The sequence below is a fragment of the Urocitellus parryii genome, chromosome 5 (genome assembly GCF_045843805.1).
Source record: "Urocitellus parryii isolate mUroPar1 chromosome 5, mUroPar1.hap1, whole genome shotgun sequence".
Classification (NCBI taxonomy): Eukaryota; Metazoa; Chordata; class Mammalia; order Rodentia; family Sciuridae; genus Urocitellus; species Urocitellus parryii.
In genome coordinates, this window is record NC_135535.1 from 197,936,253 (window position 1) to 198,080,431 (window position 144,179).

General features: G+C 35.6%; 1 protein-coding gene across 1 annotated transcript; it reads left to right on the forward strand.

The window, feature by feature from the left end:
* Positions 1 to 7,360: 7,360 nt before the first annotated feature.
* Positions 7,361 to 66,835, forward strand: Ccdc172 (coiled-coil domain containing 172). Its single transcript, XM_026389213.2, has 8 exons — positions 7,361 to 7,439; positions 7,650 to 7,735; positions 24,625 to 24,741; positions 26,349 to 26,514; positions 46,065 to 46,166; positions 46,508 to 46,610; positions 65,213 to 65,300; positions 66,800 to 66,835. Exons 1-8 carry the CDS (start codon positions 7,361 to 7,363, stop codon positions 66,833 to 66,835), a joined length of 777 nt encoding a protein of 258 aa, XP_026244998.1.
* Positions 66,836 to 144,179: the final 77,344 nt, after the last annotated feature.

Consider the following 144,179-nt stretch of genomic DNA (forward strand, 5'->3'; position numbering starts at 1 on the left):
CAGACAGACAGACACACACACACACACACACACACACACACACACACCCGGGGGGGGGGGAATGCCAAAGGGACAAGATATATAATCCTCAAGACACTCCCTACAGTTACCATCCAGTTATTCCATTCAAATTGTGAATTGATTCACTGGTTGGGCTATAACTCTCCTAATCTAATAATTTCATCTCTGAACATTCCTGCATTAACACAGGAGCTTTGTGGGGGCAGCTTATATCCAAACTATAACAATTAACAAACGGTTTAGGAAACCTGTGCATGTAGATATTTCATAGGTAGAACGATGAGATGTAACAAGTACAGAACTATAAGAGTATTAAATGATGACAAATATACAACTTCCTCAGCAATTCTAATATTTTGCAGTATTCCTTTATTTGTGTTCAGATATTATTTAAGTTCCTTTCATTCTTTTTTTTTTCATTTCATTCAATCTATTTCAGAACTACTTACTATTACCTAGGAATTACTCAGAGAATTCTCTGCCTAAAGTGTTTCTTGGTGAGCTCTTTTATTTAAATTCTAACTAATTATTTCCTTTAACCATTTTACAGGGTTTTCTATATTCTATTATCAACACACCTGCAATGTCAAATAAAAGATAAGGTTTATGAGCCATGTAAACTATAATAAAACATTTCAAGCTGTCTATGGCATCGTGGAGGGAAAATAATGGCAGTGTCTGGTTTTTATAATGTAATGCTATTGTACTAAGGCCACTAAAGTCATTTTAAACATTGAAAGCACAAAGTAATTTAATCCTGATAAATGAGCAATTTAGCAAAGTGTTTTAAGAAGAAATAGTATTTATGATTCACTCTACCTACACACATATATGTAAATATCCACATTAAAATTTTTAAAACTTTCTAGAGTCACTATGAATAATTCATAGAAAGTAAAAGAAATATGAAAATTTATCCCAAATTTCCAAATAATTGCTATGACTAATTCACTGAAATTAATAGAAATCTTCATTCATAACAATCTTTAACAATCTTAATAAGAAACTAAATAGAATAAAATATGTTAATTGCTCAATTCAGATCTACTCAACAATTAAAATGCAATTGTTTAGTGGGTAAGTAGCTATGTATTTATTAGGTAAGCAAAAAATATATTAATGATTGTAACAACTAAATGACAAGGAAAAAAGTCCTAAATTTATTTTTTAGTTATTTCAATGTAATCCAAAAACCACTAGAATTTATTGTCATGGAAACTACAACTCGATAAAACCAGATTGCAAGCTCTTGTCTTATCCATATTTCTAATGCCAAATTCTTTCCTGCCTGACATAGGCTTATTGAGTAAACAAATGAATGATCCTGGGTGGAGAATAGTGCTTTCCATATTTAGTTTTGGGTGTCTTTCCAGAGTCAACAGGCTGCTCTGTCTTGGGTAAGACACCTGGGAGAAACTTTCTAGTCCCTGTGTTGGGCTCTGGACTCTGACAATGTAAAAATCCAAATTCATCAGCTATAATAGAAATTCTTCTTTCAGAGATTTTGATATTAAATGATTCCTAAAGTGTTAATGGAATTTCTTTTCTATTGGTAGACATATCAGACTGTTTGAAAATGATATTGACATTTTAAGCACTTGTATACCTATATATTATTTTATCATGTGTATATATATCTGTATATGTATGGATGCATGCATATATATGTTTTTATTAATCAATCAATCAACTGATCTGTCAAATCCTAGGGAGAATTCCTTCCTCAGAGGAAAGGTCTTTGCATTAGATTAATTGCTTTTGGCCAGCCCTGGACCCTGGTTGATAGTTATACCCTTTTTTCAGACTCTCAAAAGAAAGTTCAATATAGAAAACAGATAAAAGAGGTATTTTAACTGAAGTGGTTGAAAGCCATTGGTGAACAGAAAAGACCTTTCATTGGAACAAAGGGACTAGGAAGTCATTCTAGACCTAGCTCCGGTGTTAACTGGATGTGCATCATTGTGGAATTTCATAACTGAGTGGCCTCAATGCTAATACCTTAAAAATTAAAGGATTATGCAAGATGTTTTCAAAGTCCCTTAAGCCACTAAAAATGTTTTGACTATTATATAAGTGAATGAGTCTCGTTTAAGTATTTTTAATTTTAACTATTTGCCACAAATTAACTTTTAAGTCTGTTATAGGTTGAATTATGTTTCCCCTAAATATAAGTTGAAATTCTAACCCAAGTAGCATACTGGGAAATAGGTGAGCATATTTGAAAATGGGATCTTTTGCAATGTAATTGATTAAAATGAGATGATACTAGCCCTTTGAGTAAGCCCTTCATCCAATATGATTTGTGCCCTTATAAGGAAAGAAGAGAGAAAGAGACATAAACCCCTAGGGAGAATTCCAAGTGATGACAGAGGCAGAGATTGGACTAATGTGTCTACAAGCCAAGGGGTGTCAAGGATTATCAGTAAGGACCAGAAACTGGCATAAGGCAAGGAAAAGACTCCCTTCAGAGCACCTGGAAGGAATCAACTGTCAACACCTTGATTCTGAATTTCTAGACTCCAGAACTGTGACAGAAGAAATCTCTATTGTTCTAAAACACCCAGTTGTGACACTGTGTTATAGCAGCCCTAGGAAACTAATGTAAATGTTAGGAAACTAATGCAATACTTTGTATATGAATCTCATTTTTATGTTTGCATTTTAGATACATAGTTGGTTATATACGTTTTTACACAAAAGTATGACCCCATTCTCAATTGTGTTTGGGGGAGTCACATTCTATTTCAGTTCATTATAGATGCACTGCATTACTAATCCACATTCTAGAAATCTGAAAATGTCTTCAGGAAAAAATACTAATTGGTAATGAGCATTTTTTGGAAAATCTGTCTGCCTGGAAATGAATCAGCCACTGAAATAGTTTCATTTCCTTCAGTCTCTAGATTTTAGAGGCACTGTGAAGTGATTAAGGGATTAAAACCCTAATTCTGTTACTTCTTTGCTGTTGTTTGCACCTTGGATGAGTTTCTTAGCTTCTCTCCCCAACCCTCTTTTCACCAAGGAACCAAAGAAACAGGTGGCAATTGGCACACAGCGAGTACTATGGTCTGAATTTTTGGGTCTCTCCAAAATTCATGTGCTGAATTCTAATCCCTAAGGTGTGACTACTGAATATGGGGCTTTAGAGACATGGTTAGGCAATCCCTCATGACTCACCAATGTCCTTATAAAAGAAACAGCATAATGCTAGGCAGTATCTTCTGCTTTGTGAAGATGGAGTGAGAAGACTCATTCTATGAACCAGGAAGTAGGCCCTCATCAGATACCAAATCTTTTGGCACCTTCATATTAAGCTTCCCAGTCTCCAAAATTGTGAGAAATCAAGCTACATTGTTTTTAAAGTATTGTGGCTTATGGTATTTGGTTATAACAGCCCAAGTGATTGATGCCAGCAAACTATAGAACACGTGCTAAATGCCAGTCTCTTCCTTCCTAATGCTTGTAGCTCACTGTCATGAATTTATGGCATAGAGCAACTCTAGCATGCCACTCACCTGCACCAAAACATTACATGGCTCTCCACTGTCCTAGTGAACAAGGTAAACAACATACAAACATTGGCCCCATCTAATTTTCACCCTTTTTTCTCCCTTACTTTCTATCTAGTCAAGGTCCTAACTCCTATATTTTAACACAGATCATATTTATCCCCTACCCATAAGGCTTCCCAGATCATCTGTATCAGACTTTCTCTCCCTCTACCATATTCTATAGCACAAGGTGAAGGTCTTTTTCTAGGATTCCCAGGAGGTACTTGTGTATGCTATGTCTCATTTGACAGATTATGACCTTCAGGAGGGCAGGGCCTCTATCCTTCCCACTTTGTATCCCCTATAATACCCAAGAGAGAGTTTAACACTTACTAGCTACCCAATAAATGGTTGTTAAACTTAGTTGAGCCCCTATATTTTTTCTTTGTGGTAGATGCCCTAAGAAAAACATAAAATAAATGAATTACTTTTTCTTCTTCCCATTGTAATATATATGCCCTGGGCTAGTGAGTATTTGCAAGCCTGGTTTAGAACTTAGAAAAGTCATCAATCTAAGAGAGGGAGGAAATGCATTTTAAATCACAGAGCAATATAGCCTTACATAAGGCCTTCTAGCAAGGCACTTATTGATGGGCCATAACCCAGGTGCTGGTGTTATCAGAACAAAAGTCTGAGGTTGAGAGACAATGAGTGATCTTAACTTTTATACTTCATAGGTATGCAATTCAATGAAACATCTACAGATGGAAAGTTTGGATTTGAGAATCATATGTGGGTATCACAATGCAAATAATTGGCTTTCTTTCTAAAGAACATCTGTTGAAACATCTGAAAGCAGTTGTTTATACTGCTGCCAAAATGCTGAAAAATATAATAATTCTCAAATGAGGTTAGAAATATCCAGGGGAAGAAAAATGTTTTTTATGTAGTTCTGTTTTTATTAAATCTTCTTGTTGTTTTTCTAATATGGTACATAGGAGATGTTCAATAATATTTGTTGAATGAATGTTGAATGAAAAGCAGAAACTCATTAAACAGTTGTTGAATGAATCATTTCTCTCTTTTTTTGGACTTATAAGATACATTTTCAGAAAATAGTATTCTCACAAAGTTTACTCATGTCATATACCATTTTTATTTGGCATAAATTTAAGTAATGCTACTCTTGCTCTGTACATTATGGGATATAATCAGCACATATATCTATAAGAGAAAAAAATCTCAACACTATACAAAATGTATGAGTAAAACTAGATCTATGATAGCAACATTTTAATATCTTAATATGTTACTTTTATTCATTATGAAAATGTAAAATTTGAATTGTGAACTTACATAATTATGCTTGCTTCAATAAACAAAATAAAAATTTAAAACCCTGCTAATGCCTTATAGTTGTAGTAGCTCTGTGAAGATTCTAATGAGATTTAAAAGCAACAGAATGTTCTGGGATGTGAGAAAGACGACTGTAGAAGATGAAGATGCCATTTCTTCCCTCATTCTCCCTTTCTTGAATTTTCCAGCAGCTCTCTTTTCCATACTCCCAGATGAGTGAGGCGACTGAGCTCCAAAGGCTGCCCAAACTTGCTCTGCCAAGTTTCTGTACAGAAAGAACATGTTAAATAATAAATGGAGTTTGAGTGTAACTAATAAAATTGGAATGTTAAATAGCATCATGCTTTTGAAAACCAGCCTCCTTGTGAGGATGCTCCCTGTGCACGTCCACAGGAAATAATTCTGAAGGGAGTGATATTAATTAGTAATATAGTTTATCTTCTGGAAGCCCTTTCTTTTGATGGCCGCTGTGGTATGGTTCAGAAGCCTCAAGTGCTCAAAGAAAATGACTCCAACCACAATTTCAGCTTTGTTTTCCATCCCTGAATGGATAAAATAGTCCAATTTATTTCTGTATATCTAAGTTATACACATGTATCCTAAAAAGAAGGATTATGAGTTATAAAAAGGTACTTAAGAAGGGTCTTGAATGAAATGGTAAAATGCTTGTGATATAATAGAAGAAAGACAAGAGCAGAATCCCAAACTGAATTTGTAGTTTTTGAGTCCAGATTTCTTGATTTCAGTTGTCTGTCATATACTAGGTTGGCAACCTTGATAAGATAGAGAGTCCAAATCCTGATTCTGCTACTTCCTATCTATTGTATGTGACCTTGGACAACTTACTTAGCTCTCTCTGCTTCAGTCCTCCAAGTATCAAAACCATTGGTCTCATAGGGTTGATAAGTATATTTAAAGAATTAATATATGTCAAGGCCTCAGATGGTCATTGAGTTGAATCATTTATTGAATTCAATTTGCTCACTGAATTGTTCTGTGCCTCAATTTCCTCAATTATACTATGAAAGTCACAAAAAAAGCCATCTTGAAAAAGTCTAGAGTATTCAGAATAGTACTTGGCAAATATGTGATTCATTAGAGTAATATTATTAAATAATATTAACTATTGTTATTATACATAATAATATATACTTATTATTTATTCACTATAATTTCAAGTTTTGTAAAGAAAAAATGCTGGGTGAGGAGGGTTACCTGAAAGACAATAGCCAAATTTTCATTAATATTTTTTTCTTAATATACTTATAGGTAATTCTTTTCTACTTCACTACACTTTTCAGTATGTTTTCTTTTATAATAAACTTGAAAAACTACATTTTATGCTGACATGACTTGATGGAAATTAAGGCAGAAATTCGGAATAGGTTAAAATTTATAACTGATTATACTGCAGCACGTATGAAATATTAATTAAGCCTATTGTGATGTGACAAAAATTTAGATTTACCTTATTTTACTTAGTTCTGAATACCTTCTAACTAGAAATTACTTTTCAAAGCTTAACCAATGTCAATTTTACATTCAGAAATGAAGTCAAATGTTTACTACAATGTCAATATTTTGACCTACCAAAAGTAAAAATATTTTATTTTTTAATTTAAAAAATCCCATGCGAAAGTCCCAAAGGTGCCTTTCATGTTTAAGCTTTAATTAGTAACCACTTTGGTCTCTGACACATATTACGCAGATATTGAAGTGTTAATATTACTGCAGCTTGATTACAAAAGGCAATGATTAATTTTAAAGCAGAGAAAAAAGATATGCCCTGATTACAAAGGAATGATTAAGGCGGAATGTCAGACATTGCACATTTATAGCACTCTTGCCATCGTCTAAGGATAAGACTTTGCAAAAGTTTATATTTAGAATCACGGGTACTTTAGTACTTTGGGACACTGGGTGTTTGTGTCTTGGAGCCTGAGCACCTCAGCTCTTTTAAGGCCTAAAGTCTTCTTTGGTTCACGCACAGAAAACTACCCTGTCTCAGGGGCCCAACCGGCCACCATAGTTTGAAGTTCTCGCGAGACCAGAACGAGAGCTCTGGCCAGAGCCCACCCGAAGGTTTCCCGCCCTAGCAGTGTTGGCAGGTGCCATTTTGCTAAGAGTCTGAGAACTTTGAAGGTCTCGGACCAAAGAAGTGAGGGCCCTGGGAGGAAAAGACTGGCCACAGGAAGGGCTGCTGGCCAGATGCGCTTGAGACTTGCATGAGGGTGTGGGGTGTGGGGGACGGGGAACCCGGGACATGCAAACTGCCAGCGGGGAAACGGAGGCCCGTGGGCGGCTCCCTCCTCTGGGCCTAGACTGTGGCCCGCGTGGGGCTGCGTCTTGGCATGGGCAGGGACGCGAGATGGAGGCAGGTCCAGCTGGAAACCGGCTAGAAGAAGCTGTCCTTATTGTCTTTCCAGGATCCTCAGACTCGGTTATAAAATATTCAGCAGCCAGAGAAGGATTCGCGGGAGCCCAGGCCCGAGATGAGCCTGGAGTCCCTGTTTCAGCACATCATCTTCAGCGAGCATCAGGCCGAGGAGACTCGTCGGGTGATGCGAGAAGGTCGGGTGTTTTTGCTCTTTGCTCAGAGCTTTTTGTCTTCTCCAGCTGGGAGCTTGGAGAACGTAAAAAGCCTATGGTAGTGATCAGAGCCCTTAGGGGAATCTGTCTTTCTCCTTGAGGGAAAGACAGCTGGAAAGTGGTCTACCAAATGCTCCTGGAATGGGGACTTAAGAAAGATTGATGTGTCTAAAGATTTCATTTCTATTGCAGTAAGGTCAGAAATAACCAGATGTCGTGAAAAAATTAAGAAAGCAACAGAGGAGCTGAATGAAGAGAAAATCAAATTGGAATCTAAGGTATTGACGTGGACAGCATGCTAATTATCACTTGATAAAGCTGGATTGGGGGCAGGGATATTTCACTATCTAACAAACTTGTCCTTCAACTAGGAATCTCTTGACTTTCTGTGTCAGTTTGCTGTCATCCAGTAATATTTAAAGTTCTGAATCTGGTGATAACCTTCGGTTCTAATATGAACTTGCCCAAAAGAAACCAGTTTAAGTAATGAAGAATTCATCATTCACTTCATGGGATGGTTAAGGTTTTAAAGGAGCACGGTGTCTTTGGAAGAATAAGTAGTCAGTTTAGTATATAAATTTGGAATAATAAATAATTGAAGTGTGCTATGTCGATCTAATGGATTGAGCATAATTTTCACAAGTCTTCTTTTGTTTTTCAGTTCTTTGGGGGCATGTCTTTCATCCAAAAGTACACTGCTAGCATTTATCTTTTTGCTGCAGCATTTGTAAAGTTCTGTTATTTTAAATTGGAGTGAGAGTCCAATGGCTCCTTGAAGGATTTTGAAGAGTGGATAAAGTTTTGGAGAGGCAGACAAAAGAAGTAGAAAAAACATCTCTTGAGTCTGCCTGAGTCCTATTGGGGGAGAAATCTAGTCAAAAGTAGAGGACTGCTATCTGGGAATAGGAGGAAACTCTTACAAGTTCATAATCAGGGAGAGGTGATAAAAATGGTTTTGAGAGGATCTTTCTGAAGTCTGATTTGGCAGATGGGAATAGATTCTTAGGAAGCTGAAAATGTCATTTAAGTATGTTGCAATGAAGCCTCACTATGGGTCGAAGAAGATACTAATTAAAAAATATTTATTCAACACCTAATGATGAACTAAGCAAACTGTGCAATGGGACATCTGAGCAAGTGTTTGCTTTACATATATCTAGTCTAACTTATATTGTGAGGAATTTTCAGTTTTCTTTCTGGATAATATGATCCTAAACCTTCTCCACTTGGTGAGCTTCAGCTTTTCTTTCCATATCCTGCTCAAACATCGCCTCCCTGGACAATATGGTAAAATTCTATTAAATAACAATACATGCTTTTGATGGTATCCCCCATTATTTTGTGAGCAATAGATTTAGAATTTTTTTACCCATGTTTTTTCTTATGTCCATTGCCTAGCATATAGTATACATTAGTGTGTTTAATGAATTAGTGAATACCAGTTGTGTGGTAGATAATAGGGAAAGTGCTGTGTTTTTGTTGAACTGACAAAAATTATATCTATTTATAGTTACCTTGTGATGTTTCTATACAGGTATACATTTTGTAATGCTCATATCAGGATAAGCATGTCTATTCCTCAAATAGTATCATTTCTTTGTAGTAAAAAGATTAAAAAATCATCTACAGAAAAGATACTCTGTACATTATCTTTTGAAATACACTGTACACTGTTATCTATAGTCACCCTTCTTTGCAATAGAATGCCAGGACTTATTTCTCCTAATTGTAACTAAGTACTGTTGACCACCATTTCTCCTTCCCTCTACCCCACCCCATTATGAGAGACCACCTCTAACTTAAAAAAATTCAGAACTATTATTTGGTGACACCCTACCTCCTGTTTTGCCTATGAATAGATAAATTAGCTGTTACTGACAGTACTAAAAGCTGGTGTGATGAGCAAAGCATAAACAGTGTTATTATGCTGGTTTTCTTTTCCTTGAAAAAGAATTAAGATACAACTTCTAAGTAACCAGAAGCTAATATAAGTAATATGCAAAGTATATATAACTAGGTCATGCATAGTTAATAGTGCACGTATAGGTGGGCACTGTTCTGATATTTCACCTGTATTAACGCCTTTAATCTTAACTAGAGTCCTGTGATGAGGCACCATCATTATCCCTCTTTTAAAGGCGAGGAAGTCAAAAGGTTAAATGTCTTGATCATGGTATATAGTTTAAAAACGAACTACTGTAATAAAAGTAACAGTTCAGTAATGACAGCATATTTTATTAAAACAGATTTTTTTAGTTCATCTTAAAATTTTTTCTTCATGACATATAATAATACATCTGAAGCTTTGCATTGGAGACAATATTTTTAAAAGGTCACCTATGTAAGTTTTTGTATAAAATGCATTTTTCCTAGATTGGCAAAGATATTGACCTGACAGATAACATTTTTTTTAAATAAAAGGTTTGTTTTTGTAACATTTTCTTTGTAAAAAGATTACTCTTTGTAATATTTTCTTTGTTAGGTACCTGTTTTCACGAAAAATGGAAATGTAAATTGTTTATATATATATATATTTTTTTTTTGAAGAAAATGTTGAGTCAATTGTTTGTATTAGAGAGAAAACAGAGCACATCTCTAGCATTGTTTAGAAACATTTGCCAAAATTACTAATTAATATAGGCTCATAAATGTGCATTGCTTTTTAATCAGCTCATATACATGGATAATAATACAATTGAATCTAACTAATAAAATTAACATATAAGGGTCACAGTTCATACAACACTAATTTGTAATTGAAATAATTTGATTTATAATTATTGTCATGATGGTATGTGTGTGCATATAAAGATTTTAAAAGTGGAACTACAATTAAAATATAAATGACTAATGAAAGAACTAAAGAAGTAATCATAAATTGATTTCTTGTTTCTTTTATTCTCAGAGTTAATTATATGCCTGCCAATAACAATGAAAACATATTTACTTGAATATTTGACTTGGCATTTATTGACCCATTTGTCAAGTGGAAGCAACGTAAAGAGAAACTAGAACACAATTTTGATAAGGCAGTGCTTGAGCTATTGTACAGTTATACATTCAGAAGATATTTGGGCATTTATTTTGGAGGTTGCTTATGGTCAAAAAATGTATTTAAGATGTACAGTATTCATTTTTTTCTGTTCTGTAAAACTCAGGTAGCATGTAATTAGAACTTGAATGATAGCATTTGCCTTTCAGGGCTCGATGAGTCCTTTAAAATATATGGTTGTGAAAGTCTCAGATTATATAGTATGATTACTTTGTGAATTGGACAGCTACAGTATGCCTGGTTAGGTTTGGTAATATGAAAACAGAAAGATGAGAACATGCCTTGGATTTACATTAATGCTTACCAATATGCCCAAAGCTTCCAATAGTCAAGGAAAGGTTTTATAGAATTAATACTAGAGCAAACCAAAATTAAGGACTCAGAGAACAATTGTAGTTTTTTTTCAAGCATCTAAAAAAGAGTTTCTTCTATTTAAAAAAAAGCCATATAATTTGGGCATTTAATTTTTGTAAACAAATTATATGAAACCTCAGATAATACCATAACCCCTTAAGCAGGAGTAAATGGAGGAAAATCTGAGGCTATTTTATGAATAATTTGTTTATTCTTTCAGTTTTAACTTATTGCATAAGTATAGCAATAATAAAATGTTTTATGAATTTTAAAGAGAAATTATATTGAAATAAAGAAGAAACTTAAGGTGACTTTGTTTACTTCTTTGCTTCAAAATGTGCACATTTCTTTTTTTTAATTGGTTAAAGTTAGGAGCCTTCCAGAACAGCAGGCAAAGTCATATCCTTTAGTACTCTCTTACCTAATTAGGGAAAGAACAAAATCTCAAATTACCATCATTTATAATATTGAAATGGAGTCTTATAATTAAAGTGTTTTTTTTCCTTTCTAAATTTGTTTTATTGAAGAACAATTTACATCCTGCCTAAATTTAATTTTATTATTGAATAAAAGTTTCTTAAAGGTCACGTGCAGTTGCTCATGCATGTAATCCCAGCTAGTTGGAAGGTTGAGGCAGGAGAATGGCAAGGTTGAGACCAGCTTGGATGACTTAGACACTTTCTCAAGAAGTGAAAAAGGATTTGGATGTAGTAGTGGTGGTAGAGCACTCCTGAGTTCAATCCTTAGTGCTGCAAAAATTTTTTTTTCTTAAAAATATGAATGAAAGAAGGGCATTGTTTCTCCCCTCTAATTAACAACTTTTTAAAATGACATGAGTTATTTAATCTTGACTTTAGAAAATAAAATGGAAATTCTGTTTTTCAAAATTTAATACATTCCTATATTTCCATGAATTGTGACCAATAAATTTTTTTAATGTTTTTATTAGTGTGTTACAGTTATACATAATAGTGGAGTTCATTTTGATATATTCATAAATGTATGTAATATAATTTGCTCCATTTCAATCCTCAGTACTTCCCCTTTTCCTCCCCTCCTCCTTTTTTTAAAAAATTCATTTATTTATTTTAATTAGTTGAATGTGACAGTAGAATGCATTTTGATTCATTGTACGCAATTGCAGCACAGCTTTTCATTTTTTGATTATACACAATGTAGCATTGCACCATATGCGCAGTCATACATGTACCTAGGGTAATAATGTCCATCTCATTCCACCATCTTTCCTGCTCCCATACCTCCTCACCACCCCACTCTCCCCTTTGCCCAAAGTTTGTTCATTTTTCCCATGCCCCCCCTCCCCATTATGGAGATGGTTTTTTTGGGATTGACTTACTTTGCTTAGTATGATATTCTCTAACTTTATCCATTTACCTGCAAATGCCAAATTTTATTCTCTTTTAATGCTGAGTAATATTCCATTGTGTATATATACCACAGTTTCATTATCCATTCATCTATTGAAGAGCATCTAGGCTGATTCCACAATTTAGCTATTATAAAATTGAGCTGTTATAAACATTGATGTGGCTGTGTCCCTGTAGTATGCTGTTTTTAAGTCCTTTGGGTATAGACCGAGGAGTGGGATATCTGGGTCAAAAGGTAGTTCCATTCCAAGTTTTCTAAGGAATATCCATACTGCTTTCCAGATTGGCCGCACCAATTTGCATTCCCACCAGCAATATGGGTGTTCCATTTTCTTCACATTCTCACCAACACTTATTGTTGTTTGTGTTCTTCTTGATAACTGCCATTCTGACAGGAGATGAAATCTTAAAGTAGTTTTAATTTGCATTTCTCTAATTATTAGAGGCGTTGAACATTTTTTTCATATATTTGTTGATTGATTATATATCTTCTTCTGAGCAGTGTCTGTGCAGCTCCTTAGCCCATTTGTTGATTGGGTTGTTTGTTTTTTGATGTTAGCTTTTTGAGTTCTTTATATATCCTCGAGATTAGTGCTCTGTCTGACATGCGTGGGGCAAAAATTTGCTCCCAAATGTAGGCTCTCTCTTCACCTCATTGTTTCTTTGACTGAGAAGAGGCTTTTTAGTTTGAATCCATCCCATTCATCAATTTTGGATTTTATTTCCTGTGCTTTAGGAGTCTTGTTAAGGAAGTCAGGATCTAATATGACATGATGAAGATTTGGGCCTACTTTTCCTCTATTAGGCGCAGGGTTTCTGGTCTAATTCCTAGGTCCTTGATCCACTTTGAGTTGAGTTTTATGCATGATGAGAGATAGGTGTTTAGTTTCATTTTGCTGCATATGGATTTCTAGTTTTCCCAGGACCATTTGTTGATGAGGCTATCTTTTCTCCAGTGTATGTTTTGGGTACCCTTGTCTAGTATGCAATAACTGTATTTATGTGGCTTTGTCTCTGTGTTTTCTATTCTGTACCATTTGTCTATATGTCTATTTTGGTGCCAATACCATGGTGTTTTTGTTACTATAGTGTTGTAATATAGTTTAAGGTCTGGTATTGTGATGCCTCATGCTATGCTAAACCCAAGGCCATCATCATTTTAAATGGAGAAAAATTGGAAGCATTCCCTCTAAAAACTGGAACAAGACAGCGATGCCTCTTTCAATATAATCTTGAAACTCTAGCCAGAGCAATTAGACAGATGAAGGAAATTAAAGTGATACAAATAGGAAAGGAAGAACTCAAACTAATCAGTATTTGCTGAGACCTGATTCTGTACTTAGAGGATCCAAAAAAACTTCACCAGAAAACTTCTAGAATTAATAAATGAATTCAGCAAAGTAGCAGGATATAAAATCAATACCCATAAATTAATACATTTCAGTACATCAGTGGTGAATCCTTTGAAAGAGAAATTAGGAAAACCACTCTATTCGCAGTAGTCTCAAAAAGAAAAATAAACAAACAAAAAAACTTGGGGATCAACAAAAGAGGTGAAAGACCTCTACAATGCAAACTTCAGAAAATAATTGAACAAGACCTTAGAAGATAGAAAGATCTCCCATGCTCTTGGATAGGCAAAATTAATATTGTCAAAATAAAATGGCCATACTACCTAAAGTGCTATACAGATTCAGTGCAATTCCAGTTAAAATCCCAACATCTTTCCTTATAGAAATAGAAAAAGCAATCATGAAATTCATTTGGAAAACATAGAGTCCTCTCCTTCATTTCCTCCTCCCTTCCCTCAATTCCCTTTTCTATTCTACTGGTCTTCCTTCTATTTATTTATTACATTTTTATTTGGTATATTATGTTACATGTAAAATTGGAATTCATTGTAATATACTCATACATGCACATAACATAATTCGGTCAGTTTCATTCCCTAGTTTCTCCCTTTTGCCATCCTCCTGCCTGCCCCTCTATCAATATCTATTACTCCAACCTTTCCTTTTATTTTCATGAGATTCCTTTTCTTATTATTCCTTATTTCTCTATAGCTTCTGCATGTGAACCTTTGACTTTCTGAGTCTGGCTTAGTTTACTTAGCATTATGTTCTCTAGTTCATCCATTTACCAGAAAATGGCATAATTTCATGCTTCTTTATGGCTGAATAAAACTCCATGTGTATGTGTACCACATTTTCTCCATCCATTTGTTTATTATTGATGGACACCTAGGCTGGTTCCATAATTTGGCTGTTGTGAATTGCACCACCATAAACATTGGTTTGCATTTGTGACTGTAGTGTGCTGATTTTAGTTTGGAGGGATAAATATCAAGGAGTAGGATGGGTGCGTCATGTGGTGGTTCTATTTCTAGTTTTTTGAGGATCTCCATATTACTTTCCAAAGTGGTTGTACTAATTTTCACTATTACCAACAGTGCATGAGTGTACCTTTTCCCCCATATCCTTGCCTGCAATTATTGTTACTTGTGTTCTTGATGATTGCCATTCTAATTGGAGTGAGATGAACTCTCAGTATAGTTTTGGTTTTTCTTGCTCTGATTGCTAAGGATGTTAACATTTTTTTCATACATATGTTGGCCAATTTGTATTTCTTCACTTGAAAATCTCTGTTTAGATCATTTGTCCATTTATTGATTTTTTTTTAGTGTTAATTTTTTTGAAATATTTAACATATTCTGGATATTAATCCCCTAATGGAAGAGTTGCAGGTAGAGATATTCTCCCATTCTTTAGGCTTTCTCTTCATACTCTTAATTGTTTCATTTGCTGTACAGAAGCCTTTTAATTTGAGGCTATCTCACTTATTGACTCTGGGTTTTATTTCTTGAGCATTAGGGGTCTTGTTAAGGAAGTTGGTGTCTGCACCAGAGTGTTGACCCTATGACTTTCTTCCTAGCATTTGCACTGTTTCTGGTCTAATTCAACGTGACCAAGAAAATTTGGGGCATAGTCATACTATATTGCTTATAATCTTTAAGTCTCCTTCACTGAATTCCTTTAAGCCACTTGACTTTAAAACATTGAAAGTACATAGGGTGGTAAAAGGAGAATGGGATCCAGAGTACAAGGTAAGAATTGGCCTTAGACAAGAGGAGGGATGTCTTTTGTGTTTTAAAAACTAAAACTAAATAACTAAATTCTTACTATGGACCAGAGCTTATCCTAAGCAGTTTAAAGATTATATCAATTTTTATAAGAAAACCCTGTGCAGTTGACATTAAGAAAATTTAAAACTCAGAGAAATTAAGTTACTTGTTTGAGGTCACATAAGTGGTAAGTAATAGATCCAAGGTTTGAATTTGTACTGGTTGACTACCCTGTGAACTTGCCTTAACCCATTATACTGTAGTGTAAAAGGAGGGAAAGAAGGAAAGATGAAAGCAGATGAAGTGGAGGCTGAGGCTGGGCTCAGCAGTAGAGCACTTGCCTGGCATGTGTGAGGCACTGGGTTTGAATCTTAGCACTGTGCATGAATGAATAAAAAATAAAGGTCTCTCAACAACTACAAAAATATTAAAAAAAGAAGAAAGTAGATGAAGGGAAGTTTGAAGACTCAGTGACAGGAAACTGAAGGCATGATTCACTCAAAGTTGTCGTTTACTTCATTGTGTCAAATTTTCTAAGTATGTGTCATGTGTGTTTAAAGAAGTTATTAATAGGAATGTGCCATTTCATTGTTGCTTTGCTTTACCAGTTGAGTACCCTTATGTAAGCAAGAGAATACTGTTCTTTTGGAAAGATGTCCTCGTAATATGACTACTCATATTTTTTTTTACCATCCGTAGCATGTGACTTACTTCCTTAGAGTCACAAGTACTGTTCTAGTGCTAAGCATCATATCTGAATTCCAGCTGGAAAAAGAAGAAGGACTAAAATAAAAAGCTTCTCCTCAAACAGCCTTATATTGTTTTAGGGGAAGGGAATTCCTCCCCAGGGACTTAAGGCCTGTGTCTCAAAAATTAGGATTTTGCTATATAATCTACATTGGCAGTGGATTCTGGGAATGTATTTTTTAACTGAGTATATTATCGCACTGAGCAAAACAGGAATTTTATTACTAAAGTAGAATAATGTGCCCTTGTGAAATAATTTACTGCCAACTCCTAAGGTCACATGCCTTTTTTGTTCAAAACCAGAGAGAGAATGTTGTTTCCAGAAACTTTCTTTGAAAAGCAAGAAAGTTTCTTCCTCAGACCCTCAACAGGTAACTTGTCTTTCCCATCTCATTTTTCACAAATTGTGACTTGTGACTACCCTGTGAACCAGTAACTGTGGTTTTCCAAATCCACGGGACTGTTGGAATGGTGCAGGTTTCTGGATTAACTAGTTACCAAGGAAAGGAGGAATGCATGTCAAGGAGGCCACCATGGTGTCTGCAAGCAAGTTTTCATCATTAAAGTCAGAGTGGTTATGTAGAGAGTGCCTGTGGTCGGTTGAAGTATTTCAGGTTAATTATTGATTATGTTTTATCATTTACTCTTGGTATGATTTATGACATGACAGAATATAATGCAAGATTTCCCCCTGTACATTTTCCCCTCACTGAAGGAGTTATGCTCAAGTCTTTAAAAAGCCTTTCAAACTATAAAATGCACTTTAAATTCTTTTATTTTGAACAATAACTCAATTAATGGTAGTTTCAAATGCTTGGAAAAATCACTTGATTAAATGGGTAAAAGGGGAGGCAGAGACATTTAATGGACTTATTTATTATTCCTAGGAGTATGACCTCAGGGTTCCAAGTACTAGATGTCATTGTAAAAAAGTCACTTAATGATGACTTTAAAATAATTAATAAATCTCTAAAACACAATGTTATTTAAAAAACCTATAGAAGTTGCATAAGTTTGGTATCATTTAAAAATATGCAAGCAAAAACATATCTTGTAAGGGACATATAAATATAGTAAAAGTCTAATGACATGCATGGGGATGATAAATAGCCCATCAAGATAGTGATTATCTCTCTTAGTGGTGGAAGATAACTGTAATCAGGGAAGGGTATACAGGGCACTTAAGCTACATAAAATGCTTTTTTTTCTTAAGCTCCGGGTGGGGACACAGCTGCTAGGTCACTTTACAAAATAAAAATACATTTGAGAAGCTACAAAGCAGACTAAAAATTACTACATAATTCTAAAACATTGTCTTTATCACAAAAGAAACCCTCTATTTATTAACAGTTACTCTTCTATGTCCCTGTCCCAACATTCAAAAATTGATACATTTTTTTTAATCTCTGGGCATGTCATAAATAGAATTATAATGTATGTGATCTTTAGTAACTGACTTCTTTCACTTAGCATATTTTCAAAGTTATTTATGTTGTATTGATATCTTATTCCTTCTTATGGCTGAAACTATTTTACTGTATATGTAAACCACATTCTGTGTATCAGTTCATCAATTGAACATTTGGGTTATTCTCACTCTTTAGCTACTATGAACAGTGTTTTTAGCTGCTGTGAACACTTATGTTTAAGCGTTTGTCTGAACATTCATTGTATTGCTAGGTCAAATGGTAACCCAGGTTAATATTGTTTAGAAAATGCCAGACTGTTTCCACAGTTGCTCCATTATTTTTCATTCTCATCAGCAGTATATGAGGGTTCCAGAGTCTCTGTATCCTTAACAACACTTATTCTCTTTTTTTTTTTTTTAAAGATATCTTAGTGGGTATGAAGTGATATCTTATTGTGGATTGTATTTCCAGGTCCCTAATTACACTGCTATTGAACATCTTTTCATGTGCTTATGGGCCATTTGGCTCATATATTCTAAACATGAATTCTTTGATTAATGGTCATGTTTATGATTACCATTCTTTTATGGGGAGACCTGGCCTCTGAGAAGTAGAAGCCTCCCTTCATAATAAGTGAGCTGAAATGACTACATTTCTAAATGAAGTGAAAAATATTATATATATATCATTTATTGGATGTCTTTTTCTCAACTTTGTTTTCATGCTTATAAGAAAATCCAAAGAATATTTCATGGCTCTAGCAATTTAGAGCAAATAAATACTAGATAGCATTTCTGTCTGTAAGGTATTTATAAATCACAAAAGTTGTGTACTTCCTGGCTTGAATCCACAAAGTGGAAAATCCACTGCACTGTTTCTAATTGTTAAATTTACCAGTGCCTCTGTTTCTTTATTTTTTAAGAGCTATTCTTAACAAATTGTTTAGCCTGAAATGTTAGAAATGTTTTGAGCAGAAAAAAAATGTTTTCCTTTCCAGGAACTGATGGAACGATTCTTTAATTAAAGAACAGTAAATTTGTGGCTCAGTATGCAGAAAGCATGAGATTAAATTTTAGTTTGCTAGTTTCATAAAGCTGTATAGCACAAAAGAATGCTTTTTTTAAAAAGTTTCCTTTGTGATTTATGATTTCTTAGAAAATCAATTAACTGTGATTTTCACTTCTAAATATCTCCAATCACACATTGGATAATCATTCATTCTACAAACATTCATTAAACAACCTCTAAATCGCACCATGAATAATTGGCAAATAAATTATATAACACCTTTCTTACTCTAGTAAGAGAATTGACATCAAGCAACTTCAACAATATAAAACTAACTAAACTCAAGATTTTTGAGGTTTTCATTTTTAAAAGTTTTATAATCAGTTTTAATTTTCTCTCTAATTCTATAAAGAAAGTCTTATCACATTTGTCATAAATAATTATCCAGAACTTGGAAATTGACAAAAGAGAGTGTCCTTCAAGTATCATATTGAGCATTATCCACTAGCCACCTGTTTTGGGATAATATGATTTTCTAAGGATGTGTAACTTTGTAAGAGATTCTTTTGTTTTTGCATATACCAACCACTCTTTTATGGCTTTTGCACTTGCTATTTCCTGTACCTGAAATATTTATTCCCTCAACTATTATCGTGTAATTTATACCCACTTTATTTAGGTCTCTCTTGGTAGAGTGTTATGGGTTGGGTCTGAAATGTCTTCCCAAAACTCATGTGCTGAAGGCTTGACCCTCAATGTATCAGTGTTCAGAGGTGGGGCTGTGGGAGGTAGATTGGATCATAAGGATTTTAATGTCATCAGTAGATTAATCCATTGAAACATTCATAGATAAAAAGGATTTGGGGGAACTTTAGGAGGTAGGGCCAAGTTTTAGCAAATAAGTTACTACTTCCTGGCCACCATGAGGTAAGCAGGCTGCTCCACTGTGTATTCTCTACTATAATGTTTTGCCTTGCCACAGGCCCTGAAACAATGGAGCCAAGCAACCATAAACTGAAACCTCTCAAGCCGTGAGACGTTTAATAAAAATAATTATTTTCTTTCTTTTAAGCTTTTTTTTTTTAGGTATTTTGTTATAGCAGTGGAAAGTTGACTTATACAGTAGTGACTAGCTAACATCATAGTCAGTGCCAACATCACATGGGCCCCATGGAAATCTTGGTGGTTAGTTATCCTAGGTCTCTCCTTAGTTGCCACCTTAGAGCATTGTTTGTTTAAGTGTTTTCTCTGCTTCTTTCTTTATTTTATTTAATTTTATTTATTTATATGTGGTGCTGAGGATCAAACCCAGGGCCTCACATGTGCTAGGTGAGCCACAACCCCAGCCCAGAGCATTGGTTCTTTAAAGTGTAATGTTCAGATATGTAGGAGTCTTCAAGATACTTTCAGGGATTGTGTGAGGTTATACTGTTTTTATTTTAGTGCAGAGACATCACTTTCCATTTTCATTGTGCTAACATGTACCTTGGTATTATAAAAGCAAAGGTGAATAAAACTGTTAGCACTTTGGCACAAAGTAAGGTAATGGCACAAAAGTATACTAGTAGTCACTGTATTTTTCACTCACTCATTGTATTATGTACTCACACTAAGAAAATGAAAATTACTAGATTCACCTGTATGTTCTGCAGTTTCAGTCAAGATCACTGTCTTACCAAAAGTACTATATAGATTATAAACAATCCCTATTAAAATTCCAACGACATTTTTCATAGAAATAGAAAAAGCAGTCATGAAATTCATTTGGAAGAATAAAACCCTGAATAGCCAAAACAATCCTTAGCAAGAAAAGTGATGCAGGAGGCATCACAATACCAGACCTTAAATTATACTACACAGCTATAATAACAAAAATGGCATGGTATTGGCACCAAGCAGACATGAATGCCAATGGAACAGAATAGAAGACACAGAGACAAGCCCACATAAATACAGTTATCTTTTACTAGACAAAGGCACCCATAAACATACATTGGAGAAAAGATAGCCTCTTCAACAAATGGTGCTGGAAAAACGGAAATCCATATGTAGTAGAATGAATTTGAATTTGTATCTCATCCTGCACAAATCAAGTGGACAAAAAAATTAAAATATCAGCAATCCACACAAAAAGAAGTCTTTGCAAAGGCTGGAGGAAGGAATGTGTGAGCTATTTGAGGAATAACAAAAAAGCTAGTGAGACTAGAAAGGAGTGAGTAAGAAGAAGACTAGTTGGAGACATGCTGGAAAGAAATGTATGTTTCTAATATGTTTAAAATTATCTTCTGTGGTACAGTTTCCTAGGTACAGATCATGGGAAGACTAATAAACTATTTTAAGGACTAACATTTCCTAATATTGAATCTTTCTTTCTTACTGTATTATTCTTACTATGTCATAGTGAGTTATTATTTAAGCATTACATCTATGGTTTAGAAAAACAAAACAATAACCCCAAAACACTTAACATCTTCCATTTATATGATATTCATTGATGTACCCTAATGTTTAAAATGCCTTTTATCATGGTTGTAACAACCACATTTCTTTTCCTTAGTGTTATGATTTTAAGAATGTAAAATCCATACAACCCTTTTTGTGTTTTCTTATTTAAAGTAGTTATGCTTTTGGGAAGAGCATTTAATCAACAAAATGTCAATTCCTCAAGGCTGAGATTATTTTTAACAACAGCCACAATAAACAACAAAGAGTAGCTCTATATTTTTGCTTACTTGGACCCAAACATTCATTTAAAATCCTCAGTCATTTTCAGTTTTCAAGTTCTTCTGTTAGAAAAACACCTCAAGGCACCCAGACTGAAGGAGTAGTGAAGAGTCACGAATCATGGCTTTGTTGAAAACTGACCTCCTTGACCAGATAAGTCAGCTCACTGGGAAAACTATAAGCTTTGTTTAAAAATCAGATTCCCAAGAGGAATAAAACAGGTAAAGGAAAAATATTGCTTAGAGAAGCAGAATTGACCAGAGAGTTGGCACTGCTATAAATTAAACTTTTCTAAAACAGCAATGTTTTCTGACAAAGCTTGGCCATTTGATTCTGGAATGCAACTTTAAGACTGAATGCAAATATTTCCTCTTCATTTCTAGTCAGAGGACAGAGGGAGATGAGAGAAATTTGTATTCTTGCCATTAGGAGCTTTCCACTATTTATATAGCTTATAGCCTCTTGGGATCTTTGGGTAACTTAGGAAATAGAATTAATAGTTTCTTAAGTTTCTACTTACCATAAAAGAAATAGTTCATCTACCATGAGCATGATAATACTTCAATTCAAACCTGATTTAGAGAAATATGTTTAGAATTATTTTCTGTGGTACAATTCCCTATCTTTTCTTTACTGATTCTCCCCATCGAGGTCATAAGGAGAGGTTTCTGAGGATATTCTGTGAAATGAGCTCATCTTGATCTCATCAGTATATTCAGGGTTATATTTTTACTTATATTTAAATTGTACACATTGGTAGGTCTAGTTTTCAAACACAGGACAGAGAAAAACAAGAAGTTAGTTGGGTTAACAGAAAAAAAAAAGGAATAAAACCAAACATTTAACAAATAGGTGACTATGAAAAGCTATTTTATTTACGAAGAGTTAATAACTTGTCAAAGAGGAATGGAAAAGATACAAATGTTTTTGTCCCTTTAGTTCTACTAAAATGTGAAGACCCTATACTAATAGTATTAGACCTTGTCTAACTTCTACCACCTTAATCTACTGATGTCCTCAGTGTGTGAATCAGTAAATGGGAGGCATTTGTGGTACTTGCTCCTAATGACTTCATCTTTGCAAACTCTTGTCATTTTATTTTATGCTATACTTTTTTCCATACTTGCCAAGATATTTTGTATTAAATATTTTGATCATGATATATTTTAAAATTATTACTGTAACTTCTAGTTAATTGACTCTTTAGGTCTTGATTGAGAGTCAAAAATGTAGAAGTAAAAGGTAAAGACAAATATAGAAAGTCAAAATGAAGAAAGATTAATAGTAAAAATAAATCCAAAGAAGCAGACAGGGCTTCAAAATGGATAATTAACAAAATTTTAGAGAAGAGGAAAGTTATAGATATATCATTTTTATTAATCTTTTGAATAGCTGCTACTTTTTTAGTTTTTGGTATAGAGGTTTCATGTTTCAGGTTATGGTAAAATAATACAGTTTATTGTTTGATATTCTTCCCTTTTAAGAAAGGACAGGAATGCAGTGGGAATTTTTAGCTCTTAGTGTTGATTGCTGAAACAAAGCTTTTTAATTTATGAGCTTGTAACAAAGTGTTTTTGAATTTGAATCATAGGTTTGCTTAAGTTTCATTTAAAATGTACTCATTTGATTTGTGGTATTTTCTTCATTTTAAATTTTGACAGGTCTTTTATAACATCTGTCAGCAACAGAATTAGAATTCAAGAATATTAATTTTGAAAGGCATAGTTCTTCAAATACCTCAGTAGATTAAACCGTATTTTGTCTGTAGGCCAGTATTTGGTCTCTGAAGCATTTTCGTGGGCAATCATAGTTATTATATATTCATGTATATAACATACATATGTAGTAATATATATACACACACACACATACACATGTACAGTTCATTCCAACTTTAAAAATATGCCATCTCCTGAGATATCGTATATAAATTGTGTGTGTGTGTTCTTGTTTGTCCTTGCTTTCAATTTCTATATAATTTGATAGATTTAGTGTTTTCTAATTTTTGTCTTAGGTAAAATACTAAAATACTTCATTCTTCTTCCCCCAATTTTTAGAGTATTACCTTAATTCCTTTGATCATGTATAGTGTTTCTGTCTAATCTTTCTATCTGATGTCTTTTTTAAAATAGGGTTGATGAGGATGATACCAAGTACTGTAGGTGTAGGCAGATGTGCTGTGATCTAATATAAATGTGAGATCATATTTTCTATTTTATTTCAGCCACTTTTTTAAAAAAATGCTGATCTTTCTAGACCTTTTAGCCATAATATTTCAAAATGTCTTTTCAGCCAACTCTTTGCCTCTGGACTAGACTATTCCTAGATTCTTTACTATTCAATGTCTTCTGGGACACAGGTTTCACAACCTGCCTCTCACCTTGAGAAAGTTCTTATAACTAACATAAATCTTGCTTTCTGCAATTTAAGTTGAATTTATATCCTTTTTCTTTTCTCTGTAGAGATAGGAACAGTCCATCCAAAGTGATGCTTTCTTATGAGGGCCAATATTGAACACTGTAGAAAAACTATTTTTAGTCCAGCATCTTTTTTAGCTTTTACATATCAAAACTTCCTGATTTTCATCTCAATATTTGTCTCAGGAGATGCCACTTTTAAAAGTCTAAATAAAATAATAGTTATATATCTAATATTAATGTTTAATGTATCTTTTTCTGCTTAGAACCAAATGAGGTACTAAATTAAAAAATGAGTTCCTATGGGAAACAGGGAATGGGAAGGAAAAAGGAGAAGGGAAAATCTGTAGATTGAATACCTAAAGGAATGCTTTTCAGATTGTACCAGCTTAACAGCATTGTTAATCAACTGTTGTAGGCTCTGAAAATAAAAATGCTCTTGAAAACTCTGCCAATAAAAGTTAAAATGAGTTCTCAAAATCTGAGGAATTTAACAGGTTTATGTTTTATTTTATGTAATTATAGTCATAGGATTGGGGTTTTGCCTGGGTTTTATAAAGTTTATCTGTTGTATAAATGATTTATTCATCCATTATTAGTTGTAAGAATAGAAACTTATTCTTTAAAACAAGATGTCTTGAAGTCAAATTTCATTGTGTATAGTCAAAAGCTTTAGTACCTAATCTTAGAACTGTGCTAGGTATGAAGAGGAAAAAGAAAACACATTCCCTGCCCTTGAGAAGTTAATGTTCTTATTGGGAGAAATGATTATAAACTTATAATTAATGTAGTACTTATAAGATAGCATATGTATAGTAAGATGTTTAATGTGAATTTTATTTTGCAAAGATTAATACAGAAAATGTTTTATACTGTGTGTATCTGTTCTATTAACATAAATACTCTAAAAATCTAATTGTTTCATTCTGATTTCTGTACTTTTGAAGGTTCAGCAGTTTTCTGAAAAATCCTTCCTCTTTCAGCTTTTGAAAACTCATGAAAATGCTTTAGAAAGACAGTGCAATGAAATCACAAACCAAAGGAGTGTGCTTCTCCAAACCTTTGTAAGTCTCCAACCACTTAGAAAAATCTGTTTCAATAACCTTGTCAAGAAGTATTTTCATATACTTAGGTATACTTTTAGAAAATTACCCATATGCATATTGGCAGATAGTACTATTCAGATAAATAAAAAGTACTATTCAGATAAGTAAAAAGTATTAAGTGCTATTTAAAATCAGTTGGTAGAGTAATATAGCTTGAAAGAGATCTATTGGCAGGGATGTAACAGAAATTATTTGCAATTGTAATAAGCCTAAAGGAAAGAGTACAACTGATTTGAATTGCTCAGGCTTTGAGACCTTGGTTTTAATGCTTTTGAAAGGTAGAAGTGTTCATTCTTTAGGCACATTTATAGATGTGAGTGAAAGGATGGGTATTTTTATCTTTTTATCTTAAGTCTGAGGCAACAAACTGAAAAGTAGTTTTGAATGCCAGGATGCTTGGAGATGTGACTTGTGATTAGTTGACATTTTAAAGAAAATACATTTAAAGATATTAAAAGTACAGGTCAAAAGTCAGAACCAACCGATGTGATGGTTTTGAACAAGTCCAGATTCTGAATGTGGCCCATAATTATTTGACATCTCTTAAGAGAAAATAGAAAATAAAATCCAAAAATGTTTAGATTCTAACATTGTCACAAAGTTTAAGTTTTTGTGTTGTCTAAAGTTTTGGTAATTCCTATTTCCTTACAATGTGTAAAATGTTATTTAGAGCTGCTTTTGAAATTAATATGTAATTTTGCTTTCATCAGTCTACATTTTTAAAAGTTTCCTTGGCCAGATACCATGGTGCCTGGTTGTAATCTCAGTAGTTTGTAGAGTGAGGCAGCAGAATCTCCAAGTTCAAAGCCAGTCTCAGCAACTTAGTGAGGCCCTAAGCAAGTGAGACTCTGTTTCAAAATAAAAAAATAAAAAGAATTGGGCTGGGGATGTGGCTCAAGTGGTAGCGCGCTTGCCTGGTATGCGTGCGACCCGGGTTCGATCCTCCTTAGCACCACATACCAACAAAGATGTTGTGTCCGCCGAGAACTGAAAAATAAATATTAAAAAAAAATTCTCTCTCTCTCTCTCCTCTTTCACTCTCTCTTTAAAAAAAAAAAAAAAAAGAATTGGGGATGTGGCTTAGTGGTTCAGCACCCTTGGGTTCAATCCCTGGTACAAAAACAAAACAAAACAAAAAAAAGTTTCTTTGGATGTTCTTATCTATTTTTTTTGTCTTTTCTTCTTTTTATTTTCTGTAAGCAGTAATTCCTTTGAGTATAGATTTTTAATTTTCAAGTTTAGTCATTATTTTGCCACCCAATTTTGTATTGTAGTGATAAAATAGCATGTGTGATGATAAGTTTAATTCATAAATAAACATTGGCATAATGATAAATGGTAGAATTTCTACTTAAGGATAAATCTTTCATCTGAAGTTAGTTGTCATTGTTTAATAGTTTCAGTTTTTTTAAACAGTATTAATGAAGTAAAGCCATTTATAGTAATACCAGAAATTATTATTCTTATAGTTTTGTTGTTAATAAGTTTAGATGATTGTATTTTAAATCATTAAAGAAAAATATTGCAACCAACATTATATTTGATCTTTTATTTCTGTATTTCAGGAGGTTACAAAGAAAAGAGTGACAGAGGAGGAAGAAAAATTTATTAAGGAAATTACAAACTTCAATAATGAGTATGAAATAACAAAGAAAAGAGAGCTTCTGATGAAAGAAAATGTCAAGATTGAAATATCTGACTTAGAAAACCAGGCAAACGTTTTGAAATGGGGTATGAGTCCATACGATTGATTTATTTTTCTGGCATTATTTAAAATAGCTTATTTTGAATGAATGAATTTTTTAGAAATTTTGGCCTTTTCATAATAGAATCAGGTTATCATATAGTTATTTGCTTGTATTTTTATCTTAATTGTCCTAATGAATGTATTTCCTTTTTCTTTTTGGTATTGGGGATAGAACCTAAGGATGCTTTATCACTGAGCTATATCCATAATCCTTCTTAGAAATATTTTTCATTTTGAGATGGGGTCTCACTAAGTTGCTGAGTGCTTCACAAATTCTGAGACTGGCCTCAAACTTGTGATTCTCCTGCTTCAGCATCCAGTGTTGCTGGGATTGCTACCACTGTACCTGGCTGTGAATATTAGTTTTTTTAATTGTGAGAAGTATTAAATTCTTTTTAAAAAGTATTTATTTTTTAGTTGTTGTTGGACACAATACCTTTATTTAATTTATTTTATGTGGTTCTGAGGATCGAACCCAGGGCCTTACTCATGCTAGGCAAATGCTCTGCCTCTGAGCCCCCAGTATTAAATTCTTTAGAAGTACATGTGACATTAGAGTTTGGTCAGTCATTCACTATTAATAACTATCAACTACCTGTTATGTAATAGACACTAATCTAAGTCCTAGGGACATAAAATTTAAAAGTGGTTAAACAAAATATTTAGGCAAATATTTTAGCACAATGTGATGGAAGCTATTTTAGGTTTAGGACTGATGCTGTTGTTCTTATTTTACCAAATGCAACTCTCCCCAACCTACTGTGTAACCCTACTTCCTCTATAAAACTTCCTGTATAAAACAGGAAGTAGGGTTACACAGTAGGTTGGGGAGAGTTGCCTTTCAGGAAAACAATTATGCAGGTAATTGCAATTAAATTAAGATATTAAAGTGGTTGCCAAAGAGAAGAGGGAGAGAATTAACCCATTTTTGTTCTATCATCTCAGATATAAATTACCTATAACAATTTAAATATAGTATATATACTATGTAACTATATAATACATAATTTTACAATAAGAATCTGATTATACTAATTATACTATTGATTAATATATAAGCTCTAAATTATTATTTTCAATCTATTTTAATATACCTGTGTCAGTTTTGTTGAAATATTTGCAAAATTGAAAACTTGGGACTTAATGGGTTAAAGGGATATTTAGGAAGAATACAGAACTTTGTAATTGATTAATGTAGACCGAAATGGGAAAAGTCAAAAATAAGCCACAGTTTCCAGATTCTATTGTAACATTAAAGTCCAGTATCTCTTCATTTAAATCAGATCCAGTTGCAGATGAGATACCTTGATTATCATTCCTTATTTAAATTTTTCTTGACTAAAGACCTAAAAGTAGAGAAGATAGTTATTCCCTCACATGTCAAATACCCAGTGGTGAGAGAGATACAGGATAATTGCGAGAGACACTCCTGTTTAGAAAGGGGAAAAACAGGAAAATCATAGGTGTTGTTGCTCCATAGCAATTCTGAAATCCAATTACAAAATTAATGGAAGTTCCTTAATCATAATTCAATTAATGTCCTGCCTGGGAATGATTATCCATTACTCTTAGCTCCACCCACTGTGCTCTAGCTTCCATTCCCTGCACCATTCCTTTTCTTTTCATTCTTTTATTCGTTCTTTCTTCCTTTCCTTTTCTTTTTCTTTTTTATAAAAGATAACTTGTATTTGTAGTTGCTACTTTGCTTAGCTTCTGTACTGTAGAAGATTGGGTATTCAAAAGCTCCTTTTTCAGTGTTACTGTCTCTGTCCATTTCATTTCAAACTTAGTATGTTTATGACAATATAATTCTCTTAAAAACTTGGTGAGTCTCATATAAATCTTCCTGATGTTGGCTCCATTAGGAAAAACCCGTAATTAAAAATTTGTTTCTTTTTTTTTTCTTTTTTTATTGGTTGTTCAAAACATTACAAAGTTCTTGACATATCATATTTCATACATTAGATTCAAGTGGGTTATGAACTCCCATTTTTATCCCAAATACAGATTGCAGAATCACATCGGTTACACATCCACATTTTTACATAATGCCCTATTAGTAACTGTTGTATTCTGCTACCTTTCCTATCCTCTACTATCCTCCCTCCACTCCCCTCCCATCTTCTCTCTCTACCCCATCTACTGTAATTCATTTCTCTCCTTGTTTATTTTCCCATTCCCCTCACAACCTCTTATATGTAATTTTGTATAACAATGAGGGTCTCCTTCCATTTCCATGCAATTTCCCTTTTCTCTCCCTTTCTCTCCCACCTCATGTCTCTGTTTAATGTTAATATTTTCTTCCTGCTCTTCCTCCCTGCTCTGTTCTTAGTTGCTCTCATTATATCAAAGAAGACATTTGGTATTTGTTTTTTAGGGATTGGCTAGCTTCACTAAGCATAATATGCTCTAGTGCCATCCATTTCCCTGCAAATTCCATGATCTTGTCATTTTTTAGTGCTGCGTAATACTCCATGGTGTATAAATGCCACATTTTTTTTTTATCCATTGAAGGGCATCTGGGTTGGTTCCACAGTCTAGCTATTGTGAATTGTGCTGCTATGAACATCGATGTGGCAGTATCCCTGTAGTACGCTCTTTTAAGGTCTTCAGGGAATAGTCCAAGAAGGGCAATAGCTGGGTCAAATGGTGGTTCCATTCCCAGCTTTCCCAGGAATCTCCATACTGCTTTCCAAATTGGCCACACCAACTTGCAGTCCCACCAGCAATGTACAAGAGTACCCTTTTCCCCACATCCTCGCCAGCACTTGTTGTTGTTTGACTTCATAATGGCTGCCAATCTTACTGGAGTGAGATGGTATCTTAGGGTGGTTTTGATTTGCATTTCTCTGACTGCTAGAGATGGTGAGCATTTTTTCATGTACTTGTTGATTGATTGTATGTCCTCCTCTGAGAGGTGTCTATTCAGGTCCTTGGCCCATTTGTTGATTGGGTTATTTGTTGTCTTATTGTCTAATTTTTGAGTTCTTTGTATACTCTGGATATTAGGGCTCTATCTGAAGTGTGAGGAGTAAAAATCTGTTCCCATGATGTAGGCTCCCTGTTTACCTCTCTTATTGTTTCTCTTGCTGAGAAAAAACTTTTCAGTTTAAGTAAGTCCCATTTGTTTATTCTTGTTATTAACTCTTGTGCTATGGGTGTCCTATTAAGGAATTTGGAGCCCGACCCCACAATATGTAGATCGGAGGTAACTTTTTCTTCTATCAGACACAGAGTCTCTGATTTGATATCTAGCTCCTTGATCCACTTTGAGTTAACTTTTGTGCATGGCGAGAGGAGGGGATTCAGTTTCATTTTGTTGCATATGGATTTCCAATTTTCCCAACACCTTTTGTTGAAGATGCTATCCTTCCTCCATTGCATGCTTTTAGCTCCTTTATCATATATAAGATAGTTGTAGCTTTGTGGATTAGTCTCTGTGTCCTCTATTTGTTTCTTATAAGATCTTTTTTGGGGGGACTTCTACTGAAACTGCTGAGGCACAAGATCCTTTAGCTTCTTAATAGCCTTCAGTTTGGTTCTCTGAGGCATTACTCTGGATTTTTCTGAAATCAAATCTAAAGATTTTAAATATATATCCTAAGTTTTGTCTTTAGACCATGGTTTCTTAAGAATGCTGTGGATTTTATCTTTACCTTTAAACCATCTTAATGGCAAGAATCCTAGTGGGGAGGAATCTCATATTAAGGCTACACAGGTTTTCATTTTAGTTCCTAGAAAAATTAATAAAGAAAAGAATACAAAGATTCATAGCTAAAAGACAGTACATAAATTTAAAAAGAGACTGTAAGAAATGTTAATGTAGTCTGAAGGAAATTGGGAAAGGGAAACATAGGAACAAAAACCACAGAGGATAGATATAAATAATAAAATGGTAGAACTAAGTTCATCTTTGTCAATAATTAAATTGTTACTGAACTAATCACTACAATCAAAAGGCAGAGCTAATCAGAATAATATAAAGACTATATTGTCTACAAGAGAGTTTAAAGAAATTTTAAAGAAATAAAGAGGTTGAAACAAAATGATGAAAAATAGTTCATTTAACCAGTAAACATACAAAAGCTAAAAGGGCTATATTAATATTAAATATAATTGAACTTAAAATAAAGAATTTTACCAAAAATAAGCAGGGAATTTTATAGTGAGGAAAAGGTCAATTTTTAATAAGTAGAGTAGATGGAAATCATACATACTATATCCTCAAGTCATAGGAGTAAATTAAAAATCAGTAACTATAAAATATATAAGAAAACACTAAATATTTGGAAATTAAATAGCATACTTGTAAATAATTCATGATCCAGAGGTAAAATCAAAAGCAGTTTATAAATATTTTTAACTTGAGTGATAGTATAGATTAAAAACGAAATTTTATAGTTAAAGCAGTGCTTGGAGGTACATAGGTAGTTTTTTTTTTTAATTCTTTTTTTTTTAAAGAGAGAGAGAGGAGAGAGAGAGAGAGAGAATTTTTAGTATTTATTTATTTTTTTAGTTCTCGGCGGACACAACATCTTTGTTGGCATGTGGTGCTGAGGATCGAACCCGGGCCGCACGCATGCCAGGCGAGCGCGCTACCACTTGAGCCACATCCCCAGTCCCCCATAGGTAGTTTTGGGGGGGAGAGGGTACCGATATTAAATTCAGGGGCACTCAACCACTGAGCCACATCCCCAGCCCTATTTTTTATTTTATTTAGAGATAGGGTTTCACTGAGTTGCTTAACGCCTTGGTTTTGCTGAGACTAGCTTTGAACTTGTGATCCTCCTGCCTCAACATTCCGAGCTGCTGGATTACAGGCCTATGCCACTGCACCTGAACATAGGAAGTTTTTTTTTTAATATTTTTTTTTTAGTTGTCAAGGATCTTTTATTTATTTATGTGTGGTGCTGAGGGATTGAACCCAGGACCTCACACATGCCATGCAAGTGCTCTACCAATGAGCCACAACTCCAGTCCCCATAGGTAGCTTTTAATGCTTATATTAGTAAAACAAAAAAGAATTATCTAAGAGCAACGATATAAAGATTTACATGATGAATCTAGATAAAGAAAAGCAAACCAAACCAAAGTAAAAAGAAGCGAATTAAAAAACTAAAATGGGAATTAAAGAAATAGAAAACTGGAAAAATTAGAAAAAGCCTGCACTCTCCCAAATCAAGATAATATGTTGCTAGTTTAAGAATAGGAATATAGAGCACTGGAACAGGAAGGTATACAAATATATATGCATATTGGAAATTGGTTTTCAACAAAGATGGCATGGCAGTTACGTGGGAGAAGGTAGAGTCTTTTTTCAATAAGTGATGCTGGAACAGTTGGACATCTATTGCACAATAATGATGATGCTTAACTCCTACTACATGCCATATTAAAAATTAATCCAAAATGGGCTTATGTCTAAACATGAAAGCTGAAATTATGAATCTCCTAGAAGGAAACTTGGTGGAAAATCTGCTATTTTGTAATGGGAAATGATTTTTAGATGGACACAAGAAACATGAATCATGAAAGAAAAAAAATATTGGATTTAAAATAAATTGAAAAGATACTTAAGGAAAAAAAACATGAACTTGAAGAAAATATTTGCAATACAAATGTCTGCCAATGTTCTGTTACCCACAATATAATGAACTCTTACAATGTAAAAATAGGAAGGCAACAAAGCCAATTATAAAAAGGGGGAAAGATTTTAACTTCACAATATAGTACCAGTAATCTATGTGAAAAGATACTCAATGTCCTTAGCCATTAAGGAAAATTAAAACCACAATGAGATTCACTGTATATTCTTTTAATAAAAATTTAAAAAACTAATCAAACCAAGTGTTGACAAGAATGTGGAACATCTGAAACTCACATGGTTGTGATGAAAATGTAAGATAAATGGTACAGTTGCTTTGGAACATTTTTTTGCAGTTTATGAACATACTAAGCATACATTTGCTATATAATCCAGCCACTATACAACTAGATAATCCAGAGACATTAAAAGTGTGTCCACACTGGTATTAGCAACTTTATTCACAGTAGACATAATCCAACATAATTTAAATCTTCATTAAGAAGTGAAAAGATAGACAAAATTGATATGTCCATGCAGTAGAGTATTCAGCAATAAATAGCTAAAAGACAGTACATAAATTTAAAAAAGAGACATATAACATGGGTGCATCACAAGATAAATAGTGAGTAAAAGGAGATAGACAAACTGCAAACTAATCTATAGGAATAAGCAGATTGCTGATTGCCTGGACCAAAATCAATGCAAAGAGTCACAAGAAATTTCTGAAGGTTGATAGAAATATATGGATACTTGTTTGTGGGGGTGGTTTTACAGATGTAAGTGACTGTCAGACTCATAGAATTGTATACTTGAAATGGATGTGCTATATGCAAATTATTCCTTTATAAAATTGAAAGTAAAAAGTTCATGATATTGCAAATACTCTTGACGTTCTCTACTTTGTGTCTTTTTTTTTGCATCTTTTATCACACTTTACCTTTTTAATTTTAATAGATTTTCTTCTGTGGTACCTGATACTGCTGTTTCTTATACTTTCAGAAGATCTATCTTTAGGTATTTCATGACATTTTCATATCAAATTTAATCTCTGTTATGACAGGACTTTGTTTTGTTTAATGCCCCATCCTCACCAGTATGAATGAAATAATAATAAGTTGATAAATGATTCAGAAGGAGAGAAATATCCTTTTGCTTCATGTGAATCAGATATGAAGATCATGTAAGAAGGTGGACCTAACCTGACCTAGGTACTTTAGACTTCTCTGAGCAAGTGAAGTTTATACTGAGATCTGAAGGATGATGTTGATTAGGCATGTGAGAGATTTAAGTGTAGATGTTGATTAGATATAGATATTGGATATTTAAGTCATGAGCTCAAACAGATGTCTAGGCTGGAATTATTAAATCTTAGGAATACATAGGGAGAATGTATTGAAATAAAAAAAAAAAACAGCAAGAAAGATGAGGATTTTCAAGGCACGAGAGGAAGAAAGTCATCATGGAGTCTGGAAATGAGCTTCAAGAAAGATGGCTGAGACAGGAGAATCTAGAGTTTGAAGCCGGCCTCAGCAACAGTGAGGTGCTGGGCAACTCAGTGAGACCCTGTCTCTAAATAAAATACAAAAAATAGGGCCAGAGTTGTGGCTTGGTAGTCAAGCATCCCTGAGTTCAATCCCCAGTAGTACCAAAAAAAAAAAAAATATGGGCAGGATATATTACTTTGTGATTTCGGGCTTAGTTATTAAATGGTATTTGAGAGAGTGATCAGCCTACATTGAATTCTCCAGAGCTGTCAACTGTAAAAGGAATAAGAAGCAGCAGTTGGAGGTCTTTAGAAAAGTAGCAGATTGGGGTACTAAAAGAGGAAGGGTATTAAGCAATTAATAATGGGTTAAAGAGCAGGTTGAAAGGAAATTGCAACCATGAGCAAAGGTGAGTCTGATGTTTCTCTGTGGATAACATGGGGTCTGGTAACAAGGAGACTTGAAGTCAAGGGGAAGTTTTCTAGTGAGGAAGTAGGGTCATCCCCCTCTTCATTTTTTTTTGAGATGGGAAATATTTACACATATTTAATTTTGATAACTTGGAGCCTGTAGTACAGACAGGTAGAGTTGAAGATTTGGAAATGAAGCAAATTTGCCAGAGAAGGCAGGAATAGGACTGATGCTGGTATTTTAAGAATTAGAAAACAAAGCAAAAACATCTGGGATTAACCTATGAGACCATCAATAGGGGACTCCAACTGAGTTTTTACCTCACTATGGTAAAACCTAATGAAATTGCTGAGTACAATGGAAATATCTAGAACCTTAAGGCCAAATTGTGCTCCGTGGGGTATTGAATTATTTTTCTTACCAAAATAATTAAAGGAGACTGCCTGTTTTCCTATAATATTATCTTATACCATTATTAATCTGAGTATCATCAATAATTTTAGTCTTTGCCAATCTGACATGTAAAAATATTCTTATTGGTTTAATAATTGGTTTATTTTGTTAATTTTACATGAAGTTGAATTTACTTCCCTGAATTTGCTAACAATTTATATTTCTTTTTCTGTGGATAAAAATGACTTGTCTATATTCTTTATCTTTCTGTATTTCTTTGTTTCTACTAATTTACGTGCTTTTTGGTAAGGTAAGGAAATTAGCCATCTGTTGTATATATTATAAATGTTGCTTTTAATTTTTTAAAATATTTCTTAGTTTTAGGTGGACACAATGTATTTATTTTACATACATGTGGTGTTGAGGATCGAACCCAGTGCCTCATGCATGAGAGGCCAGCACTCTATCACTGAGCCACAATCCCAGCCCCTGCTTTTAATTTTATTGTTTACTTTTGACTTTACTCAGTGTGTGTGTGTATGTGTGTGTGTGTGTGTGTGTGTGTGTGTGTGTGTGTTTAAATGCCACATAGGTATGTAAGATTTTTTGATACTTTAATTATTCTTTTCCTTTATGGCTACTGAATTTTGTCTCTGAGAAAGGCTTTCTTTCTTTCTTTCTTTTGTCTCTGTGTAATGTTAATTTTTTTTAAAAAAGCAAACTTTGCCCATGTTTACTTGTTATTTTCTGTTCTATTTTTTCCTATTTATATGTTCTGTCCACCTACAATTTTTTTAGTTTAAGAGTTTAGGGAACCCTGTTTATTCTTTTCCAAGTGACTAACCAGTTAGTTGTTTAAATACTATTTCATAATTCATCTGTTTCCAACCAATTTAAAAATTCTGTGTTGTCATATATTAAATTCATATTACATATGTATGTGTATATATACACCTTTCTGTACTCTGCCTTCTCTATTTTGTTCTTTTTTAAAATGGTTTTTAAAATATTGACACAATATCTTTATTTATTTTATTTATTTTTATGTGGTGCTGAGGATTAAACCCAATGCCTTCATATGTGTGAGGCAAGTGCTCTGCCGCTGAGTTATAACCCTAGCCCCTCTATTTTGTTCTTAAATATTCTTTTTGGGGAGCACCAGGGATTGAATTTAGGAGCACTCAACACTGAGCAACATTCCCAGCCCTATTTTATATTTTATTTAGAGACAGGGTCTCATGAGTTGCTTAGCGCCTCACTTTTGTTGAGGCTGGCTTTGATCTTGCAATCCTCCTGCCTCAGCCTCTGGAGCTGCTGGGACTACAGGCATGCACCACTGTGCCCAGCTGTTCTTAATTATTCTAGTGTCATCATTTGATTGGGTATCACTCTTACTGTTTTACATTATTGATTCTCCTGTGTTTATTTTCTTAGATAAAAGTTAGTGTTATATGTCAAGTTAAAAAAAGATCTTTATTTTCATTAAAATTTCATTTAAATTTTTAATAAAATAGAGAAAGTTGATATGTTCCTAATCCAGAATATTCCTATTCCCAAACAAAATATGTGTTTCAATGAAGTTTTGCATTTTTCTTGTTGCCATTTCTTTAGGTATCACTAAATATTATAAGTATAATCTCTTCCTCCATTATATTTTCTTATTGGTTGTTGTTTATTTATAGGTAAATACTTTTTTCCATAATTCTAATTTTCTTTTTTTAAATGTAAATTTGTCTTATTTATATATGACAGCAGAATGCATTACAATTCTTATTACATATATAGAGCACAATTTTTCATATCTCTGGTTGTATACATTGTATATTCACACCAATTCGTGTCTTCATACATGTACTTTGGATAGTAATGATCATCACATTCCACAGTCATTAATTACCCCATGCCCCCTCCTTTCCCCTCCAACCCCTCTGCCCTATCTAGAGTTCATCTATTCCTCCCATACTCCCGCTCTCTATCCCACTATGAATCTGCCTCCTTATATCAAAGAAAACATTTGGCATTTGTTTTTTTTCACTTAGCATTATCTTCTCTAACTCCATTCATTTACCTGCAAATGCCATGATTTTATTCTCTTTTATTGCTCAGTAATATTCCATTGTGTATATATGCCACATTTTTTTAAATCCATTTATCTATTGAAGGGCATCTAGGTTGGTTCCACAGTTTAGCTATTGTGAATCATGCTGCTATAAACATTGATGTGGCTGTGTCCCTGTAGTATGCTGTTTTTAAGTCCTTTGGGTATAAACTGAGGAGAGGGACAGCTGGGTCAAATGGTGGTTCCATTCCCAGTTTTCCAAGAAATCTCCATAATGCTTTCCATATTGGCTACACCAATTTGAGTCTTACCAGCAGTGTATGAGTGTACCTTTTTCCCCATATCCTCACCAACACTCATTGTTGTTTGTATGGATAATAGCTGCCATTCTGACTGGAGTGAGATGAAACCTTAGAGTGGTTTTTAATTTGCATTTCTCTAATTGTGATGATGAACATTTTTTCATGTAATTGTTGATGGATTATACATCATCTTCTGAGAAGTGTCTCTTCAGGTCCTTGGCCCATTTGTTGATTGGGTTATTTGGTTTTTTGGTGCTTAGCTTTTTGAGTTCTTTATATACCCTACTGATTAGTGCTCTATCTGATGTGTGAGGGGTAAAGATTTGCCCCCAAGATGTAGACTCCCTATTCACCTCACATATTGTTTCTTTTGCCAAGAAGAAGCTTTTTAGTTTGAGTCCATCCCATTTATTGATTCTTTATTTTAATTCTTGTGCCACAGGAGTCTTATTAAGGAAGTTGGGACCTAATTTCACACGATGGAGATTAGGGCCTATTTTTTCTTCTATTAGACACAGGGTCTCTGGTTGTATTCCTAAGTCCTTGATCCATTTTTTTTTTTTTTTTTTTAAATGTAGGGTCAGACCAGTGGATCCTAGGGGATGGGAGGTGGGAGAAGCATTTGACTACAGTAGATTTATTTATTTATTTATTTATTTTTTAGAGAGTGAGAGAGGAGAGAGAGAGAGAGAGAGAATTTTTTTTAATATTTATTTTTTAGTTCTCGGCGGACACAACATCTTTGTTGGTATGTGGTGCTGAGGATCGAACCTGGGCCGCACGCATGCCAGGCGAGCGCGCTACCGCTGAGCCACATCTCCAGCCCCCTTGATCCATTTTGAGTTGAATTTTGTGCATGATGAGAGATAGGGGTTCAATTTCATTTTGTTGCATATGAATTTCCAGTTTTCCCAGCACCATTTTTTTTTTTTTTTTTTTTAATTTTTTTTTTTTTTAAGAGAGTGAGAGAGAGAGAGGGGGACAGAGAGAGAGAATTTTAACATTCATTTATTTATTTATTTATTTTCTTAGTTCTTGGCGGACATAACATCTTTGTTGGTATGTGGTGCTGCTGAGGATCGAACCCGGGCCGCACGCATGCTAGGCGAGCGTGCTACCGCTTGAGCCACATCCCCAGCCCCCCAGCACCATTTTTTGAACCGGCTATCTTTTCTCTAATGCATGTTCTTGGCACCTTTGTCTAATATAAGATAATTGTAGTTTTGTGGGTCAGTCTCTGTGCCCTCTATTCTGTATCATTGGTCTACCAGTCTGTTTTGTTGCCAATACCATGCTGTTTTTGTTGCTGTTCCTCTGTAGTATAGTTTAAGGTGTGGTATAGTGATGCCATCTGCTTCACTCTTTCTGCTAAGGATTGCTTTACCTATTCTGGGTTCCATATTCTAATTTTCTAACAAGCTGCTTTAGCAAATTCTTTTATTGTTTGGACTTGATTTCACTGAATTTTTTATGTGTTATTATGTTTCAGCTAATGATAGCTTTGTTTTCCAATGCCTTTTAAATTTTAAAATCTAATTTCATTGATAACTTTAGGATACTGTTAAATACTAGTGATGATATTAGATACCTTTCTTTATTCCTGACTTTTATAGAAATGTGTCCAGAGTTTTGTTATTAAGTATTATGTCAGACCGAAGATCTCTCTTCTTCCTCTCATTCTCCCTCTCCTTCATTCTTCACTCCTCTTTCTTTCCCCCAACTTCACCATTATGAGTAATGAAATGCTTTTCTTACTTTATTAATATAGTGAATTTTATGAATAAATAAAATTATTTATTTATTAGTCTTCTAGGAGATCACTGAATTCTATTCAATATTGTTTTAAGATTCTTCCATCAGTGTTTTTAATAGGGATTAATCTTTCTTGGTGTGCATGTTGTATTGATTTCGCAGAAGGAATGTGAATACTAGGAGCATCATTTCCTTCAAAGTTGGAAGGAATTCACCTGTGAAACCATTTCTCATGTCTTTTCTTTTTGGTAGTAGAGGTAGCAAAAGGAATTGTTCAGCTTTTAGCAGATATTAGAGCCTTTTCTTCCCTGGTCATTTGAGTCTCCATTTGTCTTCTTTCCTGTCAGTGTTTGCTCTTCCGTTCTCCCTCCTAATTTGTGCCACCACATCTGTTATTTCCTGACACTTGAATTCTTCCTTTCTTCCTTTTTCCCTTGGCTTCCTCCTCTGACCTTTCCACTGAGCCTTTAACCCTTAACTGTGATTAGTCAGCTAGATACACTGGATATTAAATCTCCATTTTTAACTCTTCAGAGCTGTTTTATATTTTATACTTACTTAAGATTTGTTGTTTTTTTTCCCCTACAGCCACACTTCTTCCTTGATTCACTGTTTTTTAACTCAAGTTGGAGTCTGTACTCATACATTAAGGTTGTCAAAATATTACCATTCATATATTTTAAAATAGATTGTTAGTACTATACTATTGTATTGAGCCTCTTAAGACACCATTTAAAAACATCATGATAAACATAATAAATCAAATTCCTCAACATGTTTTGCCATGCCTACACATTCCTGTCTCTCTCCATCTTCCAGCCTAAACTAGCAGTCTTTGTGTACACTAACCTCTTGTTTCTCAGATCATTCTATGCTTCTTCCTGCCTCAGGACCTTTGAATATGCTCTATTTGGAAGTCTTTCCTTATCTTTTATGTAGTTAACTCAGTCATTCTTCTGATCTCATTAAATGTTACTTCCTCAGGAAATTCTCTGCTATTCCCCATTCCAGTCCCATATGTTGTGTCAGTTCCTCTGATTATATCCTCTCATAGGTCTCTTTTTCTTCAGAGCAGTGTAATTACATTTTTGTATGCTTATTATATGCATGTTTATCTCCCCCACCAAAGTGTTTGTTGCCACAGGAGTAGGAAATATGTTTGGCTTATAATTGTATTTCTGAAAATTGCTTAGTACACTCATTTGTTCAGCATTTATTATGTGCCTTTTGTGTTTGTGGCACTGTTCTAGCATCAATGTTCTGCAGTGACCAAAAAATAGAGAAAAAAAATCTCTGCCATCATGGAGCTTACATTAATGTAGTAGAGACAGGAAGAAAGGAAGGAAGGGAAGGAAGAAAGTAAGAATGAATGAGGGCAAGGAGAAAAATGAAGGAAGATGGATAGATAGATTAGGGGTGGTGTTGGAGTGGATGTGTTGTACAGCTGTAGATGCCCAGGGAGGGCACTAGTGGTCAAGTGTATTTTTAATAAAACCTGAAGGAGATAAAGAAAGCAGCCAAATGAATACCCAGGGAAATAGCACTTCACAGATAGGGACAACTAATGCCAAGCCCCTAAAAGTAGGTTATACCTAATCTGTTTTTGGGTAAAAGAGAAAAGCCTAAAGTGTTCAGAATAAAGGAGTGGTCATGAGATCAGAAAAGTGACAAGAATCACTTAAAACCTTGTGGGCTATTCTAATGTCTTTATCGTTTGCTAGTGTGAGGTTAGAAGCAATTGGAGGGTTTAAGCAAAGGAATGAAAGGTCTCACATTTTAACAAGTTACTCTAACAGGTATTGAGAACACACAGGAGGTAGAAGCCGATACAGGGAAACCTAGGTGAAAATGGCAATAATCCAGATGAGAGAACATGTTAGCTTGGATAAGGAGTATAGCAATAGGAGTATAGGCAACAGGTATCAGATTCTGGATATATTTTGAAGAGAGATGAGCAGGATTTCATGATGAACTACATATAGGGTGTGAGATATAGGTGTTAAGAATGATCCAAAGTTATTGGCCTGAGCAATTAGAGAATACAAAAATTGGTATTCAATATATACTTGTGAAATGATTAAACATTTATTCATTTTTTTACATCTGGTAATTCATATATGAAAGGGTTCATCACTTTTGACTTCAAAATAATGACATGATTGTCATAACATTTTTCTCAAAATGTTCCTCTTACTTATTTCTCCTAGTTGTTAAATAAATTTTTCTTGAATGTGAGATAAGATGTGTATTTCCCTTTTTCTTTGCTTGGTAATGTCCATTAATGGTTGTCAATGTACATATGAGAACGACAATTCACATTAAAAAATGGGAATGAATTTTGATTTTTTAGTTTGCTTTAACATTCATGGCTATAGAACCTACCTATTGATTAAAACATTGAAGTTTTAAGCAGTGTAAGAAACCAAAAGTTATCACAAGAGTTATACCTCAATAAAGCTGTAAATAATAATAATAAGAAGAAGAATAAATAAGAATAAGGCAGTGAAAAAATGGGGGGGCTAGTTATCACCACAAAGGGTTTATTCTTTCAGTTCTATAAGCTTCCTTAGGAAAATATTTGCACATTTGTTTTATTTTTTCTTGAAAGAATCAATCCTCAGACTATTTACTCTAGGGAATCAGGACTTTAAAAATAATATATCCTCTGTTTCAGGAATATTTAAACTCCAGACTTTCTTCATCATTGTTGCCTGAGTTTTACAAAGATATTTTATCAGAGAATGTCTGATAATCAACTAACAATGAAAAATGAAACTTCTCTACTCTCAAGATTGTGTTAATGGTATCTTCAATCATGTCTCTTAATTATTAGCATGGGGGCTATATATATGTTTTTATATTTTCATTTATTGAAAGATCAAAAGAACAAATGTGAGTCATTTTCTTTTCTTAGAACTGTCTACTTTAACATTACTTGCATTAATAGACAGAAAGTATGAATAATCAAAGAGATTTAAAGACAATTATCTGATTTATTTTAATTCAGTTCAATATATTTCATGACATATGTGCTCTCTATATACTATGCAGGGCATTATGCAAGAAGTGGAATTTAAAGATAAATGAGGGATAATTCTTGTTTTCAAGAAAATTATGGTCTAATGCAAAAGAGAGATAAGTAAGAGGATAATTTAAGTATCATGTAGATGGTTTCCACTTATGATCATGAAGGAGTAGTTTTATGGAATTTTCTCTTTTACCATAAACAGCTAGAAAACTAAAATAATATGGAAAATTATTTTAGATATTAATATCTGAATATTATTAACATTCAGATATTAACAATGTAGGATTTTGATCCTTGAGAGAGAGAAAAAACAAATGAGGTACGGCCTACGATTATTCCAACTCCTACCTAGAATTGGTTTTTGTACAGTAGTACTGGGAGGAGGAACTTAAGCCATGAAAAGTGATCTGATGGGAGTTGAAGACACAAAGACTGGAGGTCAGGGAGGTCAAATCAGCTAGTTCTCTTCAAGTCAATGTACTTGAGAGGGCAGGACTACCAAGTAAAAGCTCCAGAAATTTGTATAGAATCTATTGTATAGGGTCCCCTTTATTCTTTGGCTATACATTAACTTGTGCATACATTGGGGAAATCCCACCAGGCTTAGTCAAGGAAAACTACCATAGAGTGATAAAGTGAATAATTCTAAAAGCTCACTTCATAAAATGATAAATTATTTATGTTCCATCTTATATAATAGAAATAGCTCATTAAACAGAAGAGCTCTGTCTTAATAATAGTATTAAATTTACCTAGATTAAATGCTCTTATAGACCCACCCTATAAAAGTGTTGTTTATAAACAAGTATGAACCTCATTCATAAACAACTTAACTGCTCTAACAAACATAAAATGCTGTAGAGAAAGACAGAAAAACTCAAAAGTTCAATAAAATTGTAAACACGATGTCTGGCATACAGTCAAAAATTTCTAGATATGTGAAGAAGCAACAAATCAGAACTTAGAGGAAGGAGGAAATCGAGTCAATAGAAATGTACTCAGATATGACAGCAGTTAGAAGACAAAGAGTTTAAAACTGCTTAAGCAAATATTGTATTTTCAAGGACATGATCATAATTAGGAATTAAATAGAAGATATTATAAATAGCCAGACAAAGAAAAAGCATGTGATATATCCAATATATCCAATATCCTTTAATGATGAAAACACTCAACTGGATAGAAGGGATTTTCTTCAACCTAATAAAGGACATCTATGAAAAAACATAGCAAATGTCATTTCTTTATTTTTTTTTATGTGGTATTGAGGGTCGAACAAAGTGTCTCGTATGTGCTTGGTGAGTGCTCTACCGGGAGCCACAACCCCAGCCTCACAAATATCATTCTTAATGGTGAAAGAATGGAAGTTTCCCATCTAAAATTAGGAATAAGAAAGGGATACCCAGTCTTAACTACTTCTAATCAATACTATATTTTAGGGTAATTCAGCAAGAAAAGAAACAAAAGGCATCCAGATTTGAAAAGAAGAATTAAAAATATCTATTTAAAGACACACTATCTTGTATATATAAAATCCTAAGGAATTGAAGAAAAACTAATAGAGCTTATAAGTTCAGAAAAGTTGCATGATTTAAGGTCAACATATAAAATAATCATTTCTTTATGTTAGCAAATAATTTATAAGTGGATTTAAGAAAATTTTATTCATAAGAGCATCAAAAATTAGGAATGAGTTTTACAAAACACAAGAAACTATAAAAACATTGTTAAGAAAATTAAAGAACTAAGCAAACAGATAAAATGAAATCCTGTGCTTGTGGATTGTCACACAATATTGTTTGATGGCAATACTTCCAAAAGTGGTATAAAGATTTAGTGTTACTCTCATCAAAATCCCAGCTAGATGTTAGCTAAAAATTGACCAAATGATGCTAAAATTCATTTGGAAATGCAAGTCAATTTGTTTTGACAAGGATAACAAGATAATTCAAATAGTCTTTTAAAATAATAGTAATGGAATAACTTAACTGTTCACATTCTAAAATGCATATGAATATCTACCTCATGACATACACATAAATTAACTCAAAATGGATCAAAAAGACCTAAATTATGTCAGAGCTGGAAATGTAAAACTTTTTTCAGTGCTAAGGACTGAAAAAAACCAAAATACAAAAATACCCGTGTAGATCTTCATTCATTAGGAAATGAATTTTAGAGGATGGATTGGAGTTAGTTGTAGGAATAAAAGGAGGTAGGAGATTTTAGGTAGAAGAAACAATATTAGTAATAATGAGAAAACTTGTTGTGTGTTTGAGTACTATGAAAAGTCATTTGAAATAAAGTTTAGTGGGAATTTTTGTTTTTAGATATGAACAAGCAATAAAAGTAGATAAATTTGATTTCATCAAAATTAAAAATGCTTGTGCTTTGAAGAATATTATCAAGGAAGTATTTGATAAGGGATTCAGAATATAAAAACTCTTACAACTCAACAATAAAGACAACCCAATTTAAAAATTAACAAAGGACTTAGAAGTCATTATCCAAAAGAGAGAAAAGGCCACATTAAAAAATGTTCGACATCATTAGCCATTGGAGAAATGCAAATCAGGACACAATGAAATACCACTAGAGTGGCTTTAATACATTTGGATAATAATAGTGTTTGTGAGGACACAAAGAAATTGGAAACTTCAAGTTTTTCTGGTAGGAATGCCAAATTATGTAGCTGCTTTTGAAAAAGGTTTAGCTGTTTCTCAAAACATTAAACCTAGAGTTACCATGTGACTTAATAAATCTACTCCTATGCCATTTAAGAGGATTTAAAACAAAAGTCCACATGTGAATGTTCATAGCAGCATTATTCATAGTAGTGTAAACAATCTAAAAGTCTATCTATTGATCAGTACCAAAATAAAATATGGTATATCTATACAATGGAGTTTCATTGAAGCATAAAAAGAATGAAAACATTTGATACATGCTACAATATTGATGGTCCTTGAAATCATTGTAATAGTGCTAGGTGAAAGAGGCCAAACACAAAAGGCCATGTATTGTATGATTCCATTTTTGTGAAATATTCAGAATTTGCAAATCCATATTTGTAGAAAGTAAATTATAGTTACCTAGAGCTGAGGAAGCTGTTGAAATTGGCAGTGATAGCTAACAGTAACGGAATGATAAAAAATTCCAAACTGAAGTTATAGATGCAGAAATATGTGACTATATTAAATCCTGCTAAATTATACCCTTTAAAGGGTTAATTATATGGTGTGTGAATTATCTAAATAAAAAATTGTTTTGCAAAAATAATCAAAGGAGCTATAGGGGTTAGAAAATACAATAGCTGATAGTAACAGTTGCTTAGAAGGGATTAACAGAAGATCAGAGAATGCAGAAACACAGTGAGAAATAAGACTTCAAAAACCTAAAAAGCTCCCCAGACACCTGTGGGATAAAATCAAGCAGCCTAATGTATGTGTTACTGGAGTCCCAGAAGTCATGGCAGAAAAGTTAAAATGTTTGAAAGATTAGATGAGTTTTAAAGGACGAATTGGAGTTTGTAATGAGAATAAAGGGAGGCAGGGGATTTTAGGTGAAAGAAATAATATTAGTAACATTGAAAAGGCTTATAGTAAGGAAAGTTGGGGATGGAAGAATAGAAGTTCATTGGATTAGTCAAAGGGAAATGAAGAGAAGGGAGGAGGGATGAGAATAAGAAAGGCAGTAGAATATATCAGACATAACTTCCCTACACTCATATATGAATACACAACCAATGTAACTCCACATCATGTACAACCACAAGAATGGGATCTTAAGTAGAATAAGTTATACTCCATGGATGTATAATATATCAAAGTACATTCCACTGTCATGTATATCTAAAAAGAACAAAAGGGAAAAGCTGGTAGTCATGTAGTGAATATTATTAAATATTATTTTAAACATAATGTAGTTATGAAAGATAGTTTTCTTATCATCTTATGAGAAAGTTTATTTATACTTATTGGTATTACATGTTTCATATTCTTTTTTGATAGCCTAACCACCATCTAATTTATCCTTTTGTGTCCAGTTGGTGATAAATTAGTGCTGATTAGTTTATTAAAGACAGTTCATAGGTAGTAAGGGATAGCCAAATGGGCTTAAAATTGATTAAATTGTACTTAAATTATTCATATATGAGAAAAAAGTCAATAATGCTTATATGTTAAAAGGCTAAGCCTAAATACTTCAAATATGGGTTATGTTTGCCAATTTGTTTGTAGACATTTAGTGATGTGGGGTTTGTATTTCTGTGAAGAATACCATTGGGATTTTGATGGGGGTTGCATCGAATCTGTATGTTGCTTTGGGTATTGTGAACATTTTAAGAGTATTAATCCTGATTTATGAACATGGTATATCTGTTTAGTTATGTCTTCTTCAATTTCTCTCCTTCTTCGGTTTCTTTCATAAATGTTTTATAGCTTTCAGTGCACAAATCTTTTACCTGCTTGATTAAATTTATTTCTATGTATTTTGGGATGTTATTGTATTTGTTTCTAGAAATGAAGTCAGTGGAACAAGATAGTGGCCAGTTGAATGAACTTCAAAAACAAAAGAGTGAACTGATACAAGAATTGCTTATTCTCCAGAGAAAACATAAAGGTATTACTTTCATAAGTTAGTCTGTTTTGCTGACAGAATAGTTATATGCACATAATTGGGTTATATTGTTCTTTCAAAATGCAATGGTATATAATGCTAGTATTGGTATAAAAAAGAAATAGAAACAACATTGAATCAATCAGGATTAGAACTGGTGTTATTTAATATCATGAATTTTGTAAAGATCTTTTTTGTGCCTTTAATTGCTATATTAAAGTAGAAATAAAAACATTGTATGTACATTTGTTATGCAGCACAGTTAAACTATTTCATAAAAGTGAATAAAGATAACCTTTATGTTTAATTTTTAAAAGATTGTAAAAAATTTCTTAATTGTTTAGTTCTTGAAGATGAAGAGAATGACGCCATTTGTACTACCAAAAACCTAGAGGCAGAAAAGATAAAAATCAAAGAAAAGCCTCAAAATGATGCTGAATGCTTAAGGTGAGAATTGTCTATTATATTTTGGTATAAAATCTGGTAATTTAAATAGTTAAATAGACTTTAGCAAAAAGTTTAGTGATTTTTTTTTTTACAAAGTTAAAAGATAAAGACATTGTTTCCTTATTTGTATGTTTAAAAACTTGCTGGAAAGCATACACTTCACTGTTTGGAAAGTCCATATGCATTGGGTTGATAACAGTGACATCAGTTTTTTTTTTTTTTTTTTTTTTTTTTTTTTATTTATTTATTTTTTTTTATTTTATTTTTTTTTTATTGGTCGTTCATAACACTGCATGGTTCTTAATACATCATATTACACGGTTTTTACTTACTTCCATCTCGTAGTCTGTTATTCATATCCCCAAAGATAAGACAACTCTCCTTTTTGTTATTCCTATTTCTAAGGGAGACACTGAAATTATATTTAATCTTTATAGGTTCCAGAGGGTAGAGAATCAGAGAATCTCCCCTTTTACCTGAAATTTGTTACTCTGATTTGGTTCCCAAAGAATGAAAACTGTTTTTTGTGTATAATAGTGCTTTTAATGTATTTGAATAATTGAATAATAGCTGATAGTCTGAATTACATAGTCATAAACATAAGGGGAAAAGAACTCCAGTTTCTTATTTGAGTATTTTTTTATTGATAATTCAGGGTTATATTTGCTGACTTCTAAGTTTTAAAATTCCTGTACTTTCTAGCCTTAAATAAGAAATGAAACCTCATTACTGAATCTATGAAGAGGCAAATGAAGCCTTTTTTCACATAAATCATAGAGGAAATATGTCCACTAGAGCTGAACAAATGCTTCATATTAGCAATGTTTTGCCTAAGGCCATAATTTTAGTAGATTGTGAGAAAATATTTGCAATTTAATTTTATGTTAAGTTTTATAAGCATAAAATATCAACCTCTTGGGTGATATATATGATACAGAATGAATTTCTGTAATGACAGTCTGCTCATTGATTTCTTTATACTTTTAAAAATGGTAGTACCCACTGGTATCATCATACTTAGTAGTGTGAGAGCTTCCAATATGCACTCCAGTTTTGTGGTTTTATCACTCAGTCATGAAGTTTTCCCTGAGTTAAAATTAAACATGCAAGTCTGTTAGAGAATGCTTTTTCCTTAAAAAAAAAAAATGGTGACAGAGGAAACAGGAATAGAAGGGAACATCAGTCCGTATACCTAGTTCATTCATTGTATTTTAGCAGTTATTAATGAGTTGCCAATTTTATCAGTTCCCACTTTAAATTCCTTGATCTCTGTACTTAGTTTTCCTACTAATATTTTTTGTAAAAATTTTCTCAAGTGTGATAATTCAGGGTTATATCTGAATTATATATGAAGAGTAAAAGCAAGCACTGAATATAATATTTCAGAGAAAGGACCATCAATCTGATAATTAGTGCAATAACACTTGTCTTGAAGGTTAAAAAATATCCCTAATTGAGAAACAATTTTATTTAAGGTTATTATAATTAAACTTCTACTTTTATTGAACTTTAACCAGTAAGAAAGCAATTACAAAAGAGCACTTTAATATCGGTTCATCTCTTGAGCTTATTATTTCTTCAGTTTACTCCTCATCCATAATTTCTCTTTCCTCAGTTTCTGAAGTTATGATGGTAAACTGTGGTAAAAAACCACATTTGTCTTGATTCTTTCAAGAAGAAGAGACCACATTCACATAATTTTTATTAGAACACATTGTTATAATTATTTTATTTCATTATTTGTTATTATTGTTAATCTCATACCGTAACTAGCTTATAAATTAAACTTTATCAGGTTTATGTATAGTTATGTATTTGTAGAAAAGACATAGTTTCCCCACAGATGGGGGGGCTACTGCACTATGTTATTCCCTATATATACATACTTACCTATAAAAGTTTAATTATAATTTAGGCATAGTTTATAAAGATAAACTGGGTGATGTAGAGCCCAGTCTTTTCCTTTTCCTATCATTTTGGAGGTGGGCCTGCCTCAGACAATTGTCTTCCACTGCTTGTCTACCCACTCACTAGGTTTTAGAGTGGTTTTACAGTGAAGGCTTATGGAGTCCAGTTCTGCCTATAATGTTGTGAGTCATTAGTCTGAGTTCAATAACCTGGTCTGCAGATGTAAACTGCATTCTCTAGACTCTGCTTTATCAGTAAATAAGACGTTTTAGTCTCTCATATTTCTTCCTTATTTTTTAATTGGGCAGATGTGAGGCAGGAAAGAAAAATGTTATATACTGGGCCCCATCAAATTCCTGGAACTGTTATTTTTCATTATTGCTCAATACCAGGGTTACCAAAATACAGTTCTTGATTGTTATTTTTTAATATACTCCAAATAGTAATATAGAAAATAATTTATACATTTCCAGCATTTTCTTTACCCATAAAACTTCTTTCTGGAGTGATTTTATATTTTGTGTATCCAACATTTGTGGTTGTTTAATACAACAGGAAATGTTTCAGAAATAAATCTGCAAAGTCAACAGCATGAGATTTTCATTCTTGAACACGTAAAAGATGCTGTGGTTTTGTGAAGAGCATATTTGCAATGGAAACTGCACAAAAATTAATCTACATCTGCTACTGAGAGACTCCAAATGCATTATGGATAGTACTAAAGCAATGCTGTTGACTTTTCAGTGAAAAAGTCATTCAGTTAAGTTGTCATAGAGGTCACATTGATGGTTCTTAGGTTTATGAGAAGGCTTAAATATATTGTGGTATTAAAACACTGTAAACCTCTCTTATGATACACTGATAAACATGCATATTTATATATGAATTTATTTATTTTTTATTTTATGTATGTGTGTATACACCACATATGTTTAAATTGTGAGAGCAGGCTATTTGATTGAATAAAAAATTCAAACAGTACCAAGATGTAAAAATCAGTCTCCCTTCTCCCTTACTGTAATGCATGAAGTCTATTATTGTTGAACATTTGCTGTGTATGTGCCAGAGTTTGTGTGCTTCTATTTATGTGCATAGGCACATGTATGCATGTGTGTTCAGGAAAAATGGGATCATAGGATCATACTGACTGGACTCTGTTTGATTTATTGCTCAGCAAAATGTTATAGACATTTTTCACATTAGTTTGTAGTGATTAACTTCATTTTTAAGTGTCATTGTCTGGAGATGCCATATTTAATCATTCTCCCATGAGTGGATATACAAGACAGTTTATAAATATTTATAATTAGACATGTTTCTATAAATGTATCCTTATGCTTACAGGAGAGTTTCTGTAACATTACTTTGAATAAACATCATTTGGTAGAGTAATAGGAATTGTTACCCAGGCTACATTTAGAAAATTGTCCACATTCATTTTGTTCTGTTTTCAATAAGAATTAACTCAAAGTGGACAAGTTTAATAAGATCTCAGCTCTAAAATTTATCAAAAATGCTAGTCAAGTAATTATATATCTGTACCCAACCCATATTATCTCTCTTTTTAAACATTTATAAAATATGAAAATTCTCATTTAATTCTAGGATCATTCTTAGCTATATATTTTGTTGAATATTTCTGTTGACTCTGCATTTTTTCTGGTAGAACTTCATAATTTATTCACTAACAGATATGTCTCTACAACATTGATTAGGTAGCTTTCAAGCTAATAGAGATCCCCTGTTTTGTGAGTTCTTGGCATATATTCTAGTTACTAAGCCTTCTAAGTAAATACAGGGGAAATTTGATGGTAGTCTCAATTGATTTTTTTAAAAGTTATATTCTGATATAAATGCCTGTTCATTCCCTAAATTTTGAAATAATTTTGAATATTACACAAGCAATATAAGCATTACAATACATATGTGTGTTGATTTTATATCCTACATGTTTGTGAGTATAAATATATGAGTGAATATGTCACAATTTTTTTTCTCTTTTTAATGGAAAGTTGAGGTGTTTCCAGTTTTTACTCTCACAAGTACTGTATATGCCTGTGTGATCACACATGCAAGACTTTCTCTAGGACATATGCCTCCTGGAATTACTGAATATAGGGCATGAGAATATTGGACTTCAAGATAATGACAGGCTATTTTCCAAAGTGATTAAACCAAATTATACTTACATTAGCACATTATAAAATTTCCCTTTCATCTCCATTCTCCTTAATAATACTTTATTCTCAAACTTTAAATTTTGCCTATCTTGTAAGTGTAAGATAATATTTTGTAGTTTTAATATGCATTGCTCAGATATTTCTGGAACCAATTGATAGCATTTTTTCATATGTTTATGGCACATGCATTTCCTTTTCTATAAAATGTCTCTAAATGATTTTTCCATGATGTTTGAGTGTGTAGTCAAAGTCAATTATCTTCAACTGCATTCATTTACCTGCAAATGCCATGATTTTATTTGTATTCCATTGATCAGTGATTTTATTTCTGTTTAGAACTGTCTTTCAATTACTTAATTACTATTAGGTACATACTACTCAGTTATAACTATCTAATTACTGTTACTTTATAATGAGTCTTGACATAAGGTAGGGCATGCCCATGAGTTATTTTGTTGTTGTTTTCACCAAGAGTGACTTGGTTATTCTTAGACCTTTGCTTTTTAATATAAATTTCTGAATCCACTTATCATATCCATGAAAATCAGTTTTTTTCACCTTCTTTGGTGCAGTGTGATTTTCCAGACTCACCCTATAGTTTCCTATTTCAATCAGCTATTTCTGGAACCAAGTATTTTTTCAAGGAACCCTGGTGTATTTGAGGTGGGAATGGTATTTAGAAACTAATCAGAGTGCTAGATATGCTTCATTGGTACCTAAAGTCATTGCTTCTAAGCATTTGAAGTGGGCAGAACTAACAGTATCAGATTTTTTTTAAAAGAAGGGGCGGGGAGAGAGAGAGAGAGAGAGAGAGAGAGAGAGAGAGAGAGAGAGAGAATTTTTTTAATATTTATTTTTTAGTTATTGGCGGACACAACATCTTTGTATGTGGTGCTGAGGATCAAACCCGGGCCGCATGCATGCCAGGCGAGCACGCTACCGCTTGAGCCACATCCCCAGCCCAAACAATATCAGATTTTTTAAAAATATATTTTTTATAGTAGATGGACACAATACCTTTATTTTATTTTTATGTGGTGCTGAGGATTGAACTCAGTGCTTCACACGTGCTAGGCAAGCACTCTACCATTCTACCCCAGCCCACAATATGAGATTTTAAAAATCATGAATATATACTGATCCCCTCCAATTCAAATCCAAAATGAGAGTGCCTGCCTTCTAGTTCCTCTATTGTATATCTATCTTCAGTAGTCATTTAATTATTTCCTAAATTCTTCAATGAAAAATTATTTTTAAATTAGTAGCTATGTACTCCCACTACTAAATAAAATTTCAGACAACTCTAATTCTTTTTGCCTTACAACCACTGAAGGTAGGTTGTACCATTTTCGATTCTTTCTAGTGGTGTTTGAACACATTTATTTCCCCATAGGCTCACCAGAAGAATTTTTTTTTAAAGGAGAGAGAGAGAGAGAATGAATCTTTTTTGTAGATGGACACAACACAATGCCTTTATTTTTATGTGGTGCTGAGAATTGAACGTGGGTCCCGCCCGTGCTAAGCGAGTGCTCTACGGCTGAGCCACAATCCCAGCCCAAGTGTTTGAAGTTTTTACAGTATGATAGACAAGAAATGGTATCCCTGTGTAGTATATTTACAAGTCTTTATTACCAATGAAATTGATAACTTTTTCATACTTTTAAGGAGCATTTGTATACTATTTTCTTTTTAATTTTTTAAATACACGGCAGCGGAATGCGTTAAATTCTTATTACACATATAGAACACAATTTTTCGTATATTTGTATATAAAGTATGTTCACGCCAATTTATGTCTTTATACATGTACTTTGTTTTGGGTTTTTTTTTGCATTACAATTCTTATTACACATATATACCACAATTTTTCATATCTCTGAATATAAAGTAGGTTGACACCCAATTCATGTCTTCATACATGTACTTTGGATAATGATGTCCATCAAATTCCACCATTCTTGCTAATCCCCTGCCTCCTTCCTTTCCCTCCCTCCCCGCTTTCCCTATCTAGAATTCATCTATTCCTCCCATGTTCCCCCTCCCTGACCCCACTATGAATCAACCTCAAATATCAGAGAAAATATTTGGCATTTGTTTTCGGGGGGGATTGGCTAACTTCACTTAGCATTATCTTCTCCAACTGTATCCATTTACTTGCAAATGCCATGATTTTATTCTCTTTTATTGCTGAATAAAATTCCATTGTGTATATACATACCACATTTTTTTATCCATTCATCCACTGAAGAGCATCAAACTCCCTTTCCTTCAGCCCTTTTCTTTCCTTCTTCCTCCATTCCTCCTCATCCCCACTTCCTTTAATGCTTTCTTCCTTCCTTCCTGTTGGTTCTAACCCAGACCTCCCCCCACATGAACTTCTAGTTTATGACTTTTCCTCATTTTCCTATCAGGGTATCAGGGTTTTGGTCACATTCCCCCTTGGATAGAGAATCTTTACATATTAGAGATTTGTCCTTTTATTGTGATATATGTGGCAAATATTTTTTCCAGAATATTATTTATCTTTGACTTTACTTATAGCCATTTTTTCCATGCAAGTTTTTTGTTTGCTTGATTTGAGTCAGGGTCTTGTTATGTTGCCGAGTTTGGCCTTCGTCCTGATCTTCCTGCCTCTGCCTCTCTCAAATACCTGGGGTTGCAGGCATGTGCCTCTATGCCTGGTTACTATGAAGTTTTCTAACTCAGTTGAATTTAAAAATATTTTCTTTTATTTCATTTATATTTTTGAACCATAATTTTAAACTTTACCCACATCCAGCATATAAAGCAGTTTACTTGTGCTTTGATTTTTGTCCTTATGTTGTTTCATTATTTTATATTTAATTATTTGATCCATTTAGAGTATATATGCTATAAGGTATATATGCAGTTTTAGCCTTGTCTGTACATTTACACTTATTTTCATCTGCAAATGACTGACTATTCAGTTGTCCTAACACAACTTATTAGGAGTTCATCTTTTTTCCTTCATTGATTTGAGGTGCCACCTTCATCATACACTAAATGTCTTTTGTACTTTAACCTATTTTTCTTTTATATCCCACTGTTGATTAATATACCAGTATGGCACTGTATTAATTATCAAAGGTTAATAATATGCTTAATATCTTTTAGGTCTATCACCCCTCTTTGTTTTTCTTTTGTATTGCTTTCCCTAAATGAGAACAATTCAAGAGCTTTCCTCAAAAAAATTTTTGTGTGTGTGTGTGTGTATGTGTGTGTGTTTCTTTCACATGAATTTAAGGATCAATTTGCCTAGCATTAGGGAACATAATAATATTTATATTTTTTTAAAAAAATTATTTTTTTTAGTTGTAGTTGGGCACAATATCTTTGTTTTATTTTTATGTGGTGCTGAGTATTGAAACCAGCGCCTTACACATGCTAGGCGAGCGCTCTACAGCTGAGCCACAATCCCAGCCATAATAATATTTTTATTAAAATCACTTTCAGTTGATTGAGCTTGGGATGATTAACATTTTATGATGTCTGTCCAAGGAAAAGTCATGTTAGTAATTAATGATAATAAAGCCTGTTAATTTTGTATGCTAATTTAATATCTTTTCTTCTTACTAAATTATTGTTTGAGTTAGCTTTCTCATTGATTCTTCTGGTATATTGTCATATTTTCTGAACGCTAAAGTAGCTTTATTTCTTCTCTCAAATTTTTATACCTCAAGTTATTTTTATCTAGACTAATTATGATAGCAAGTTACTCCAACAAAATATTAAAGAGTAGTAGAGGCAATGAGCATCCTTGTTGTGACCTTAAGATTGCCTCTAGTGTTTCTCCAGCAATATGCTTACTTTAAGACTGACATATAAATAAATATATATATATATATATACACACACAGGTGTGTGTATGTATGTGTATGTGTGTGTGTGTGTGTGTGTGTATATATATATATATATATAGAGAGAGAGAGAGAGAGAGAGAGAGTAAAAAGAATACCCACCAATTGTGATTTTTACTGAGAATTTTTTTTATTGGTTGTTCAAAACATTACAAAGCTCATGACATATCATCTTTCATACATTTGACTCAAGTGGGTTATGAACTCCCTTTTTTTACCCCAAATACAAATTGCAGAATCACATCGGTTACACATTCACATTTTTACATAATGGCATATTAGTAACTGTTGTATTCTGCTACCTTTCCTATCCCCTACTATCCCCCCTCCCCTCCCCTCCCATCTTCCCTCTCTACCTCATCTGCTGTTGTTTAATTCTCTCCCTTGTTTCCCCCCCTTTCCCCTCACAACCTCTTATATGTAAATTTGTGTAACATTGAGGGTCTCCTACCATTTCCATATGATTTCCCTTCTCTCTCCCTTTATTTCCCCCCACTTGTCTCTGTTTAATGTTAATCTTTTCCTCATGCTCTTCCTCCCTGTTCTGTTCTTAGTTGCTCTCTTTATATCAAGGAAGACATTTGGCATTTGTTTTTTTAAGGATTGGCTAGCTTCGCTTAGCGTAATCTGCTCTAATGCCTTTCATTTCCCTGCATATTCCATGATTTTGTCATTTTTTAGTGCTGCGTAATACTCCATTGTGTATAAATGCCACATTTTTTTTTTATCCATTCATCTATTGAAGGGCATCTAGGTTGGTTCCACAGTCTAGCTACTGTGAATTGTGCTGCTATGATCATTGATGTGGCAGTATCCCTATAGTACACTCTTTTAAGATCCTCAGGGGAATAGTCCAAGAAGGGCGATAGCTGGGTCAAATGATGGATCCATTCCCAGCTTTCCCAGGAATCTCCATACTGCTTTCCAAATTGGCCTCACCAATTTGCAGTCCCACCAGCAATGTACAAGTGTACCCTTTTCCCCACATCCTCGCCAGCACTTGTTGTTGTTTGACTTCCTAATGGCTGCCAATCTTACTGGAGTGAGATTGTATCTTAGGGTGGTTTTGATTCACATTTCTCTGACTGCTAGAGATGGTGAACATTTTTTCATGTACTTGTTGTATGTCCTCTTCTGAGAAGTGTCTGTTCAGGTCCTTGGCCCATTTGTTGATTGGGTTATTTGTTATTTTACTGTTTAATTTTTTGAGTTCTTTGTATATTCTGGATATTAGGGCTCTATCTGAAGTGTGAGGGGTAAAGATTTGATCCCAGGATGTAGGCTCTCTATTTACTTCTCTTATTGTTTCTCTTGCTGAGAAAAAACTTTTTAGTTTAAGTAAGTCCCATTTGTTTATTCTTGTTATTAACTCTTGGGCTATGGGCGTCCTATTAAGGAATTTGGAGCCTGACCCCACAGTATGTAGATCGTAGCCAACTTTTTCTTCTATCAGACGCAGTGTCTCTGATTTGATATCTAGCTCCTTGATCCACTTTGAGTTAACTTTTGTGCATGGCGAGAGAAAGGGATTCAGTTTCATTTTGTTGCATATGGATTTCCAGTTTTCCCAGCACCATTTGTTGAAGATGCTATCCTTCCTCCATTGCATGCTTTTAGCCCCTCTATTAAATATAAGATAGTTGTAACTTTGTGGATTAGTCTCTGTGTCCTTTATTCTGTACCATTGGTCCACCTGCCTGTTTTGGTACCAGTACCATGCTGTTTTTGTTACATTGCTCTGTAGTACAGTTTGAAATCTGGTATCCCTATACCTCCAGATTCACAGTTCATGCTTAGAATTGCTTTTGATATTCTGGGTCTTTTGTTTTTCCATATGAATTTCATGATTGCTTTTTCTATTTCTACAAGAAATGCCGTTGCTATTTTGATTGGCATCGCATTAAACCTGTAGAGAACTTTGGGTAATATCACCATTTTGATGATGTTAGTTCTGCCTATCCATGAACAGGGTACATTTTTCCATCTTCTAAGATCTCCTTTTATCTCTCTCTTTAGGGTTCTGTAGTTTTCATTGTATAAATCTTTTACCTCTTTTGTTAGGTTGATTCCCAAGTATCTTATTTTCTTTGAGGATATTGTGAATGGAGTGGTTTTCCTCATTTCCATTTCAGAAGTTTTGTTGCTGATATACAGGAATGCCTTTGATTTATGTGTGTTGATTTTATATCCTGCCACTTTGCTGAATTCATTTATTAACTCTAGCAGTTTCTTTGTAGACCCTTTTGGGTTTTCTAGGTATAGAATCATGTCATCTGCAAATAGTGATAATTTAAGTTCTTCTTTTCCTATTTTTATGCCTTTAATTTCTTTTGTCTGTCTAGTTGCTCTGGCTAGTATTTCAAGAATTAAATTGAATAGAAGTGGTGAGAGAGGGTAATCCCTATCTTGTTCCAGATTTTAGAGGGAATGCCTTCAGTTTTTCTCCATTTAGGATGATGATAGCCTGAGGTTTAGCATATATAGCTTTTAAATGTTGACGTAAGTTCCTGTTATCCCTAGTTTTTCTAGTGTTTTGAACATAAAGGGATGCTGTACTTTGTTGAATGCTTTTTCTGCATCTGTCGAGATGATCATATGGTTCTTATCTTTAAGTCTATTGATGTGGTGAATAGCATTTATTGATTTCCGTATATTGAACCAGCCTTGCATCCCAGGGATGAATCCTACTTGATCATGGTGAACAATTTTTTTATATGCTTTTGTATTTGATTTGCCAGTATTTTATTGAGAATTTTTGCATCCAAGTTTATTAGAGATATTGGTCTGTAGTTTTCTTTCTTTGAAGTGTCTTTGTCTGGTTTCGGGATCAGGGTGATGTTGGCCTCATAGAATGAATTTGGAAGAGCTCCTTCTTTTTCTATTTCTTGAAATAACTTGAAAAGTATTGGTATTAATTCTTCTTTGAAGGTTTTGTAAAACTCTGCTGTATACCCATCCGGTCCAGGGCTTTTCTTGGTTGGTAGTCTTTTGATGGCTTCTTCTATTTCTTCCTTTGTTGTTGGTCTGTTTAAATTGTGTGTGTCTTCCTGACTCAATCTGGGCAGATCGTATGACTTAAAAATTTATTGATATCTTCAGTATCTTCTATTTTATTGGAATATAGGGTTTCAAGATACTTTCTAATTATCTTCTGTATTTCTGTAGTGTCTGTTGTGATATTGCCTTTTTCATCCCTTATGTTGGTAATTTGAGTTCTCTCTCTTCTTCTCTTTGTTAGCATGGCTAAGGGCCTGTCGATCTTATTTATTTTTTCAAGGAACCAACTTTTAGTTTTATCAGTTTTTTCAATGGTTTTTTTTTTTGTTTCAATTTCGTTGATTTCTGCTCTGATTTTAATTATTTCTTGTCTTCTACTACATTTGCTGTTGTTTTGCTCTTCCTTTTCTAGGGTTTGGAGGTGTAGTGTGAGTTCATTTATTTGTTGTTTTTTTCTTTTTTTGAAGAAAGAACTCCAGGAAATGAATTTCCCTCTTAAAACTGCTTTCATTGTGTCCCATAGATTCCGGTATGTTGTGTCTGTATTGTCATTTATCTCTAAGAATTTTTTTTATCTCCTCCTTTATGTCTTCTGTAACCCATTGATCATTCAGTAACATATTGTTCATTTTCCATGTGATGTAGGATTTTTCCTTCCTTTTTTTATCATTGATTTCCAGTTTCATTCCATTATGATTGGATATGGTGCATGGTAATATCTCCACACCTTTATATTTACTAAGAGTTGCCCTATGGCATAATATATGGTCTATCTTTGAGTAGGATCCGTGTGCTGCTGAGAAGAACGTGTATCCACTTGATGATGGTTGATATATTCTATATATGTCTGTTAAGTCTAGGTTATTGATTGTGCTATTGAGTTCTATATTTTCTTTATTCAGCTTTTGTCTAGAGGATCTGTCTAATGGCGAGAGCGGTGTGTTGAAGTCACCCATAATTATTGTGTTGTGGTCTATTTGACTCTTGAACTTGAGGACAGTTTGTTTTATGAATGTTGCAGCACCATTGTTTGGTGCATACAAATTGATAATTGTTATATCTTGTTGGTGGATGGTTCCTTTTAACAGTATATAGTGTCCTTCTTTATCCCTTTTGATTAACTTAGGTTTGAAGCTGATTTTATTCAATATGAGTATGGCCACTCCTGCTTGCTTCCTAGGGCCATGTGAGTGGTATGGTTTTTCCCAACCTTTCACCTTCAGCCTGTGTATGTCTTTTCCTATCATATGAGTCTCCTGAAGGCAGCATGTTGTTGGATTTGTTTTTTTGATCCAGGTTACTAGCCTATGTCTCTTGATTGGTGAATTTAGGCCATTAACATTTAAGGTTACAATTGAAATATGGTTTGTACTTCCAGACATGTTTATTTATTTATTTATTTATTTTAGTTTGGCTAGTTTTTACTCTTTGGTTATTTTCCTCCCCCTTTACTGAGATACCTCCCGCTGTTAGTTTTGGGCACTATTTTTCAATTCCTCTTCTTGTAGTATTTTGCTCAAAATGCTTTGCAGTGCTGGTTTTCTGGCTGAGACTTCTTTTAGCTTTTGTTTATCGTGAAATATTTTCATTTCATTGTCAAATCTGAAGCTTAATTTTGCTGGATACAGTATTCTTGGTTGGAATCCGTTATTTTTCAGCGTTTGAAATACACTGTTCCAGGATCTTCTCGCTTTCAAAATCTGTGATAAAAAATCAGTTGTTAACCGAATTGGTTTACCCCTGAATGTAATCTGCTTCCTTTCTCTCGTAGGTTTTAATATTCTCTCCTTTTTCTGTATGTTGGCTATCTTCATAATTATATGTCTTGGAGTTAGTCTATTACAGTTTTAACTGTTTGGGGTCCTGTAGGCTTCCAGGATTTGGCAATCCATTCCATCTTTCATCTCTGGGAAGTTTTCTAGAATTATTTCATTTAATAGGTTGTCCATTCCTTTGGTTTGAACCTCTATGCCTTCTTCTATCCCGATGACTCTCAAATTTGGTTTTTTTATGACATCCCATATCTCTTGAATAGATTGCTTGTGAGATTTAAGCATCTTTTCTGTGTTGACTATATTCTTTTCAAGTTGATAAACTTTGTCTTCATTATCTGATGTTCTGACTTCTACTTGATCTAGTTTATTTGTAATATTGTCCTTTGAGTTTTTAATTTGGTTTATAGTTTCCTGCATTTCTAGGATTACTGTTTGATTTTTTTTTAAGATCTCTATCTCCTGGTAAAGCTCGTTCTTTGCCATTTGAATTTGTTTAATTCATTTTTAAAATATACTTTCATTGCTTGGACTTGCTGTCTCATGTCTTCTCTAATATTCTGTTCCATCTGAGTTAAGTATGCCTTGAGTTCTTTCCCTATCCATGTTTCTGATGCTTCTAGGTCCTCCTGTAGATTTAAGTTGTCCTGCATTATTTGTAATCCTTTTTTCCCTTGTTTTTTCATGTTGTTCACATTACTTTCCAGCTCTGTTTGATTGCTGTGTTTCTGTTCTCTCCTATAAATTTTTTTGGTTTTGTATATCTCTTTTGTCTCTCCTTTGTGGTGATAGACTATGCCTGCTAAAGTGGATTCCGCTGGGAAGGAGTTCCGACGGCCTAACTCCGGTGATGTCACCTCTCTGCTATGGCGGGTCCCAGGATCCTTGCCGGGGTATCTGAAGGGAGGGGTGGGACTGGTCTGTCTCTGGTTGGTTTCAGCTCCCGGTTAGCTACTTCATGAAGGCCTGGCTATAGACCTCTTCCTAGAGTCTCTGCGCCGTACCTGGTGGGCCGCACCTCGGGGTCTAGCCGCACGGTCGCCAGCATGCAGGCGGTCTCTAGCCGCTCAGTCGCATGGGCAGCGGGCGGGCAATTGGTCGCCTGCCGGCGGGCGATCTCTAACTGCCTAGTCGCAAGGGCCTGGCCTCCCGTCCCCTGGCTTCTCCTGCTAGCCCTGGTTTCTCCTGCTAGCCCGGCCTTCCCCTGTGTGATGCCTCTCGGCAATTCAAACTGTCCTCTGGGCCTGAAGTTTGCTGGGTGTGGAGGGTGGCTATTGGGAACCCCGGCACCCTATTGTTTTGATTTTTTCCGCTTGCCCCTCCCCCAGCGCTGGCTAGACAGGTTTCGTTTTCGCCACTGATGGGAGGGGGAGTTGCAGGTCAGGTGTCTCTTCCTTTCCCCGTGTCTCTATGCAGGCTCGTTCTGATAATCCCTCCCCCGCAAAGCCTGGGAGAGATTTTATGCGAATTCCCCGCTGTATGGGAGATGGGCCGAGTAACACGCACCTGTTTTATTGTTGCAATCTGTCGGAGAGTGGTGGTGATGATGTCAGCTCTCCAAGATGGTGGATGCTGGCTTCCTTGGTGGACTTTCCGTTGTGGGAGATAGAACTGGACCGCTTCCTTCCCCATCTCAAATCCCGAACTCAGCCCGAAGCTCAGTGAGGGCACAGCCGGCAGGATTCCACAGAATCCATAGCACTGTTTCTCTCTGCTTGCTGGTTGCTTCTCGGTGGCACCCCGCCGTCTGTAGCCGCTGGGCGGGCTGCGCTACGGGCAGCAGATCAGTCAGCCTGGAACTCCGGTCACACAGTTGGCTCTTGTTAGAGATTCAATAACTGGTCCTCGTTGCTGGAAATCCTTCTTCTAGGTTTCAGTGCACCCCTATTTTGCTGTAAATTCCTAACAAGATAGCTTTTTGTCGCTCTAACTCGTTATTCACCTGCGCAGTGATGCGGTACACAGGGTGTGATGCACTCTATTCGCGGCCATCTTCTCACAGCCCATTGAGAATTTTTATCAGGGATGAATTTTTAATAATTGAGAGGTGGTTTCAGCACTTCTAGGAATAAATTTAATATTTTTCTCCCTAGAAATTAGTATGGTCAGTTATGTTAATGAATTTGTAATATTGAACTGCACATTCAATTCTGAAATAAATCCTCATTGATCATAGCTTATTATTTCCTTAATGTGGTATTGGATGCTTTTTAGCTGGTATTTCATTTATAATTTTTGCATCAATATTTATTGGGGTGTGTGTGTGTGCATTATATTTATCAGGTTTAGGTATCATGTTATGCTTGTTTCAGGGAAGGAAGTTAACTTTTTTCCTTATTTTTATAGTATAGACAAGTTTATGTCATTTGGGGATTATCTGGCATCTAAATGTATTTTTTCTTTTTGTTCATAATATAGTTCTTTAAGAATCTTCTCTACAGAAAAGTAAAGCAAAATCTTTCCCATTCAGCTATGGTACCTTTGTGAGAAATAGACAACTTGAAAGGGCTGTAACCTTAAAAGACATATAGGAAGCAAAAAATGGAAATTAAGGGCCCTAGAGAGACAAAAGAAAGTCATTAAATTAAAAAAAAAAACACAATGTCCTTTTCCATCCAAATGATAAAAGAAGTATTGATTAAAATAACCTTCTTCAGTTCTGCAGAAGTCCCTACTCTCTAACCTGTGAGGCCTCAGACCTGTTCTTAGTGTTCTTCCATGTGGGGTGGACCTTTCACTTCAGACTGTTTATTCACCCCTGAGACCCTTTTTGTTTCTCCTCCCTTCCATTTAACTACTGCTTAATTCCCTCCCACTGGTATAGGCTTCACAGCTGGATGTAGATGTTTATTTCCCTAATTAAATCTAACTTCAAATTTGTAATATCTTCTATTTCCTCGTTAGCTCCTATGGATGGTTTATGGGTGATTTCAATTTTTTTTTAGTGAGAGCTTTTATTTATGTATTTATTAATTTAGGTGATAGTTGCCATCTTATGAGAACCTAAACTCCTACCAGTGCCTTTCTTTTTTTAAAAGATAGGTTTATTGAAGTATAATTTATATAATGTAAAATTCACCCTTTTTAGTATACAGATTTATGAGTTGAAAAACACATTCAGTCATGTAACCACCACCACAATAAAGATACTTTTATTACCCCAAAATTTTTCCTCTTGCCCATTGATAATCAGTGTAGTCAATGCCTAGTCCTTGATCTATTTTCTTTTCCTGGTTTTTCTCTTTTCTAATATGTCATATAAGTGGAGTGAAATGCTATGTAATTTCTAAGGTCTGGCTCTTAAATTTGGTATAATGCATTTGAAATTCATCCATACTGTTCCATATGCCAGAGATAAGGGCAGAGAGTTTTACAAAAATAATAAAATACTTCAAGGCATTGATGCATGGAGCTCAGAGAGGACCAAGCAGCATTAAAAAAAAAAGGGGGAAACTTATATATGCACCATATTCAAACCCCTGAAAAACAATTATAAAGAGAATATCATGAAGAAAAACACAAAGACACCTTACATACAAAGGAATAATGCTAAGAATCAGAGTGGACGAGTCATTAGAAGTTATACAAATCAGAAGACAAAAAATGACATCTTAAAGTAAGAGCTGTCACAATTCAGAATTCTCAGTAAAAATATTGTTCAGAAATGAAAGCAAATTAAGACATTTTTTAGACAAACATGAATTTATTGAATTCCTTGCCAACAGATTACACTACAAAGATTAGCAAGATTTTTATGAAGAAGGAATTTGATACCAAATGGAAATTTGGAGCTATACAAAGAAATTAAAGAGTTTCAGAAATGGATGAAGATAAATATAAAACACACTTTTTCGTTTTAATTGATCAAAAAGATAAATGACTGGAGCAAAAATAGTAGCAATATATTTTAGGTCTGTAATATATGTAAAAAGAGACTTTTAAAATGATAAAAGGACAAAAACATGTGAGGGAGAAATTAGAAACATACTGATATATTGTTTTTATCCTGTAAGTTCAGCAGCAGTATTATATTTTCGAGTACACAGTATTAAAATGAAGATGCATATTATACACTCAGATGCAATCATTGTTGAAATTTAAAAATAGATAGGAATAGAGGAGATAAAATGCAATCATAAAAATAATCTCAAACTAGACAAAGATAGGGGAAAAACAAAGAATGATAGAATAAATGGAAAACAACTAGAAAAATACTGTATTTTAAATCAATACAGGCAACTACATTAAGTATAAATGGTTTAAATATGCCAATTAAAAGACAGATTGTCATTTGAGATAAAAGAATAAGACACACTATTTGGTTTCTTGGAAAATATCCACTTTAAATGTAAAGACACATATATTAAAAGAATGGAATGCAATATCCTATGCTAGTATTCTGAAAGTTCTAGTTTCTCCACGTCCCTAGCAGGATTTGATACTAACCATTGTTTTAGCTAAGCTGGTGGATATGTAGTATTTCATTGTGCTATCCTTATATTTCTCTGATCACTAATAAAGTTGAAAACCATTGAATATTTTTATTAGCCATGGGATATTTTTTGAAAAACGATTAAAAGTTGTTTTTTGGTTTGTTTTGTGTCCATTTTCCAATTTCTGCCCAATTCCATCTTTTTCTTCTACATTCATGTTGTTTATATATTATGAATATAACCTATCATCTCTTCTTGTTTCTGTTGACTTTTACTTATACTGAACTTTCTAGTTGTGTGCTTGGAGATGTTTGATTGCAACCTCAATTATTTGTAATCTGGGGAAAGCCTATAGGTCAAATTAAGTTAAGTGTTCCTTCAGAGAGGATTTTCTTTTGCTGTTGCTGGAATTCTGGGAGATCCTGCTGGCCTACAACCCTTTTGCCTTCACCTTGAGGCTCAGTTCTCAACAAAGCTTCAAGTTGATTGTACTTTTCACCCAGCTCTGTCATTTTCAGTATATGCCCTCAGGGCAGCTTCACACTCCCAGTTTTAGGTCTCTACCTCTGCAGTCACAGCTCTTGGCTTTTGATTATGTTTTTCTTTTTGGAAGAAATTTTAGTCATAATGAAAAATGGTTTCTTCACTATTTTCCATATTAAACACAAGCATAAAGTAATTTTTTTAAAAATTCAAATTATTTTAAAGATTAAAGATTTAATTGGGGAAAGCATTAATGTAGTATTCTTACTCTCAAAACATTTTGATTATATGTGTATTTTAAAATATTGTTAATTTTAGAACAACAAAAAATGTTAGAGTTTTTTTTGTTATTGTTTATATTGACTTGTTTGTTTTTAAAGTTCAGGTGAAGGCTGGGGTTAAGGCTCAATGTCAGAGTGTTTTCCTCGCACATGAGAGGCACTGGGTTTGATACTCAGCACCACGTAAAAAATAAATAAACAAAATAAAGATATTGTGTCCATGTTTAACTAATATGTGTGTGTGTGTGTGTGTGTGTGCGTGTGTATAAAATTTAAGGTGAGGTTCAAAAATGCTAAATGATTTAACCAAGCTTTGTCAATTTGTTAGTGGCCAGGACTAAAACAGAGGTTTTCTGGAATACTACTATATTTTTTCCACTGAAACATGTTATTTTAATTACCATAAAATTACTAATAATTAATTATTAATTTAGCAGTTAATAATAGTGCTTATTATTTATTGTATAATTTATTTACTTCATGGGAGATATTTTTCTCAAAATTTTATATAGTTCTTAAAGAATTATAGAGAATCAAAATTTCTAAATTCTTTAGTTTTAATTTGAAATTCTGATTTTTGAAACTACAAACCTCCCACTGTCTATGTAGTAAAAAATATTATGCAATAGTTTATTGTTCAACTATAGAGGAAATTTTTCTTTTAAAACAGACTTAAAAAAGAATTAGAACTTTATAAGGAAGAGGACCTAGAGAGTGTTTATGAAGCCCTCCAAACAGAAATCGAATTTCTGGAGTTTGTAAGTCACTAATTATTCAGCTTCTGTTTTGCTTTATTTTACCTTCAGGTAGGAATGGTTTTATTGAGTTATGTATCCTTGAATTAGTGTTTTGATCTTCTACAAAAACCAAAAAACAACAATGAATAAAACTAAAGTCAGAATTTTAATCTGTAACATATTTTGAGTTCTCCTGGGGAGTTAGATGCTACCTAAAGTAATTTATAGTCAAAGAAAATATGTACAATTTCAAACTAAGTTTTTAAAAAATTCAAATCTGACCTCACTGTTGTTCCTTGACTAAAACTGTTCTCTTATTATAGGATTAATGCACTGACACAGTTTAACTTTCATAACGCATAAAAGCTTTTTGTTTTTGATAGGTATAAATTATACTTTCATTATATTTGATCCTGAAACTTTCTTATTACAAATTTTTATGATATCAGAAACTTTGGATTCAATTATTGGAAACATTTTCAGATTGTGTGGGAACACTTTAAATTACTTTAACCACTACTTAGGTTGTTTATAAAATCAACACAATATTTGCCATATTCTATTTAATACAAAGATGCAAAAAACATGTTAAAATATATTTTTAATTTTATATATTATGTTTTGTTTCATGATTTTATATATTATATTTTGTTTCATGATATTTAATTTTTTAAATTTTGGGTTTTTTTAAGTTGTTGATAGACCTTTATTTTATTTATTTATATGCAGTGCTAAGAATCGAACCTAGTGCCTCACACATGCCAGGCAAGTTCACTGCCGCTGAGCCCCAGCCCCAGCCCTCATGTTTATTTTTATAAACATTTTCTTGTTCAAAAATGTTCCAAATATGTTTTAAGATTTCTATAAAAACTTTCAAACACATGATCCAGAAAGGCGCAAAGTTATTGTTATATTAAATTCAAGTAAATTTTATGTGAATCTTTTTTTTAAACTTCAGAAACTTATTAGTTGCTCAAAACATTACATTGATCTTGACATATCATATATCATACATTTGATTCAGAATCTTTTATTAAGAATTTAAATTGAGGGCTGGGATAGTGGTTCAGGAGTGGAGTGTTTGCTTAGCATGCATGAGGCACTAGGTTCTATATTGGCACCACATAAAAACAAATAAAATAAATGCAATGTGTAAAAAAAGATCTACATAAGATTTGACAAGTATATTTAAAAAAAAGAATTTAAGTTGAGGCTAGGTGTGGTAGTGTATACATGTAATCCCAGCTACATGGGAGGCTGAGCCAAGAGGATCACAAATTTGAGGCCAGCCTGGTTAACTTAGTGAGGGACCCTGTCTCAAAACAACAAACAAAAAATTGAAAAAATTCAAAGGGCTGGGGATATAGTTTAGTGGGAGAGTGCTTGCCTAGCATGTGCAAGGTACTGCATTCAATCCATAGCAACACACACAGGCACACACGCATGCATGCATACACACACACACACACACAAAGAATTTAGATTTCATTAGGAGTATTTATTGATTCTTTGCTTTTCAGACATTGGCACAGAAAGAACTTCAGGAAAAAAAATAACTTTTCAAGAGGGGATGACCCATCTGAGACTTGATCAAAGCATCTTAGAATCAAATTGTTGCGATGGATGCATTAGTGGTACCCATTTCAGACGATTCTTGTGCAAAAAGGACCAAAACATTGGGATTCTGTCTGACTTCAGTCTTATTGATATTCAGTTGTTGATATCTAAGAGGATGGGTTTGTTGGCACATCAAAATAATTATGTTTTTGTCTTGTCATTCTCTCAAACTTTAAGGGTTCTTATGTGGTATACTTTTGTTTTAAAAGGAAGATAAAGAAGTAGATATTGTATTCACAGGCTTTGTATAGACCTTTGGGCTTAAGTTTATCTGTCCTTTCTGATCTGTACTTTTCATTCTTTATTGTTGCTTACCTCAGGTTCAGTCAAACCATGTAGGAAGAAATGCTCAGATTATTGACTCAATTTTGTTGGTGCCATTTCCACCAAGAGGTGCTTACTTTCATTTTAATCCTTCTCCAGTCATAAGATGTCCATTGACAGAGGTCCTCTGAGGCTTTTCATCTGTAAAAGCCAGGTTTTTTTTTTTTCCATTTTCTCTGTGTGTCTACAGAGTTAATGTCTAGGGCCCCTGCAACCATTTTCCAGCAATTTGTGCCTGCCAGTTTTCTTCCTAATGCCAGTGTTGGTTAGAAAGAAAATAAGTTATCCACTTGGGGAGGTACATAACCTCCTTATGGCCATCAGGATTCATTTTCACTGGTGACTTGTAACAGTGCAACTGAAAACTATACTTATGGTTGAATTGAACTTAGTATTGCCATCAGATTTCCAACATCATTTATTTTTCCATTTTTACTACTCCTGACCATGTATAAAGATATATTTCACTATTCTATAAAAGTGTGTTGAAACTGTTCAACAAGATTCTAGATTGGGTAGGTGGGGGAAGGGAACAAAATTATTTAAAATGTACTTTCAAGTACCAAGAGCTAATGTTAGATCCATGTTTTCTTTTGTCATTATAATTAAATCAGTATAACATCAAATAAAAAATGTTCGTAAATGACTTAGATCTACTGATATTAAAGTAGAGGACTTTGGTCTAGAGTCAAAGCAAGTCTTATTTTAATACAGCTTTTGTATGTTATTTTATACCCTTCTAAAAAATTCGCACTTAAAATCCTCTCCTTTGGGATATGCAGAAGTTGCCATCTGTTGAAATAATTTGCATTTTCAGAAGTGATTTCTATTTTTATATTTTAATATTTAAATTAAAAATAAATTATTTTTGATTAAGAAAAAAACTAATTCTGCCAGGGAATTGCAACTTATCTTATGTGTAAATATAGAGTGGAAAATGGTTATTGGGATTAGGTCTGACTTCAGTCTTATTTTATTTCATTGATCTACCCACATTCTAAGTCTTGTGACTATCTAGTATTACATGTATATCATACTAATATGCAGAAAGAGTGTACAACTAAAGCCTCTTCACTTGGCAGTATTTTTATTCAGTTTTGGTTTTGTATATAAAATATTAATGTGGCCTAGAGATCTGCCACTGATTTTCACAATTCACACAATGATATATATGCAGAATAAACTATTACTGGTACTACTGTGATTTCACATATATGCCTTAAAGATTATATAGATTAAATATTCAGTAATAGAATCAGGATTCATATGAACTGAATTTGAGAAAAAACTAAAGGTTTAGTATTTTTAATATTTCACAAAATGCTTTAGTATGTTAAGATTTAAATTAATTTTCATATATAATCAAATAAATGATTAATTCTGTACTGCATGGTAGAGTAGTACAAAGCACTACCCATGTGATACCAATCAAAGTAATTAGGACTATTAGAATCAATTTGTTTAAAGAAACAAATTCTCTTGACGCAAAGGAAATATAACAATCAGTGGTAATCACAGTGTACAAAGCTACCAATATAAAATATCAGTAGTGATTAGGTCCATTTCTAGTTTTGTTTTTTTAAAGAATTTATAAGTTGTAAAACTCTTTAGTAGGAAAACAATTTATTTATTTATTTTGCATTACAATTCCTAATACACCATTATACAATAATTTATCATATTTTAGTAAGAAAATTAACTGAAATTATATGGATAAAAATATGTCTGAGACTGAATTTAATCACTTTGGAAATAGGACTTTGGCTGTGGAGAAAGGCAATTTTAAAATGAATTTTTAAATTCATTCATTAAGTAAATTCATTAAATTTGCCATATTCTTAGTTATAACCAGAGTACAAACTAACCTGAAGTAATACTGATACTGCTCTGAGGTTCCTGGCATGCCATTAGAGTTCTTTAATGTAAGAAAAGTTCTTTCAGAAGCAACTTTACAATTTTCAGCTCTCTGTTGGGGATAATATTCAGATGTATAGATCGTTTGCTGCATATTTTTTCCCGCTGATTAATGGAGCTATTTGGCTAGGGGGAAAAGCAGCAACAAAATTATAGGATGTGTAGCATGACCACCAGACTAGAAATTCCCTTCTTCCTTCCTTGTTCTAATTATTGAAATGGAATGAAAAAACAAAGGTAAAGGTTTAAGGTATGTGTAATCAGGAGAATTTCTATACTATCATTGTTTTGTCAATAGTAGTGTTTTCTTGTGTAAAAGAAAAAAAATGAAAAATAATACTTTGCTTCCCTGCTTGCCTGTTTTTTTCTTGGAACTTAAAAACCCATGGTGAGATTCAAAACATCTAAGATAAGATTGAGGTCATTGTATTAGGATGAATAGAATCTAGAAAACATAGATTATTTATTGTAGAGTAGGAATTACGTTGTGAAAAATCTATTGAGTTACTTACCAGATGGGGAAGCAGTCATTGAGTTTGCTGGCTGCAGATGGACAGACAGCATGCACTGGACAGGCCCTGTTCTAAGCTTTTGCTGAGGACAAAGTCCCTTTCTATTTCATACCAATCAATCATACATAACTCTGTCACACTATGATGAATAAATCATTTATTTGTAGTTCCTAAAACAGTAGTTCAGTCATATGATTAGGAGTAAACATGAGACCATTTTAATCCTGGGTGTATCAGGGTAAGGTGTCTGTCGTTCAAATATTTATTTATAGTTTAATATTTGGGATTTAAAATTGTTTGATATGCTAAAAAGTCTTTTAACATTTGAAGTTTATCTATTTTAGATGAACTTTTGTTTCCTTTTTGACCCCTCTTCTTTCTTTTGACATTCTGAAAACCTTAAGTGAAGCAAATATATTTGCCTCTCAGAGTCTAGTTCAGAACATTTTCTGTCAAGGGAATTTTTTTCAGAATGTGAAATAAAAATGAAAAATATTTTTTTTCCATTAGCCTGAAGCAGAGATTGTCTCACGGTTTTGCAGCCCTTTTATCTTAAGACAACTCTGTGTGTGTGTGTGTGTGTGTGTGAATGGAAGAATGGGACTGATGAAGTTACCTTTGACATGTTTGAGATAGGAATGTTGTATTTGTGCTTTCTGAACATTATATTTTCAAATTAAGTATGTTCTTTTTCATGGTCAAATGACCAAATCATTATTCCAGTGAATAAACTTTATTTTCTTATTTAATTTACTGATATGTAACAAAATAATATTGGATATCATTGACTAAGAACATGAAAAAAATGATGTAAGAACTTTCCCCTCATCTGTAAGGAAGAATGAAGATATTAAGATTTTGTTCGTTGTTCATTTGTGGAGGGTCACATTTATTAAACATGGGGAAAAGTTGTGCAGGGCAATATGTGTTTTAAGAACATACTTACTTTGATTGGAGGAAAAAAAATGAAAGCATAACAAAGAAAGCCATGACTGATGGTAAAGTGCTCTTCCAGCTGTTGCTGTGAAAGTATCAACAGCAAAACTGTCAGAATTGAATGCTTATTTAAACAACCACTTTTGATACATAGCAAATTTATCTTTGAAAAGGGCCTTTATGAAATCAACAGCACCAGAAATTCAGATGTCTGTGAAAATAAAGAGTAAGTAAAAATGGGAAATTAATAGCAATGACTGGCGTAAGTAGCAGTTCCAAACAAGGCCCATAGAATGGGAGAAAATGATTTCATTTTTTTCCTTACAACCAGAAGATCGACTCAACTCTAATAATTCTAAGTTAATTATTTTCATACTTGTAATAAATTGTCATTCCAATTAGTTGGTAAATAAAATCTTGTTAAAATGAAACCCTCTTAATCTACATTTAATAGATGCAAATACAGTTGCTAATGAATATTTCTGGATATGGCTTTGTGATTACTGAAAGAGAGTACTTGCAAATTCAAGCCACCATCAGTGTGTTGTTGAAACAGGTTTTGTGGACATTAGACAAAAAAAGCAGCTCATGACTGAGTATGGGTGAAATGAACATAGTCATAGGGTCACTGTAATATCAGCCCTAAAATCTAGTATCAATTAAGATGTGTAAAATACCAAGGTTATATTATTAAAACATTTTTATCCAATAAGATCAAAGCTTTTTATTGTGATTCTAGTTGAAGACCTGCATATATCACAATTCTTGCAGGAGGAACTGAGATTTTGATTGATGATCTTGACTTGTATGAGGACACAGAGAGCAGTGGGCCTCTTATAGTTTAATTGCTTGGGTTTCAGTTACCATATACTGTTAAAATATATTGCTTTTGAAAATTTCCTTATAATAAAATCTCATATAACAAGTAAGATTTGAGAATTATTAAAGTCATCTTTTGATACCGAAAACATTGACCAGAATCAGAAGATATGAATCTTTAATTAGCTAAGAATATCTTTCCATAGTCCTTGAGAAGAAAGTGGTAAATCAATATAAAACAGACTCAAATCAAGTATAATTGAAAAATTCACTTTCTGGTTTGGTATTATGATTTAGATGTGAAGTGTCCCCCAAAAGTTCATGTGTGACGCAATGCAAGAAGGTTTAGAAGTGAAATGATTGGGTTATGGGAACCTGAATCCAATCCCCTGACAAGGTAACTGTAGGCAGGTAGGGTGTGGCTGGAGGAGGTGGGTAATTGGGGTGTGCCTTTGGGGTTTGTATTTTGTATCTGATGAGTAGGACTTTCTTTGTTTCTTGATCATCCTGTGAGCTGCTTACCTCTGGTACATTCTTCCACCATGATGTTCTGCCTCACCTCAAGCCCCAAGGAATGGAGCCAGCTGACTATGAACTGAGACCTCTGAAACTGTGAGCCCCCCCCAAACTCTTCTTCCTCTAAAATTGTTCTTGTTAGGTCTTTAATCACAGCAGTGAAAAAGATGTCTAAAATAGTGTCTCTTGAAAGTAATTCCTATTCATCTTACTTTATTATACTTTCTAAAGATATATTTATCTTCAGTACTATCCTGTGGTCATTGATATTTAAGGTGATAACTGAGGGATGGTGATTTCTTCAAATATCAAGTAATAAAAGTTATATTAATTCTTCTGTACCTGCTAAGACAGGAATGTGGAATAAGAGAAAAATTCTATAAAGATCAACATGTGAAAGGATCTCTGGATCCTGGATTTAGTACTCTTGCTTAGTTCTCTCCTTTCCTGTTCTGTCCCTTCTTTTATCTACCCATCAATCTTGACTCCTATCTACCTCTGGAATTCAAGTCATATCCCTCTGCTTTCTCCAGCCACATGGGCTTTCCTTTGGTTCCTCAGATTGACTGGTTTGTTCTGGCCTCAGGAACCTTTCATGAGCTGTGCTCCCTCTGCCTGAAAGTGTTCCTCCTCTTGATCTCTGCATGGCTGTCTGCTTCTGTCAGTCAAGTGTCTGCTGAACCATCACCTTCTCAGAGAAGCCTTCCTTTAAACAATCTGTTGGAAGTAGTCACACAGTCACATTACCACAAACCTTAGTTTAATTGTACTTCTTCTTATGATTTTTGATATCTTTCTTGTTTGTTTTTCTTTCCATCTATCACCACTAAATGCAGGTTTTATGAGAGCAGGAATATGGTCTTGCATACTGATTTTCCCTTAGAGCCTATAATAGTGTCTTTGTGACATCTAGGAATATGGTCTCAAAAACTTATTCACGTAGCCCATGTTTATTAATTAGGTATTTGAGCATAAACTATCAATTCTCTAGTTAAAGAAACTGGATTCATTTATTGTTTATTATCATTCTTGGTTAAATTACCCTATCTTCTCATTTCTTTTTTTGAGCCTCTGTTTACTTAGCTGTAAAAACAGTAGGGACAATCTTTGCTAATTCCAGAAGCTATCTATGTAGAACAACTAATAAAAGTACTGGAAATAAACTAGAAGAAGATAATGATCCCACATCCCATTATGGGAGAAGTTTGTGGGTCTCTCAGTGGTCACTTACAGCACACTATTATCAAGCTGTTGATTGGCAGATAATGGTTATGAATGCTTACTTTCCGCCAGCTGCTAGAATAGAAAGTGAAAATTGCAAGTTGCTTGCAAGCTATGAATGTGCATTAGAGTACCTTAAAAGCATTATTTCTCCGTGGTAATAGGAAGTTTTGAAATGTGTTTGCTTCTATGGTTTATTCAGTTTTTCTGATTTGAAACACAAAGTTTAAAATAATCCTGTTTTTTATTCAATGCCATATTTAGAAAAATATGAGTGCCATCTGCTGGATTTCTCTAGTACCACATTCAACAAGGTGATTCAACAATATTGTAGGTATTATTCTTGATTTTCAAGTTTGTGAGTAACACATTCTTATAGAAGAGAGTGGACTTGCCCTCCTTTCCCCCACCTTTCTTCCCTTCCTTTCTTTTTTCCTGCCTTTCTTCCTCAACTCCTTCATTTATACAAATATAAAATTAAATCTCTGATGTAATCTTTAATTGTTCATGTATATGTTTATATAGCTATATATAACACATATGTAATTTTCAAATACATATTTAGTACTAATTTTTAAATTATTATCACATATACCTTCAAGAAAATGTACTTGAAGGGACCTATTGTGAAATGTTGGCAATATTATAGTACTGTTTCCACTTTTGCTAATTGATTTAATTAATATATATTTTTAAAAATTTTTGAACAACAATGAAAAAATCTCTCAGTCTTTTTTTCAGTGTTTGTCTTTAGTCTTCAAAGATTCAATCATGAATGTTGATTCATCAAATAAGGTGAAGTCACTCTACTTAGGATCTTTGATAATGGCCTGCCAATCAGCTTCACCACCAGATATTTGTTTCCTTTAAAACTGTATTTTAAAAAACAAAGAGTTCAAATTCAGAATTCTATTCTTTCTCTTTCATGCTAGATGATTTATATAAATCATCTCTGATCTTTAGCATTAGCCTAAAATCTGAAAATATTGATGATTGTACTATATTCAAGGAAGCAGAGGCTGGCAGGCTGAGAAAACTGCCAATATACACTGTTAATTTCAAAGTAGACTTGAACCCAGGACTGTCTGGACTCAATACTCTCTAATAAATGCTGTGTTTCAGAATTTAGGAAATTCTAAGGTACTGATTGCCTGGGTTTAAAAATTCAATAAAAAGAGCCATTTCTTTCACAGATATGCTTAGCATTTTGCTCAGTGCCTGGACTGTTTTAGCTTCCTCTTCCTGTGGGAGGCAGAGGCCACAACTTATTCCTTCCCATAATATGTAGAGGCATTTAGAAATGGGAACATTAATTTCTTTCATATTTTACACATGTTTGTTTCTCTGCTGTGTAACTCCTAATACCATCAGGCAAATTGAGTATGCCTTATTTGCCCCACAAAACTGTTTCTGAACATGTTTTATAGTATTATCCAGTAGTGGGATAATTATTAGTTTCCTCTGGATTGCAAACTCTTTGAAGGCAAAGACTTTCATTGATCTATCTTTGTGTTTCCAGACCACACTTAAATGTCTTAAGTTGTGAACAACTTCATGCATATGATTAATTATACTTCATATGCTTAATAAATTGAATAGGTTTTCTGGATTGGCCTAATTATTTTTAATCTCCTTTGTGAGAGAAAGTACATTTTGAGATTTGAATAACCTAATTAATGTTAAGTTTTAAATACTAGGGGCCTGCCTCTTTTCATTCACAAATACTTTTTCTGGTTATTTTTCTCCTAAAACTTAAATTTGCGCTCAGTTCAACCAATTGCCATTTGTCATTCACAGTAGCACCTTGATAATAAAAGGAAAATAATCACCAGTATTGTAATATCTCAGAAGGGATGGAAGAAGCATCTAAAAAGAGTAGCTGATGACAGAGTGCAGGAATTAAAGCATTAATTTATATATACAGATCCACGGAAGAAATTCTTAAGAAAGCATGCTTTATGTAAAACTCCACTCTGCAAGTATAGGGGAAAAAAGCAGACTTAGCTAAAATAATGTATTATACACTCATGATGCTATGCTATATAAATTATTTTCATGTTTAATTTAGTTTTAATTTCTTCCATAAAACCTCATTAATTAGGTTTAACTGGTAATGTACTTATTTGAAATAGGGGAAATCTGAGTCAGTTTGTGTTCTAAGAAAAAAATGATTGTTTTGTTTGTTTGTTCTTGAATACTTGGTTGAATGAAGGCCTATTTCTATGCTTTAAAGACTAACATAAGCCAGCACACACCTGTCATCCCAGCTGCTCTGGAGGCTGAGGCAGGAAGATAGCAAGCTTGAGTCCAACCTGGGTGATTTAGTGAGATGCTGTCTCAAAATAAAATTAAATGGGTTTAAGATGTAGCTCAGTGGTAAAGCAGTTGGTTAGCAATGACTTCAATCCCCAGTACAATGGAAAAAAAAAGTTACATAAGACAAGCAGTACTATATAGTGCCAAAGTTGACTTTGTTAAATTCCCACTACTGTTTGGCAAATTAACACACACTCAGTGGCTTGAAACAGTTATTTATTACTGTAGGCCAACAGTCCAGTGTGGGTCTCACTGGACTAAGAGCAGGGTGTCACCAGGGAAGCATTCCTTTGGGGTCTCTCAGGGAGAATCTGTGCTCACACTTAAGCTTCTGGAGGTTGCCTGCGTTCCTTGAAAAAGGCCCCATCCTTCCTCTTCAAAGCCAGCCTGTTGTATTGAGTTCTCTTGTTGCAGCTCTCTGATTATTTCTTCTGCCTCCCTCTTCCATTTGTAAAGACTTTTGTGATTGTCCAGCCAACCTCCATAACCCAGGATAATCTCCCCATTTCCAGGTCAGATGATTAGCAACAATAATTCCATCTGCAAGTTAATTTCTTCTTGCCAGGCAACATAACATATTCATAATTTTGGAGGTTGGAATGAGGGCATCTTTGAAGAAAAGAATTATTCTGTTTCCCACAGTGTGAAATATTTGTGTTCTTTACAATGGGTTAACCATCCTCCTAAACTCTGTAGTACACTTGGTGTTATTTTTGTAGTAAATCCTTTTAAATTGAAATTTTCAGTATTAATGATATTTTACTTCCATGGTTTTTGCCTGCAATAAATTAAAAACATAGTGTAGTGGAGTGATTTCCATACCACCAAGGAACAGAGTCCTGCAGTACTATAACAAAGACATTTCATGGGGACTTTTTAAAAAAATATTTTGTTCTTTTAGTTGTAGTTGGACACAATACCTTTATTTTATTTTTATGTGGTGTTTAGGATCAAACCCAGCGCCCTGCACATGCTAGGCGAGCATTCTATCACTGAGCCACAACCCCAGCCCCTCATGGGGACTTTTAAGTTACCATTTTTCTTTTATGCCTACATCTCCTTCTTCTGATTGTTCAAACCTCTACTTCTCCTTTCTGAACTTCTTTCAAACACACTTCACATACTTTTTCATCTCCACTCTTTTTAAATAAACCACACTTACCGTGTTTATCTATTTTACTGGATTACTTCCAGTCTTGAGTGGTAAGTCAAACTGTGTTCCCTTTGTTGTTTTAGATTTTAAAACATAATGATTTATGTTTTAGATCATTATGAATCTTAACAACTGAATCATAACTGAATCTTCCCTTTCTGGTGAAAAATCTTCTTTTGGAAGTTTCCCTAAAGAATGTAAAGGCTCAGAGTGACTCCCGTGAAATAAAGCAAGGATATATGTCCTCAGAGTATCTTGTTGGTTCAAATGTTAAGGGTTCTTTTTATTTTAAAAGAGGATACTGTAAAGTGAAGCTATGTAATAAGATTTGTGTGTCTTTGAAGGGTTTTCTGTGGTGTCAATTCCTTTGGCAGAAATCCATCTTGTGACTCACTATACATATCTTATGATAATCTCAAATGAACTTGTTCTTGTGCAAGTTCACTAAGCTATTAAATATATTAAATAGTTTTAATTTAATGAGTATTTCTTAAAGTTTTGTTCTGGTAGGTGCTGTGTGAGTCAGTAATAACAATAAAAATGACGACGACAACAACAATAATAATTGGTCCAAATCCATATAATGCTTAAATTCAAGTAGGTTATGTTGCATTACAGAATGCTCTTGGGTTTTGCATTTCAAAGTATTTATTTGCCTTTACCTCATCTTATTCAAACTGTCATGTAGTAGTATTAGTCTTTTCTAGCTCTGCTCTTTCTTTTTGGCACTGGGCTAGCTACTTAGCTTTTCTGAGTTCATTTTCTAATTGTTAATAAAAGAATTAAATAGTTTCCATCTTGTTATGTTGCACAGATCATATGAGATAGTGTATATAAAGGCTGTGGCATAATTCTGATCCTCAGTATATGCCAAATTAATTATAGTCATTTTAATTGTTCTTGGCCAGAAGACAGTATGGAATAGGGAACTTAGCATGGTGTTAATGTTTTTAGTGCTGCTGTTTATATGTGAAATGCACTTACTGGTTCATATACTTTGATCTTTTACTTTGAGTCACCAAACTTCTTGTGTGGCTTGTATCCCATGACTCACTTGGCTATGATAGAAGTGCAGCCTGAAACTGTGGAACACATATCCCTATGCAAACATAATTGGTATCTTCTGCCAAGCCTGACACAACTGGACTGAACAGCCTAGCACCACTTCAGTGATGGTTCTGTTTGCTTTCAAGAAAATGGTTTGTTTATTTCATACTCTGAGACACAGAATCTGAGAACCTGGGTGTTTTTTTTTTTTTTAACACTAAAAGACTCTCCTAGATTTTAGTTGAAGGTAGCAGATTGAACATAAAACTTTACCTTCACTTCTTCCCCAAATTTCCACTAATGTGATAGTGAAAGCTATTTTCTTTTAAAGACCTAAAGGGCAAAGAGAAGATTCTGTTGTGGAGTTACCAGCAATATAACTGAAAGCCAGGAAGTAGAGGGATGAGTGGAGAGTGAATGATAGCAAACGTGAGACAGTGTATCACAAACCAACAGAGGGAAAAAGGAAAACTATCTTGATTTGCCCCTAGAGAATCCTCAGAACACTCCATAAAGGCAGTACTCAGTACCACTGGAAATGGAGATGAACATAGGACTGAGGCTGGTTGAATGTATGTTTAAGAAACATGAACCCCTCAAATTCCCCATTTTAGCTGTGTAATAGCCTATCCCAACCCCTGGTGGAAGATTTTAGGTTTATTTTCTAGAGAATATAAAAGAGAAATTCTGTTGAAAAAGGGCACCAGGCACTGTTGCTGATAGAGGATCAGAGGAACTAAGAAATACTTACATTCTGAATGTTTAAATGCCAACCTTTCACTCTACCTGAGGTCTTCTTTGGGTGATTACATTTATATCCTCCAGGAATGTGTACTCAAAAGTGTGATCTCAGGATTATGTTAAGAAGTAGAAAGGAGATTCTGTGTCTATATAAAAATTGCAACATCTAAAGTATATGAGACAAGTTGGGAAGACCTAATTCATTAGATGTATAATTTGATGATACAAAAAAGGTAGTTAAATGATGTCATCATGCCCTTATATGTGGTTTAAATACAGCACAGGTTATGAAAATCTTTGGTCAGAAATAAAGAATAGGAATTGTTTCTTGGGGTTTGTCAAGAATAATGACATCAGCCAGGCATGGTGGAACTTGCCTATAATCTCAACTACACTGGAAGCTGAGGCTTAAAATTTCAAGACTAACTTGGACAATTTAGCCAGACACTGTCTCAAAAAAAGGGATGGGGGCGTGCTGATGTAACTCAGTTGCAGAGCTCTTACCAAGCATCTGTGTGCCACTGGGTTACGGAAATGTAACCATACACAAAGAAAACAGAAAAATGTAACCATAAACAAAGAAAACAGAAAAAAACGGGCTTAAGGATTGATTGTAATAGATTCATTTAGATATAATAAATGTGTTCTGTGATTTTGCCTTGAATCTTTCCATTCATGCACAAAAAACAATGTGTGTGTGTTTGTGTGTGTGTGTGTGTGTGTGTGTGTGTGTGTGTGTGTGTGTGTGTATACACACAGGCTTCCTAGAATAAAACTGTATAAATCATTCCTTTACAATGTAATGTGATTCTTACATATATAGATTTGAGAGATGAAAGAGATGTGCTACTCAGCTTTCTGTTATTGTAGCAAATACCTGAAATAAATCAACAAAGAAAGAGAAATGGTTTATTGTGTCTCAAAGTTCAAGAGGTTTCAATTCATGATTGGGCAGACCCATTGCTTTTAGGCCTCTGGGTGGGGCACATCATGGTGGGAGCATGTGACATAGAGAAACCATGTATCTTACATGGTTGGGATGTAAAAGGAAGAAGAAGAAGGGGATGGGGTCCCACTATTTTCTTCAAGGACATAGCCTCAATGACCACCATACCTCTTACTAGGCTTCCATCTCTTAAAAGTTCTACTACCTCCCTATAATGCCACTTTCGGGAACAAGGCTTTAACCATTGAGACCCAGTCCAGATCCAAACCCATAGCAGAGCCTTCAAACAGGTATCTTAAGAGACATCAAAAGTCTAACAACTATAGGCTACTTCAGAACAGAAATATATTTTTTAATTAATTTATTAATTCTAATTGGAAAAAACAGCAGAATGCATTTTGATTCATTGTACACATTTGCTGCACAACCTTTCATTTCTCTGTATATGATGTAGCATTGCACCATATGTACAGTCATACGTGTACCCAGGGTAATCATGTCCATCTCATTCCACCATCTTTCCTGTTCCCAAACCTCCTCCCCTCCCCTCACTCCCCTTTGCCCAAAGTTCCTCCATTTTCCCCATGCCCCCCCCAATTAAGTATAAGCATCTACTTATCAGAGAGAACATTCAGCCTTTGTTTTTTTCGATTAGCTTACTTCTCTTAGTATGATATTCTCCAACTCCATCCATTTACTTGCAAATGCCATTATTCTCTTTTAATGCTTAGTAATATTCCATTTTATATATATACCACAACTCTTTTATCCATTCTTCTTTTGAAGAGTATCTAGGTTGATTCCACAGTTTAGCTATTGTGAATTGAGCTGCTATAAACATTGATGTGGCTACCTTACTAGAGTATGCTGATTTTAAGTCCTTTGGGTATAGACTGAGGAGTGGGATACCTGGGTCAAATGGTGGTTCCATTCCAAGTTTTCTAAGGAATCTCCATACTGCTTTCCAGATTGGTTGCACCAATTTGCAGTCTCACCAGCAGTGTATGAGTGTGCCTTTTCCTCCACATCCTTGGCAACACTTATTGTTGTTTGTATTCTTGATAACTGCCATTCTGACTGGTGTGAGTTGAAATCTTAGTCTTAATTTGCATTTCTCTAATTACTAGAGATGTTGAACATTTTTTCATATATTTGTTGGTTGATTGTGTATCTTCCAGAACAGGAATCTATTTTTGATAAAAGTTCAATAAAGTTGTGTGAAACTTAATTTCTTTCTTTCCTTATGCTATTTATTGCTCTGACCTGAAATCCCATTTCATGTTGTCTGCCGGTTAACCTTTTGTCCATTTTAATAAATATTTATTGAGCACTAAATAAGTTGGGATGCTTTCACTTGCAAATGACCTGATACACAATTCAAACTAGTCATAAAAACTGAAAAAGGATTGTGCTATCTCACTGAACTAGGAAGGCCTGGAATGCCCCTTGACCTTTGGCACAGCTGGATCCAAGGGCTTCTGCCTCTCCTTCATCCTCTAGACTGGTCCTTCTGGCTTCATCTCTAGGTAAACTCTGCCCATGCTACAGCGAAGATGGCTACTGGCAGCTCCAAACTTTTCTTTTGTATCAGTTTAGCTGTCTCCAGGGACAGAGAACACCTTTTTTCAATATTTCTAACAAGTCTTTGAACTGGCTTCATTAGCCTCCCTTGTACTTAGGTCCTATGTCTGAACCAGTCTGTAATTCTGATTGACCAGGCTGGGCTTGAGGGTATAGACAAAGAATAATGCAGAACTCATGCTCTGAGAAAGGGAAAGCATAGTTTATCAATAGAAAATGGGAGTGATTTTTCCACAAGAATAATACTGGACACTGCTGGCAAGACCTTAACTGTATTCCAAGCATTCTAAATGTCTTATTTTTTAAGGTTTGGTTCAGCTGTCATTTTCTCTGTAAAGCCTTTTGTGTCCTACTGAGCTATAGGCAACATTAACAATCCTTTAATTCCCTTTTATCTTTTACATATACTTGTGGCATATCATTCATGTTTGATTATAATCAATATTCTTGCTTTATGTTTCCTCCAGGCTCCTTGAGGGAAGAGCCTATTTTACTTTTATTTGATCCCATTTATTATTTTATTTAGTCAAATATTTATTGAATGTCCACTACTGTGTACCACCACATTAATTCTGGAAAGGTGGTGAGGTTCAGTGAACACGTTATCCCTGAACTAACAAACTTATTTTTGGTAAAGAAGGTAAATTAATAAAGAAGGAATTACAAAGTATATGTTGAATTTTATGATGCATGTTTTAAAGGGGTTCTGTGAGAAGAAGGCATGAGGGAAGGACTTGTGGAAAGGGCAATATTTAAACTAATACTTACAGAAGAATGAATTAGCCTCAAGAAGGGTGGAATACAAGTGGGCATTGACTGTTCCAGGAAGAGAAAAGGGAGACAGAGGAATCAATCTTGGCTTCCAGGTTCCTAGCTTGAATTCTTGATTGCACAAGTGACACTATTTATTGAGATAGGTGCTGTGGAACAGTGTCAGATTGAAGGAACGTAAAGGAGGAAACAAAGAATTCCAGTTTCATGATGATGAATAGGAAGCATCTTCAAGATATCCAAGTGGAGAAACCCAGAGGCTATTGGATATATGACCTGTTACTCAAGAGAGAAACACAATTGGAAATAAAATTTATTGTCACCTTATGGACAGTAATTAAATAGATGGGAATTAGAAGGCTTGAAGAAAATGAATACACATACAAGGCATATAACCAGCCTGGAGGAACTACCAAAATTTAAAAATCAACTAAAGGAGGAAGAACCAGCGAAGAAGAGTGAGGAGAAGAGATAGGAGAGGAAGCAGGTAAGTGTCAAGAAATCTAGGAATGGAGCTTTCAAGAAGGAAGAAAGGGGCAGCTGTTTCAAATGCTAATAAAGGTAAGAACTAAAACATGTCCAACTTCAGAACACCCAAAGATGACTAGTTAACATTAACATTGCACCAGGCTCAGTGGTAGGTAACAAAGATACAAAAATGGGTAAAAACCGTTAGAAGTATTTACTAGTAATTGAATAAATGAGTATCGAATAAACTGCTTTTGCTAAAATTTTAGATAAGAATATATGAAAATGGAATAAAACATGTAAACATACACACCCTAAGAACACTAATAGTTAGCTTTCTACTTCTCTCAGTGACTGAACAATCTCAATGAAAGATATTGGTTTGAACTTAATTAATTCAGGCCAAAGGAAGGTGTCATGAGTAGTTAAGGACCCACTGGCAGGATGTACAGAAGACATTTTGAAGTGTCTCATTTGTCAGTGTAGTTGGCTCTCAGATCTCTCTCCATTCATTGTGGAAATTCTACCACTTTTTTCCACCTAGATTCACATGGAGCCTGTGAACTTTTTAAAATGTGCCTGTCTAATCTCACAGCATTTGAGTAATTGTTTTTATCATTGAATAAGCCTGTTGGATCAAAATAAGCAAGGTAGTCCGCTAAAATCTTCTCCCTGTGGCAGAAGGTACACACACGGGGAATTTAGCAAATTACCTCAACATTCTTCATTTCTTATCCAGCATACATTATTTCTCATCAAGGACATATGACACTGATTACAAGGCTGACTGACCCATGTTATACCTTTTGTCACCTTGAGCATGCTTTGTTCTCAAAGATGAGTCATTATAGTCTATTGCTTATCATAAAAAATGGTATTATGTTTTTGTATCAGTTATTTTACATTAATTAAAATACAGCTTTATTAAAAAGCTTAACTGCCAGGCTGGCGCACACTTGTAATCCCAGCAGCTCGGGAGGTTGAGGCAGGAGGATCACAAGTTCAAAGCTAGCCTCAGCAACAGCAAGGCGCTTAGCAACTCAGTGAGACCCTGTCTCTAAATAAAATACAAAATAGGGCTGGGGATGTGGCTCAGTGATTGAGTGCCCCTGAGATCAATCCCCAGTACCAAAAAACAATAAAAATAAAAATTAAATAGCTTAATTGTTTTTTTTAACAGAATAAGTAGCTCTCCAAGAATAAGGCATTGGGGTTGGAGCAGGGTCTCACCTAAGTCAGGAGTATATAGCAAATGAATTATTTCACTTCCTTCAGGACATACACACAGTCCCAAGAAACTGGGAGCACATATTTGCAACAAATGATAGGTAAAGGGTTATCAATAATAATATAGAGAGAACGTCAGAACAGTAATAAAAAGGAAATAATAGAAAATGGTCAAGGGACATTAATAATTAAGAGAAAAATACAAAAACTAATATTCAAATGAAAGGATGCTCAAACTCATTTATAATTTAAAAATGCAAGTAAAATAAAGACAATTTTTCCAACAAATTGGCAAAAAATTAAATAGGAGGACTGTGCCAGAATAAGAAAAATTAGGGAGTGCATCCTCTTATATAGCAATATTTTTAGAGAATGTATCAACATTTTAAACTCATCACTTATAACTAACAGATACTACTAAGCTATCAGTGTGGATGTTTGTGAATAAGAACATAACATCATTTGTAGTTTTGAAAAAATTGGAAATGGCCTAGATATGAACTCAAGAGCATGTTAAATAACCATTAAAAATTGAAGAATATCTATCAGTTTTGGGAAATGTCCATAATATATCGTTGCATGTAGAAAGCAATTTAGAAAATATATTAACATTTTAAATAACAAAAACATTTTAAAAGACTATAATGTACAATTTTCATTTGTGTATAGAGATATTATAAATAGATGAATAGGTAGTAATATATTTTATTAGTTTCCTATTGCTGTTGTGGCAAATTATCACAAACATAATGCCTTTAAATAACATACAGATATTATCTTACAGTTCTAGGCCCCCAAGTAAGGAGTGGGTCTCACTTGGTTAAAGTCAGGATGTCAGCAGGGCTGGCTGCCTCTAGAGGCTCTAGACAAGAATGGTCTCCTGCCTTTTCCAGCTGCTAAAGGCTGCTGTCTTAGCTTATGGCCCCATTTCTCCATCTTCATGGCTAGGAGTATCAGGCTGAGTCTACCCATACCTTCCCTTCACCATATTTAACAAGTTGGTCTTTGAAAAGAACCCTGGGTTTGGACTGGGAGCTATTTTCTGCCATAAATTTTGACAAACTCAACCTTGAAATGTGTAGTACAATGTAGACAAGAGCTCCAGATTGGTCAACTCAAAACTGTTTGACACAAGGAACTCAATAACCAGAACTATTAACAGTGCTTCTCAATATGACTGGATATCCATTAGCAGAAGAAAGAAACTAGACCCTTGTCTCTCATCATATCAAACATAAAATGGATCAGAACCCTAAATGTAAGGCATGAACTACTAGAAGAAAACATAGGCAAAACACTTTTCAACACATCCATATAAACAAAGATTTTCTGAATAAGACCCTAAAATCTCAAAGGAAGAACAGACAGCATTCTATTAAACTAAAAAGTGAAGGGAAATCAGAAGAATGGGAGAGAATATTTGCACACTATTCATCCAATAAGGAATTAATATCCAGAATATACAGGGAGCTAGAACAAAGCAAAACCCTGCAAAATCCAAATAATACAATTTTAAAATGGGATATTGATCTGAACAGACTTTTCTCAAACAAAGATATACAAATGACCACCAAGTACATGAGAATGTGTTCAGTATCACTAACCATTCAGCAAATGAAGATATTCTCTCACCCCAGTCAAAATGCCTATAATGGAAAAGATAAAAAGTAACAAATTGGGTGAGGATATAGAGAAGGGAAGCTCATAAACCTTTGGTAGAAATGTAAATTAGTGCAGCCTCAGTGTAAAATAGTATGGAGTTTCCTTGAAAAACTAAAAATAGAACTACCATATTACCCAGTAATTCTATTATTTGATATTTATCCAAAGGAAATAAGTATATCATAGAGATTACCTGCACTTCCATGCTTATTGCAGCACTATTCACAATGGCTGAAACAGAATAAACCAATGTTTCTGTTGATGGGTGAATGGATAAATAAAATGGGTCTATATACAATGGAATATTATTCAGCCACAAACAATGAAATCCTGTCATTTGTGGCAACATGGTTGGAACTGGAGGTCATTATGTTAAGTGAAACCAGTCAGACACAAAAAGACAAATTCCACATGTTCTCATTCATATGTGGAAGCTAAAAAAGTTGATTTCATGTAAGTAGAGAGTAGAATAGTGGTTACTAAGGTTAATAAGTTCAGGACAGAAGGGGATAGAGGTTGAATTATAGCTTCCAAAATATGTTACAAAGGAAAAATAAGCTTTAAGATTCTTCCGCACAGAAGGGTGAGTATATTTCACAACAGTATATATTTTATAAAGATCTAGAAGATAGGAGTTCAAAGAAATGATAAATATTTAAGGAGACAGAAATGTCAGTTGCCCTGATTTGATCACTATATGTTGTATACATATATTGAATTATCACATTGTACCCCCTAAATATGTACAAATTATTATGTGTCAATAAGAGTAATAAAAGAGTGCTTCTCATCCTTGCCTGTATATTGGAATGATTTACAGAGTTTTAAAGCTTTGGCACTAATTTTTGTTTGCTTGTTTCTTTTTTGCTTGGTTTGGTTTTCTTCAGCATTATTTCTCTTTTAAAAATGTTTTAATTGTGTATAACAAAATGGAACTTTGAAAAATGTAAGGATATATTCTAAATTGGAGTATATTTAATATCCAATAAAATGTAGAGATTCTAGGTGTTCACTTCAATGAGTTTTTATTGTGATGAACTATAGATAACAAAATTTAGCATTTCAAACCCTTTTAAGACAGCATATAATTCAATGACATTTACATTGTTGTGCAGCTGTCACTGCCATCCATATCCAGAACTTTATCTTATTCAAGTCAAGTGGTACCCATTAAATTAGTGTTCACCTTTCTTTCCTTTCAGCTCCTGGCCATCACCATTTCATCTTCTTTCTCTATGAACTCAATCATTCTAAGTACCTTATAATAGTGGGAGCATGCAATACTTGACCTTTTGTGTCTGGTTTAAGTAAGTAAAATGTTTCAAGGTTCATACATGTTGTAGCATATGTCAGAATTTTTTTAAGGGTAAATATCCCACTGTATGTTTATACCACATTTTGTTCTCTATTTACCACCAGCAGACCCTTGGTTATCCCATCTTTTGGCTACTGTGTATAATACGGCTGTGAATATGTGTGTACAATCTTATATTTGATTCCCTGCATCTGATTCTTTTAAATACTTGCCCCACAATGAACTAGGAAATTGTATGGTGATTCCATGTTGTTAAGGAAGCATGCTGCTGTATTCTGCAGTGGCTGCAACATCTTACATTCTCACCAGAATAGGAATGTAAACTTAGGATTCTCCATGTCCTCACCAACTCCCGCCCACGGCCCATGCAGGTGGTGGGAGTGGAGCTCCTCTTGATGGAATGGGCTGACTGTGGAATAAAAGCTAAGAAAGGTTGAGCGGCAAAAAAAAAAAAAACAACAACAACCAGTACACGGAAAGTAATTTTAAAAGTCGGGGGCAGGACAGGCTAGCCGATCTTAGGGATCAAGTTTCCACACAGAAAAGAGCAAAATGGAGGCCGCACTTGCTTTATATGGGGAACAACAAAAGTTTTCCATGGAATGTTCTTTGCCAAATAAGGTAGGAGGTAGGCTGTCCAGTTCCCAATGGTGTTCCGCCCAACTTGGAGCTCTGCAGGGGATCTTCCTAGTAGAGCAGAGATAGAGGTCATGTGCCTTGGGCAACCTAATGAGCAAGAGGTTTCGGGAAGCCTGGATAGTTCCCAAGGTTAAACCTAAATTCCATGGCTCCATACCAAGAGAAGATCAAGTAATTCACAGGTGGCTTCCTACAACCAACACTTGTTTTCTTTTGTGTTCTTCATATATCTATAGCCATCCTCATGGGAGTGATCAATAAATATAAACATTTGTCTAATATCACCCAGAACAAGATAGAAACTTCACAGTAGTAAAGTTTTCTTTCTGCCTAGAAATCACTTCCTAACTTCCTACTTTTAACACCAAAGATTAAGTCTATTGTCTTTCTATTTTGTTCCATTGATTGACATGTCTTTATGTTAATAACACAGTGGTTTGACTAAGTCATGAAATCAGGTTGTGAAATTCTGTCTGTGTTTCAGGATTGTTTTGGCTCTTCAGATTACTTTGCATTTCCATGTAAATTTAAAATCAGTGTATGTGTTTCTTTACAGAAACCTGTAACTATTTTTTTTAAAGAGAGAGAATTTTTCAATATTTATTTTTTAGTTCTCGGCTGACACAACACCTTTATTTTATTTTTATGTGGTGCTGAGGATCGAACCCAGTGCTCCACACATGCCAGGCGAGCTGCTACCGCTTAAGCCACATCCCCAGCCCAACCTGTAACTATTTTAATGGAGATTTCATTGAATATGTAGACTAAGTTGGAAGGAGCTGATACCCAAACAATGCTATATATTTCAATCCATGAACATAATATATTTCTCCGTTTATTAAAGTGTTCTATAATTTGAGAAACATTTCAGACTTTTCAATGTAAAATTCTTATACATCTTTTGTAATGTATTTTCCTTACAAAGGAAATTCGTGAGCTATTTTCCACAGTATTTGATTGCTTGTGTGTCATGGGATCTTGATGAATCTACTTCAGTTCTATGTGATTTCCAGAGTCTGCAGGACTTTTCACATACTGACTGACATCATCTGTCAATAATGACAGAAATTTTCCATCTGCTTTTACAATTTAGGTATCTTTTTGTTTCTTCTTGCCTTGATGCACCTGCAAGAACTTCTGGCATGCTGTTGAACACAAATGGAGAGAGCACAGGTCTTTGCCCTGTTTCCAGTCTTAGGGGGAAAGGACCTAATGTTTCACTATTAAGACTGACGTTAACTATAGCTTGTTTTGTAACACCCTTTGTCAAATTGAGGATGCTCCTGTGTCTTTCTAGTTTGCTAAATATTAGCATACAGTTATATATATATCTATATCTATATACAGCCATCCTCATGGGAGGGATCAACAATTTTTAATTGGCCAGTTCCAAGCTGCTGCCTCATCTCAACATTGTACTATGGATTCCAGAGTTATATTCCTCAATATTTGTGATAGGAACACCCTGGTCCAGGGTTCTTTCCAAAAGCCAGCCTGTTAAAATGGGTAAAGGGTAGGTGGAGGCAGAGCAGCCTGCAAAATTGTCTTGGGAATTCTCCAGGTTTGGAGAAGTGGCAGCAAGAATGGGTACCACCCCATTTTGTGGACGTGTGATTCTGAAGTATGATGAGTAGGTAAGTCATGCGTGGTGACAGCCTTCTTCAGTGTGATGACCTTGTTATCTGCATCATGCTTTCAACCCCACCATTTGTGGACACATTGGTGAGGGCAGTTTGAAAAGTCTTTCACCTCAGAGACTGCCTGTGATCAACCAAGATGAGCAATTCATTCACTCAGATGCAGCCTGATGAACTGTCAGTTGCAAGTAACTACAATACAATTATGATTGTGCCATGAAAGTTCTTTTTTTTTTCCTTGCTGGTAGCTCAGAGCCTAAAATGATTATTCTCTACACCTTTGGATTGCACTTTTGTAAGCAATTGGCAACATATGGTATGGGTGTTACTGGCGTATCTCTGTCAGCTGTTTCTTGATCTCTTTTTCTTCCTATAAATCACTGATGCCTTATTCTCTTGCCTCTTCCTTGTCCCTTTTCCATGGGAGGGGAGGAAGAAATCAATGGACATGGTCCTGGCATCCTGTTTAGTAACCTGGATGCTCCCCCTAGATCCTTGCTTTCCTAAGGTCCTGAGATCTGACTATGTGAATAAGACCTAGGTTCTCTTTACCATTTCTATCAGGAATTTCAAGTCCTGTTTATCCAGTCGCCCTTTACCTACCCATCCATTCCCACAAAACCCTTCATTTCACTATGGTTTCTCTCTGTCTACAATCCCCAACATAGATCCCTGCAGTACAGAAATCAATCTGTAATCAGTGTAAATTACATAGGTGTAATTGTAGCATAATTCTAGCACTTCCCTACTCTGAGATAGAATCAGGGCTTACTTGACTTAGTTCCATTTCATGGATGTCATTGTCCTTTAAGAGAGAACATTTACTTTCTCAGTACCATCGATTTCCAAGTGTGAAGCAGAAGAAATTGTGGTTTGTGTTTGTAATGTTCTGGCACAAATTCAGAATTGAGTACCTGCTTGGTATTCCAGAAGGCATCGCTGTGCTGGTGAATTTAATATCATGGAGCAACATTTTTCTAGTGGGCCATAAAATAATTCTGCAGTAGTTCACATTTATTGAACAAGAATGTGGTTAAAACTGAGCAGCTTGTAAGCACTAAATATAGGTGGTTAGGTTCTTATTTGATGGGCCTTTGGTGGTCTCTCAAAATGCTCTTGTGGTTTGAAGTTCAGGATGTTTTTTGAAAGAGCTGCGTGTAGCCTACTGGGGTTATCTTACTAGTCTGAGAACCTCTTCATTAACTTAGTTGGTTTTCAGGTTTTTGTCCTCTTTATAACAAGACATACATTTTTTTTACCTTTCAAATAAATTGCTGTAATGTCTGAATCCAGATGGAATTAGATTGGTTTCTATGTATAATTTCAGCTTCTATTATGCCAGGTGCTCCTCAGATGACATTTTAGGAAATTTGCCAACAACTTGCCTAGGCCATATTGTCAGTTTATTGAGCCTGGATTCTTAATGGAATAAATCACTTCTTTCTCAAGATACTTTTTTAAATGGTCACCCTGTCTGAGTTGCTATTCTTCTTTGTACCATTTCTAGTTGCCTCAGCTCTGGTGTTGATCACTGCAGCATATAAGTGAAGAGGAATTCACTGTTGATTGACTCCCAAGAACTGCAGTGGACGTAGCTGGGTCACAGCCATTTCTGAGGGCTACTTACTCCTAATGTTCCCCTTTCTGAGGCCTGTGTCTTTTCTAGACTTTCTGAGCAAGACACTTTTAACATCAAGATTACATGATTATTCACATCCAGTCATAAACTTTTTATAATTACTAGTCTTCACCCTAATCACAAGTTTATTCAAGGTAATACTTCCTGAGAAATGCCCTTTGAATTTAGAGAAAAAAACTTCAGGTAATAAAGAGCCAGAGTCATATTGGCTCATCTCCTGTGCTCTGATGCATGCATTTCCTGTGTTCTGCCGACTATGGGCAGCAGCCTACAGCCAGTGTACTATGGACATTAGTATTAGAAATGTTTCTTTCATAATTTGTGAGGCTAGGTTGTATGATCTCACTGACTGAGCTCATTTGGACCAAGTTCAGTTAGAGAGATTTCATTAGTGCTACAGTTTGGATCCCAAGTGTCCTCCAAAGGTCCATGTGGTAAATACAGACTTGCTCCTCAGGGAGACACTTTTAAGAGAGGTGATGGGGCCTTTATGCAGTAGGGTCTAGTGGGAGGCCTTTGGGTCACTGGGGGCATTCCCTCTAGGGGCATTTTGGAACACCAGTTCTTTCTTCTTCTTCTATCTTTTTGTGTTCCCCTCCATGAGGTGAGAAGTTTTGCTTTGCCGGACAAGCTCCCATGATGTTCCACAATAGGTCCAAAGCAATGGAGCCAACTGATCATGGATGGAAACCTCTAAAACTATGAGCTGTAAACCTTTTCTCTTTATACGATTGTTATCTCAGGGAGTTGTTATAGTAATAGCTGACTAACATAGTTGGTAACTTCACATTAGATTTTGTCCTACATCATCTAAGAAATGCAAACATTGAAATGTAAAATCAAATGTAAGTCTTTCATTTAAGCAACTTAGTTTTTGTCTTCATTTTTGAAGAGACAGTCTCTGGTTTTTAATAATCAAAGGTGCTATTCTATTCTAAGTAAAGCAGTAGATGGAAGATCTTGAAATATATAATCAGGTTCAATAAACTGTTCAGGGACTTCTACTTCTTTTGCACAAAGTAGTCATTTTAAGAATTCAGGGATGCTCCAGCATGCCTCCCCCCAAAAAAAGTCAAGGACCCACACTGATCAATGGTAATCTCATCTATGTGTCCCAATGTCCTTATTTTAAAACAAAGGGTCTCCAGGTGCATTGCTGTGTGTAGTCCCAGCTATGTGGGAGGCTGAGGCAGGAGGATCGCTTGAGTTTGAGGCCAGTCTAGGCAACATAGTGAGACCCCATCTCATAGGATAAAACAAAGGATCTATTTAAGTACCAAGATGGAGGTCAGGCATATTGAGTTTATCTGCCCCTTTTTGTCTAGTTTCTTCTTTAATAGGAACCCATGTTTGTCTCTAGAAAATAGAAAGTAAGCCTATTCTTCCATATACATCTTTATTGGGGAAGAAACAATTTCAGCCCTTCCTGTTCTGCTGAGAGCCATAGCCAAGTAGGAATGACGCATGGCATTTTTGGTTGAAAGGTGACGCCAGCAAGCCATTGAGATGATATGATTATGTTAAGATCTGCATTCAATTGGATATTAGACCCCTGCTGTCTGCCTCAGCCTGCTACTTTGGAGGTCTACTGGGACTCCCGGAGAGTTCCCATTGGTTGGGGAAATGCGGTAGGAAGGATTTCCAGAGGAGGGACCTTCCTGTTGGTGTAGTGTGGCCCCGGGAGAACGCAGTGTGTGTGGTTCGGCATATTTCCTGGGAGCGCGCATGGCATTGGCGGGAGTTTCAGAAATAAAGTTTGTTCTTCCTTGAGTGGCTCGTGATTTTGTGCCCAGCCAGATTGCGGCACTGTTCTAATACATTGAACATTCATATACACAACATAGAAATTGAAAAAGAATAGAAATTTCAAGATTGAATATCCTTGACATGTAGAGCTTTCTGTTTTTTCCTGTTACAGTTTGGATATGAAGTGCCCAGTAAAAGCTCTTGTGTTAATGTAATATTCTGAGATGAAATGATTGAATTGTTAAAGTTGTGACCTAATGAGACAACCTAGTTTGAATGGGCTGGTAGGGCAGGGCAGGAGGAGGTGGGTAACTGGGGTTTCCCCAGAAAGGGTTCATCTTCCTTGTGGTCCTTCACCTGCCTCCTTTTGCCTTCCTGATTGACACGATTGGAGCAGCACTTCTCTGCCACACCCTTCCACTCAGATGTGCTGTCCCACCTGCACCCAGAGCAATGAATTTGGCCCACCATGGACTGAATCTCTGGAATCACAAGCCAAAATAACTTTCCCATCTAAGTTGTTCTTGTACGGTATTTTGGTCTCAGTGATGCAAAGCTGACTAACAGAGTTCCTAATTTCATTCTATTGAAGCCAGAATTAAGGATAGGTAGTTAGTGTAGCTAGGTAATTGGGCCTGAGAGAAATCAGAAACTGCACCTGGGAGATTGAAATGTTAATGTCCCCAAAGCCTGGCCTATGCTGCCCATCCTAAAGAACTGTTAATGAAGCAACTCCTGGCAAATGAGGGATTGCTAATTAATTTGTCCTGGGCCCCCTTCCTGCCGGGATCACTCCCCCCCCCCCCATCAGTCCACATGTCTCCCACCTTTTGTCCTTCCCACCTGCATCCCCCATTATAATGCAGGATAAAGGGAAATAAGGTAAAGGAGAGGAATGTAGAGGGACAAAGAAAACTTCAGATATCAAAGGGATGGGACTTCCTTGGGTCCCCTTCTTCCTCTGGGGGAGAAGACTGTTCTACTAGCCTTTAAATAAAGCCTTTTTCTTCCTACTCTACACTTGCCTTAGTGTGCTTCTCTGGTGTTGTACTTCAGCATTGGGGAAGCAGGACTTGTCAAGGTAACTAGTAACCAGTGGTATCACTATCCTGTAGTTGGTCACACACCAACCCATCGTTTGAGGTCTCAATAGAAAAATGCATATTTTAGGGTGACTTTCATTAATTTCTTCTATACTTAAGATAATAATAATGATTGCTCATTTTTTTCTTTAAAAACCCTTTAGTCCTACCTGATGAGATGTTGTCTTCTTTTCTAAGGGAACTCCTGGCCATATCTACAAATAGAATCTTAACCATTGGCCTTTTATCCATCACTAATTCCTGAGGCACTCTTATTGGCCTCCTTCTCCTCATTGTCTTACACTCTACTAAATGCTGAAGGTAAAAAGATGAGTAAAAGAAGGCCCTGCCCCTGAACAACTCACAGTGTACTGGAGGAGTTAGACCCGAGCACAGCCTTGGTTCATACCATGATGAAATTACAGCTGAGAGGTGACAAGCACATGTTGCTCTTTTGAAAACAGCTGTGGAAAATAATGTTATTTTTCAGAGTGAAGGATCCATGGAAATTTCTCCCTCTCCCTCTGAAGCTTTAACTCTCTAATAAGTCTTTTGGAGGAGACAGAGACCAATTAACAGGAGAGAAAGCATACAGATTTGTTGACAAGCACATGTGCGCAGGAGCCATGTTAAACATGAAACTCAAATATTTGAAGCCAGATGGCTGAAGCTTGGGGACTCTTTCCACAGAGGAAAGGGAAGTTAGGGGGTTATTGGTACTTCTGAAAGGTGGTAAACGATTTTCAGGGGAATTAAGACCAAATAATGATCTACGGCAGAGTTCCTCTGGCTCTAGGTGAGGTGTTTGCTTTTCAGCCTGTTCTCAGCCTGTTCTCCAGTGATCAATCCTTTCTGGTGAATGAGATTTCATGACACTTGCATTTCTGGGAGGAGAACTTCCCTTAGAGAAGGGAGCATCAGAAAAAGCCTCTCCCCACCCTATGGAAAGAGGGTCTAAGATAATTAAGAGCAGCTCTTGCTTTCTTCAGCTGCACATGTCAAAGTGCCACACTGTAGGGCATCATTTCCTAAGCCTCAACAAGAATAATAAAATTGGGGAAAATCTGTTCTAATTTTAGGTCCACACTTGATTTCATGGAGCCAGAGGGAGATGGACACTTGATTTTATGAAGCCAGAGGGAGATTTTTTATGGAGCTAATAGGAATTATTACCACTCTGTATTTCTTAAATGATGGAGTCAGGTTTGCTTAGTATTAGACATTTTATTTTCTACATAAGCATTTGATAAATGGACATAAGTGCAAAAATGGATAGAGAAGATGGTATACGCAATAACTCCCAAACTTCTCATTTGTGAGAATTTGTAGTTTGAAGCATGATGTAAACATTTAATACAACTTAAATTCTAGCCACTTCCATGTGTCATTTTTTAAAACAAAAATATGTCTGTAGATTTTTAATTTTATGTAGTTATAACAGAAGGTAAAGCAGGGGAAGAGGAGCCCACAGATGATGTGGAACAGTATTCACTTTCAGGAAAAATAAAATTTAAAAAAGCTTAGCAACAGTAGCTAAGCAACATATTAAAGTGCACATTGATTTTTGTGGAAAGAGAATTGTTCATTGTTGTATGAAAGACTTAAATTTTTTAGAATACTATTATTTAAGATTGGTGTATTATGTATTGATGATACATTGCAGTTTTATTCATTTGGTACTCACTTTAACTGAAAGTCTGTGTTTATCCTCCAGGTTAATGAAGAAAAAAGAATTACATTAGAATAAAATATCATTTTAAAAGATGTTAAAAAATATCCATGTTTTCTAGAGTGAAACATCCTAAGAGTGTGAATTTTCATACTTTTTGAATTTAGATTGGCTGGGTTCTTTTGTCTTTACACAATTAAAATATTGTTCATTTTTCCTTCACTAATAGTTTTAAATTAGTTGAATGTGAGATTAACAATTAAAAAAATATAATATGAAAACTATCCTAGTCACAGTTGATTTTTACCCCCCCTAGAAATTCTTTGAGTTATTTTAATTTAAGATGACAAACTTTGTTATAGTGGTTATGCTTCAAACAAATCTAGTCTATTTTGTCAAGCAGGCTGATCACATTCCTTATTCACATTGATCATGGTGAAAACTGCTAAAATCTTTTAAAGATGAAAATATTTAAAGAATTTTAAAAGTGTATGTACCCTATTTTATGAGATACTTTTTAAAAAAATATGAAGTTGGTTCAATAGGTGTTATTTGCTCTATTTTATGTGTGCAAAAACAACAACAACAACAGTTGAGTTGCCTAAAACTAGATACCTTTTTAGAATGTCAACAATAGAATTGGGATGTAGTTCAGTAGTGGAGCAACTGCCTAGTGTGAGGCCCTGGGTCTGGTCCCCATCACTGAAAAAAGAAAAAAAAAAAAAAGGTCACCTGACTCATAGGGCCTCTTGGGAATACTTGGTTGGTTTCTTCATGCAAGTTTGGGGGCAGAGGTTATAAAAAGAGAGGAGTGATGTGCATAACAGAAGGAGCAAAAGCTGTAGTTCCTGGCACAATTCAGGAAAGAGGTTTGGAAAAGCCAAAGAGGATTACAGAGCAGAAGTTCAGGATTATATGAGATTATTTAACTTGGTAAGCAAGGTAGACATGATACATACTGGAGGACTCTGTATATCACAGAACCCCCCCCCCCCACACACACACACATCAGCCTAAGTCAAAATATATTTATGTAGGAAACACCAGGTTTATGTAGGAAGACCAGGAAAATCCTGACTTCAGAAATGACTGGATTTAGTGGTTGAAATGACCTCATGACCAATTTGTCTCTTCTCCAGTTTTTTTACTCTAATGTTTTCCTCCGTGTTGGTATCAATTTGAGGTAGAATCTTCCTATATGGAGGCAAAAATGAATATATACAATTCTAGATTTCATTATTCTTTCAGGTAGTGACCCCCCAAATAGGAAGGTATATCTCAGTTGCTTAAACATGAACCTGGTCTGGCTTGGGTCATGTGCCATTTCATAAATCCCAGAACTGTGGCTGAGTTGCATTAGCTGACATCTTTGTAGTGGATTTGAGGCAGAGCAACTGCATCTCTGCCAGTAGGGAATAACAACAATAGGAGAGTCACACTATGCCATCTATAAACATTTTTGCAAATATTTAGGTGTTGGTGGATATATAACATTCCATTTGAGGTGACTGGTATATTTTAGAAAAGAAAAATGCTATGAAAACATCAAACACTTTAATACAGACATTGCATATGGATAGCTGTGGAGCTAATCTGGCTTGCTGACTTGTTCTTTCTGGCCTATTGGCCTGTTCTGCTGTTTGTTTTGTTTTGTTTAATTGAACCAATCATTTTTCAGCTTCTCTTAAAAATATGGGTACTGATAATACTGGCCTGCATTCCTGCATGGAAACAATCAGGTGCCTCTTTCACATGGAGCAGTAGCAGCTATCCCTTAGGATGGGACATTTGCTCTCCCTAGCCTCAAGCACCATTACACCCTATTGTTTAACACTGAGGCTGATTTTAGTTGCTGCTTGCACTTGTTCCTCCTAGAATAGATAATTGCTTCTGTAGGCTCATATATCCACTGACTGTGGTAAAATGAAGCTTGATTTGGGCACAATGGAAGAGATCATCTTTTATGAAGTGAAGAAAATTCCTCCATGTGTAATATGCAAATAAAAGATGACTATATTGAAAGAACCACAATTTTAGAGGTCATTATGAAATGAATCATTATAAGACCTCTGACTGTTATATGGAGAAGATGAGGGATGAAGAATGGAACTGAAAAAAGGACTGAACTTTCAGTAAGCAATTATTTTTGAATATGAATAAAACAGCTGATGCTACTATAAATGAGGTTACATATTAAGTGAAAAAATTGTCCAGGCACTAAAAGCTTTTACAGATGCAAGTTTATAAAAGAGCATGGTAAAGTGCTGCAGAAATTATGTGTCCCACACTGAAACAAGCAAAAGGTAAATTTTACTGGAAATCTGTCGACCAGTGTATTGACATTATGTCTGAGCACATACAGAATAGTTGTATGAAAACAGTAAGTTAGTTGTAGTGTTTCTATTGCAGATGTTGAGAGCACAGATATAAATAACACCACCTAGTTAGCTGTATTTAATTGGCCATATTGATAAGATTTTTATGTATCAGAGTATGAGATGCTCTAATTAGAACTCAGCAAATGATTTAAAGAGTTATTTTGCAAAAAGTAACATACTTGGTAAAAAGAAAGTCAGTGTGACTAAACTACAGCATTAATTTGAAAAACTGAAATTCAGGAAGGGAATGTTTTCCAAGAGACTTTGAATTTAGGTTTTCTGATGAGGTGATTTGCCAGGAATTGCTTTGTGCCAAATAATTTAAAAAGGACATTGTGAACCAGATAAAATCCCATGACTGAAATTCAAAAACTTCAGCACTTCTCCTTATGAATTAGATATCTGGTGGCCTGTTAGAGTACATAAACTTTGTGGCTGAGTGCTGAGAGTTATTTCCGGACATTTTAATGTCATTCAAGAGAAAAATCTCTCTCACTCCCTAACCATGAAAAGTAGGTCAAAGTCTTGGACTTTTTGGTTTATGTTAGAACCTATAAACTTTGCATATATGATGTGGTTTAGACTCTGAAGGATTCATACCTACACTGATGTGTTGTTTGTCTTGCTCACTTTTTTTAAGTGAAATTGTGCCTTTGAGAAATAATTTGGCAAGAAATAAGTGGGCCCTTTAGTGCAAATTATAATCAAAGCTACAGGTTGAAAACAGAATCCAGAACGGTTCTATGATTTTAAACCTTATAAACATAAACTAATATTGCTCAAGTTTGCCTTCCCAGTTTGATATTGATATTATGAACAGAGAGCTACAAATTCAAGTTTGTAAGCTGCAGAGCAATGAATTGCCGAAAACTAATGTGCAGTGATGTTGGAATAGCAGAAGTGATCACACAGTTGTAGACATTCACTGTTCCATAAAGAACATTTGAGTAACATTGATGTTATAAATTCCATTTTTGCATATGAAACTGAGTCAATCAAATTACTGCTCACAGTTGAGGGACTTGTGGTTAAGGTTTTATGGCCTGATAGTTATATCTTATGTTAGGTAGGCTACAGTAACAAGTCCAAGAGCAACAAATTATGAAGAAAATTCCAGCAATTAAATACTTTTTATTTTTTTCAATGTTATTTTGTGTTTTAAATTTTCAAATATCACTAAAGTCATGCATGTCTGTTTGTATTATGTTACAAACTCATGTTATTGTTCAGAAAACAGAAAGTAATTTTGGTTGATTTTCTGGTACTTGACTAGATTGGCATCTGATCTGCTTTACTCATTTACATGACTAGATGGTCCCAGTTGCCCTTTGAATAACTGGCCTTGGCACTGATCTAAGCCTCTGGATGATGCTCAGATCATATGGTGATTAAAGACTATATTAAAGAGAATAATCTTTGAGTTTCCCAAGCAAATATCCCAAAGAGCAGTTATTTGTCAGAGTGTCTCCAGCACTGTCAAGGGGGAAAATGTACCCTGACTGGCAGCCTCGAGGATTTTGTTCCTGTGGAGACAGAGGCGTTGTCTTTTTCTAGATTGATAGCAGTGGCCATGATTTTCATTCAACTGGCCATGCTTGATGAGATGCAATGCTTACCAAGCAATAGGAATGTTATTGATCTGGCAAGGGGAGAAAACATAATTACTGGACACCAGAGCCTCTTGTCTCCTCAGAGGTGATCCTTATACATCGATACATTTGCTTTCCAGTGTATATAGCAGCCTCTTGCCAGTTTGGGTAGCTAAATCAGTTACTAGAGCCTTATCACTCTTAGACATCTTGACCTGTGAACAAGGAGCCTACTGCTTGCTTATTTATAACTCAGTGCTCTAAAACTGGTTAGAGCATATCCAGTACCATTCAGCTGAACTTATATATGAGCATAAAGAGGCTCCTTTACTGTGATCACTTAGAAACAAAACTGCTGTTACTTTTACTTTGAAAGCTCACATAAAAAGGATGAACTTAGCCACTGGTAAATATATTTGGTGATATTTTGGGACTAATCAAAGTTGCTAGTGGGTAGTTCCACGAAGAGATGTTTCTATGGATGCTTTATTTTTAAAAAAATTTTAATCATATTCATTGGCTTTACATCTTGAAATTTTACCCAGTAGGCTAGTTGAATATAGGTTTATGTGAACAGAAGTCACTTCAAAGTAGAATAGGCTGAGCCTACATTGCTCTCAACCGCCTTGAATGGCTGCCAGCACTTGACCATGGAAGCAAAGGCGGGGTGGTTAATGGTCCTCGTAGGCTTCTCCACAATAAATTAATTAGTGTGCATTTACATTCTTCTCAGAGGCAAATAGGTATTCTCTGACATGCATGCATTAATATAAATTATGAGACAAAGTGTTTAATTATATATCATGCCACATAAGGCTTTATAACTTGTACCAAGTCTGTCAATATTGAAGTCAATAAAAGTTGAATGACTGTGAAATAAGATTCTCAACAATTAATCTCAAAGCAAAAATAGTATGAAGAATAAATAGAAAGTATAGATATATGTAAGTTTACTATATTAGTCCCATTTTAATAGTTTGTCTTATATGAATAATTAAGATGTCCTTTTTAAAAGTCCATCATAATTATATTGAAAAAAAAGTGTTCAAATCTGCCTTTTAGAGAATTTTAAATGTGCTCTATTGGCTTTTCCTTGCTGATTGAATTCTCAGATGAATTTTAGGTGAATTAATTAAGAATGTCTGTTCTAAGAACAAGTGTTGGAAATTGATAGTATGAAATAGATACACATTTCTGGAAGGAAAAAACACCTCTAACTGAGATGTCAGAAGCAGAAGATCAGACCATCCTGGTGTGTTTGTGTGTGTTTAATCTCTTTGTGGGATTTGATGGGCTTAATAAACCACAAAACATTTTTTGGATAGGATCTTGAAGGTCATGTATTGAACTTCCTATGAGATGTATAAATCTGTCTTACGTCACCTCAAACAGTCAGGCAGCCTCTCCTTGAACATTGCCAATGACATTGGATTTATTACTTTTTTACTCAGTTCATAAATTTTACCTTCTATCTGGTTTTAGAATTCTTTATGTATATGCCATACAACTTCAATGAGACTGTAGTTTCCTTGAGGGTGGAATCAATATTTAAATGCCTAAAATCCTGTTTATAATCAGCATCTTATCTGTAATGATATTCTCAAATATATTACTGAAATAATCAATTAATGATTTCTGAGTGACATTCATTCTTAAACTGAGCCCTTTATCTTCTGTCAACTGTCTTCTTTTCTTAGGAGTTTCCCACCCCAAGGGTGGGACTTTATACTTTAAGATGAAGTTTAAAGATATTTAGCTTCTTGTTACTGTTTTCATTATCCTCTTCCACAATGGGATAAAGGTGATTTCAGGTTCTGTTATTTCTAAATAACAGTTGTATTCGTTCCACTGCAAGGTCTCAGATTTGACTGGACGTAAGTTAGTTTGTTTACTCATCAAGATGCATGGGTCTTTGTTTATTTTCACTGTAGTTAAAGTCATTCTTCATTCTTAAAGTTTCTTAATGATATCCTGCTCCAAGAGAAGCACTCTTTTCTGAATAGTACCAAGAGTCACTGCCTGAATATGTTCAATACTGAGACAGTGCAGGTGCCAAGAAATAATCATGCTTTAGGATACTTTTTATGATTATATAATAGAATTAGCAGGTGTTTTTGCTAAAAGCACTGGCTCTTCACTTGGATCTGCAAATACCCAGTGGGTAAGAGCTTGGCATCTCATTTTCTGTCTCCTTTATTACCTTAAACTCTGAGTCAGATTCCTTCCTACTCAGCTATGATCAACACATAGGTATGTTGATCATTTAAAGAATATTCATTCAAAACTAGTAATCTGCCCCCCTTTAAGGCTGAAGACACCAATCACTAAGGTATTTTCAAATTTCTGGGTATAAAACAGTGGTCCACTTCATGTTTTGAATATAGCCCTTGCTTCTCTGCTACTGCAACTTATTTTTGAAAAGGATTTGTTTCTTTCTCTTCCTCTCTCTGATCCCTCCCTACTCTGGGGAAAGAGGATTACCTTTCTTCCCCATCCTAGGCAGAGTTATCTGTTCTTGAGCACATACCCACCACGGAGCAACGAAAAGTATGAAGCCAGAAGATCTAAGAAATAACTATTTCACAAATTAACAAATGAATTACAAACCACCCATCACACACACACACACACACACACACACACACATGGAACACCTGGAATGTAGCCTTTGAATCACCTCTTTAAAAACCCTCTGTTCCCCCTTGATCACAGCCTCTGGGACAGGAGTCCCTGCGCTTCTCCTTTGCTAGCAAAACAATAAAACTTCTTTTTCCTATTTCTTAAAATTGTGTTTTCATTACTGGATTGGCAAGGACGGAGCTTTGGATAACACAGGGACATTCAAGTGCTAGTTTTTATAGTATCTTGTCCAGACTTCCTGGAGCAGCACTTAAGAGTCTCCAGTCATTGCCCTGCACTTTCTGGAAACTGGAACCCTGCAAGCAGATCACCCAGGATGAGATTGCCCACCTAAGCAGCAGAAATTATCTCATGGGAACTAGTTGCAGCCTTCCTGGATCGCAAGTCCTATAGATGAACATCTGTGAAAGAAATGGAAACGGTCTCCTCAAGCAATAAGGACTCCACGTGAGCCACCTCAGGAGAAGGATCAACCAGATCACACTGTGACTAAGAGTGCTTGATTATGCAGACCTCTTCCTGGTCCCAGTTTTTCCTCTACTTAAACCTAAAGTTCATGTCAAAACCTCCAAGACAGGACTGTGACACTCAGTCTCACTTTGCCTTCCCAGTATGAACATCTTGATTAAAATTCTTTTCCTGCTCTTTGCCATTACTTTTTCTGTTTGTTTTTTGGGGGCAAGTGGCCACACTTGATTTGTTGGGGCCTGCCAAAGTTGGGCCTTTATAACTCATCATTTTGAGAAAAGAAGAAAAATTGGTCATTTTTTTTTTCTCTTGGAAGAATCTACTCACTATCTCTGAAAGTGATCCTTAAAATTCAAAGCAGAAACTGTTTAAGAACTGCAAAGGACCTTATGTCACAAAGTTCAATATCTTCATTTTATAGACAAGGGAGTTAAGACCCAGAAAGAGTGTATTGGTTTAGATCGTAGCTAGCTAGTGGAAGTATAAGAAGGACCAAGGCCCTTTATTTCCGTTTATCTGTATTTCCAGATAGGTCTTTCTTATACCACCTCTTCAGATGTCAAATTGGGTTGTCTTTTCTACATCACATGATGTCATATAAGATTTAAATATAATATTCCAGAAGAAATATGTGCTTTTGTTAAAATGAGTTTTGTTATTTATCATATAAAGACATTAAGGATATATATTCAATAAACCTCCATAGGTCAATAGCTATGACAGCCCAAGTACTTGTTCTCTTGTGAAAAGAGAAAACTAGTTTGTTTTCAAGTTACCCCCAAGGCATCTTTTTCTAAGTATATGAAGTTCATTAAAATTGACATAGCCATTTTAGAAATATGGAAGCATAAATAAATAATATTGATTTGGTGCATGAAATAATCCTGTATTTGGTCTTGTTGGAGATAAATGCTCATTAATGTCAGTGTTCAATCCTTGAACCTAATGTGGTAGTACACACGTGTGATGGTGACTCCTGAAACTGAGGCAGGAGGATTGCAAGTTTGAGGCCTGCCTGGGCAACTTAGCAAGACACCGTCTGAAAATAAAAAATAAAAAGGGTTGGGGATATAGCTCAGTGGTAGAGCACCCCTGGATTCAAGCCCCACTATAGAGAAAGAAAGATATACTGGAGCCTTGTCATTATTTGTGCTGGTAGTATATATTTGCACCTGGCTATCTTAGTATATCGAAAAGAACAATACTTAGCAATCCTTGGATTTCAAAGATATGCTAGAAAACATGGAAGCAATGGAATGAATGAATTATGGGATTGTAAGTCTATAAAGAGTATGATTATAGAAATTTTGGCTCAAAGACAAAATTTTTATTTTGCTTTCTCTTCTCTTTCTTTTCTGTTCTGGGAATCAAACCCAGAGTTTTGTGCATACTACACAATTTCTCTATCCTTGAGCTCCATCCCTTGCCCTAGAATTTTTGTGTTTTAATATATGTAATCAAGTTAAAATGGATCAATTTATTGAATTTATTAATTTTCTGTTTATTATTTATTTTCTCTCTCGTGCATTCATTTACTTGATAAAATATATGTTCAAGCAGTACTGACTGTCTACCAAGTGACAGGCACCTTATGTGGTTCTGAGAAACATAAAGATGAGTGTAAGGCATGAGGCTTTGGTTTCCTTAACCTCAAGGAGGTGGCCGGGTGGCACAGTCCAACAGGTGACTAACTGTGATCAGAGTTAGAGATAGGTCCAATGTGTGCAGGAGCCCAGAGGAAGTGATAGCTTCTCATTTAGGTATGGAAGATGATTTCAAAGAGTAGGTAAGACTTGAGCTGGATCTTTCCTAGTAGAAGGGAAGGAGAAGATTCAGAAATAGCACCAATGAAGACAGATGCATGGACACAGCTGGCTTTTTAGTGGTGTTCTGAGTGGTTCAGCTTGAAAGTTGCTTAGAGTGGGGAGTGGTGGGAGAGGTGAGTAGAGACACTTTGCATGAATGCTGAGGAGTCTGGATTTGGTATCATAGACAAATGATCAGATCTGTGTTTTAGAGAAAAACCTTCCTGAGTAGATACCATAACAAGCATATAAGTATAAGCATATAAAAACTAATGATACAAGATTTTTTAAGTTTTAAAAAGGATTTAAAATAATACAAAACAAAGTGTATATTCAGAAACTAGAGAAATACAACTGAGGGGAATCCAAAAAATATTTATGAATGAGATTGTTACATTGGACCGGGCTTTCAGTTATGATGAGGATTTGGGTGTTCTGCGTGGGGAGGAGTAGAGAAGGACTGTCAAATTGGAAGAAATAACCTGCATGCTCAACTCAAGAGGTGGATGGAGCAACCAGAGGGAAGGGACATGAACTTGAAGGCCTAGAAGGTAGGCTGAGGAGAGGACAAGGAAGTCCTTGATCCAAGTTAAATGATCTGAGCTTCATTCAATAGAGATATTTGAGGGGAATGATCAGATATGTGATTCAAAACAGTTTATCTGTAAATAATACCCAGGATGCATGACCAGGAGACAGAAGCCTGGCTCCGCAGCAATACTTCATGCAAGAGATGAAGTTCCAAGTAAGGATCGTGACAGTCTGCCAGGAGGAAATGGATGAGGGCCACATTGAGGCAGAACCAACAGTGCCTGCACAACTCACTGAAGATGAGAGGCAGGGACCTTAAGACTGTCAAAGATGATGTGAACCCTTCCAGGTCATGATTAACAGAACAGCAGTTCCAATGAGGAATGGGGAAGGCAGGAGGAGGAATTCTGGAGAAACAGTTTCTAAGGGCTTGGACATAATGGTTTTATGATTTGGATGAAACACCCAGTTAAAGAAGCTCAAAAGACAGTGATGTTGAACTGAAGCTTTGGAAAGTATGGATTTTGTGATGGACTTTTAAAAGCCATTGTTAACTCCTTTATGTGACAGTTTTCAAGAAGTGCCATGATTTCAGCAAGTATCCACGGCTTCACCAGTGTCTGATCCTTGTTGAGTGCAATTGTTAAAGTATGAGTCTTCAACTCTTAAGAATGAACATCTCTCTAGAGTAAGAATTTCCTTGAATGATGTGAGATCAATAAAATCGAATGTCGGTTTTTTTCTTTCAATAAATATTGACCAAGGGCCTGCTTTATAAACCTATTACTAGGTGCTGGGGGCCCAGACATAAATAAACACCAGTCCTTGCCCCAGAGCAGTTTAGTCAAGGATAGGAGACTAACAGGTACATGCCTAATGATTCTATAACATTGTAAGTGCTATAGCAGATTCACTATAAAGTGCCTGAAAACATGGAGGAGAGGGTGATTTTTAAAAGAGCCCTATATTATCATTGTAGATCTTTCTATTTTTTCACTTAAAAAATATGTTTTAAGTACCTAGTATGTTGCAGACTTTATGCTTGTCACTTAGGTGCAGGCATGAACAGGATGCCATCTCTTGATGCTGTTCATGAATATATTGTTCATTCTTTCTTTTAAATACTTATTTTTAAATTGTAGATGAACACAATGCCTTTATTTTATTTGTATTTTTTATGTGGTGCTGAGGATCGAACCCAGGACCTACGCATGTGCTAGGCAAGCGCTCTACCGCTGAGCCACAATCCCAGCCCCTACATTGTTCATTCTTACTCTGTAGTTGTGACTGACAGCACTGATTCCTCAAGTGCCCTTGGAGATAATATGTGGTAGTCACTGGTGAAGGTTTTAGAGTGTGCCTTTTCCGTGGCCTGGGAACCCACGACATACCAGGCACCAAGGTTGATGCTGCCGACTGACCACTTCTCAACTGACTGCAAGACTGCAAGCCAATGTGGACTGGCTGCCAAGAGCCAGGAAATGTTTCAACCAAATAAAACACTGAGGACTTGGAATTATTCTTATTCTAATTCTTGCCAAACATAACAAGGTTTGTATGAAAAGGCAGAGTGCCTCATAAATCATTAAAATTTTAATGCTATTGTGGTAAGAGGAAAAAAATGGAAAAAAAGAAAGATTTCAGTCATCTTCTATGCATTTAAAACTTGAGAAGCTAAGACTATCTGTGGATTCAATTGTTCCTTACTTTAATGTAGTAGTCAAAAAGGCAAGTTTGCATTACATTAAAGTAGATCGTGAAGGCTATGGATAATCAAATAAGGGTGTAGTTAGCTATATGTGAGCATAAATTTGCCCACTGTTATGGTTAAGATATGAGGTGTCTCCCAAAACCTCATGTGTGAGGCAATGCAAGAAAGTTTAGAGGTGAAGTGATTGAGTTATGAGAGTCTTAACTAGTCAGTGCATTAATCTCCTGATAGGGATTAACTGGGTGGTGACTATAGGTAGGTTGGGTGTGGCTGGAGGAGGTGGGTCTCTGGTGGTGTGCTCGTGGGGTTTATATTTTGCCCACGGTGAGGAGAGCAGTCTCTCTCTGCTTTTTACCGGCCATGTCCTGGCCTGCTTTCCTCTCTCACACTCTTCTACCATGATGTCCTGCCTCTTCTTCGGTCCAGAGCAATAGAGCTGGCCACCTACATACTGCAGTGCAACCCCAAATAAGCTTTTCCTGCTCTAAAATTGTTCTTCTCAGGTCTTTTGGTCACAGCAATAAAAAAGCTGACTAAAATAATCATATTATTTTAACATAATTAACATAATTGAAAAACCACAAGAATAAAAGTTGGCATTTAATATAATTCTTTGTATTAGGTGCTAATCATGTAATAAGTAATTAAAGTATCTAAATGACCCCATGGGTTAGGAATCACAATTATCCCCATTTTTCAGGTGAACAAAAGAACAGTGAGACTTTTTAGCCCAAGGACACATAGGTAAGAAGCAGCAAGCCAGAATTTGGACCCTGGGATTAGGCTATAGAGTCAGTGCTGATAATTACAATGTCATACTGTCACACAGGAAAGAGAAGCTATTGAACTCAGAACATCTTTGATCAGAGTCTATTTATTTTAAGTGCATGCTTACACTCAGAAATTATTTGGAAAAATGAGACCTTTTAATTATTTATTACCTAATATCTCAAATCCTTAATTTAATTTTCAAGAGTGATTCAGTTTGTATTTAATCAAAATATAAACTCATAGTGAAATAATAAAGCCTTGGGATTCTTCATCTCCAATCACAAGATGTAAGGCACTCCCTAGTGATGTTATTTAGTTTGCAGGGCGTAGAATGCAATCTAGGGTGAGCTACATGTTCTTCTGGACCTAGATTTTAAATATTAGGTGATGTCATTTTGAAGAAAACCACTTAGTATTTTTTAGGGAGGTGACTTTACAAGTAAAGATTTCAGGAGGATTTTTATGTGACTTTTTAAATCACCTTAGATGCTTGGAATGTGGATTGCTACCCTCTTGTTCTTTGGCACATCAAGAGGTAAGACTCATAATTTATAATCAGTTCTTTAAAAATAATGGGGATGTTCACATACAAAATGTGATTTACATTGACTTTATTCACTAGAAATTACCATTATTAATTTTATTCTTAAAAAAGTATCCTAGTTTATGAATATGTTGGAAATATTGGGTCTGTTTTTATTTTTATTTATTTGTCATGAGATCATCTGAGAAAAATGCCTCATTTTCTTATAATGAATGTATCTGCTGAAACCACAATGGTTTTCTGCTTCCTTGCAACATCTTGTACTTTCTCTTCCCTCTGCCTGGAACTTTGGTCCCCCAAGATGTTCATGTGATTTGCTCCTCTCCCTCTCAGGCCTTAATTCAAGTGCCACCTTTATAGCGAGGCCTGCCCTGGCCCTGGACACCAATTTGAATTGCAAACCCCTTTTCCTCTAAACACATGGACACCTTCATTCCTTCTAGGCTGTGTGTTTCTCCCAGCACCTGTCACTACTTACCATACACCACATGCTGTTGATTGGTTCTTCTACTGTCTGGCCCTGTTCCCACTGCTAGATGATATGCTTCATGAGGGCTAGGATTATTTTTTTCACTACTGAATCCCAGTGCCAACAGTGTGTGGCAAATTATAGGTACTCAAATAAATATCTCTTGAATAAAGTATTAAATCTGTTTCCCCACTTTTCTATGTCATTGGAAAAGGCTCACAGTTACATAGAGGAATGACTCATTTAGAAATTAGGAAAATATGAAATGACATGCCAATTTATGAGTTCTTACCAAATCAAAACTAGCATCATGTAATGTGCTGTATTTCAAATGTTTCCTTAAGGACACTTAGGTCAAAGAGGAAACAAAACATTTCAGTTACAGAATATATTAAAAGATAATGACTCAAGAATTGAAGAAACTAGGAAAAGAATAAATAAACTTGAAGAATTTAATAAAAATAAAAGTAGAGGTTAGAACATTATGAAAAGAGAATAAATCTATGTGGCAGTTGCTTAATAAAACAATAAAATAGAAAACCATGATGGAAAATTTAAATAAACAAGGGGAATAACCTCAGATGTGAAGAAAATTATACTTTGAATGAATTCATGATAAAAGCCTTGAAATTCCAGATGAAAAACCTATTCCTTGTGCCAAAATAAATCCCAGATGGGTGAACATTCAAAAGTAAAAAATGAAACATCAGAAGTATGAAAAGAATAGAAAGTGAAATTATTAATAATCTTGGAGTGATTATTAATAAGACAAAACCCCCAAACCAGTAAGAATAAGACAGACAATTTTGATTATAAAATAAAATAAAGTTACGGCATTTGCAGGTAAATGGATGACATTGGAGAAGATAATGCTAAATGAAGTTAACCAATCCCCAAAAAACAAATGCCAAATGTTTCCTCTGATATAAGGAGGATGATTCATAGTGGGGTAGGGAGGGGGAGCATGGGAGGAACAGATGAACTCTAGATAGGGAAGAGGGGTGGGAGGGAAACTGAGGGGTCAGGGCATTAGCAAGGATGTTGGAATCTGATAGACATCATTATCCAAAGTACATGTATGAAAACACAAATTGGGTGTCAGCATACTTTATATACAAACAGAGTTGAAAAATTGTAGTATATATGTGTAATAAGAATTGCAGTGCATTCCGCTGTCATTTTTTAAAAATCAATTTTAAAAAAATGCAGAGCTGGGATTGTGGCTCAGCAGTAGAGTGCTCGATTAGCATGGGCAAGACCGGGGTTCGATCCTCAGCACCACATAAAAATAAAGGCATTGTGTTGTTCCATCTACACCTTAAAAAGTAAATATTTTTTTAAAAATGCAAAACTTTTATATGACAAAGTGAAATAAACAAAACAAAAATAAATAAAACAAAAAACTAAATATATTTACCTGATATGTTTGAGTAAAAGGAAACAAATTTCTCCACTATTCAAAAAATTTTTACAATTAAAAATAAAACAAAAAAAAACTTGAGAAAGATGCTCAGAGGACACAAAACTCTCACTCACAGAAAATGTACAGATGACTGGAAATGCACAAAAAGGTATTCAAACTTTCTGAAAATTAAAGAAATGAAACTTAAAACACAAAAAAGGTTTCTTTTAATGGTACATATAAAAATGTATGTTTGCAAACCCTTCCATGGTGGATTGTAGCATTGTCCCTGTCATTTAATGTCCTTCCCTCTAAGACTCACCTTTGGCCACATTGCATGGAAGAGAGGATGCCAAGCCTGGACACCTTGAAGAGTCTATCCATGGTTCATCAGTTGTTTCCTGTTCATCTGTCCCAAGAACATCACCTTCAGAACTGGGGCTATTCCTTTAGTTGGATCCCAAATGAAAAAGAGGGGCAGATAAGAGCCAGAGTCAACCTAAATCATTGCAGCCAAATTAAAAAGTGAACAAGAAATAAACCGTAAGTTTTATAACCCAATGAGATCTGAGGGTATTTGTTACCACAACATAACCTAGCAAAACTAATGAATCAATTCCATTTAGTGATAGAGTGACCTGGATTTGTTCCTGACACTTAATAGCAGAGTAATATTTCACTTTAATAGTAGCTTTTTCTAAGTCTTCATTTATATATATATATATATATATATATATATATATATATATATATATATGACACATAATCATTTTTTGCTATTTTAATTATGATTAATAAGATAGATTGGGCATTATTTGGAAAAAAAGTACACTGTCTTTTCCTGTTGTGACTTTTTTGTTACTCATATTCATTATTGAAAATCTGAGACCCTGGATGAACATAAAAGAAGAAAATAATAATGCAATTTCACCATTGTTAATATTTTGGTATACTTCCTTTGTATTTTTTTTCTCTGTACAAATATCATCACAAATCCTCTATGGACATTTTTCAATGGCTGCATAATATTCTTCAATTTTATAATTGAAAAACCATATATTTTATTATAGGCTATTTAAATTGTTGACCCAATTTCAATTTATTAATTTTATAGCAAGCACATTGCTTTTAGAGGATTCTTAATCTTTCCATTTTCTCTGAAATGATTTTAATACCTTATGATGTTGCCCAGTTTGCTTCATTACATCTAGTTTTCTCTATATTTATGTTCTTTTTATGAGTATTTGCTTATGGAAAAGCACAAAATGGCAAATAACTCTTGTCAGTTATAAACATAGAGGACTAGAAATAGTTATAAAAATCTTCTTTTCAAAATCCAAACTCTGAATAATACAGTCCAGAACCAGGATCAAAAGAAGCCACCAAATGCAAAAACTAATGACTGTCGGACATTCTAGCAAAAACAGAAGGCTGTATTCAAAAGCCATGATCCAAATATGAAATCCCCAGTCCAAATTAGAACTGGAGATAAGGTGCACAGCAGAGGAAAAGCAGACCGGAGTCAAGCAGGGGGAATGTTAAGAGGCCTCAATAGACTAGAGACCCATCAAGAAGGTACATGTTGACATCAACAGAGGAAAAGAAATGCAACTGGAGAATCCGAGGAGATAAAAATACCACAAGAGGGGCATGATCCAAAGAGGTATCAAACTAACATGCCACTGAGCTCAAGCATTTCAAGTATTAGAAAAGTGATTCATTTGAATATTCTCTGAAGGGAATGGATGTCTGAACAATAAAAGTGTAGAGAAGGAAACATAATTTTAGCACACTAGTTGGCTTTGAAGGGGAAAACATTTAGTTATAATAATATAATTTCTGTTTATTGATTTTTAACTCTTCAGAGTGAGCCTACAGACAAAACATGGGAGACTTCATTATGATTATAGAACAAATCTGAATGTTTTCTGTCTTGACATTATGAAAGTTGAAAGGAAAGCAAGGAACCGGGGTGAGTGAGAAATGAAAGATGGAGACCAGGCAGAGATACACAGGAGAGTTTGTCAGAGCTGACAAATAAAGGCCATCTCTCCAAAACAGGCTTGGGGTTCAGGACTTGGGCTCGGGGATTAGAGCCAGGCGGGTCCTAATGTGGGTGATTAAGGGTGGGGTTGGTATGAGGGAGTGGTGAGCCTTTCCTGGAAATGCCCTTGGGTGGAAAAGCCTTAAAATGGCCACTGTTTAGGACACCCATAGCCCAAGAGTTAATAACAAGAATCAACAAATGGGACTTACTTAAACTAAAAAGTTTTTTCTCAGCAAGAGAAACAATAAGAGAGGTAAATAGGGCGCCTACATCATGGGAACAAATTTTTACTCCTCACACTTCAGATAGAGCCCTAATATCCAGAGTATACAAAGAACTCAAAAAATTAGACAATAAGATAACAAATAACCCAATCAACAAATGGGCCAAGGACCTGAACAGACACTTCTCAGAGGAGGACATACAATCAATCAACAAGTACATGAAAAAATGCTCACCATCTCTAGCAGTCAGAGAAATGCAAATCAAAACCACCCTAAAATACCATCTCACTCCAGTAAGATTGGCAGCCATTATGAAGTCAACAACAAGTGCTGGCGAGGATGTGGGGAAAAGGGTACTCTTGTACATTGCTGGTGGGACTGCAAATTGGTGAGGCCAATTTGGAAAGCAGTATGGAGATTCCTGGGAAAGCTGGGAATGGAATCACCATTTGACCCAGCTATTGCCCTTCTTGGACTATTCCCTGAAGACCTTAAAAGAGCGTACTACAGGGATACTGCCACATCGATGTTCATAGCAGCACAATTCACAATAGCTAGACTGTGGAACCAACCCAGATGCCCTTCAATAGATGAATGGATAAAAAAAAAATGTGGCATTTATACACCATGGAGTATTACGCAGCACTAAAAAATGACAAAATCATGGAATTTGTAGGGAAATGGATGGCACTAGAGCAGATTATGCTAAGTGAAGCTAGCCAATCCCTAAAAAACAAATGCCAAATGTCTTCTTTGATATAATGAGAGCAACTAAGAACAGAGCAGGGAAGAAGAGCAGGAGGAAATGATTAACATTAAACAGAGACATCAGGTGGGAGGGAAAGGGAGAGAAAAGGGAAATTGCATGGAAATGGAAGGAGACCCTCATTGTTATACAAATTACATATAACAGGTTGTGAGGGGAATGGGAAAATAAACAAGGAGAGAAATGAATTACAGTAGATGGGGTAGAGAGAGAAGATGGGAGGGGAAGGGAGGGGGGATAGTAGAGGATAGGAAAGGTAGCAGAATACAACAGTTACTAATAGGGCATTATGTAAAAATGTGGATGTGTAACTGATGTGATTCTGCAATCTGTATTTGGGGTAAAAATGGGAGTTCATAACCCACTTGAATCTAATGTATGAAATATGATATGTCAAGAGCTTTGTAATGTTTTGAACAACCAATTAAAAAAAAGAATAAAATAAATGGCCGCTGTTACTAAAGATGGCCACGCAGATGCTAAGCAAGGACCTTACAAAAGTGAAGTGCAGCTGCCAGATCTGGGAGGCAGAAGGAAGGAAACACAGGGGTGAAATTGCTGGAGACTTCCTCATACAGAAATGGGAGTCAAGTTATAAGGGCTATGTGATATGGATCCAAAATAGAAGATGACTGTTTAAATTTATAATGGATGCCAATGAGTGAGCTAAAAATCGTGCTGTTGACTATTTTGGAGGAGAAGGTGAGACAAAGTGAAGCTTAGGACATGTAGGTTACTGAGCTGTCATCTCCTGGCTTTAAGCCTGACCTTCTTGGCTGAGTTTTGCTGGGTCTGGGAGGTGGCCAATACCATTCTGACCTCACTGTGGTTTTGATTTACATTTCCGTGATTATCAGAGATGTTGTTTGCATATCCTATTTGGAAAAATGTGTGTTCAGTGTAGCTTACCTATATTTTAAATTGAATTATTTTCTTCTTTGCTATTGAGTTGTATAAATTCCTTTTTTTACCCCCACAGAAATAGAGAAAACAATCCTAAAATTCATAAGGAACTAAAAAAAAAAAAAAAGAATCAGAATAGCCAAAGTAATCTTGAGAAAAGAACACAGCTGGATTCTAAAATTGCTAATACTTCTGCCTTTTAATTCTTTTAATGACAAAAATCACTTAAAATCATAGTATCCTAAAGTCTCTGAGAGTTTGGTTATAAAAACAACCCATAAAAATTCAAGAAATACAAAATAATATTTGGCACAATCATATAAAATTATTTTTATTATGCTGTTATATTTCATGTAATGAGGCTCTATCTTCTCTCAATTCCTCACTCATAAAGTGAGAAGGACAATCTCTATTTCTGCCACTCTTGTAACATACTTCTAAATCCAAATAAGACAATTTTCATGAATTATATTACAACCAAAAAATGGTATATAAAAGTAAAGTTATGGAAATTCTGATATAAACTTCCCGACATAGACTTATAAATTGGTTTTGAAAACCAAAGATTTTTATTTCCTTTTTTATGATTAAATTTATATGTTATGTTTTATAATGCATTCATAAGTTTTTGGTACTTTTACAATATGTAGCAGTAACTACTTCTTTAGCAAAAATGTATTAGAGAAGGTTGTTAAATATGAAATTTAACAAAAGAATTTTGAGCTACTTTGGAATAATATGGAATATTTTACATAAAAATCTTCTACTTGAAAGATGAGTTCAGTTCAATTAATTGTGTAACTATCCAAGTCTCATATTTCAGAACAGACAAGATCACCCATATCTACATTCTGGGATGAAAAACAAACGGCAATTGGCAGAATCGTGTGATGTATGATGTAAATAAACTCTTTACACTGAGATGAATACTTTCTATCTAATGAGAATGTACTTTGCAGGGTATTAATGCATATTCATGGAATCCTCCATCTGGTTGTCCACATTATCCATATTCTGTGGACTCAAATGACTTATCCATTTCCCATTTATTGTTATTTATTATGAACTACAGAGATTAAGATTATGGTAGCAGATTTTTATAATCAATCTTGGGTAAATTTTCACCTTAGACAAACTACTGAATGGTATGGTCAACTACTTATTTAATGTAAGAAAAAAGTTTCTATATTAACTTCATGAAATTAATTTTTCTCATATTCAAGATTAATAGACTGCTAATATAGCAATTAATGATTTATAAAGCCATATAGTGAAGATAACATTAGTACCTATCTCAGATGAAGAGTTAAATAACATGTATGTATGTATGTTTATTTACTAGAAACAGAAGTAAATATATGTATGTAACTTATTTATATATGCAGATATATATACATAAATAAAGGATTAGGGCTGAGCCTAGCATGCAGTGGGTTCTCAATACTGACTAGTATTATTTCTTATTATGAAGTGAAAAGTTGAAACACTTTGGTTTTATTTAACACTTATTTCTTTAATGGTTATAATGAATCTTTGTGCCAGGTTTTTCTTCAAGTGGAAGATATAAACTGCATTAATTTTGACTGGTCTAAGGGTCTACTAGAATGCATTCATGTTAGAATCAGTCTCCCCATTGATGGTGCTGAAGTGGCTTATCTTACTGATGTTCTCATGGTAGGATGAATTGATTTTTAAAAAATTATATAATCTGTTTTTTTTTAAATATAACACCCAGAGTTTCTGATAATTTTGTCCTTATTAGTCTAGACAGGTACTGAAGATATGCATGGTAGCCTGAAGAGCAGTTTCTTCTTATAAGAGAGCCTGTGGTTATACGAAGCACCACTTGGTGGCAGTGTGTCTACGTGGGCTCATCACCAAAAGCTCCCAAGGTCACTGCCTTGGTCAGTTTGTGGACCACCTCCATTAGTTTTAAGCACATTATAAATCTGTCCTTAATGATCGTGAGCCATTTCCATCTTAAAAATGCTGTTTGTTTACAAAGTGAAATGCATTTTCCCACAGAAAGAGGGTGGCATGACAGTGAATTAGTCAGGTCTGTATGTCTGTTGAGACACTATTTAACCTACACATTTCCTAAAAGAATAAAATAGACCTTGCTATTTGTGAGGAGTACATTACAAGACATTTATGATTTCCAAATGCTCCACCACTGTAGAAAGTAATTTCCTACCCTAAAGTGCAGTGAAGTGAAATATAAAGATGCATGACCTTTTTAGATTTTTAGGGAGGATTTTATTCATCCATTCAAAAAACATGACAATCTGCACTTGCTATGGGACAGACTTACAGACCCCTTGTCCGGGTCCTGGAGCCTGAGCAGTGGGCTCTTCTACATCTAGTAAATAAACAGTAGTGGCTTATAAGAAGCTGGCAGAAGTTCGGGGAACTGAAGGGAAGCTTGTTTGTTCAATTGAATGCTCATTAAACTGAACAGGCTGCTTTGGAGGCCCAAGGTGAAGAGGGAGAGGGTTTAGAGTAAGGGTATCCTGGTGCCGACTAGAAATAATTCAGGGGACAGGCTGAGGAAGGAGCAACCAGAGAAACAATTATCTCTTCTCTGCCTTTCTGACATCTCATCCTAGGATACCAGGCCACCACATTTCCCACCTGGACTGGTTCTGGTGCAAGCTGGTGTCTGGGAATGGGTTACCAGGCTGATGGAGAAGGAGAATGAGGGCTGAGAGTTGATCCCAGTCACCAGCCCATAGGGTATCTGATTGCCTTGTACCCAATAAAAATAGTCTGAGATGTGCCTGTGTTTGGATATGTCTATCTGGGGATCCTGTCTGCATCAAAAAGTTGGATGAGTCAGTGGTTGAATTTTAACAACACAACAAAATCCTTCCTTGAGTTGAAGAGTAGTTGTGAGATAAATGCTTTTTCCTCTTTCTTTTTTAAGCACGAATGCTTTGATCAGATGTATGTTATTTAATTCTCCTCCCTCTTTGGGCTGTTCATCTGTTCATTTTTCTCTGGCCCCATCAAGCTCTTTCTCACCAGCTCTGCCTGTTAGCACTGGCTCCTGTCCGTCTCCCCACCACCCCACCCCACCCAGCCTCACCTTCCCTTCTAACAGATGCCCTCGCCTGCCTCATTCCTTCAGATCCAAATCCCTCCCCTTGTGCCTACCCCTCCTGGTTGTCCTTGTTTATCAGACTGTATCTCTCCAGGCTTCTTCAGCAGTTTCTTTTCTTCTGCCTTCTTTCACATGTTGGTATTCTTTACATTTCTAATCCTAGGCCCCCTCTATTTTCCTCAATCTATAATTTCTCTTTTATATTAGAAAAATAAAACAAACAAATCCTACAGCAAGTGTGTGAGGCAATAAACACCCAGAGCTGTGGTACAAATATAAGTTCGTGCCACATTTCCAGAGGGGTCAAGGCAGCATTGCTCTAGGTCCTCTTCACTCTGGGACCGATCTTCACATCACAGCAAAAGATTTTGCTAAAATATAAATCTGATCATGTAGCTCTCCCCTTTGATAGCCAGAGCGTGTCCAAACTCCTTGATGTAGCTCTGATGACATCTGACTCATGCTGTCTTCATGCTCACCAGTTCTAGAACTCGACACACCACCTTAGCAAACTAGTTACAGTCAGCCCTCTGAATCTGCCGGTTTTACATACACAGATTCAACCAACTGCAGATTGAGAAAAGATTCCATAAAGTTCCAAAAAGCAAAGCTTGGATTTGCTGCATGCCAAGCACTATGCAGAATCCAGGACAGAAATGAAGTAATGTGTGGGGATACCCCGTCAGGGCCTCCTGCCGCTTCATAGACTCTCAGTCTCTCGCACCCGTTGGAGTACTATTCATCTTATATCTCATTTAAGTAGTATGTAGTTAGGACTATGGTGGTTGTATTTCTACTAAACATGAACAAACTATTTTTCCTTGTTATTTCCTAAACAATACAGTATGACAGCTACTTACATAGCATTACATTGTATCAGGTATTATAAATAATCTAGAGATTAAAGTATCTGGGAGGTAATATACAAATATTACATCATTTTATGTAAGAGACTTGAGCAGTCTCTGATTTTGATATCCACATGGGCTTCTGGAACCAGTTGGCCCCGCATGGATACTGAGGGATGACTATACAGTTTCTCGAATTTCCCAAATATGCTTCACTTTCTCGCCTGGAATCCACATCCATTCTCAGTTGTCCTCTAGGATGCTTACTACCCCATCTTGACCCTGGATGACTCTTTTGGTCCCTAAGTTCTCCACTTGTCATCTCCAATTAGGTCAAGAAGCATCTCCAGATTCTCCAAGACTGTATGTTTTCATTATCTTTTTCATCACTGTTACCAAAATACCTGACAAGACCAACTTGAAGGAGGAAAAGTTTATTTGTGGCTCATGGTTTCAGAGGTCTCAGTCCATAGAAGGCCAACTCCATTGCTCTGGGCTCAAGATGAAGCAGTATATCATGCAGGAAGGGCCCAGTTTAGGAAAGCTTCTCAGCTCATGGCAGGCTCAGGAAGCAGACTGAGGGAGAGGGGAAGAGGCCACAGGGAAGATACACCCTTCCAGGGCACACTCCCAGTGATCCATCTCCTCCAGCCACCCCCCACCTGTCTGTCCACAGTTACCATGCACTCAGTCTATTCAAACTAGGATGGACCAATTAGGCTACAGATCACAATCCAATCAGTTGGTATTTCTTCATTAATACAGGAGCTTTGGGGGTGGTGCACCTCGTATCCAAACCCTAATGTGGGTTGCATGTCACTTATCTGTGCTTGTACACTCCTATGCTTACTTCTGTCTCTGCACTGAAACACTGGATTGAGGTACCTTCCCACTCAAAGGAAAGCTCCTTGAACACAAGGATAAGTCTTATTCTTTGTATCCTAGAGCTGAACCTGGTTTAATAAATGATTGTTGAATGTAGAAATGAGTGACTTTGTGAATGGATGTATCATTTTTGAGATTGCTGGATACTTTATCCTTTATTTTACTAAACATTTGAACATGAGACAATGGGCTGAGAGTCTAGACACCTGGCCTCTAAGTCAGGTACCATTAACATGCAGCTCTCAGGTCAGTAACTTCTCTAGGATTCAGGCTTTTCTTCTTTATTATAATAAAGTGGAACTATGTGAGCCTTAACTGAAGACTGATTCTATTATTTTAACTGTGTTGCTTTGTAGATTCATCTTTACATTTTGAAAAGCCCTTATCTTTTTAATTAATTTTTTCTGCATTCAGACGTGGCTTTTCAAAATCCTCTTTAATCCACATTCTTATTATATATGTGATATTCCATACAGACCCTAAAATAGCTATTGTAATTTTTATGACTTTGTTAGCTGCTTTGAGATGGTCTCAACACAGCTTTGCTTATTTGCAGGAATCTGACATTGCAATGTATATATACCTCATGTTTATAGACTCAGTTTGTATGACTATATTTTGTCCCAATTGATATTTGACCAATATAGGCGAGGATACTCTGCCTTCACCATCTGTGCTTCCAAAATAGCAGCACAATCAATGTGTTGCTCTTCTAGAGAACATGTCCTGGTTTCATAGACATCCAGCTTTCTCCAGGGTTGGACCCAGATGGGCCATTTTTTACAACACTCCAAATGCAGTCAGGCTCCATGCCAACTTAGTTGCTGTTATTCACACAAACGCCACATGCATCTTAGAGTTTGGTAAGTTTTTAACAGAAATGAATTTCACTAAAACACAGAGGAGATTTTTGGAAGCAGTTATCCTGCTTTTATCTATTTCAGATGCTAGAACTCCAAAGGTTTGTGCTCATTTTGATTTCTGCAAATTGAAACATCCTCATCTTTTAAAATAAACTCAGTCTTCACATCCTGGGCATGAGGGAAGTACAGACCAGGAATGGGAAGACTTAATTATACCTTTATGTAAGTGTGACTTCACTGCTTATAAGGAAGATAAATACTGCTAAAATATGAAAAACTCTAACAAGTGCTCCCTCCTTAGATGGGACCCACAACCTTTTGTACGTTTTAAGACTTCAAGATATATTCTATTTTATATTACATTTATTACTAAGAAGGCATTACTTTTAAAATTAATAGTTCACTATATTCCAAAAACTATCTTACAACTAATTGTGACTATAAATCTACATATCTACAGTGACCCAATATAAGAGTAGTCCTTCTTTAAGGAAAAAGAACAATCCAATTATTGATCTCTGCTATTTACATTTCTAAAATGATGCTATTATTGCATAATAAGCACATGACTTAGAGGTCTAACAATCATCTTATTACCCATGGTTTTGAGGTTCTGGATTCAGGCAGAGCTCTATTGAAACTCTATTTGGTGTCAGTTAAGGTCACTCATGCATTTGCATCTAGCTGGACTCTGGGCTGGCTAAGCTTCCAAGAGTTTACATGCCCAGAGCCTTGGGACTGGTGATCCCCATTGAATGACCTATAGGCTTACAGGGCCTTTCTGCTCAGCCAGTTAGCCTGGATTTCTTAACATGGCAGTTGGTTCCAAGATAGCAAGAATGGATGGATGTGGAAAGGCCTCTTAGGACTGAGGCCTTAGATTTTGCACAGTGTCAGTTCCTCCTCATTGGTCAAGATCAGACTGTCATCCAGGAGAGGTGAAAAAGCAGTCAGAGTCTCTCTCTCTCTCTCTCTCTCTCTCTCTCTCTCTCTCTCAGCAAACACTCTGCCATGAGCATATCCCTAGTCCCATAGGCTCTTGATAGGAGAAATGGTAACATGATATTGCAAAGAAGTAGGGACCTAGGAAGGAGTGATTCATTGGTGGGCATAATTATAAAATATAATCTACCATATATACTAAACCAAAATATAGTTTCTCAAGGATCAACCTAAGCTGTGCAGGTCATTGGAAGAATAGTCCATGCCATTCAGTAATGATGCTTCTACATAAGATAAAGTAAGTATAAATTATTAGAAAGCTATGAAAACTTCAGAATGCACAAATGTCTTTTGATCTAATTTATTGCAATAATTCCAACTTGGTGGCAATAATGTCATGCTGAAAAATGACAAAACTAATTTGTCTTTAGTATACTTTGTAATACTCCCCAGCTGTCACACCTTTAAGCTCAGCACTGGTTCACATTTGCTGGCTGTTTTGTGACTTCAAGAGACCTCAAGTCTTTCCTGCAGAAACAGAGGAGCAGAGCATTAAGTGGTCTAAGGCGGAGATGCTGTGTGCACAGAAATATTTACTTCAGAGATCCCAGGAAGCATTTGGAGATGTTAGTATTTGGAGATGTTAGTATTAAGGCCAAAGTCATCTACACTTGCTTTTGCTTATTTAACCCTGCTCGAATGTCCCTTTAGATATACACAAAGAATTATTTGGCACAAAGGAAATGATATGTAACATTGATAAATGTTGTGCAACATCCAAGCCTTAACATGAGATCTGGATGAAAAAGTCAAGGAGCTGTCATTTAATGTGGCTCTAAGAGATGGTTCATGCTGCCAGTTATCAGTTAATTGCTACCAATTAATTGGCAATTCTTTTCACAGATGTGGCTTCCATCTTTGCATGTAACTGTACTGGAGATCATTGCGTTTATGCAGAAAGCCTTCTCAGTCCTGTTGCCTTTATTGCTTATTATTATAGATTCTACAAATCTTCTAAAGCAGTAAGTAAAGTATTTTGCAGTGAAATTTAATTAGAAAGTAACTTTTTTGAGTCATGATCAGCCAGCTAAAAATTGGGGATTTGAGTATGTGGCAAAAAAATGCAGCTGCTATTTGGGGAAATAATGGATTGCTTCTGTGCTGAGCACTGAGCAGTAGCTGGGATTGCTGAGGGGCCATGTAACTGAAACAACTCTCTGTATTCTGGTTGTTTCAGCTCTTTTGAAGATTACATCCAATTTTGCTTTCTTGGGCATTTGTTATGCAGTAATCAGATACTGCCATGTAACAAGCATAAGTCCAGGAAAAAAATGTTTCTGTTTACATATTTTAAATGTCATCTTCAAAGATGCCCTGAGAAGGTTGAACTAATCAATAGCTATAGCCAAACATGTTATTATTTACTTGGAACATGAAATTATTTTATTAAGACTTAATTATTTGGGGCTGGGGTTGTGGCTCAGAGGTAGAGCGCTCACCTAACATGCGAGACGCTGGGTTTGATACTCAGCACCACATAAATATAAAAAAAAGATATTGTGTCCACCTATAACTAAAAAATAAATATTTTAAAAAACGTAATTATTTATACAGAGCTGAATTAAGGCACGGATAGCTCACAGGAGTTCCACACAGATCAATATGTGACAAAATACTAAATCTGATTTTTTTCAGTCATAAAGCACGCGGTACCAATACTGAGCTAAATGCACTTTTCATTTGGTTATCACTATAAAAAGAAAAAGAAGATCTATTTTATAGTGGGAAGTGGCAAAGATTTCCCTCCTTGTGCCTTTGAGAGCTAGTTCCCTGTTTGATCAGGGTAGGAGGCGTGGCCTGCCAGCTGAAGTTTACTGTAGCAGCACTTTGTGGATATAGCAGCGATGGAGCAGCAACAACCAGTCGCCTCGCCCCAGAGTAGGGCAGGTGGGTGCACTCAGACTGTCCTCTCAGTTTCCTGACCCAGCTGTCCTTGCTCATTACATGCCTTGGTGAACTACGGATCTCAGAGAGCTTGACAACCCAAACCTGGCATTTCCTGTGCATCCTCCTTCTCTCCCGCCTCTCCCTTCTGCCTGCCACAGATGCTGCTCTGAGTGTTGAGAGGATCCTGGCATTTACTATGATGAAGGCAGGTGGCAGGCCCTCAAAGTTATTGTATATTCAGTGACAAGGGGGTTAATCTGCCAGATTGGAGGACCTGTGGAAGCTGGCTCCTGAGCCACATGGGTGCTAACTTTGGGTACAAACTAGAGAACAAGTCAATTTCCTTGACATGTTTTATTGTACACGTTTATTGCTTGAATCATTGTTAAATTGAATAGAATTAAATTAGGAGAGGTTCTAGTGCCAAGCCACTTGTGTTCACATTGTTGTTCTGTCACTTACTAGGTGAACAATACTGAACAAGTGTTTGACTTGTCTGTAGTTCAGTTCCTTTGTCTGAAAATGGGAGATTAAAAGCAGAGTAATGAGAGAGTTTGTGAGGAATTAGTTGCACATAAAGTGCTTAGAACAGGGCCTAGCACAGGGTAAGCACTCAATATGTGCTTTTATCTTTTTATTAGATTCCCCTTCTTTAAAATTTTTAAACAGGGTTCGGTGACATATGTTTGTAATCCTAGCAATTCAGCAGGCTGAGGCAGGAGGATCAAAAGTTTGAGCCCAGCCTCAGCAATTTAGCAAGGCCCTAAGCAGCTTAGCATGACACTGTTTCAAAATAAAAAATAAAAAAAAAACCTGGGGATGTGGCTCAGTGGTAAAGTGCAATCTGTAGTACCAAAAACAAAAACAAAAAACAAATAAATAAAAATAGCAAATACTCAAGCATTGCTACTGGATTTTTTTAAGTTAATATTTTTAAAAATATATTGTCAATAGACCTTTATTTTATTTATTTATATGCAGTAATGAGATCAAACCCAGTGCCTCACACATGCTAGGCAAGCGCTCTACCACTGAGCCACAACCCCAGCCCCCAAAGTTAACATTTTTAAGGTCTACCTTAGACTTTAAAATATAGTTTCAATTAAAAAATTGAAGTACCTCATAGTCATTTCATTTCCTTCCCTAAAGCAGTATTAAATAAATTTAATATATATCAAATAAAGATATCATGTTGTAACTATGTTTCTGGATTTTCTATTTTCATTAAATATTATAACTTTGAGATCTACATTGATGTATATATAAGTCAAATGTATTTATTTTGTAGAAGCCAGCCAAAATTTATTTATTCATTTCCCTATAGACATGAGTTTTGGTTGTTTCCAGTTTGGTTATTAGCAATTCTGTGGAAGTTTCTTCATGGCACATAAGAGAAAAGATATTATCAAAGAATATGACTTTTCCACTTTTACCAGACATTACCAAATCACAGTCTAAAATGTCTACAAATTCTAACAAAAATTAAAAATGAAAGTCACATTTAGATGTAACCAAGGCCAACCACCATAATCCTATAGCCCAAACATTCACAAACAAAGCACACAAACATGAGCTTTACCTCTTTATTAATCTGTTTCAGCAAAATTAAACTAAATGCTTCCTCCTTCATGCTTTTCAAACTTCTGTAATTGCCCTAAGAGAGGTTTCTTGCCACCTTGGTTGGAGTTATCCTGGTTCCTGAACTTTTATATGCACAATAAACTTTTTTAAATTGTAAAATTGGATCCGATTTTAGTTTTGTTACAATTATGTTCTCATCAGAAGCCAATGAGAATTCACCAATATAAGGTATTGACAATTTTTTAAAATTTTGCAAATCTTCTGAGTAAGAAGTTGTATTCTGTTTTAATTAGCATATCCCTAATTAGGAAGATTGAGCATCTTTTCCCATAGTTGGTCACTGTTTGATTTCCTTTTCTGTGAGTTGTCTATTCATATCCTCCACTCATGTTTCTAATAGGAAGTTTTGCTTTTTCCCCTGATTTGTTTTAGTTTTTCTGTTTCATTTTGAAAACAGGCATGGAAACCTGTAAGGCAACTTTTTCATTTTTAATGTATATGCAATATTTAAATTATGAAGTTTGACTATAATTTAGTAATTTATCATGAACTTAGTAAAGGAGAGTATTTCTAATTATGTAAGTAACTGCCTCTTATTTTCTGTCACCAGGGAAGTTGCTTCTATTTTTCCTAAAAAGATTTCCCGACAATGGATCATTTTGCAAATAGATTTCACCTAAAAAAAAATGAGGACTAAAGGAGTATATTATTTTTTAAATACAGGGTCTCTTTCCTAGTTTGCCCATAAGTACTATAGCTGTTTTTTTTTTTTTAAAGAGAGAGGAGATGGAGAGAGAGAGAGAGAGAGAGAGAGAGAGAGAATTTATTTATTTATTTTAGTTTTTCGGCGGACACAACATCTTTGTTTGTACGTGGTGCTGAGGATCGAACCTGGGCCGCACACATGCCAGGCAGGCGAGCGCGCTACCGCTTGAGCCACATCCCCAGCCCTATAGCTAAGTTTTATTGTAATGCTTCAAAGTACTTATCTTTAAAAATTCAGCAGTTTTTATTGAGTGTCTACTGAATAACTAGGCACTGGGCCAGATTGGGGACACAGTGAAGAACAATACAGTGAGGTCCTCCATTGAATTCAGGCCAGCAGGGAAGACAGCAAATAAAATCTCAGCTTCGATCCTCATTAATAAACTTTAGTTAGACTTTCAAGGTGCATGCAGTACATAAAGGAAGAACTTCCATAGCCAGACTAGGAGTCTTTTCAGGGAAAGTGATTTCTAAGCTGAATCTTGGAATCTGAGTTAGAAGAAGAAGGAAAGGGGGTGTTCTAGGCAGAAGGAACCACATGTTCAAAGGACTGGAAGCAAGAGAGAGCAGACACTGAAAGAGGTCAGGTTTGTAGAGACCCGGAGGAGAGGAATAAATATGGGATGAGCTGAGGGAGGTACATTGGGTCCCAGGGTGAAGAAAGAACCTTGTGTGCCCCGTGGAGAGTTGGGGCTTTCTTCCACAGAATGGGAAGTCATTGAAGAGTTGTAAGTATATCAATTGCTTTTTATGGAAAAATCACCCTAGCTGCATTAGAGCTGGATTAGAGCAAGGTAAAATGGAGGCAGAGTGCATGTTAGACTATTGTTGTAATAACCCAGGAAGAAAAGTAAAGAAGAGAGAGATTGCACAGATAGTTAGAGTAGGTACAAAACAGAACTCAGTGAATTTGAAGGATGCAGAAAAACAAGGAATCAAGGACGATTCTGATTGGGGATGACATGCAGTTGGCTGAGCTTGGTAAAGTATCAGGGAGTAAGATGATGGGTCAGGTTTCCAGCTTTAGGTGCCTTAGGGCTTGAGAGACTGCACGCCCTCCCCCAGGAAGGTAGAGATTGGGTCTCAGCTCTAGGAATAGGTGTGGACAACACACAGATTGTGGAGTCACTCAGACTGTAATCAGGGCTTACAGTGATGAAAGTGATGATGTGATCATCCTCAGAGAATTTGTCAGTTGAGAAGAAAAGAGCAGAGAAAGAAGCCACTGTGAAGGAGATAGGAATGGGCAGAGAGAGAATAAAAAGAAAAATTAGCTGGTTTGCATTTAAAAGATCCAAGGGAAGGACAATGAGGAGGGGAGGGAGAATGCCGGAACTGCATCAAATACACCGAGAGGTCAAGTGAGACTCGGGCCAAAGCTCTCATTGGATGAAGAAACCATTCAAGCACTGGTGGGCTGGTGAGGAGCCATTTTCCAGTGGAATAGCCTGAGGGGGGAGGGGGAGCTCTTTGGCAATTAATCCTTTAATTAAAAAATATTCTCTGATAGGTTGTCTTTCCCTTTAATTTTTTTTTCAAATAATGTTATAGAGAAAGACTTTTTAAAAATTTATTGAAATTCAGAATGAAAAATCTGTTTCGTTCTATTTTTGTGTGTTTCTTTTGCTTGTTTGTTTGTTTAAACGGGATCATTTGCAAAGGAATTATCCCATTGACAGACATTGTATTGACCTGTATCTGTATGGACTGGTCATTCTTAGCAAGTACCCTTGCAGGAGAAGAAGGGACAGCTCACTTTGCTTCTAAGTGATTTTAAAAAGCAAACACCTTCTCATTCAGTTCATTTTCTAGAATTTTTTTCTGAATTAGTCATCAAACCATGGCAAATAAAAACCTGGTTAAATAAAGTAAGCATACCTCCAAATACAATGGCATGAGGGAAGGAAGACACTCAACTTCCACTGAGAAAGTTAATTAAGAAGGCCCAGAAGATAAAGAATTTTCTTTGTAAGATATCACTCAACCATTTACTTTTGGAAGGTTAAAAGGTGAGCATTTATACACATTGTTTATACATAATTTTTAATGTAGTAATGTAGTGTTTTGTTGTTGTTGCTGCCTTTTTTTTTTTAACCAAATTCACTGGAACTAGAGTTGTGTTTTTCATGAACATAGACAACACTGTCCAAATACAGCTCTGAACATTGTATCGACATTGACGTGCCCAGGATGCTGCACTTCTTGTATGTCTTTACCCTTTTCTCTTCTTTTCTTGCTTCCTTTTGATCCAGAAGGCACAAATGATCTGACACAGTCAGTGGAAACAAAGTCACTCAAGGAAGTAGATTTAAACAGGGTAGTCTACAGTCACCTGTTGCAGAGCCAAGCACAGGCCCCTGGCACAGTGCTGGGGGCTCTGTTATGCTCTGTTGGACTGGCTTATTGCTCTGTTCAGACTTTTCTCTTCCTATGACACTATGTTTTGTTTTCACTTTTCTTTGACGTCATGTTTCCTAGATGTAAAGGAGAAACCATAATCTCTGTTTTCTCCATTGTATTCCAACTAGAAATAGTAAATACCAGAAAATGATGACGTGAAAATATAGATCTAGATAATAAAATAGGTTAAAAAATTGGAAGTAGAGTACACAGAGCTATTTCTAATCCAGGCCATAGAACATTATACAGATATGAGCATGTATTTTTATTTGTGTAAGTCACTAATTCTTATGAAATTGAAGATAGGAATAATTCAGTACAGATGTTCACTGTGTATCTTTTGATAAAGTCTCCTTTTTAACTTGAATTTCCTTAGTCTTTTATTTGATCAGCCTTGTCATTTTTGTATTACGTATTTCACTTCCATTGTTTAATTCTGTAATTCATTTCAGAATTAACCTTGTATGCACTAATTAGATGCTACCTTTTGTAAGCAGATGAATGGATTATGTGTTTTATCTCTGTGATTTCCATCATCTTCAAATAGTGAGTACAGGCACGAAAAGCAGAGATTTTGTTTTGTGGTTATTCTGTCAATTGAAGGCTGCATCAGTATAATCACTCTGGTGGAGTTCCTGTGCACAGCCGTGCCTTAGTGCAACTCCCTGTAAGTATCAATTCAGTCAGTGATCCTCGGGATCCTGGGTGGTGCACAGACTCTGGCCCACCTTTCTAGCCTTGTCTCCACCATCTTTTTCATCTTCAGTTCTGTGGGGTTACACTGCTTGCACCCCATGATGTGGAAGAGATCCTACCCTTCCCTCTCTTCCTGTCTTTACCCATGCTCTTCCTTTTTCTCAAATACTCTTCCCTCTGAGCATATGTCATTTCTAGCTGTTCTTTAGGGCTGCAGTAAACATCTCAGTGAAGTTCAATGCAATGGCTTGCCCATGGCTCTGAGTCTCAAAGGGACACTGGGTAAAGCTGTGTGGTTTGGGTCCTAAACAAAGGCACCTGTTCTAGGACAGGTGGTCATGAATATTCAGTTTCTAGCCCTTTTAAGATTTGTGGGAATGTTTCCATAATCTCTGTCCTTCCCTTGGTAATGTCTAAAGAAGCAGTTTGTAATGTTGCATAGTTACCCAATCTTCTTTTAAGAATAAATTAAGCATTTAAGGTTCAGAGCAGATTTTTTATCTTGAAATGAAGTCAACTGAATGAATTTGTATGGTAACCTCTTCCTATTCTTCATCCAAGCTTTACTATAGGCTGTATGTTAGTTAATTGGACTCCAATTATACATTCATAAAGGGCTGCATTATACCAGTTCTGAGTGGAGAGAGTTCATGAAATGAACAGAAGATTACCCTTAAGAACTTAGAAGAAAAGTTGCCCTCTGGTAATTAAATCAATTAATTCTATTTTTCATGGAATAAGACAGGCCTTAGTAATAGCAATATTCATCAAACATCTTAATGCCTCCACTGGGCCAGGAACTATTCTAATTGATGGGGACACAAACACAGTCCTTCTCATAGGAAGCTTATATTCCAGTTTGAGGAGACAAATAATAAATTAACAAAGGAAAGTGATATATTATGAAGAAAATAAGGCCTGGGGTTGTGGGAGGGAGCAAGAAGGGTAAGGTTTAGATTGGACCGTAGCCCAAACAATTACTAATTATAGCTTAATATATGTTACAGACACAACCAATAAGGGAGGATGATTATCAATGATCTTAGAAAGTGGAAGTCGGGAGCCCCCTCTTGGAGGTAAGGAATATTAGTTTGATTGCCTCAAGCAAACTGGGCCAGAGAAAAGAGTTTTGCACTGTGGGGGGAAAAAATGTTTCAACCAGTTTCATTTTGGTTTGGGTGGACTATACCTTGTACCTGAAGATAATCCACCTCTCTCTTCTTTATGGTCTACTCAACAAAACATCTATATGTAGGAGAGCACTCTGGTTAATAAAAAGGAAGTATTTCTCCAGTGTGAATTGATAAACAGGCTTCTGGTTTATAGATCAGTTGTGTGTGAATTTAGTCCATCTGATTTCTTCATTTCCCAGTGTCAGTAAAATCTGGTTTCTGATACCAAAAAGCCAAGACCACATCTTTCACTCTGGAGAGTTCATCAAGATAATGTCTTTTTGAGCATCCCCTAAAAATCAGCTAGCCAAGTTTCCCATTTACGTTGCTCTTCTTGCAAAGTTCAGAACCATGCTATTCTGAGGTGCTGGGCAATGTGCATGGAAAGAATAAATCTCCTAAAAGCGAATTCCAACAAACGAAAGTTTTTTCCATAGTACTCACATAGATGTGTTTTCTTTCATACACCATTGTGGATACCCAGGATCTGCTATGAGTCTTTTTTTTTCCTTTTTTCTTTTTGGTTTTCAGTGGAAAACTTAAGCATGACTTAGGCAAAATCAATTGATGTACATTAACATTGAAAAACACAATGAGTTTGGGAGAAACATTTGGAAATTCTTAGAATAAAATTTGGGAGAAAAAATGGCGATATATCTTGAAAATATGGATATAAATAAGCATTACTTTTTCTTTTTATTTCCAAATTTTTAATTTTGTAAATATTTAAACACTTATATAATTTGAAATTTGCAACTAGCATAAAAACGTATATGACTTGAAATTTTGCAGTTAAAGGAAAATTATTCAAGAAATCAGTACTATATTTGCAAAATAACTTTGTGTTTAGAAAATAACTCCTCATTGAATCCAGAAGGTCTACCAACCCTCCCCACCTCAGAATCATATTAAAATACCTTTTCTCCTTTAAAATGTTTATATCTACTGTAACTAGGACATTATAGGACTTAATACTGCTTAGATTCTGAAAGCATTCTAATCCCAGATGCAATCCTGATGGATTTATGTAGTAGGAGCAATGAAGAAGAGTCTCTTTCTACCTAGTATCCAAACTAAACATGGCCCTTATAAAATGAGACAGAAAAAGCACAGGTTTGTTGTTGTTGTATCTGTATAAAATGCTTTTCTCATTGATTAACTTTCACATGTGCTTCTAAGACAGACTGAGTAAAGACCTGTTATCTACGGAAATCTTGACATCAGTGACAAAATAGAGCTGTGTTGAAAATTTTCTGGATAAGAGAAGGTGGTAGTGAAAAATTGGTTGTTTAAAATCACTGCACAAAAGCAAGCCTGTGTCTGGCTGAGACTTTGAAGTTCATTTAGAGTATTTCCAGATGGAAAGACCATTATTTTAAAATGATCTAAAGGGTGTTTATTATGTTGTTAAGTATTCCACAGAGACAATTCATGGCTATAGTAGATGACGACCTCATAGGATGTGTCTACCTATTAATAATGAGAACTAATGAGAGCATGCTAGCGTTCCATGGTCTTCAGGGTATGTGTGAAGTAAGAGAGATTCTGGGTCTTATCTGTTTTGTTTACATCAGTTGGCAATGGGCCCTGAGAATCATCAGCCCACAGTGTAGCCCCCTTTCTCCAATGGTCCCCACCACAGGAGAATTACTCATATCCTGAGGTCTGTAAGGCTCCATTGCTAATTTGTGTTTAGCCTAAAGAGAGCATATCATCTGTAAAGCCCTTGAATAACTCTTTGTTTTTGCAATTATGGCATTATGATATTTAAATATGTCAATTATGTTTTTTCTTTTATTTGCTTCAATTCATTCATCCTTATTCAGTGAAAGGGAAAGGTGATTGTTTTTGTTTGCTCTGTTTTCTGTCACTGGGCTCAGTATTTAGCCTATGGCACTATGCTATAGATATTGCTGAAAAGAGATGATGATAGATACTCTGCAGAGAGTTTCTTGATTCTTCTTGGTAACTTGCTGCCCACTGGACCCTAAGAAGAGACCCCTGATTGAACATGAATAAACCTGATCTGTGGCAGAAAGCAGAGAGCCAGTTGGGTGAGTCTCTCATCATGAACATTGAGGTGGGAGGTTGATTGGAGCAAGGAGCTAGGTGAAGAAGGAAGGGAGATGCAGGAACACTTGGCATGATCCAGCTGAGCATCCTGCTCTCCCCAGTGGGCTGGAAAAACTTAGACATGCACCTAGGCCAGTCTAGAGCACTGTGGCTGTGAGCAAGCTCAGGAGAGGGAAATTGAACTGTACTGAGGAACTGTCACAGCCCCAGAGCTTACCAGCAGGCGTTGGTGGAGCCAGCCTATGACTTGGGGTAGGGAAGTCTTCTGTGAGGAGTACTATCCTGAGCCTGCACAGCTAGCTGGGTGGAAGAGTTATGGAGGGGGTGGTAGCATTTGGCTTCTGAGTCCTGGCCTACCTTCTTGTCCAAGAGGTCTTGAGGCCGGCTATTCCTAGACTTGACATGACAAGTGGGAGGAGATCAACTAAGAACCCTACTTTAATAAAGTATAGACTTGCTGTCCCATAGTTCTTAATATCTGTCCTCCTTTTGCTTTATAAGAATGTAGTAAGGATGAAAAATGGTGCATGGGCTATTTAGGGAAAGGAATTCCAAAAGTTCAAGATGACACAATTATTTTCTGTGTGTGTTATTCCCTGCGAGTGCTCTGCATTATTGTAGCATGATATTTTGGGCCTGCAGCTGCTGGAGAAAGGACTGTTAGGAAATTCTTCTGCTTTGTAAATGGACTGTCATTAATGGTGAAAGGTGACTTCAATCCAACTGTCCCTCTACTTCCTCCACACCCATTGCCACTAACTCAATTCAGACTTTATCATAGCACCCACAAGTGCCCACCTCCACAATAGCAACTGGAGTGGCATCCCCCTCTCTGACCACAGCTGCTTTCCCTTCTGGCTTGCTGAGTGACATGCTCAGACGTTCTTATGATTTCTGATCTGTTTCCCTTCTACTATCCTGAAATGCCCCAATCTACCAACCCATTTCCTTTCTTACCCAGCTGAGGATGAGCAATAACTGAGTTCAGTAACACTTGCATCAACCTCCTAAATTCCCCCTTTTTTCCCTTTTTATACCCTGTTAGACAAAAATCCAACCTTGAGTGTACTGTATTTCCTCTTTCCCTGGGATTGGGCCAGCACCTGAATAGTCAAGTGCTACTGGGGCATTCACACAGCAGTGAGGGTTGATGGAACTGTAAATTGTGATCAACACCATCCTGAAATACTACCTTTCTTTTCTTTTTTCCACATCCTAGCCCATGCTCTCTCCTTTTTATAGAAAACAGAAACCATCAGATAGTAAATCTCTCCTTTTTTTTTAATCTAACCTCAACTACCTAAATCTACATCATTGCCTTCCTTTGTTTAGAACAGAAGCTGCTCCTTCCTCCCAGGACCCAATCCCTGTGTGTTTCTTGGGTCTCACTCTCTTCTGTTTTCTTGAGAGTCCTACTCTACCGGTTACTTTTTCTTTCTTTTGTATATTCAACCTCTCATTGCATCTGAAATTGAAAGTTCTGTGTCTCAATCTTAAATTCCCCTCTACTTCCGTCTGTCCTCAGAACAGTGCTCACCAAGATTCCTAATGACTATTAGCCCTGGGTTCAATGGGAAATTCACTCACTCCACCCCTCAGCAGAGGTCCACATGGACAACTCCCACCCACTCCCTCACTCTTTTAAAATTTTAAAAAGTTCTCATTTTACTTTTTATGTGTAGAAATTTTCAGATAGTCATAACAGTAGAGAAAGTAGTAAAAGAGCACCCTTGGGTACATATCAGCCAGCTTAATAACTTTAAGTTTTGCTAATTCTATTTTATTCATGTACACACATACACACGCTCCCTATGTTTTTTGTTTGTTGTTTGTTCTTGCTAAAGTATTTTAAACCAAATTCTAGACAAATAAATATATTTTCCATTTTTATACTTTAATATGTCTGAACAATAAATGTGTTTAATTGGCATAACTACAAAATCAATTTTATAAAATGATCTCTTTCTTTAAAATAAAATATAACTTAAAATTAACAATCATTTCTTAACATCTTCTTATATTTAAATTATATTTAAAGTGCTTAGATTGCCTCAAAAAAAAAATGTCTTTTGGGAGTTCTTTTGAATTAGAACCAAGCAAAGTTCACACTGGTATTTGATTAACAGGACCCTAAATCTCTTTTAATCTATACTAGTTAGCCTTTCCTTTTCTTCCATACCAATCGGTAAATATATCAGGTCATTTGTCCTGTAAAAGTGCTTGCATTCAGCTTCTGACATGCCCTTGGTTTCATTTACCATCTCTCTGTCTCAGGTATTCACTGTAACTAGCAGTTAAGTGGGGAGACTTGAGATTCAGGTTCTTCACGTAGGTGGCAGCCTAGGACATGGACAATTCCAATTTAGAGCTCTCAAGTTAACTTTCCCCTTAAAAGATTATGGCTGTAATAGCATTTTATAAATTTGAGAGAGCTGACCCAACTACAGCCATAGGTAAAGACAGTACTGGATGGCTTAGAATCTGGCTGATAACTGGCCGACCAGGAAAAAAGAGAAGCCTGGAAGGCGGTTCACCAGGGCCTGTGCAGGAGTTGGGTGAAAGTTGGGTGAAGGCGCATTTGTTTAAGAAGCACTGGCCTTCACGCACTGCCTCTGGCGGGAGGGGTAAAGAACATCTCCCTTGTGAAAGGTAAAGGGCGATTTAGACACTGGTTGAGCTGCATGCCTCCTGGAGCTGGAGTGAGTCATGGAAATTCCCCTGCCTAATGGAGCCCCCATGTGGTTGACTCTGCAACTCTCCAGAGCAAGGCAAGGCCTCAGGAATGGAATCAAAAGAGTAATTTACCAAGTTATTGCTTCCCAGTCTTTTAAAGCCTAAGCTCACATGTTCCCCCTGGGGTCTTCACTCCTGTGCCTGGGAAATCAATCTTTTTTTTTTTTTTTCAGAGACCCTCTGGCCAAGAAGATTTTGTAAATCTTTACTTTCTGTAGATTGTGTAATAAAAATGATAGGTTTGGTTTTGTGGTTTTATGTTGCTTCTCTCCCCCCCCCAAAAAAATACATACTTATGTTTTAACACCAGATGGGTTCTTTATTTCATGCATGGCTTTCTAGTTCTTCCCTGAAGATTGAAGCATTAGACTTGGGAGAGTGGAGTCTTCTAGACTTCATTCTAATGAAGGATGCTCAGCGTCTTTATTGACTGGCCAAACAGTTTTGGCAAATGTTTTCTTCCTTATACAATTAAAGTTTTACAGATACTTAGAATTTCATCTAGTCATTTTTTTTCTTTTCCTTTGTAGGCTTTTAAAAATTCATTTAACAAACATTGACTTTTCCTTATGTGTCAGGCATTGTGCTAAGTAAATAGGTTACATGAAGAATAAGATACTGTACCTACTCTTGAGGTGTGTGTGAGGTGGAAAAATAGAGGAAATCATTGGTTACATATAGCATGACAAGAATTGTAACAGAAACAGGTACAAGGCAAGAAGAACAGAGAAAAGAACCAACCTTCTTGACTACTTTTAAGACCTTTGCCCCCAACTCATTGATCTCCTAACTAACTACAGAGAAACCAGTATGTTTTTATTTCTGAATTCTGTGGTTGCCACATATTTGTTGTCAAATGAAGTCCCATTTTGGAATTTGATATACTTTATTTTTGTAGGAACCACAGTCCTAGAAGAATAGGGCTGACATTTCCTCCATCCATACAGACATACATGGATCCATCAAGGATGTATTGACTATCATTTGTACCTGGAGTAGCAGTAATTTCCTTGAGAGTCCTGGACCAAGGAGCAAAGACCATACCCAATAGATTCAGGATGAAGCCAAGCAGAGCATGACTAATCCACTCATCCTCAGCTCCTCTGACAAGCCAGTAGCTTTAACCAAGTCAATGGCAGAACAATGACCATTGAGCAGGAAGTCAGATGCAATTACCAACCTTCAATTCATCATTTAGGAATAACCACAGCAAACCTAACATGAATCAACAAGGTTATAGATGTGAGTGTGTGGAAAACAGGAATGACTCTTAAATGTAAAGAAAACGTCATTATTCTCTGACTCAGCTCAGAGAGCGCACTGGGCCAGGCTTCTGGATTTGATTCTTTGTGGAAGACAGAACTCTGACACTCCCAGTTTAAGAACTCTGTCCAGATCACTATGCTGTGTAACAGGGTGAGAAGAGAAAGGTACTAAGGGATCTCTTCTGGCTTAAAAATGAAAATGTAGAAAGTCATCAATATCTAAAGTCCAAGTGTTTCCCTTTAGGGTTTACAAATAGCATTTGCAATATTATTGTATTATGCACACTCAAATTTTCTTTTTCCTTAAAGCTGCTGGGGGAGAATGCAACATTTTCTGCCTTATTTATAAAACTTAGTTTCACCAGCACTTACAAAGATCTATGGATTTTCAAGACCCAAAACTAAACTTCCATTAGATAGCACAGAGAGGAAGATCCAGGCTCAAGGAGTCCAGAATGCTAAACTTAGAAAAAGAAAAATATAGAAGACAAATACAACGTGGGGCATATATGATTTTGTACCAATGCTGATGATGTTTTATGAAACCTCAGAAACAGAAAAGTATTTTATATGAACTTAATATATCTTCAAATTTAATTCAGGGATTGGAGCTTGCAACTGGGAATTTGAGGCTCTGGTGTCCAATTCTGACTCCAGCATCAATTAATGAGGTGAACTCAGGCAAATCTAATTTCCTCTTTGAGCCTCAATGTTTGTCTGTAAAAGCAAGGTAGTATCCCTAATTTCTGGGGTTACTTGCTTATTCCAAATGAGATGAGGGTATGTGTACAATGGGGTAAATAGATGAATGAATCAATCAATTAATACAAAAGTAAGCTTTGTGTTTTCTTTTGTGGCTCCCAACCATACACCATTAATTAGTATTTCTATGTTTTTGTGACATTCACTGACTGACTGAACTAGATAAATTCGTGTTTTCCAAAAGTATGATTTGTCTTTTGCTTTGCTTGAATTTAATATATGAAGGTGCCCTCTAGTGGAAAATGAATGTATTGTGTTGTCTAGTGATTGATAATCAAGTCATTGTACATTGATTATATTTTTAATGTATTCAAACTTTATGCTTCATGCAGCAAGTTTTTCCATTATCAAGGTATCCCTCTGGTTAAAATTCTGGCTTGGAACCAATCTTGAAGTGTAAGAATAATATAAAAATAGAATATCATTCAACAAACCAACAAACCAACCTCTCCTGACTGATGGAGTGACGATGTGCATTGGGCTTCGTAAAACAAGGACGACAGCTTATTGTGCTCACAACATTCCTGAATTATGCTCCATAAAGAAAGAGAAGACCCTGGGGTTCTGAATCTTTACTAGTTTTCTATAAATTTTCCCAGCATGTGTTTGGGACAGAGACAGCACTGGATAACAGAGAAGGGGAACATTAACTCTCATAGAGGTGCACTGGCCTCCCAGGGTATCCGGGGCATGGCAGCAGAAGGGGCACATGCTGTGGTCGTTTCCCAGGTACCTGGCACTGGGAGAACTTGCCATCCAGCGTCTCTTGCCCACTGGCTTCTGAATCAACATAATTGCTGCTGTTGTGGCAATCGATAAAGACGTTTTTCTCTAGAGATTGAACTTTCCCCTTGGTTGAACAGCAACTGAAAGCACATGAGGGCAACATTTAAGTGCTGTCTGCAAACCAATCTCACACGATTAACTGATCATTATTGTTTTTTTAAAGTGACAAAGGTGTTTTAGTCAAAGACTAGAGCTGATTTTTTTTGGAACAGAATCTGACTGCATATTGATTTCAATTTTGATATATCAATATACCAGTGCATATAAAATATCACATTGGTTGTGTGTACAGAGCCTGTTATGGAATAAACAGAGGGACAGAAAGGAATGTGGCAACTTGAATGTTATAGGGTTAAATAATTACTTTTATTAGTAATATATAGGACACATTTGCCTTGGTAAGTTTCTATGACAACTCTTCATATTAAATTTAGGTCATTCCTCACAGCAAAGGATAATAGAGAATTCTATGCCAACCCTTCTAAAAATAAGATGCACTTTCATGTCTAAGTTCTAACTTTTATTTCTTATTGACACAGAGTTGTTCCTCTTAATGCAACACAGTGTGATATTTCAATCCATGTTTATAACATGCAATGATTGCATCAAGATAATTGGCATTATATATTACCTCAAATGTTTGCAGACAGCATTTCTTTGTGTTGGGAATATTAAAAATCCTCTCTGATGGCTATTTTGAAATAGCTGTGTCGATCATAGTTACCCTGCTGCACTACGGAACTCCAGAGTCATTCCTCCTATCCAGCTGCACCCTGCACCCATTTACCATCCTCTCTCCACCCTCTTACCTTCCCAGACCCTGGTGACCACTATTCTATTTTATTCCATAGGTCTATGAAATCTACTTTTTACAAGTGAGAACATGTGCCTGACTTATTTTACTTAATAAAAATTCCTCCAGGCTTATCCACGTGGTCACAAATGACAGAATTTCATTATTTATGGCTGAATAATATTTGTGTGTGTGTATGTGTGTGTGTGTGTGTGTGTGTGTGTGACATTTTCTTTATCCATTCATCCATCTCTGGACACATATATTGATTCCATATTTTGGCCATTGTAAACAGTACTGCACTAAACATGGAAGTACAGATGTCTCTTCTGTATCCTGAATTCATTTCTTTTGGATATTTACCCTGTAGTAGGATTGCTAGATCATGGGGTAGTTCTATTTCTAATTTTATTGAGAAACCTCTGTACTGTTTCCATAATGGCTATACTAATTTATATTCCCTCCAACATTTGTTTCAGTTCTTGAACCAAGGAATTATGAATTAAAATTTGTTGTTGTCGATGGACCTTTATTTTTATTTATTTATATGCAGTGCTGAGAATTGAACCCAGTGCCTCACACATGCTAGGCAAGTGCTTTACCACTGAGCTACAACCCCAGCCCAAGAATTAATTTTTGTATATGGTATAAGGTATAGTAAAGACCCATTTCTATAAGGATGTCTAGTAGATACACTTACTGAAAAAAAATCATCCTTTCCCCCACTGGATTGCATTAATACTGTTATCATAAATAAAATGGTTTTTATGTTGGTCTGTTTCTGCTGGTCTCTTCTGTTTAACTCATTTTTTTTTTTTTGTCTATCTTATGCCAGTACCATACTGTTCTAGGTATTATAACGTTATAATCAACACTGAGATTTGGCAGTTCAAATTCTTTCAACTTTTTTAATTTAAAAAAAATTGTTCTTTTTCGTTATACATGACAATAGAATGTATTTTAACATATTGTACATACATGGAGTATAACTTCTTATTCTTCTGGTTGTACATGATGTGGAATTACAGTGGTCATGCATTCATATGTAACATAGGAAATTAGTGTCTGATTCATTCTACTATCTTTCCTATTCCCATTCACCCTCCCTTCCCTTCATTCCTCTTTGTCCAATCCAAAGTACTTCTATTTTTTCCTACCCCCACCCCCTTTGATGTGAGTTAGCATCAAGTCTTCTCAATTTTGAAAAACATGGTTTGAGTTTGTTGTTACTCTTATCTCCCTTTCTTATTTCCATACAGCTTGTTTGGGGCAACTTAACATGTTTATAATATTGATCCTTTAATCCATGATCATGGTACATCCCTCCATTGAGTTAGTCTCTTCTTTCGGGGGAAGGGGTAGCAGGGATTGAACCCAGGGGCACTTAACCACTGAGCCATATCCTTAGCCCTTTTTAAATTTTTTGAGACAGGGTCTTGCTAAGTTGCTTCAGGATTTAACTAAGTTGCTGAGGCTGGCTTTGAACTGTGATCCTCCTGTCTTGGCCTCCTGAGTCACTGGGATTACAGGCATGTGTCACCTCACCTGGTGAGTTAGTCTTTTTTAAAATTCCTTTCAAGATTTCCATAGAATTTTTGACCTGTGTCTTAAAGTTTTTCATCAGTTTTGAAACCTTCTCAGTGCCTCTTCAAGCATTGCATTCACTTCATTCTTTCTTTTCATCCATCCGGACATCAAGCACACACATATTAGACTTGATCTTTGTGTCTCATAAGTTGCTTATGTTCTTTTCCGTATTTTCCAGCCTGTATTCTCTCTGTTCTTTCACCGGGGCACATTTTTCACCTATCTTCCAGTGTATTAATCTTCTCTTTTACTGTTTCTGATCTATTAAATGTATCTATTGAATTTTTAATTTTGGTAACTATATTTCTGTTCTTGGTTTTTCTGTTTAGTTCCTCTTCATAAATGTCAGTTTTCTCATGAAATATTTCATTTCTTTATGTACCTTGTTGAACATTTTAACAGTTACTTTAATTACTAATTATGTAATTACCTTAATTCCATAATTACTTATTCACTAATCACCCAATGCACTAAAAATGTCTTGTATGACTAACTAGAATTAGCCTATTGTAGGCAAACTTCTCTTTTAAATGTAATTAACTTGAAAACTGCTTTATCTTAAATTCTATGTATGAATCTTCAAGGCTAGAGACAGAATTGCAGTATCTACATAAATAATAAATGTAATTGGTTTTTGTTTAATTTAGGATCAATAACTATAATAATATCAAATGAAACATTAATTATGTGTCACTCATTTTAAAATATTTTTAAGCTCAAGCTTGGCAATATGTCCATTTAACAAACAACTCACTGGGTTATTTGTTGAGTGGGTAATATTGGTTAGATACGTCACTTTGAAGGAAGAAAAATTATTAGGCTTGGTTAATAGAAGTAAAATAAATCCTTTTAGGAAATTTAAGGAAGACTAAACAGGTTGACATTATCTCATCAGAAACCTTTTAAATCAGAAATCCAAAGAATAATAAGAAAAACTAAATTCTATTGGATGCACAATGTATGTCAGGTAAATTCTAAGAGAGCCACACACTTCCTAATTCAGTTTTCACAACAACCCTATGAAGTAGGTACTAGGTACAGATGAGGCACAGAGAGGTTCTGTAATTGGCCAACAACACACAGTTGGTCATGATGGAGAAATGGGGTTCAGATCTACACAGTCTGACCCCAGAGTCAGCAGCCCCACAGAAAGGTAAATACTTTACCCATTTTGGACCATGGAGTTATGGGAACCAAGAAAAACATTTGGCACTTGACTAAATAGAGCCCAGAGTCACACTGAAGGCTCACTATTTACAGTTGCCTTGGCAATGAGCCACTTTAATGACAATGAAGGCAAAATGGAGGCGGGGAGGTGTGCAAATGAAGTAATAGTAATGAGGCTGAGGAACTGGGGGAGTACAACTCCACCTGGGGGAGGTACCTGGAGCCATTTGGGAAGGAGTGCCAGGGGCATGCACAGCAGCATAGTGAGAAGCATCTGGTTCCAAAGCCTGAGGCTGAAACCAACTGCCATGTTCCAAATCCTCACCCTCTGCTTTCCCTCACAATCTGGTCAACACAGAGTCAGTGATTCAGAAATAGCAACTCACTGCGTCTCATATGCTTCTACTTGTCATCACTAGATATGGAAGGGATGACTGCAGAACTCCTTCTCTAGGTGCCTGAACAGACTGGCTTGGGACTCGGGCAACGAGCCTGCTGCTCCGGTGACTTCCCCCGCACTGGCACTAAGGGCTCCTGCTGACAACAGTGGTATTTGCTGAGGAAAAAATAAATCAATGTGTGTGTGTGTGTGTGTGTGTGTGTGTGTGTGTGTATTTAGCTAAAAGAATGCCTTTCATATTTTCAGTTTGTGGGTTAATATTCCTAAAACAACTCTAAAGGGAGGTACTACATACAGATAGATATGTTATTTATTTATTAATGATGAACAATGGTGAGAAAGAAAATAGAGTGGCAATGATAGAGACTAACCTTGACTTTCCTGAATGTACTTGGTTCTTGAATTTGGTGATGTGTGTTTTACATTATCATTTTTTAATCCTTCTTTGTTTCTTTTTAAGACTTTCAAGGACATTTTCTAAGAGGCCTAGAAATAATGACCAAGTCAGTAGTGATGAGCAACCTAGCACCCAGAATGTGACCTCCAAATGTCATTTTCCCTTAAAAAAGAACCAAAGCTCCTTAGAGAAGTAGCTGAGGATTACAGGTCAAAGGTGGGGCTGGCACATCTTGTCACACCTGAAAGCAAGGAAACTACCAAGGATTACTAGGGTCATATCAAAAGGACTAAGGCTCTGACTTGAAAGGGCGCCTACTGTTTGCATGTGGGACTCTCTGAGCATCAATGAACGGTAGTTGTACAGCAATGGACTGAAGTAGTTATGTGTTTATCCGTGAGTTCAAAATGATACTAATTCAAAGCAAAAACCTCATTGATCACGTTTGAAGGATGCCAAACTCAGTACTTTGAAACTTGACAAATAGATGGGAGATCAATCATTGATCCTGGGTTTCTAATATGAATTGTAACTAAAGGTAATTAGTTATTACAGAGGCATGAAATATTAATTAGAGAGACAAATTTTCTTTATAGAAATAGTGCAGCTACTGTATGAAAAGGAATGATATGATTAGAATGCCATTATTTTCAAACCCTCAAGAATAAAAGGATCTAGGCAATGATATCAATGACTGATAGCATCACAAAACAGAGACAACCAGATATTTATCTGGTCATGAGACTCTAGAAATACTACAGAACACTGCTGTGTAGAATCCCCAAGGATCAGCTTTGACAGACAGCTGCCTGGTCATTCTGCAGGGAAGCATTCAAATTTCAGTGCCCTCGTAGACTTTATCACTATCTCTCAAATTTGTATGTGCATCCAAGTCATAAAAGGATGCATAATTTTTTAAAATACTGAACCCAAAATACTATCCCTGAGCATATGATCCAGTAGGTCTCAGTTGAGGAATTGATTTTATGAAATCCCAGAGATATTCATGATGCTCAGCCAGGCAGAGCAGACTACAGGCAGGTGAAGCCTTGGGATTTTTTGGAGAATCTATCAAAAGGTTGATATCCTCAATCACTCCTCCACCTCGTTGCTGGCACCTACAATTTCACTATCTGCACTTAAAGCATTTAGCTTTTTACTGTCAAAATAACTAACTAAGATGGGAATGGAAAGCACAAAGCCAATGCAATGCCATTTTTCACTCCCAGACCGCTGCCCCACTGCTAATTGATCACCATCCTCTTGCCCACTGAAATCAGATGTGACCTCAGAATCCTTCTCACTCCAGTGCTCCAGGCAGTCACTACCAGTTAATTATTGTTGACACACAAATCAAAAACAATTTGTCTTCCTTAGCTCTAGCATGACTGCTAGCCCTTGTACACTTTGGGTAGGTAGGAAAATATGATGTGTGTGTATCTTCCTCTTAACAAGCACGGGGAGCTGAGGGTGGAGGAGGGTGATGAGGTGCGTGAAGCCAGGAACCTGCCTGTATCCCAGGCCACCAGGTGGATGTGCTTATTCCTTCCATGTGTTTCTAGAGTCACCCAAGTCCAGGCTCCAGGTCAGGCAGCAGGGCTCAAAAGGAGACAGTAAGATGACCCTTGTCCTTCTGGAATTTTCTGTTCTTGGAGGAGCTTCTGTCAAGAAGTGAGCATGTAGTTGTCAGTTTCAGAGATGAAACAATGTTATTCACATGCACTTGACAAATACGAAATGTAATGGGAACAATTTCCAGGACGCTTGTTCCCTTCTTAACAACAGCAGCACGTGCAGTGAGAAGGGAACTGGTCCTTTGTCCCCAGTGACCATTGCAGTGAACAGGAGTGATTCTTCTCTGCTGAAGCATTTTCACACCATTTGTGCATTTATTCTTCAATTGAGCTTTGTTAATTTGCATAATTTTATTGTTACTCCTGTGATTGTCATATCCCTAGTGTCACCCAAAGAGATCAATGTTTCCAAAGTTGTTCACTGAGCTGGGAAATCGGAGATGACAATAGCAGCATAAATACGATAGCACAGAGTAACATAATAAACCCAAAGCCAGCCCTGAGTCAAATGGATCTGGAAGTAAGAGAGAAATTGAACTGCAAAACTTTTTCCATCTCCCTTCAAGTCCCTAGTGCATAAACATCATTTTCCAGAAGTGGCACAGAATTTTTGACATTCTCATGACATTTAAAGAAAAATGTAGTGACTTGGTTAAGTATACTGAATATTTTTTCAAGCAAGCAAAAGTAATACTTTCCAGTATGGAGTTTGTGAATGGGAGGTGAGCCCAAGAGCACACAGGCATCGCCCTGTGTCCCTGGCAGAAACAGGTGCAAGTCACAGTGCTACAGAGGAACATGGACAATTAGCTTTGAAGCCAGTGACAAGTTGTTTTAAGAAAACACAAAATAAGTTCTCAGTTAAGTTCCTTTATCAGATGAAACTGCTGGATGTGATGGTGTAGCCACATACCACGTGGAGTCCCATCACTTATATATGCCAGCAAGCTCATCCAGCTGTGTCAAATCTCGGATATGTAAGCTGTGTGAGGGAGAAGGGCCTGACGACTTTTTTGTCCTCTTTATCACTGAAAGCCCCTGGTGCAGGAGCAAAGATTTGCATCCAGCTAAATGATGAGTCTGTGAGTCATTAGATAAAGTGGAAAAGGTGTACTGGGATCAGTACAGACAACACCAGCTGTGTTTGCAGCAAAGAGCCTGCGAGGGCACACTGAACAATGTGGCGCCAGAATGCCACTTAATGCATGGCTGAATTCGGAAAGAACAGTTGGTCCACAAAATGCCTTCTGATCCTGACACTGTGCTAAGAAAAACGGTGACATTTTGAATGTGACAGTATGGTGTGTCCAGCATGCTGAATGAGGGAAAACGCTCCCATTTGGAGGGCAGTGTGTCCGTGGTGAAGGAGACAGAAGCATTTCCATGTCCATTCTCAGTACCCTTGATGACATCTATACCAGGATTTCAAGTGAGGCGCCTCAGCAATATATTCCATTTCTTGAAGAGCCTGAACTTTTCACTTCCTGGAAGAAATATCACCATTTTTAATGCTGATGATTACATTTTTTTAAATTCTAGGAAGAGCAAACTGTGATGGAAAACTGTTCCATCCCCAAGATTTTATTCTTTCCCATCACATCATAATTCTCCCCTTTACCTCCTGCCCCTCCACAACCAAATAGACACATTTTTAAGAATAAAGAAATATCCTCCTTAACATCCTCAATTTGGGATGTTAAGAATGACTGGATCCTCAGATATTCTTCATTCGCTCTATAAAACACACCAGTTGATGCCCACAGCACAATGATTCAGCAATGACTCAGAGTGTCTGTCCTTTCCTAATCATATTTGCCAGTTGTACTTGTTAATATAGGTGTGTAATTTCATCACGTCAGCTCCTGGTATAAAGAAATGCACCAGATTCTCCTAGGAAGATTTAAAAATCCTGACAACCAGGCCATCTCCTTGCAGAATTCCATCGGCATCCCTGTGAATGGCCCCTGGCATCAGAATTTAAATTTTTTTCCCCCAAGTGATTCCAATGTGCAGCCAAGGTTGAGAAATAAAGATTGATCGCAAAGCTCTCTCCAGTATGGAACAAAGAAACTACTATTTGGCACAAATCATTAGCTCAGACTTTTTCTTCTTTTTTATCAAAGCTCACAACAACCAAGCTGTCTTTACTGGGTCTGAGAAATTTTACTTCTTTTCCCTTTTGATCCTTTTTTCCAAATAGTGGCATTAAAGAAGTCTTGTTATTACCATCTAGGGCTCTTGATGTAGCCTACATTTACATAACTGCAGCTGATTTGTTTTAGATATGAGAAGGGACTCCCCTTCCCTTTGTCACCCCCTGTACCAATGGTGTCCTGAGTATACAGGCAGATATCCTCCTGGCCCAGTAAACACAGAAACTATTGAAGAGAAGGCTGACGGGGGACAATTAGCACAGGG

Coding starts and splice junctions, on each gene's coding strand:
- Ccdc172 (XM_026389213.2), top strand. CDS start 7,361: ATGAGCCTGGAGTCCCTGTTTCAGCACATCATCTTCAGCGAGCATCAG. Junction 7,440..7,649: donor TCGTCGGGTGATGCGAGAAG/GTCGGGTGTTTT, acceptor TTTCTATTGCAG/TAAGGTCAGAAATAACCAGA. Junction 7,736..24,624: donor AAATCAAATTGGAATCTAAG/GTATTGACGTGG, acceptor GTACTTTTGAAG/GTTCAGCAGTTTTCTGAAAA.